Source organism: Pleurodeles waltl, chromosome 4_1 (assembly GCF_031143425.1).
Source record: "Pleurodeles waltl isolate 20211129_DDA chromosome 4_1, aPleWal1.hap1.20221129, whole genome shotgun sequence".
Classification (NCBI taxonomy): domain Eukaryota; kingdom Metazoa; phylum Chordata; class Amphibia; order Caudata; family Salamandridae; genus Pleurodeles; species Pleurodeles waltl.
In genome coordinates this window covers 715962390-716106568 of record NC_090442.1, presented here as the reverse complement: position 1 = coordinate 716106568, position 144179 = coordinate 715962390, and positions in this window count along the sequence as shown.

Genomic DNA, 144179 nt, shown 5'->3' with positions numbered 1-144179 from the left:
TACCAAATATCCAATTACCAACAATAAAACATCGAACATCCTCACACGGCCTGCTACCTAATACAACTCACAAACAATACCAACCTCCAGCCTGTGATGGTATCCTCTAAACCTGAGGTGAGAAAATACTGAACCTAATTCATGGGGTGAGGTCCTACCAGAATGTGCACTATGGACATGGAATGAATTTCATAACATTAAGTAGAATAATACAATGTCAGTGTACCTAAAGAGCTTAATACCTATCCACTCCTTCCATTCTCACAAATGTAATGTAATGTAATCCATGGAAGAGAAACCCGTCCTCCAGTGTGGACTCAGAGCCCAAGGAAGACTGATTAAATATATCACTGGTACCTGATGTTATTCTGAGTGACAGTGTAAATGTCTGTCCTTCCAAGATCTTTCTGTGGGAGTAAAAATAGTGGTGTTGCATTCAGTCCTGTGTCCCAGCTGCTCCCTACGAGTGGGCAGAGTGGCTTGACCTGACTGGGGTTATTGCATCCTAGTGTTAGCATCTCCCCTTATAATCAGGTATGAGAGGAGTGAAACTGCACCAACATATACGGGGCAGTTGGCACTTTTTTTTCCACTTTCAGACTTAGAGGAAATCTTTTTCTCAGCCGTTTTCTACACTGAGAGCAAGTGAACTCAAACAGAAAGTAACAGTAGGATGCTGAAGGTGGACTGCTTTGACACGCAGAGTTTTTAACAGAAGGTACTAAAGGAAGATTGTTGTCCTACTCTCTGGTGCAACACCCCAAAGTTACCAAACTAACCTTAGACTGCCTCTCCTGGCCCCTATCCAGGGTAGGATGCATGGTCAAGCTCTCTGTGCAGTGAATCACAAGGAGAGAGAGCTTCAACCCCACAACCGCAGTTAGGTACAATAGATTCATATGGGCTTGGAGTTTGATCGAAGGTAAAAGAGAAATCCCTAGGGCCTAGGCTTCTGGGGGTTTGCAGCCATCCATTTCCCTGGACAATCAGATCCGAGCTGACTCCAAGAGGTTGCTAGGTATGGGGGAATTAGACATTTTCACAGTTGTTCGAGTTACTTATAACACTTGCGTAATGACTTGTGGTAAGTATGACTTTTACACAGGAGAGCAAAGGCCTCTGGCCAAGGTGTCTTGCTGACTCACTGAGACCAGTGACTGTTATATGAGCTCCTGTACTCAGATCTTGACTGCTATTGTTAATGATGAAATACAGTATTTTCTGTGAGATTTGACTGCCCTCCCTGAGCGTCGGCAACAGATGATTCTGTAGGGTGTGCTTCTAATCACAGCAGTGCATATAGCACACGTGTGCATCATAGGACTGTCCCACCAGCAGGAGATATAGAACTTACATGAGTCAATGGCTACAAATGTTTGGTGACACAAAATGCATGGCAACCCGAGGGAAGAGATGCAGATCAATGTTAGGTCATTAGTATACAGAGGTTTCTAGGGTAGAACCAAGATACAGGAGTACTAGCTGTTCGTAACACACTAATCATGACAGAGCATCAGGGTGTGAGTAAGAAACCTTCACATGGGGTGAAGGCTTGCTCCGAATATGTGCAACCTTGTGAGAAGAACTGTAGTGTCAAGACAGAGGAATGGAGGAAGGCGCTGTGTTGTAATGCTCATCCTCAAAATGTATTATCGCACCTGATGGAGTGGTAGTGTATGTGGGTAGACAGGTACGGGTCAGCAGATAGGTAAGGGGAACAGAGGGGAACTGGGATGGGGGTTGAGTAGGCCAGGATGGAAAAGGAAAGGTATAATTAAAGATGTCAATGGAGTGAGGGAAAATAGTGAGTGAGTTCAGGGCATGAATGATGTAGAAATCATGGTCTATTGACGAAGAGATGCTATGCCAGGCCAGACAGAGAAAGAAGAAGTATTTGGGAGGTGAAAAGACTGTTCCTCCTCTCCTCAACGTCTACCTTGACTCACTCCTACTATTGGGTCCATCTCTAATAGTTACAAGTATCTGGGGTCTGAGAGTATGGTCTGTAAGAATAATTGGTTTGGTGAAATGTTCTAAGTGGTGTGTTTTTAAAATGAATTTGGCCTGTGGCTGACCCTGAACAAGCCAAAGGTGCGGAATTTGGCATTTTCTTATGATTAAATAATCAATATAAACTGAGTAGTTTATGTAAGCCAGTAATTATCGGTACATAAGGCAAGTATTGTTGTGGAATGTTTTATGAATCTAAAGAATTGTTGCTTCCACATGGACAATGTATTTTGAGGAGGTAAATCTGCACTCAACAACAAAAGGTCTTGGAGCAATATTAAGACCCTCAATAAAACCTCGGCGGTCTTTTAAAAAGACCGCTGAGGCTGCGGGAGCCAGAATACCACCAGTGCCGGTGGTATTTCTGGCTCCCTATTATGAATTTTCTCCTGGGCCAGAGGACGGTAACGGTCTTACCATCCGCTGGCCCACCTGAAAAGTCACATCAACATTGCTGCCGGCTTGCAATAGATGTGCAGTAGCACCTGTCGCGCATTTCACAGCCAGAAATTCGGGCAGTGAAATGCGCGACGGGGCTATGCCTGGGGCCCCTGCACTGCCCATGCCAAGTGCATGGGCAGTGCAGGGGCCCCTTGGGGCACCCCAAGTCCCCCTTACCACCAGCCTTTCCATGGCGGTGTTTACCGCCGTGGCCAGGCTAGTGGTCGGGGACTCATAATCCCCGGGCAGAGGTGCTTGCACCGCTGCCCTGGGGATAATGTAGGGACCGGTGGTATGGCCGTGGCTATTGCGCCACAGTCATAATACCTGGCAGAACACCACCAGCCTGTTGGCAGTGTTACTGCCAGCTTACTGCCGGCGGCCACGGTCGTAATGAGGCCCTAAGTGCCGAATAATTCAAACAACACATGAGAAAACGCGGATTAAAATATGTATGTGTTTTTAGATCAAGGGCGTGTTGTTTATCAGATAAAGATTCTATTCATTATTGTTTATGAGAAATACTTTTTACAACTCTGAAAAAGTGGCATTTTTGGCACACTCTATGTTTTAAATGAGCTTCAAATGCTGGCAGTACTGTGTATTTTGATAAAATTAGATGTACTTTACATGAGAAAGAAATTCCATTATGAAATGATGTATTTTTTAATGAGCCTTTGAGTATGTACTATGAATTAGAGAGTTGAAAAGTCAAATTTGAAACTGGACAAACGAGTGATTGGTATATTTTAAGACGTTGTGATATTTACTAAGAGTATTTGTATGGAAGGTGCTCCTAAGAAATATCCTTTTGTATTTATAAACTAGTTTCACTAGAGGATGTCTGGGGCCCATTTAGGTATAGTGCCCCAGGTGGTACAGTGGGTGTGGGGGGCTTTTTTCTCCAACCTTGAAGGGCTGTATTACAGGGGGGCAGCAGGCACTTGGGTGGCCCTTCTGTTATACAGATACAACTGGCAAACATATAGCACTGCTGCTTTCTAGTGGGGACGTCCCCTCATTTGCATGAAGGCGTGGCCCCAAGCAAATGTGGGAAACACTTTGGCCCTCATTATGACATTGGCGGTAAATCCCACTTACTGCCACGCTGTCTGCTGCCAACTTACTGCGGCGGTGGCGGAAATCTATTAACCGTACTATGACACACACACACACCAATCCGTCAGTATACAGTCACAGACACAAATCCGCCACACCAAAGGTCAGTGATAAACTGGCGTGATCCAAACCCACTCCGTTACGCCAACAGAACAACGCCCGTCACATTATGACCCACGAATCACCACGGTGGACATTCAACAGCGGTAAACCATTGGCGGTACATACCGCCGTGCTCAAAATGGACACACATACAAACTACACTACATTGGACAATTCAAACAACACACACCTGACACCCATACACACACCACACCCACACACCCACACCCCTATAAAACACACATCCACATTACCCACAACCCTTTACCATTCCAAACCATTGTCAGCATTGAGACATTGAATCCACAGACATAACTAGAGCCACACACTATTCACACCTATACACCACTCACGCACCCCACATCACACACCCCAACACATTAACCAACACACCCTCACCTACACACCTCACACATGACCCATGGCACACAAAGACACCCCTGTTTCACAGAGGAGGAGCTAAGGGTCATGGTGGAGGAAATTATCATGGTAGAGCCACAGTGATTTGAAGCACAGGTGCAGCAGATATCGATAACTAGGAAGATGGAGCTATGGTGGAGAATCGTGGACAGGGTCAACACTGTGGGACAGCACCCAAGAACCTGGGATGACATCAGGAAGAGGTGGAACGACCTACGGGAGAAGGTACGTTCCATTGCAGCAAGACACCAGCTCACTGTAGGGAGGACTGGCGGTGGACTCAAACCTCCTCCCCCACAACTAACAGCATGGGAGGAGCAAGTCTTGGAAATCCTGCAACCTGAGGGCCTGGCCTGAGTAGGAGGAGGACTGGACTCTGGTAAGTCAACTGTCTACTATTATCAACCCTCTACCTGCATGCATTGCATACTCCCACCCTCACCCTCACCCTCACTCCCATCACGCCACCACTTCCCACACACCCCACCATCACATCTCACTCATCACAATGCCAAGCCTTGCATGCTCTACCAATGCATGGACACCACTCACAGCCCTGCATGGGCACTCATCACTAAAGCATGCACACTATAGAGAACTAATCATCCCACCATACTCCAACGTACACAAGTGAAAGCTACCAGGGCAAATACAACCAAAGAGGGCAAGCCACGGATGCACAATATGTCAGACACAGAAACCATAACACATCATTTACATCCCCAGAGGTACCCCAGCCAATGTCACTGAAGAGGAGGTGCCAGCAATATCCAGTCCCCCAAAAGAAGGGGCCTACAGTGATGACAGCCACTCTGGTCTTCAGGATCTGGATGACCTACCTAGCCCATCAGGGACCTCTGGACAGCCGGTTACCCAGGCCTAGTCACACACCACCACAGAGCCACCCCCATCAGGAAACACCACCACAGCACTCACCCAGCGTACCCACACCTCTGTCCCCAGGACACGTCAACCAGCAGTGTGTCCACCTCTACAGGGACCCAGGCCACACCTCATACCCAAGACAATCAGGGACCTGGGGTCAGTTGCAGTAGGCACACAGTTCAGGGGACAGAGGCACAGGCCAACATGGATACTGGGAGGAGTGCTGTGCGACAGGGGGAGGACAGGCCCAGGGAACCGACTCTCCAAGAGGCACTTGCATAGATCCTGGGAGCCTATCAACATTCCCAGGACATGATGGGACAAATCCTGGACCCTGTACAGGAGAACAGGCGGCTGCAGGAGGGAGAGTACCAGGGTATCAGGGAGGACTTGCAGACCATCAACAATACGCTGATCTCCATAGCAGGGGTGCTGGCAGACATGGCCAACATAATGAGGGAGGCAGTCACACAACAGCAGGCCCCTGCCACTAGCCAGACATCTGAACAGCCTTCCACCTCCGCTACCGCTAGAGGGTAGGAGGCCCCACCACAGGACTCACAGGCCACCAGCACCCCTACCCCTGCAGAAGGAGAACCACCCCGCAAATGTTCCCTGTAATCCAGAGTCTTTGGAGTATGTCATGTATATCAATTATGTATTCATTGAAACAGGTACAGACATTGCAAATCAACTGTACAGAAAATGAGTATAGATTAATGACCTGTAGCTGACTGCAGTGATCACACCAGGAGTATATGTGAGGTCACCAACATCTGCAAAATGAATTGCCAGAGGGAACAATCAGTGGGCATAGAAGTGGGAAATATCAGCATGCCAGTGCTACAGAAATTCAAACAAATGTCATTGAAATGTGAAGTAACACTGTCCTACCTGTGTGTCATTGGAAGTATTGTCTGATCACAGATGTTCTGTTGTCCTCATCCTCCTCATCCTCACTGTCCACAAGGTCGACTGCTGGCACACGGGCATCTCCAGCCTCCTCCTCCTGCAGGAATGGGACATGGCATTTGAGGGCCAGGTTATACAACATGCAGCATGCCACCACTATCTGGCAGACCTTCTTCGGGGAGTAGCACAGGGATCCACCTGTCAGATGGAGGCACTGGAACCTGGCCTTCAGGAGGCCAAAGGTCCTTTCTATTATCCTTCTGGTTCACCCATGTGCCTCATTATAACATTCTTCTGCCCTTGTCCTGGCATTCTTCACAGAGGTCAGCAGCGATGATAGGGTGGGGTAACCAGAGTCACCTAAAATATTGAGGGACAGCATTTAGCCACAGACTACCCCAGATGGCCCACACCGTGCCCATACACCAACATCTACTGGGTGGGAACCAGGGCTCACCAATTAGCCACACCCTGTACCTCTGTAGTTGGCCCATCACATTTGGGATGCTGCTATTCCTCAGGACAAAGGAATCATGCACCGGCCCAAGATACTTAGCATTGACGTGGGAGATGTACTGGTCTGCGAAGCACACCATCTGTACATTTATAAGGACCTACATTGCATGTGCTGCTGTGACCTGTGACTGGAACCTACCATGGCCCTTGTGACTGGGGAAAGGACCCCAGCCTTCACTTCGGAGGAGTTGGAGAGACTGGTGGATGGGGTCCTCCCCCAGTACGGACAGCTGTATTGGCCTCCAGACCAACAGGTGAGTACACTGTGGGCCCAATGCATGTGGCATGAAGGCATGGAGTGTTGTGTATGAAGGCCTCGTGAAATGGGGGTGGGTGGATATCCTCTGGGCGGCATATAGGTTGTGTGCAGGGCCATGTGTGTGCCAATGGCGATGGAAACTGGTATGGTGTGCCATATGTGTAACTGGCTGGACTGTTTGTCTAAAACTATTTTCCTGTGTGTATTGCCTCTGCAGGTCAGCGCCCATCAAAAGAAGGGTATATGGTGTGCCATCGCCAAGGAGGTGTGGACCCTGGGGGTCTATGGCAGGCGGAGCACCCACTGTCGGTAACATTGGGAGGGCCTGAGATGCTGGGCACGAAAGACGGCAGAGGCCCAGCTGGGGATGGCCTCCCAATGAGGAAGGGGTGTCAGTCGAACCGTGACCCCCCTGAGGGCCCGGATACTGGTGGTGGTCTATCCAGAGCTGGATGGGCGCTTGAGGGCATCACAGCAGCCACAAGGGGGTGAGAACAGTGCCCATCATTACAACTTACGCATGGAAGGGTGGTATCCGAGTGGGGGATGTGTGTCAGGGGGTGCCCGTAGGCCAGGCCTGACATTGCAGCATAGGTCCCCAGGTGGCTGGGGTTCAGAAGGGAAAATTCTGCTACCTAGCTCGTACGCATCCACTACTGGTCAGGGCTGCGTGGGTCCCAGGTGTGCTGCATTTGGCATTTGTGTGCCCCTCCCCATGCCTTGGCTGCTCCTTATTTCTCTGGTAGTGCTAAGGGATATTGCTTAGGCCTGTTCCCTGTGTGTGAGGGTGCTGTGTACACCAACGGCGGTGTTGGTGCAGCCATTGACCAAGTATATCCTTTGTCTCTTCCCCCTCTTTTTGTTTTGTCATCCTGTCCTTATGTGCATTAGCATCATCTGGCAGAGGAGCAGAGGCACCAGCGACGGAGGGAACTGCATCCCACAGGACCCAGGAGGCAGAGTCCCCCGACGGTGAGGGCACCAGTGGGATGGAGGGTGAGGGGAGCACCACGGCAGAGACCGGAGGGGACAGTTCTGACACAGACACCTCCTCTGATGGAAGCTCCCTGGTGGTGGCAGACACTTCTGTGACCACCCCAGCTACAGGTACATCCGCCACACCCGTAACAGGCACTAAGATAACCAACAGCCATCCACCTCACAACAGCATACTGCCCATGCACCTGCACCCAAAAGCAGCAGACAGACACCTCCAACAACCACTCCCTCATCCTCCACTCCCATTCCTTCTCCCTCTTCCCACACCAATGTCCCTAAAAAACTGTTCCTATCCACCATTGACCTCTTCCCTACCCCTCCCCCATCCTGCACGTATGGGCAGGGTAGGAAGAACCCAGCCAAGTACCTCAGCCACACAGTCCACGGGCCCTGTCGTCACTACACCCACTCGTGGTGAAAAAGGCTCCAGCCGCATGTCCTGAAGGTGAAGGTGCCTGCACCAGGCAGCCTCAAGGTAAAGGAGCCTGCCCCAGCTGCCTGGAAGACCAAGGAGCCTGCACCAGCAGGCAAGAAGGGAAAGGAGCCTGCACCAGCAGCCAGGAAGACCAAGGGACCTGGGGCAGGAACTGTGACAGAGCCCCTACCACCAACCATGGTTGTGCAGCCGTCCGAGGTTGCAGGGGATGGGCAGGAGCCTCCCACCACCAGCAGCACCACCACCACTGTGCAGCCATCCGAGGTTGTTGGGGATGGGCAGGAGCCGCCACCCACCAGAAGCACCACCACCACTGTGCAGCCGTCTGAGGTTGAAGGGGATGGACAGGAGCTGCTACCTACCAGCAGCACCACCACTGTGCAGCCATCTGAGGTTGCAGGGGATGAGCAGGAGCCACCCCCCACCAGCAGCACTACCACCACTGTGGAGCCGTCCGAGGTTGCAGGGGATGGGCAGGAGCTTCCCCTTACCAGCAGCACCACCACCACTGTGCAGACATCACCCCCGGTGGACAGTATGTAATCCTGCCTCCATGAGCTGCTGTGCGGCCTGCCCTCTCCAAAGCCAGTGGGTATGACACCCACCTGAGAGACTGTGGCCTTGCACTCCCCAGGATCATGCACAGGGTATGTTGCCCCCTCCAGAACCAGTGGGTAAGACATCCACCTGAGAGACTGTGGCCCATCACTCCCCAGGATCATGCACAGGGCATGTTGCCCCCTCCAGAATCAGTGGGGAAGACACCACATGGACATCACTCCCCAGGATCAAGCACAGGGCACGTTGCCCCCTCCAGAACCAGTGGGTAAGACACCCACATGGCCTTGCACTCTCCAGGATCAAGCACAGGGCATGTTGCCCTCTCCAGAACCAGTGGGTAAGACACCCACATGGCCTTGCACTCTCCAGGATCAAGCACAGGGCACGTTGCCCCATCCAGAACCAGAGGTCTTGTAACATCTCTCAGCTGAGGTGCCCCCGTCCCCCTGAGGTGCCTGCCTATTTACCAACTGTGTTCTCTTTGTGTTGAAGCATGTGACATGTATGGCCGTGGGTTCTGGCCTGTGGCCATGTGGCCTACTAACATTGTGGACTGAGCTGTGTCTCTTATTCTGTACATATGTATATATCTATTATCTTGCCTAACTTATTTGTCATACTGTGTTGGTCTCATTACATTCACTTTTGTGAAATCGTTTTGTCCTTGCATTATTTAGCTGAGTTATGGGGTAAAATTGTTTTTACAATGCATCTGGTTGTGTGTATGGTGTGAGTGTGTGGGGTGTGTGTTGTGTGTGTGTGTTTCACTGTCGTTTTCCTCCCCCTCCCTTGTGTGCTAGGCGCTTGTACTCACCGCTGTCGTCTTCGCCGGTGTTGGTGTTCATGGTGGAGCAGAATGGGAAGACATGCAGTTCTGGTTCCATGGCAGCGTGGTTGTTCCCTGTGTCTCCAATGGTGAGTGCTTTCCTTTCTGAGCTCTGTTTCCACCAGGCTTTTGATGACGTTGGTACCACCCGGAAAAGGTAGTGGTTTGCAGGGTCATAATATGGTGGGCAGAACATTGACTTCCATCTGGCTGCAGGCGGCTACTGACGTGATGACTGTTGTTTCTGCCCTGGCAGTCAGTGTGATACATTGGCTGTCTTTCGCAGATCTTTCCGCCCATGGTCATAATTTGGCAATAGTTACCGCCAGCCTGTTGGCAGTATTACTGCCACTTTATCACCAACTGCCAGGGTCGTAATGAGGGCCTTTGTCTCTATGTCTGCCCAGCTTTATGGAAACAACCACAGAGCCTAAGACGCCTTCAAGAGCCACAAAGAGGAGCTCCAAATTTAGCACCCTCTGCTTGCAGAAGGATCTCTGCTTCCCTTCTAAATTGCAGGCCGGGTTCCACCTGCAAAGCGAAAGAAGGAGCAACAGCTTGAAACAGCCTTTCACCTTTCACTTATGTGCTGCCTCCAGGGTAGTGGTAGTTTGTGTCTGCCTTAACGCAACACATTATCTTTAATAGGGCACACCATCCCTATATGGCCGGGTACACCTTATTTGTTTTTGTAAGGTGCTGGAGCAGAGATTTGCTGAGTATGCAATTTACGTGAGTGGAGGGATTCCCTCTTGTCTCTTTGTCTTGTCCCTCTTGTCTCCCCTGTTTGGTGATGATCTCGCAAGTTGTGTTCTACTATTCGCTCAGTGGAGAAACCCTTTTATACAGACACCTAAGGAAGCTACTGGTATAAAACAGCAAACACAGTGCATTTGCTGGGCTAATGATAATATAGATATTACTAAGCTTCGATCAGGGGCTTCTCTCATTCCATTCCATTGCTTCTGAGGCTAAATTACCCACAGCTCATGTTTTTTAAGTATTTCTAAGTTCGATCCACCTTGGAAAATTAATTTCAGGGAGTCCTTCGAAGTGAAGATAGTACGACATTATATCCGATTCTAAAGTGTAGAAAAAATCGGAGCATTTTATACTCACTTTGCTGCTAAATGAACAATATATATAACTTTTGTAGCAAGTGGACAAAGGGAATGGGTGAGAATGCCACAAAACGAATTTCATATTCTCCATACAATCTCGAATACAGCTAATACTTGTTCTTCTTTGTATCAAACATGTCAGTCTGTTTACATGTAATAAATAATCTAAGTCTAAGATAATAGGGTTGGCACAGAGGGGACTAATTTGTCAAATATTGCTACTTGCTCTTATATAAATGTGAATTGGAAACGGTCACACAAATATGTAGATTTGTGGTTGTTGGCACTATGATGTTAATAATTCTGGGGTATGATGAGTCTGGGCCGAAAGACGTTAAGTGCATTATTTTCTACTGAATAACATGGCGTTAGTAAGACTGATGCTGTCTCCAGATTTGACCGAAAGAAGCTCATCAAGTATAACAGAATGGTGGAGCCTGCTTATTGAGTCCTTTATAAATAAAACAGCACTTAATAAGAAGATAGAAGGTTTTGGAAAACTCCGGGTAATGGACAGTCTCAGAAAGACTTCTTGATCTTGCATAAGTATATTTGAGTGACAGCGAATAAGCTACATGTGCAAGTCTTTCCTTGCAATATATAATATCGTATGGCCCTTTAGCAACTTTTGGCTGTAAGCAGTGTTTTCATGTCGGAATTTCATATATCCACCAATGTATTAACATTTCAATCCTGTTCTCTTTTTTTGGCGTGGACAGGGATGGCTGTTGTCACTATAAAGTGCTTTTGTTTTTGATACTCCAACAAAAAAAGACTCCAGGCCCGATTTAAAAGGCCCTATCGCCACCGGAGTGTCACTATGTACTGCGCCGTACTTACAAGGTGGTGTTAAGCCACTTTGGTGGCTTAACACCACCTTGTAAATACAGCTCTTTCACACGCAGCACTTTGCATGGATGGTGGGGGGGGGGGTGTCAGGGGGGTGTGCAACACCCATTGCATTTTGGCGCTGCCCCAGATTTATGTGTTTTCCTCAGATTTATGTGTTTTTGTAAATCTGAGGCAGCACCAAAATCTAATATCACCCTAGGGGTGGCATTAGCATGGCACAAAGAGGAGAAGTACTTTAATTTCCCCTTGTTTTTTGCTCTTTCCATGTGTGCTGCATTTTTGCAGCACACAAAGAAAGAGCAAATCACCATTGAAGATTGTTTTTGTGCAGGAAGATGCCCCTTCCTGCACAACAACAATCTGCCCCCGCAGGGCAGCCATCCTTGCACCATGGTGTCAGGGTGGCTGCGTTGGTGCTCGGCAGCAAAATAAGCATTCAATTAAATAGGGCGCATCACTGCGTTTTGAAAATGACAGAGCACTGTGCTGCCAAATTAGTACAGTTTGTAAACTGAGTTTGTTAAACAGAATTTCTGTCACAATGTAATTGTTCATTCTTAAGAGTTAGGTAGGCTAAAGCTGCCTCAGGTTGGCTATGTTTTGTACTTTTATCCTTGTTGCTTCTGTACACCAGTTCTGAAAAATGGATCTCTCTAAATCCTAGAAATATTTCCTTTTATCGGACCAAAAATATCTCTTCTTTCTCACCTGTAAAATAGCAAGGTGTAGAGTTAAGATAAAATCTTTCACACTATCCACAACTCTGACAAACGTGATTTAGAACAGTTCATTATTAAAAAATCCTTTTAGGTTAAAAAAATCCTTCTAAGTAATGATTAACTGAATGCTTTGTTTTCTTTGTCATTCTACCCTTATAAGCATTTGCTTTCAAAATCTCCTGGGTATATGGGCTTTTTGGGACTTGGGCCCCACCAATAATTTATGATAAGTGCCCAAGTTTTTGGGCCAGTATCATTCACATAGTTCTGTGGCTGGAGGCGCTCGAAGCTCCTGTACTACCACGCGCCTGCTTTCAGAAAGACAAGTAACTGGGTGTGAAAGAATGATCAGCATTTTTAAAGGGGACTGAGGTAGGGTGTCAGATACAAATAAGGCTGCAAAGCTATCTCCATTTTCTTATAACTTTAGTATCCAAACAATATACAATTCGAGACAGAATATGTACTTTAGCTTTAAAAATGCCCTTTATAAACGCATAAAACAAGCATACCCCTTGAATTAAAATGTCACTTTGATTTATTCATAAGGTCAGCTCCTCACTGAGTGGAAAATATGAATAAGATTTACATCAGTAAAATTCCTTTAATGTTCTTTTCACATTTCCATTATTCAGTTTATTTATTTTTTGGTGCTCAAGCAGTCAGGAGGCCTCCTCTGGGCACCAGTAGAAACAAACATGATCATAACCCCCTTAGATACACACTGCTAAGTTTTTACCTCACTTATGATCGTAAAGGAGGGATAAATAAGGTGTGACAATCCTTCTTTTGATGGAGTAACATTGATTCACATTGCCTCGGCTAATTAATCCCCACCTATTTCTATTTGGTCTTGGGTCCTGCTTTTGGAGCTCCAGGATGGCAAGTTTGGGCATTCAGCACTTGTTGGTTGGTGTTACACAAAGTATTTAAATAAGGTGCTCATTGTGCTTGAGAAAAGGTGATTTTGTTCGTTCGAGGGTCTTTTTACATAGACCATGGTGTATTTAAGGGCATCCTGAGGGTCATGCATGTCATTTCGCCTCCACATGGAACTCCTCATATGACCGGGGCCTCACTAATAACTCGTTGAACCCAGCTCCTATGGTTGCTGTTTGTCCTCTCTTTTCCTCCGGCTCCTCTAAACAATTCTAGGTATCCATGCTTTTTGATCTCTCAGCAGTAATACAATTCCCTATTCAGGCTTCCATCCTGAGAAGTCACTTCTCTTTCTTGTTTCCCTTCCATCCTTACAGGTTCCTGTATTTCCGGATGTCTCAGCAGCAGTTCCTGTTCAACGCGAACTAAGGAGATGCTGCTGCAGTAGAAACTTCCTGTATGACACATGAAACATTTGAAACGAGCTTGTTATTATTGAACACATGCATAATGAGTTAGGAAAGACTGTGAAGATGTTATCAGACCCTAAGGGCCTGATTTAGATTTAAGCGGAGGGGTTACTCTGTGGCAACGGCGACAGATATCCCATCCGCCAAAATCGAAATCCTTTTGTTTCCTATGGCAGTGGTTCCCAACCTTTTGACTTCTGTGGACCCCCACTTTATCATTAATGGAACCCAGGGACCCCCACTGAATCATCACTGGAATCCGGGGACCCCCCACTGAGTCATTACTGGAAGCTTGGGACCTAATTTGTCAATATTTATTAATATTTTTAAATTTTCTAAGCAGTCGCGGACCCCTTGAGAAGGCTTCGCGGACCCCCAGGGGTCCCCGGACCACAGGTTGGGAACCACTGTCCTATGGGATTTAAATTTCGGCAATGGGATATCCGTTACAGTTGTTTTGGAGTAACCCATCTGCCGAAATCTAAATCAGGCCCTAAGATGGAGGCAGTTTATTTATCTTCTAATTAAACATGCGTTGAAGAGTATTATTGATCAGTGTAAGTGCAAAGAAGTGGTCACACAGACTAGATTACTAACATTGAGAGAGGTAATTCAAGATTTTGGGCTTTAAAAGGAAGTCACGCTCCTTACTTTGTAGCTGTCACCCACAACTGAGTTTAGTTCCTGCTTTGTGCTGCACTACAGATCCTGATGTCATTCAGTTCAGCAAAGAGAGGACAACAACAATTACCATACTTTTCTAGGTTTAAGCTGTATCTTTGTACAATATGCAGCTGCCACTAAGTGGTGTCAATCTTCATGCATCTCACACTTACTGCAGTGCAGCAGCCCACGTTAGCTATGTGTAAAACATGCAATCGACCATTCCAACTGAGCGGTGTGAATGTTCTTGTTTCATGAACATGGGTAAAGTCTCTGCAGTTAATGCCCAAAGAAGTGCACTTGGAGGGGGGCATGTCCGAGATGGCACCAGGACGGGAGTGAAATCTTGGAGCTCCGCCGTCTGCCCGATAACAGCGGTGGAGATTGAGCCTCTCCTGCGCTGGGGACTGGAGGAGAGGCATCAAGGGCACCACTGACAGGTAGAGGAGCGTCAGTACGCTGGAGCCACAAGCCCAGTCTTTGAGGTTTGGACGATGCGCTCCATTGTGTGCCTGACTTTAAAATGGCAGCCGCCTGGCGCTAATCACAGACATAGGCCTATTTGCTTCACTGGGCACTGCATACTGCAGCTCTCGATGCAGGGGACCCCCATCTAAACTAGATTCAGCTCCCTCCCACAGAGTCCCTGACTCCACACAAATGACATGATTGGTCCCCGATGACGAGGCCATTTGGGGGAAAGCCAGCGCTGGGCCCATGCAGTGGTAAATACCGTACGGCGCAGCGATTCTCATTAGTGAATGCCAACAGAACACAGTGCGACACTGGCACTATGGAATAGCAATTGGTGCCCCCCCCCCCCCAGTGACATGGGGATCAGACACAGCCATAAGATACAGCAGCGCCTGGATCATCTGGAGTGCCACTTGGGCTCATTGGATCACACACCTTTAACTGGCCGAAGCTTCGCTGTGGCCCACACCCTTGGTGGACGGTGAGACCCAGGGTATGAAGCAGGCAACGCTGGTTGTCCTGGTGGTGAGTGCTGCCTGCCTGTGAATTGAGCAATCCAGCATAACTGTGTCCGAAGAATTGGGTGAACTGGACTTCCTGGAGTGACCTGCTGACCAGTCAGTTGGCACATTTGTAGCGAGGCTGTGGGGTCACGGTATCTCCAGGACACTAGTGGTGAAACATCGATTGGTAGCTAACGGAAGAACCCCTGCAGAGCATCGGAGACCGGTACGGGCTTACTACAGGGAGGAACATGGTGGGACCACCCTCTTATAAGAAAGGCACCTCGATTAAGGATTTGCTTACTAAGTCACTGGGAAAAAAAGTAGACCAGCATGAGGAAGCCACCCTCCCAGTGCCCCCTGCTACAGATAGTGACACCACAGGAGCAAGTGATGGTGCCAAGCCTTTCACACGTCCCTTCCTGGAGACCCTCTTTGGAGCTCTATGAGCAGATATCGCAACACTTAAAAAGGACATTACGGCGGATATCAAGGGCCTCATGAAAGAAATAAATGAACTAAGGGACTGAGTGTCTGGCCTTGAACAAACCAGTGATCCACAGGAAGAAAAATTGGATGCTCATCACCGTGAAGTACTAGACTTGCAAGACAAAAATGCAGAACTGCGATACCAGGTTAAAGATCTTGAAAATAGATCTAGGTGGGCCAACACTAGAATGAAGGGAGTCTCATTGCAGGCAGCCGGAGGGAACCTGGAGGACTACGTCCAGAAACTCTTTCATCGCATTGTGCCAAAGTTCGCACCCATAGAGATCGTCCTGGACAGAACCCATAGGGCCGGGAGACCTGCTGTATCCCCTGGCCAACCCCAAGACATCTACTGATGTGTGTGTTGTATTATGAAGGTAATGTGGTTGTCTCCCGGCAACAGTGGGGATTCTGGAATGTGGGGGTTTGAAAGGTAGGCAGTTGGAGTAGGAGACAGCCGGCCAGGTTCGTTCACAATAAAGCTACACTTGTTCATATAAATGCAAGTCTCACCGTGTGAAGTCTATAACCTAACAGTGGCGACGAGGATGAGTTCGACCTGCTGTGGTGCCAGTGATTTTGCGACCCTGGACCGGTGAAGCAGTAGCGGTGGTGGTGGTTCAACAGAGGACGAAGACGGAGGAAGAAAGCCTGGAGCGCGGTGAGTGGGACACGGAGACGGAGGAACCTGGAGCGCGATGAGCGGAACACTTTAAGGAAAAGAAAAGGTTATATTTTTTTTCTTTTCCTCATTTTCCTCATACAATAAGGAGAGTCAGCCGACGCACGCGTTTACTTAGCAACGCGTGTGTGGCAACAAGATATAAATCAGCCGAGTATTCAAGCGCAACGAGAAGCGTTGCAAAGAAGGAACTTGCAGGTCATTTCGCAAATTATTTTTTTCCCAAGTTGGAATGTGAGTGAACCTTAGTTGAAGCACACAGAAAATAATAGTCTATACGGTTACCAACAATGGAAACAAAATTGAACAGAACAAGTATATATATATATCTATAAATAAATAAAAAATAAAAAAAGAAGGACAATGGCAGTACAATCTATATTCCCACCACCAGCATTTTTAGAACTTCCGGGTGAACCCTGCATGACATGGGAAGATTGGAAGGATGCTTTTGTCACGTATTTAGAGGCTATTGGAGGGGAGATGTACATAGAAAAAAGGAAACTAGCAATTTTAAAACATTGTCTAGGGGTTGAAGGAAGGAAAGTATTAAAAACTTTACCTCTGCAAAGTACACAAGGAGGAGATTCGGATCAGGAGGAGAATGTTTATGAAAGTGCCATGACGGCATTGGAAGATAATTATGGTAAAAAAGTAAACATAGTAGTGGAGCGACACAAGTTTTTTTCATGCACCCAGAAACCAAATGAGACAATAGACCAGTATGTGAACGGTCTACGAAGGTTGGCCATTTCTTGTAAATTTAGGGATTTAAATGATGAAATCATCCGGGACCAGTCCATAAATAGACTGAAAGACACTAAAATACAGGAGAAGTTGTTAAGTTTAAAAAATCCCACCTTGGATAGAACAGTAGAAGTCGCAAGACATATGGAAAGCACAACTCAATATGTCAAAGAACTCAGTACGCAGAGCGACAATAAAGAACAGAATATTGTGGGGGAGGTGGGGTACCCTAGGAAAAAGAGTACAAACGAAAGTGACGAAAGTCATGCGAAGAGAAAGGAATGCTTCAGATGTGGAAGTAATAAACATTTAGCGGAAGCAAAAAATTGCCCAGCTATAAACACGAAATGTTTTAAGTGCAGGAAAATTGGGCATTTTGCAAGAGTGTGCAGGATGGTTGGTGAACACAAATTCAAAAAGATGGTGAACACAGTAAAAAGAAATGGGACGACGGATAGTAGTACTAGTGAGGAAGAATTGGAAGTTTTGGCTGTGGAAGAGGAAGCCACAATAGTAGGCACTCAGCTTGGACACAGGGCCAAGGAATATAAGCCACCGGAGTTTGTTATTGAAGTGAACGGAAAACAAACACACATGTGGGCAGACTCATTTTCACCATTTACTCTAATTGATGAACAAGTATGGTGAAATTTGAGAAACAACAAACTTAAACCCACTGACGTGTCACCAGAAGGGTATGGTGGAGGTAAATTACCTGTTTTAGGCTATTTTGAAGCAGATCTAGGATTTAAAGACCGGAAAACGCGAACGAAGGTATATGTAGTAACTCAAGGACGATCATTACTCGGATGGAGGGAGCAACGTGCATTGAATATGGTGTTGGATCCAAATAATCCTGAGCAAGTATTGTTAACGAGAGAAAATGTAGAGAGAAAATGGGTGATGAAGTTTCCAGAGGTGTTTAACCCCTTCGCTGCTTAGCAACCTAAACATTTCTGAAAAGTAGACAAAATTCTGAATTCATCAAGGGGTCATTTGAGTAGATCCTACAAGGGTTTCCTACAGAAAATAACAACTGAAAAAGAAAAATATTGAAATTGAGGTGAAAAAAACATAAATTTTTCTCTACCTTTTACTCTGTAACTTTTTCCTGCAATGTCAGATTTTCGAAAGCAATATACCGTTACGTCTGCTGGACTCCTCTGGTTGCCGGGATATATAGGGCTTGTAGGTTCATCAAGAACCCTAGGTACCCAGAGCCAATAAATGAGCTGCACCCTGCAGTGCGTTTTCATTCTATACCGGGTATACAGCAATTAATTTGCTGAAATATAAAGAGTAAAAAATAGCTATCAAGAAAACCTTTGTATTTCCAAAAAGGACACAAGATAAGGTGTTGAGGAGCAGTGGTTATTTGCACATCTCTGAATTCCGGGGTGACCATACTAGCATGTGAATTACAGGGCATTTCTCAAATAGATGTCTTTTTTACACACTCTCCTATATTTGGAAGGAAAAAATTTAGAGAAAGACAAGGGGCAATAACACTTGTTTTGCTAATCTATGTTCCCCCAAGTCTTCCGATAAAAATGATACCTCACTTGTGTGGGTAGGCCTAGCGCCCGAAACAGGAAACGCCCCAAAACGCAACGTGGACACATCCCATTTTTTTGAAAGAAAACAGAGGTGTTTTTTGCAAAGTGCCTACCTGTAGATTTTGGCCTCTAGCTCAGCCGGCACCTAGGGAACCCTACCACACCTATGCATTTTTGAAAACTAGAGAACTAGGGGAATCTAAGATGGGGTGACTTGTGGGGCTCTGACCAGGTTTTGTTACCCAGAATCCTTTGCAAACCTCAAAATTTGGCTAAAAAAACACATTTTCCTGACATTTTGGTGACAGAAAGTTCTGGAGTCAGAGAGGAGCCACAAATTTCCTTCCACCCAGCGTTCCCCCAAGTCTCCCGATAAAAATGATACCTCACTTGTGTGGGTAGGCCTAGCACCCGCGACAGGAAATGCCCCAAAACGCAACGTGGACACATCACATTTTTTCATAGAAAACAGTGCCTACCTGTGGATTTTGGCCTGTAGCTCAGCCGGCACCTTGGGAAACATAGCAAACCAGCGCATTTTTGAAAACTAGAAACCCAGGGGAATCCAAGATGGGGTGACTTGCGGGGCTCTGACCAGGTTATGTTACCCAGAATCCTTTGCAAACATCAAAATTTGGCCAAAAAAACACTTTTTCCTCTCATTTCGGTGACAGAAAGTTCTGGAATCTGAGAGGAGCCGCAAATTTCCTTCCACCCAGCGTTCCCCTAAGTCTCTCGATAAAAATGGTACCTCACTTCTGTGGGTAGGTCTAGCGGCCACGAAAGGAAATGGCCCAAAACACAACGTGGACACAACATATTTTTTCACAGAAAACAGAGGTGTTTTTTGCAAAGTGCCTACCTGTGGATTTTGGCCTCTAGCTCAGCCGGCCCCGGGGGGGGGGGCAGAAATGGCCTAAAGTAAATTTGACCCCCCAAACCCCCCTGCCCGGGAGCGACCCTTGCCTACGGGGTCGCTCCCCCTGCGTGACATTGGCGGCAAAAAAAAATCCCCGGTGCCTAGTGGTTTCTGCCCCCTTGGGGGCAGATTGACCTAAAATCGGCCAATCTGCCCCCAAGGGGAGCAGAAATGGTCTAAATACAATTTGCCCCCCAGGGGAGTGACCCTTGCCTAATGGGTCGCTCTCCATCTCTAAAAAAAACAACAAAAAAACAACAACAAAAATTGCCCTGGCGCCTAGAGGTTTCTGCCCCCAGGGGGGGCAGAAATGGCCTAAAAGAAATTTGCCCCCCTAACGTCCACCCACCCACCCCCCGGGAGCGACCCTTGCCTACAGGGTCGCTCCCCATGCGTGACATTGGCATCAAAAAACAAATCCCCGGTGCCTAGTGGTTTCTTCCCCCTTGGGGGCAGATTGACCTAAAATCGGCCAATCTGCCCCTAAGGGGGGCAGAAATGGTCTAAATACAATTTGCCCCCCAGGGCAGCGACCCTTGCCTAATGGATCGCTCCCCATCTCTAAAAAAACAAACAAACAAAAAAAAACCACACAAAAAAAAATTGCCCTGGCGCCTAGAGGTTTCTGCACAAGCAGGTCAGGGAAAGGGTTAAGATGTATCAGCAGCAATATGTAGCAAGACACAACAGTAAAATCATAAGGAAACCAAAGGTGTATGAGAAGGGCGAATGGGTGAGAGTGATGGTTGGTAATGCGGCTAGGAAAGGGGAATCCAAGTTGTCGGAGCCGAAGAGTGTGTTAGGTGTAAAAGGAAACTGCGTCTGGTTGTCAGATGGCAACTGGTGGAATGCAAGGAGGATGGTGAAATGTTCGGAGGTGGAAATAAATGAGTGGCTAAAGAATAAAGGTGCGAATGAATGGGATGATTTCAAGGGAAGGAAAAGGAATGAGGCGCGGTCAGGTAACAGGGAGGATGAAGTATGTTCAGAGAGGAAGAAAGATGTGCACAGAAGAACCAGTGCTAGAGTGAAGGAGCCGTCGAGGTTACTTAAAGATTTTGTGTGCATTTAGAATGTATATATAATCTATAATATGTACAAAGAAAGTATTTTAGCATAAAGTTTTGGTTTTGTTAGTAAGAATTAACTTATTTATTATAGGATAGGGGATGTGTTGTATTATGAAGGTAATGTGGTTGTCTCCTGGCAACAGTGGGGATTCTGGAATGTGGGGGTTTAGAAGGAGGGCAGTTGGAGTAGGAGACAGCCGGCCAGGGTCGTTCACAATAAAGCTACACTTGTTCGTATAAATGCAAGTCTCACCGTGTGAAGTCTATAACCTAACAGTGTGTGTGGTTTTATTATGCAGTGTCAGTTTGTCTGCTTGTTCTTATATTTCATTGCCCCAGTCCCTGGCAACCTCGTGGTCATGGCCGAATTTCTGATGCTATTCCATATTAACCAATGAAATGCTCCAAATTTCAGACCTCATTATTACAGTCCTTAATGCTCCTGTGTATTCTTTGATGATGTACAGCCTGGCTCTACCTTATTATTCCAGTAATTATTGTATGATTCTAGTGGAGTCCTTTGGGTTCTAAAAAGGAAGACTGGCAAATGTATAGTTCAAGGGTCTCCAGCCTTTTCTATAATGAGAGCTACTTCTGATCAATAAAGATGTTCCTGAGGTACTAATGACTTTGATCATTGTTGCAGTTGTGACCCCATCGGATACAACTACAATACTGACCACCCAGAAGTATGTGACAATATTGAGCCACAAAATACAGTCAGGCAAAATGTTGTATCCAGAATACTGTCTACATAATATCACAAAGGTACTTAAACATAGGCATGTATAGATTTACTATTATTAGCTAAATTTCTATGTACCTTGAAGAGTTGTATAATAGATTGATATGTATATTTTATTAAGATAAATAGATGTGAAGCTAAGAACATAAATATAACATCAACACATATTTCACTATTCATGGTGGCACAGCTCAAGCATTGAGGATGCATTGAAAGTGGTTATACGGGGCCACGCAATTCAAACAACCTATGGTGTGCATAGGGCACTGTGCACTGAATTGGACTCCTTGGAATCCAACTTACGCACTCTCGAGAGGCAGCTCCCCACAGACCGGTCCATTCCTCCCCACCTCAGCAAGCTATGACGTATCCATGCACACACTTGATCATCTTGAACTACTGTGAATATCAGGCCAGGAGACACACCGATGGGGACAAGGCAGGTAAGGTTTTGGCATGGATCCTTCAATCTGTTACACCTAAAAACCCCAACACCGTCATATGTGACATGGAGGGACACATCCTTAGCATGCAAGATGCCATAGATGAGGCCTTCCGCTTTTACTAAACTAAACTCTTTACGGCACCTGAGTCGACAGACACCGGTTCGACTAACATGTTCCTGAGCTCTATCGAATTCCCCTGCCTCCAGGAAACGCATAGAATGAACTTGTGGAAGCATTAAAGCAATTGCCACGGAGTAAGACCCTGGGATCGGATGGTTGGTCAGTTGAGTTCTACTGGCATGCCGTCCCACCCTTATTCCCCACCTGCTTAAAGTCTTTGATGGGGCATTCAACAAAAGGTTACTCCCCGCCTCACTCTGCAAGGTCATACTGGTGGTTCTTCCAAAACCAGACTGTGACCCACTGGTGATGAGCTCTAATCACCCCCCCTCTTTTCATACCCCCTATCTCTGTTAAACACTGGCTATAAATTTATTGGGAATGTTCTAAGTAATCGCCTTGACCCATCGCTCAGTAATTGGTTCATCAAGACCAAAATGGGTTTATCCCGGGGCGAAACACTTTCTTAAACCTGTGCCGTTTGTTTATGATGACGGACTAGGTGAGCTCCACCAGAGCCTCTCCTTGGACTGCCTCCTTAGACATAAAAAAGGCGTTTGACACCTTGGGTCCTAAGTTTATACAATGGATCAGACTACTCTGCAGTTCCTCCCCAAGCACGGGTTAAGACCGGTAGTGTCATATCTGAATTATTCAACATTGCACAAGGCAGGACTGTCACCAGTGATCTTCACGCTAGCAATGGAGCCTTTGGCCAGTACTCTTCGTACGCAAGCCCCAGACTGGGGAGGGTATACCGATAATATTCGGCACATCTTCTCACTGTATGAAGATGATGCAATAATATATCTCAGAAATGACCCAAATGTCCTCCAATGCCCCATAGAACTCTTACGTTATTTTGGGGAGGCATCGGGCCTCCACGTTAACTGGTACAAATCCACCCTTTCCCCCTTAACGGAACTGGCAGACACTCAGCGAGGGAATTTACCCTGTGCGTCACTCCCATGGGAGGTCCACTCTATCAAGTACTTGGGAGTTCGAGTATTTCATTCCCCTACCGATCTTATTGATGGCAATGTAGGCAGGGCCATTCGGAACGCAAGAGCCTCCCTTCCTTTTTGGACGTCCCTCCTGCTCTCTCCGATGGGGAGAATAGCTGTATCTAAGATGCTTCTCTTTACCACTTCTATACTTTTTCTCTGCTGTCCCGCTACCACTCCGTCTATGATCTGGATTCTCTGCTGGTTGATGGGGTCTGACATGGACCCCCCCCAGGAGCTGGGGGTAACACACTGATGAGGGCGGCAAATCTCTCCTGGACCAAATATGTTGTAGGCAAAAATAAACCCCTCCCATATGCCACAGAACTTCCCCTTTAGTCCCTGCCACTGGGCAATGGCCTCCAGGTGTGCCTCAGTGGCATAGCTTGGACTCAGGTGGGGATCGAGACTCGGGGTGACCTCTACACAGATAAGATCCTTAACACTTTAGAAAGCATGATAGATGACTATGGCATCCCCAAGCCTCCTTCCTGCTATACGCTACACTCACCTGACTAATGCATACAGTCTGGAAGAGGACACATTATTAAATAGGTCCTTCTGATGCACAGGACTGCCCGCAAAGCCATTACGCTACTATATACAGCACTGCGTTCAGAGCGTGTACCTTGTCTCCAGTATCTCAAGACACAATGGGATGCATCCCTGGAGCCCTCTTTATTGGACGTACAGTGGACTCAGTGTCTGGAGGCCCCAAAGACTGTCTCCACTAACGCCAGACTTAAATATACATGATTTAATTATTTGCACCAAACAAATTTGACCCCTTCACGGATAGCACGCATGCATTCAGGAGCATAAGACACTTACCCCCACTGGTCCGCCCTTGAGGCAGACTTCTTTCATACGGTATGGGATTATCTGACACTTTACCCCTACTGGGAAGGGAAAGTAACCTTCCTCACAGACTGCTCAGGTGCCCCGGTCCACAGAGATGCCTTACACTGTCTGTTGGGCGTTACAGCACGGTCAGCGGCCCGTAGGTCTCTCAATAAATATATAATCCTGGCTTTGGTGCTGGCAAAGCGTAGAATAGCTATGTCCTGGAAATCCACCTCATCGCCTCCACTCCAACTGTAGCTAACAGACCCACACATGCCCGTGCAGGCTGAACAGCAAATATTAACTGACACGCCTCTGAATCAATGCTCCACATGGTCACCGCCAGAATGTCACACAATCCTCGATAAGATAGACGTGAAAGTTAAATCACAGGAGCGTCTGCCATAGATTTAACTGACCCTTCCCCTTAGATATTATCTCACTGATAATGTACTGATTCTCCACCCTCTTTGCCCTTGTCTGATGTGTACCCCCCCACGATCTAGCCATTGGCCGACTTGAACACCATTTTGCATGCAAGCCATACGATATCTGTTATTGTTGCGCTATGATTATGTTTGTTGGATGTCACAACTGGATTCGCAAGCTGGGCATGGCATGGTATACAGGTTCCCCCTGCCGGCATTAGGAGCTGCCTGCTGATAATGCATATCTTGTCATGTATACTGTACTTCCAGAATGCCGTGTCTCCACGTTGATAATAACCTGTATTGTTCTCTAATACAAAATACATTAAAAAAAAGAACATAAATATAACTACACTCACCTGCATATACATCCATGATGATGCTGTGGTTGTCAATATTCTGGATACATTATTTCAGCAAAACAACATTTAAGATTCAATATTGTGATAGAACACAAACTATCCAAAAGCACAGGATAAGGATATCAATAGCAATGTCAGCGAAAATTGTCAATAAAAAAAGACTCCACATCACTAATAAAAAAATACCGATAGTGACCAGTGGCACCAAGGAAATAATAACCGCCATAAATCTCCCAAACACACTATAAGTTACCATTCAAAGAGTAGCTTTAAAAATGTTTTTGATTTACAAATATTTTGTTTTCAAATATCGACATTACATTTTCTCAAAATACACAATTTTCCATTAAATATGCCCTTTTCATTTTCAGTAAAAAACAATCCAAGCACATTTTGGGCCTGATTCACGAAGGGCCTCCACAAATATGGTGGAGGCTCTGCAGTCATGAAGGGGGTCCTGCACTCCTGGGGGCTCTTTCTGAATTAGGCCCTTTATCTTTTCCATACACAATGTATGATTGATAGAGTGCACCTTGCAAGACTACAGATCTCCATGTTGTCTTATTGTAAGCCCCCAGGCTGTCACAGTTTGTGTTTCTGTTTATTGTGTGACCTTGGCATTGATTAGGCTGGCTGACACTCTAATGTTACAGAGATGTGTAGTACTACCTTATTCAATGTGGCTAGACCCTCTGAATTACACACTGTGCTTGACTGCACTTTTGGGAACTACTTCGAGGGTACAGTGGGGCTTTGAGTAGCTCGCGAGCTACCCGTTGGAGACCTCAGGTCTAGTCGAACATTAGTAATAGTCTATGGTTTTACTGTATATGACTGCATGAGGAAAGTCACTGATAAAAGTAGAAAGACCTGCTACAAAAGTGCTAAAACTGTAAGTCATGATCACAATTACAAGTCCCCATATAGGAGGGCTACTGCCCTATAGAAACTGGCATGTCACTATTCTATGAGTTTCCTGTAAGATGTTTGCATTTTCACAGACGGAAGATGGATATTATTCCACAGTGCAAATGTCTTTTGTGATGAGCAATGCATTATTTACGGAACATGACGCACAGCCAGCAGGAATGATGTGAGCTCAGCGTTAGTCAGGGCTTGTCTTTTCCCATCATGTTGAATTTAAATAATAAGATAACCTTTCCACTAAAGGCAGGGCTGCTTGAAGAATAATGATTTTAAATTTGTGGTTTCTAGACACACTTGGAATTACAGTTTTTGTAGCGAAATTTAATTTCTTGAGTGCACTGTGGCACGTAAAGTGAAAAAGAGTCAACAGGGGTCTATTTTGTTCTCAGTAGTAATCTACAGTAAAATCTGTTCTTTTTTTTTTAAAGTATTTCCTCTGAACCAGTACATGTATGTTACAAATGAACTGGCTGCAGGTTACTTCAAGTTCATTAGTGGAATAATCTTTCCGACACCAAAAGTTTACTTCCTAGCAGCAGGCAGTGTGTGACCTTGGATACAATTTTATCTTTTTATCATTTTTTTCCACAGTTGTGAAATTTTGAAGACAATTTTGATATCTCTTATTAAGAGTTTTCTATTGCTTTTACGTAATTGTGCTCCTTGGTCAATCTGGCGGTGGCTGCCTCATTATCATCTGTTAACTGGAATTTGATGCTGCCAAAGGAATACCACATTGTTGTTCTGGTAAACCTAGAACAGAAACTGAGCCCCACAGCCTTAAGCCTCCCCATAATTCACAGTGATCATTGGTGTATCCACTCATGTTAATTGTTTGATGTAACAATACATAAAGGTGTTTTCAATATATAAATAGTTTGAAATGGCAGCAGAAAAACCTTAAAAATGTGACATACATTTTCAAATTACGTATTTTAATAATAAAGCTTTGTTTCAAAGTGCATTGTTTAAAGCACAAATGGTGAGAAATAATAGAGAATGGCGTAAGAGTATATGATTTCAATCGGTCTGGGTAGCCAATGCTCATATTCATGAAACAATCGTCTCCCAAATTCTCGTCAATGTCCAATGTAGAACTGCCATCTCTGGTCTACAGTGATACATAAATAGGTTCCACCATTCGAACCTAAGAGGAGGATTAGTCTTTAGCCATAATCTCAGCATATAGGTAGGTAGGTAAATTTCTATTTTTTCTAGTTCTTTAAAACCATAACAATACAAAAGAAACACATAAAAACAGTTAAAATCAGGCAAAGTCAAAGAATGTCTCAAATAATAATTTTGTGCCAACATCTATCAATTTCGTACATCATAAAAATGATTATGCTTTGCATTTTTCAAGTCAGTTCTAAAATCCTGGTATATAAAGTAGACTTCCGATAAAACGGGACCTCATTCTGCCCTCTCCCTATACTTTAAGATAATAATAAAAATTTGGCAAGATTGCTACATTAGAGATATAGGAGATTTTGTTAGGTAGCATCGGGGGTAGGGGTGGGTGGGGAGATCTGCTCTGCTGGCTATGCTGGTGGAGCTAACGGTGTTTTTGGCACTCCACGTTCCGCTTGGAGCGTGGAGTTTGTCCAAAAACTCTGCTAGCCCCGCCAGTGGGCCAGAGCTCACCCTGTGCACACTGCAGCCCAGCTATGGGCTACACAGTGCCAGCGCAGAGAGTCTGAGCTTGTGCTGTGCAGCCCATAACTGGGCTGCAGTGCGTTCTCTCGGCCCGACCGACGTTGTTGCGGCAGCATGGAGCTGCTGCCGGCACCAGACCCAATCCACCATGCCTCCCTCCACCAACCAGGCCAGACCTGGAGCAGGGGGCAGAGGGAGGCAGAGCGTGAGGCCGCTGCGGAGGAAAAGAGGAGAGGAGGACCCCCTGGATGATCCAAGTAAGACCTTGTCATCTTTCTTTTCTGTTTCCTTGTTTGTGCCCATGGGTGCACAAACAAGGACTGAAAAGGCAGCTTTTGCTGCCTACGGGGCAGGCTGGTGCACAAGAGGCCTGGCAGCTTTCGCTGCCTATGGCCCTGGCCTGAATAGAGGTAAGGGCCATAGGCAGCAAAAGAAAGCTGCCATTTCAGGCCTGTTACACACAGGGCAGGCCAGGACACAGAAGGCTTGAAATAGCAGCTTTCATTGCCTACAGCGCTCTCCTGAATGCACCTGATCTCGGAAGCGCTAAGCAGGGTCACCCTGCTTAGCACTTTCAAGATTGAGTACGTTCAGGACTCCGTGGGTCACAGAACTCTGCCCCACACGGAATTCCACGTAGTGTTTAATCAACTCCACAGAATTCTGTGGAGTGGAACTCCGTGAACTCCTCCCAGGCCTAACTGTGGGGCCGATTGTATGTTGGTTCCCTTGGTAGGCTCATTGTGGTAAGGGCTGGCATTACTAGCAGCAAGACCTTACATCAGGGTAGGCTATGCTTTGGAACCGCATGGGTGGTGACTGAGAACAAGATTGCTAGCAGTGCTGTTAATGTCAGTTCCTGCAAGGCCTACCACATGCTGTTCCCAACAACCGCAAGTGTATGACTGGAGAGTGTCCTCACTAAAACTAGCTTAGAAGTAGTGATAGACTGTATGCTGATAAATGAAGTGCAAAGAGGAGTCTCATTGGGCTTAAGGAGACCAGTGATGACAACCAGAGGGATAAAGTGTGTTGCTCGATTTTTCTGGCTTGTGATGCTAGCCCGGCTTGTGAGGTATGTGTTGCACTGTCAGATGGTCAGCCAAATCTATTTCCTACTAATTCTGGCAGCCTGAGGGAACATAATCATAAGTTGATTAGTGGCACATATAAGCAATTTCAATGGGCTTCAAAAGCCAGGAGGACTTCCCTCAAATTCCTAAAGAGCTTTATTACTGGTGAAAAGGCCTGTCATACCTAGTCCATGCTAGAACTAGCAAAAATGTGGCGGAAAGGCTAGGGGCTGGTTATTAAACAGCACAGTACAGACTCCAAGGCTGAGGGAGCTAATACATAAATCAATTGGTGATGTGCTCCTAATAGAATCGTTAGGTGCCAAGGGAGGTACCTTCAGACACAAGGAAGTCACAGGCCAGTGAATTAAGTGCAGAGTGCAATCACATTGAGTTAGAGAAGTCCGATGGCAAAAGCCGGATAAATGACAAGCACTGTGCAGGTTTATTGAACTTGTAAAGCAGGTCTAGTTAATAAAGTGCATTTCACAATATCGTGTGGCCTGTTGGTTTTAGCTTACACTAACCCTAGCCGTCCTGAAGCAGCCACTTCATAAACCAGTTGATAATGTATCTAAAACCATTTAATTTGGGTTCAGGAGCTAGGATGATTCCCAGTCAGGCCACAGAATACTTTTGTGACAGCAAGTGGCTGGCCCTGCCTAGTCCCTGCTGGTCTTAGCCTGGCATCAGCAGCAGGGCTGCATGCCGTGATTAGGAGCGGGATCGCATTGGGCTGTGGTGTTTAAATTAAGGTGAAGCAGGCAGACTAACATTTTTAACTGCTCACGGGGCTCGAGTTCAGTAACTTAAGTGCTTCCCTGAGGAATTTCACACACCTAACTGAAAGCTGCGTGTCAGCTCCACCCAGACATACAGTAATGGTGTTGTTACATCATGTTATGCCCAAGCGTCGAAATATCGGCTTTAATCTGTAGCATTTTAAGCTTTTTAAACAAGGGCAAATGTAGACCACATACATCAATGATTTCTGCCTGAAATTACACAATCAACACTTGTGTTCAGGAGAGCCTTTTTAGTGCCCAAGTCTACATCTCAGCCTCATGAGTTCTTTCTTGAAGGCCAGTGTGATAGGGCGCAGCAAGCGCGAGTGCCGTGGACGACCGCAGAGTACCCCAGGGGCACCCGCAGGAGACTCCTTCCTGCCGACACGCCTGTGCGGAATGATGTAAGGCCCAAGGACGATGGAAAGGAGGAGAACAAGACGGAAGCACGTTCGTGGAGAGGGGGCAGAGAGAGACGGAATCGGCTACGGAGGAGGCAGAAAAATAATTCCATGTCAGGACCGGAGGCTTCGGATTATGCTTCTCTTCCTTTACTGAAGAAATACACAGCAGCCAAAGAGTTAACAAATGAAAACTACAACTCCCATAAAAATTTGTAGTCCAGGCTGCCCAATCCCAGGCTAGCCTCAGCTATAAGAGTATCCATAACAATGGATTCTCTTCTTTCTTTGCGCCTGGTTATATTGAAATCTGTATTTATTATTGTTTATTATTGTTTGCGGCCTGTGGAGCGGGAGCGGGAGCGGGGCTGAACGGCGCTGGATAGGGCGGCGGTCGCTCTTCGACCCGCACGCCTTCAATCACCCGACGCGCGCTCAGAGGTTTTGTTTGCCTGTCTCCGATCGCGTGCCGAGCTCTGTATTGTGGATGTTGCCGGCCGCGTCATTTTAGTGTAATACCCGCGGCGCAGTTTTATTGGGTGATTATCCGGTCTCCCTGGGAGACCAATTGAGTGCTGGCTGTCAGAGAGCAGTCCACTCTCTATTTCTAGCTTTCTTCTCCCCTGCGCCTGCACGAGTCGGAACTGCGTTCTTCCTCGGAGTTCCCGGCATGTGTAGCGCGCGAGGAGAGTTAAGCTTGTTCTGCCCCCAAGAATGCCAGACGGGGTGCATAAACGTTTCAGGCCTTGCCTAGGAGGTCATGCAAGGTGCTCCCTCCACGTGATTTGGCCTAGTCTCAGAGTTAGTTTCTGTTAGACGAATTATTAACCTGCTGTGGTCTCCTCCCCCCTTTGAACTCTGTCTGTCTCCTGCCATGGCTTACTTTGCTGGGGAGGAGGAGTACTATCAAGAGGAATTGGAAGCACCTTCCCCTGAGCAGATGGAGGAGAGATTGGTTCAGGCTCTTGGACACCATGTTCAGGATTCTGTTAACCAGGCTTTGATTAAAGCACTGAAGCCTTTTACTGTGCCTTTGGTCCGATATGGACAGAGAGAATTAATGGGACCTATTCCCACTGGATCAGGGGCTAGAGACCCCTCCCAGAGATGCTGGTTTTTCCAGCAAAGGACCGTTGACTCCATTGTCCTCAGCAGAAATTCTTTCCCATAGGGTATCAGTGGTGATCAATGATCACGAGTATAGCTCGGATCTTCAACCACCCTCTGAAAATGTTATTTCCCCTTTAGGGGCTCCTAGAGATTTTTCTCAATCATCCGAGTCCCATTCTGATTCAGATATTTCAGAACCCAAACTAGCAGACAAACGCAAGCGGAAAGCTAAACACTACGCCACGGATGAAGTAACCCCTCAAGGGAATTTATTTTTCGACCCGGAAAACATTATTCGCCCCAAGTCAACTGAATGGGTTCCTCGTGCTGAGGTGGCTCATTATGTACAAGACAGATTACGCAAGGGCTTCAATAAAGATATACGTAGCACCCTTCGCTCGGAATGTCCTCGACCCTCTCTGCAGGGCAAAGTGGCTGGCACCCCGGAGCTTGACCCCAGCGTAGCAACTTTCTTGAAAAAGTTTACCAAGGAGCCCAAAAAGGGACTAGACCGCGCCTGGAAGGGATGTCAAGACAAGATGTTGGACCTGTCCGGTCCCATTACAAAAATCCTTGAATTGGCTGTTCAGGCTAAAGAGACAAATACGCTTCTTGATCCTCAAACTGTACTGGAACGGGCCCAAAGAGCCATTTGTTTTCTCGGAAACGCGAACTGCGCCATGTCCACTGAGCGCAGGAAGTCTTTTCTCATACGAATTGACCCAAAATTGGCTGAACTGGCTCCCTCTGAGCCTGGATCCTTGGCCAATGGACTCCTTTTCGGAGAGAAGTTTGTTAAGGATTTAGGTAAATACGTCTCCACCTTTACAGCTCTCGACAAAGCCCAATCCTCCATGAAGCGGATGTTCACTGGTGGCCTTTTTACCAGGGCCGGACACTATTGGGGTCGAGCGTCGGGCTGAGGTTTCCAGCAGACCTCCCCTAGCTACACCCCCAGTGGTCAAGGGTGTTATCAGTCCTCCGGATTCTACCCCTCCAGAGGTAGAAGAGGCTGTGGTCGTGGTTTCAGAGGCTGAGGTTCTGAACGCTCTCAAGACTCCTCCACTTCAGGTGAAAATTATTCATTTTTCGGAAGTAATTCTTGGGGGAAGATCATGGCGACATGCTCAAGCATGGGATCACATCTCTCAGGACCCTTGGGTTCTTCAGACAATCCAAGGCTACAAGCTAGATTTTTACTCCACCCGACCCAGAACCGTTCCCCCTCTTCCTCTCCGTTTTTCCCTAGCAGAAAGCAGTTTTATAGACTCAGAAATCGACAGCCTCCTCCTCAAGCAGGCGATTGTCCCTTCTATGCCCCTCCCAAGCGGGTTTGTCAGTACTATTTTTCTCGTTCCAAAGAAAGAAAAGGGTTTTCGTCTAGTGTTGAATCTGAGAGACTTCAACCAATGGATAGTCTACCATCATTTCAAGATGATAGGTATCCATATGTTACGCGATCTTCTTCAAGAAAAAGACTGGTTAGTGCGTTTAGACCTCAAAGACGCTTATCTTTCAGTTCCAATTTTCGCCCCTCATCGTCGGTTTCTTCAGTTTCAAATGAGACACCAATGGTTCGAGTTCAAGGTTCTCCCCTTTGGCCTTTCCTCCGCCCCGTGGTGTTTCACAAAACTTCTCTGCCCGGTAGCCCAGTTTCTTTGAGAACGAGGCGTTCGCCTCATTATTTACCTCGACGATCTTTTGATCATGGCTCAGTCCAGAGAGTTAGTCCTACTTCATCTCTCCTGGGCAATTCAGATCCTTCAAGACCTAGGATTCTTGATCAACAGCGAGAAGTCAGTAACAATTCCGTCGCAGTGCATAGAATTTTTAGGTTTTCAAGTAGATTCAGTTCTAGCTCAACTGAGGTTACCCTTGGCGAAGCGGACCTCTATCAAGAAAGAGTTACGGAAAGCCCTTGCCTCTCCGACTATATCGTTGCGGATCTTAGCCCGGTTGGTGGGGCTTCTGGCCTCCTCCATTCAGGTGATTTTCCAGGCCCATTACATTATAGGGCTTTCCAACGACTGAAGATATTGCACTTGCGCAAGGGCCTTTCCAATACGGACCAGATTCCGCTATCAGAGGAGGCCATGACAGAGATCGTCTAGTGGTAGAATCACATGGAAGCATGGAATGGCAGAGCCATTTTTGCCTCCTCTCCGGAGATTGTCATAGAATCGGATGCCAGCCACTGGGGCTGGGGAGCTCGTTGTGGCTCGGTGGAGACGGCAGGGCGGTGGTCCTCGGAGGAGTTGAAGCTCCACATCAATTGCTTGGAGCTCCTGGCTGGAGCTTTTGCGATTCGGTTGTTTCCCCCCAACAAAGCCAGTTGTTGCATTCTTTTGAGGATGGACAACATTTCAGCAGTGAGATACATCAATCGACTGGGGAGGACCAGATCTCATCTGCTGGCGGAGATTGCCGGAGAGTTTTGGAACCAGATTCATGTAATAGCGGAATATCTTCCGGGACGTTCCAATGTAGTAGCGGATTGGAACTCACGTTTTTTGAGGGACAGCAGCGATTGGATGCTGCACCGATCAATTTTTCAGAAACTCACAGAGAGATGGGGTCCCTGTGTAACAGATCTCTTTGCGTCCCGTCTCAATGCTCAACTGCCGAGATTTTTCAGTTGGAGACAGGATCCGCTGGCAATGGGAACGGACGCCTTACTTCAAAATTGGTCTCAACACCTTCTTTATGCCTTCCCTCCTTTTTCAATGATTCAGAGGGTCCTTGCTTAAGTAAAGAGGCAGTTGGCTGACATCATTTTGGTGACACCCCCTTGGAAAGCTCAAGCTTGGTTTCCGGTAGCGATGTCACTAACTTGTGCCTTCCCAGTTCATCTGCCATTGTTCCCGTCTCTTCTTCTGGACCCGTTGGGGGCCCCTCACCCGCTGGTGATCCAGAACCAACTGAGTCTCATGGCATGGAGACTTTCAGGGGATGCTGGCAAGTGCCGGGAGTTTCAGGAGAAGCTTTGTTCTTTCTGTCCCAATCCTGGGCTCCTTACACCCATAAGCGATATGAGGCATCCTGGAAGAGATGGGTGGGTTGGTGTGGTGAACAGAGTATTGATCCCTTGGGGGCCTGAATTTCCATGATTGCTAATTTTCTCTCTGAGTTAGCTTTGCAAGGGATTGCTTACAGGATGATTAAAAACTTCAGGTCCACTTTATCGGCTGGACATCCCCATGTGGACGGTAAGCCTGTTGGTGAGCATCCATTGATTTCTAAGATTCTTAGGGGTATTCAAATGGTTAATCCCCCTCAAGCTCGATATTCAGTCTTGTGGGATGTTAATGTTGTCCTTCATTTTATTAGGGCTTGGCCATGCAATGGGATCACATCTCTCGGGACCCTTGGGTTCTTCAGACAATCCGAGGCTACAAGCTAGATTTTTACTCCAGAAGAGTGACCCCACCTCCTCCCCCACAATTCACATCATGATTGGAGAGGGTCTTGGACATCCTGCATCCTGAGGGCTTGACAGAAATACCTGGGGAGTAGAGTCAGGTAGGTCACAATCCAACAATTATCACCAAACTGCAATGTCCTTCATGCTCACTGATCATCTTTGGCCACCTTAACAGCCAACCCACTCACCACTCCAGTGCCCAAATGTCCAAATACCTCTCTCTGGCATACCACATGTCAACTACACTCAGCCGGGGGGTACACAGTCTGTGAATGACATGGGTAGAACAGGGACTGACAGCACTACAACTTCCAGCATGCACTGTACTACCATTAAGGAAATCACAACTTTGTACTGCAAGTTAAATGGCCTTGCATGTAAAACTAACAATCAAATACACCCACCTGTCTCCCCCACTATTGTACAGTCCATGGCAATGACTGCAAGGCTATGGCCATCTGTCAGTACTATTAAAAACAGCTCATATCTACAGCTGTGTTCCCTACTAAACTGCCCTTTAAAACCACATCTAAACAATGCCATGTACTCATCTGTGGGGGACACCAATATAGGAAGCTGGATGTACTTGGAGTGCACCCATACAGAGGTCAAGGAATAATGGTTACACCTATATTTTGGGCCAGCTCTGTTACCATAGTACATTATGTACCTATTAGTTGGCTCAATAATGTTATACACCTAACTTGGAGTTCACTTTAAAATATCAAGTTATCAATCAGACAAGATGAATCAATGAATAGTCATCTACTCACCAAGATACTCCAACATCTTGTAGCAACGAGTATGCAATTGGAAATATCTGTGTCCCATATAGGCCTTACCCAGATGTGGAAGCAGGTGTCATTGTCATATTAAGGGATCAAGTAAAGACCTTGTGTGCATATTACATAGCATATCTTGCAGTCAAACCGTGAGAACACTTGTTGCATTACCTACAGCAACTGTGTGTCCCACTATGTGTATCCAATGTCACCATGAAAAGGACACCTGAGCCTGCCACTACCCCTGTGGATGAAGCCCTCAGTGAGGATTACACCCCAGGATGTGTGGACTTTGAGGACGAAGTTGGCCCATCTAGGACACCTGGTCAGCCAACAACTGTGAGCCTCAAACTGCCCACATCAACTCCTCCCAGCCCTGTTGCTTCACCATCACAGGCAACCAGTGTCTACCCTCTTGTGCCCCCAGTACAGGTATCTGAGTCTCCTGTTGTTAACCCAGACATTGATGGACCTGGCACCAGTGGGAGTGGGCAAACTGTCCTAGGGACACAGGCATGTGGGGGTAGGGTGCGAGGGAGGGATGGCGTGGGCCAGAGGATGGAGGCTCTTAGGGATACAACTGGCCAAGACACCATCTCCAAAGCCTTGAGATCTTACTAACTTTCCCAGGAAATGATAGGCCAGGTACTTACCATGATGGGGGGGTTAAAGCAGCTGCAGAGGGACAACCTCCAGAAAGTCATGTAGAAGTGGCATGCCCATAATACCCAATTGGCTTCCGTTGCAGGAGTGCTGAGAGACATGAATACCACAATAAGTAGATTTTGTACTCACCAACCTGCCTCTTCCATTAGCAAGGAGACAAAAGCTTCTTCTACATTTGTGGCTGATAGTGGAATGGAGGACCTGCCAGGGGGACGACATGCCTCGACACCCCTGCCTCTGTAGCTGAAGAACCCTGTCCCGCAAATGTTAACATCCCCCAAAACATCCAGGAGGAGCAGATGCCAAGACCAAAACCACTGTCAGGAAGTGAACCTCTACTTATTGGTACCCCTGGTGTGGCACAGATACACCTTGCTGACTTTTCTGAAACATATCTTCACTTTCCTATGGTACAAGAACACAGGACTTTTGTCTCCAAATGTAGCAGCTACCCTGTGATTTCATCCACCATGACAGAACCCTTCACAGTTTCCTTTCTGTTACATGTGATCCAATTCACCAACTTTGCTATGCACTCCCCAATAAATACTACTTAACCACAGATCATGTGTGAGAGTCATTTATCAACCATATTTTACTGTCATCTATAACACCTCCTACACAAAGAAATTTCTCTTAAATGTAAGACATTTGCACTGTTCCATCTCACATACACTGTCTAATTTGGGTAGAATTTTTTTACTAATAATGATAGACATAATTCTAATCATGTTCATTGAACTTTCCCACATACAAGTTGGGAGAATGCCAATGATCAATGTATCAGCATAGGTGTCATACACTACCACCCCACAGACTACTGAAGTTATGGACTTGTCAGTCTTTCAGTATCCCAATAGGCAAACATATTGTTTAAATCTATCATCAGCTAAAGCCTTATCATACCCATACCACAGCCCCCAATTGACCATCCCCCATGATACAGAGGTCAGTACAAATGCCCCCAGTTATAGAACCTTCCACTTACCATGGTCAGGATTCAGTAGGCATGCCACTCATCTATGTCAGTCTTCATTCACATCCACAGTGGCCTATAGTGAGGAAACACTGTGACAGCTACACAGAAGTTACTTATTACCAGTACAAACTATTCTGATGTTTGAGGGTATGGATAGCACAGGATGACATGGTGAGAGACAAATTAACACAGATGGCACCATTGAACAAACTTCCAATGCCATACAGGTCTGTTGAGTATAATAGGACACTACCATCTCACTGTTCTAACAGTCTGGACTTGGAACTCACATACCACAAATCTTATGCCTGATAGTACCTGGTACAATGCATGTTCACTTCACTTGTTAGTCTGCAAATTCCACCTGCCTATGACACGGTCAGAAATCGCCAAGTGAGTATGAGCTTGTGAAGTTATCTGCAAATTATAAATGACAAACATAAGGTATAGGTTGCATTGGAACTGAAACATCATATAACCAATTCCCATATACAATGGTGACTCAGACCGTGCATTGTGAGAAAAATTAAAACTATGGTGATCAAAAACATGCACACTATTCCATGTAACATTCTGCATGCACATCAGAGTTGTGTGTTTTGAAGCTACTTATGATCTGCCTGAGGATTATACTAAGACCCTTATCAATCCTCCTCAACCCCACCAGTACCCCAGTGAGTAATTTTAATCACATAACATCACATACCTAAAGTCAGGTGAAGTACTGATTGATGAGATCTGCCCTGATGTCTGCAGATTCATCCTCATCATTCTTATCCTCACTTGACACATCTGCATTCTCACCCACTGGAACCGCTGGCTCCCCCTCATCTGGTATAAATGGGATTTGACATCTCAGGGCGAGGTTGTGGAGCATGCAGCAGGCAACAATAATTTGACATACTTTGGTGGGTGAGTAGAGGAGGACTCCACTAAACTTATAGATGCTATGGAATTTTGCCTTCAGAAGCCCAAAAGTCCACTCCGCAACACGCCTTGCCTTCCCTGGGCCTCATTTAAGAAGATTTCCGCTGGCGTGGTTGGATACCTCACTGGTGTCAACAACCAGGGACGGTTTGGGTAACCGGAGTTTCCTGTAAAGAAGAGATTAGAAAGGTTAACATAAGTAATGAACATCCACACGTTAGCTAGCAGATAAAAGTTACAGACACACATGACATATGTGACTTACCAAGCAGCCACACCCTCTCTGTGTATTGTTGTGTCATCAGCAGTGGGATCTTGCTGTTCCGCATGATGAAGGAATAATGGACTGACCCTGGGTACCTTGCACAAACTGTAGCTGTCAGCCAAACAGACCACTTGGACATTGATGGAGTGGGAATTTTTCCTGTTCCTATACACCTGTTTATTGACTTTTGGGGGAACCAAGGCTGCATGGGTGCCATCTATGGCAACAACCACATGTGGAATGTGTCCCAAAGCATAACAATCAGCCTTTACATGGGCCAAATCTTCATGTTGTAGAACTCTGATGTAGCTGCTCTGGTGTTTTAACAATGCAGACAGTATAGCCTTCAAGACCAGACTAAACATAGGCTGATACGGCCCTGCAGATATGGCCACTGTATTTTGAAAGGACCCTGTGGCCAGGAAGTGCAGCACTGACATACCTTGTACAATGGGTGGTATGCTATGGGGATTACGAATGGCAGGCATCAAATCTGGCTCCAACTGACAACAGAGATCCATGATTGTACGTCTATCCAGGCAGAATATCTGAATCACATGTTGCTCCTCCATGGTCTGCAGGTCTGCTAGAGGTCGGTACAGTGGAGTTTCTCACTCTTCTCATGCCAGGGTAATTATGTGGGAGACAACCAGAATGCATGTGTATCACTCATTCTGTACATCATAACTATGATCATACCTATGTCACATATTATGCTCTAAAATGCCACATGAAACTGTTGAAACGTTGTCCACTAAACATACCTAGACAAATAATGGCTTATTACTGCATTCACATCTCTTTTCCTCTATCATATGTTAGAAATGGGAAAGCATGTCACTGACAGTCCATGTGACATTAACATTAGTAATATGTAGCACACATATGGGACATATATCTCACATGTCAGATTGTAATTGTTCTGCCGACTATGCTACTACAGTTACAATTCATACAACACATCAGTTTGACACCCTGTACATAATTCATGCACATTACAACATGTTTGCTCAATGCCAGCAGTGAACACAATGTTATAGATATGTTTCACAGCTTGTGACGCAACTTTAAAATACATTTTTAGTTCATTTATGAGACTTAAAATGGCAGCTGCCTGACCTATTGTACTGGACATTAGGAAGTGACCTAAGTCCGGCAGGAGAAGTCATGGCGGATCGCTGCAGACATTGCCACTGGAACACATTGCTGCCTTTGGTGGTCTTGGGACAATGGAAATGTCCGCCGGCAGTGAAGCTCTTTTATGTGGCGGACATGACTGTCATGTCATACTTCATCTCTCACTTGACTCCTGACACTGCTGCCAGAAATACCTCCACAACCTGAGCTGCTGTGTACTGTCTCTGAGAGCAATCATGCCGCATCCGTCAGGTGATAGGGCCTATGCCGTCTCCCCTGAGGAGCTTGAAAAGATTGCGGAGGAGGTCCTACCCCTGTATGAACAGCTCTATAGTGCACTAGAGGAACAGGCAATTGCAGTGCAAGTGCATTGTTTTAAGGGTTAGGTGTATAATGATGTCCAGGGAATGTGGTGGAATTAAGAATTGTGGTAAAATGTGTAGGTAGATGGGCAGGTGAATATGTGTACAGATAGATTTTGAGTCCTGAGACATAGTAGAATGTGTGTGATGTATGTACCCTGACCCAACTGCAGACTGTAATACATGATCAGTGAATGTGGTGTGAAAAATAATTGGAAAGATATACTATGCTTAGAGATATGCTTGTGGCATGGTCACCTGTTTCAAACTGACACCTGGTGCTGGATATGCATGTTGTATGCCTGTCTCATTATCACACATGACCTGACTGCAGATGGTCATCCCTCATAGAAGGGGATGTTGAAGGCAGTCTGTATATGGCTAGTTGCACTAACTTGTATTTTCACCCTGCATGTTATGGTATTGTGTATGCGGACATGGCATTCTCTTCTTGTCTGTGTCATCTATGCACGTCAATGCCCATCATTAAAAGGGGACTTAGTGTTCCATCACCAAGAAAGTGCAGGCCCTGGGGGTCCACAGCCAGTGGAGCACCCACTGTAGGAAGCGGTGGGAGGACCTAATATGCGGGGCCTGAAAGACTGCGGAGGCCCAGCTGGGGATGTCCTCCCAATAAGGACAGGTGCCCGTCGGACCTTGACCCCGCTGATGGCCCACATATTGGCAGTGGCCTACCCGGAGATGGATGGGGGTTTGAGGGAAGCACAGTAGCCACAAGGGGGTAAGTACAGACTTGCCACATTTTCATCCCTTTAACAGGTTAGTGTATGATATAAAGGTTTCTAAGCAGTGAAAATGTGGTAAGTGCAAAGGGTCAAGGATATCCAAGGAACACATTAGTGTACAGTCCCCAACATTGGTACACAGGTGTGCACATTCTAATTTGTATAGGGACGTATTCCTCTCCTATGGTGTTCCCTCTGTACAGAAGCATATGATGATGTACATGTGACTGTGTCAAATGCATGTACCACTATACAGCTTTTCATTCCCTGGTGGTTGTTCCTTTCCACCTACAGGTCAATACTCCCAACATCATGATGGTAAGTTGTCCTGGTCTTTGCCCTCTGTTCATTCCAAATCCCTTGATCCATGCCTATGTGCAACATAGAGTCTGACAATTTGAAGTCATTCCAACTTTTCAAAAGGCTTTTAATGAGTGACAGCGTCATGTGAGGCTGTGATGTCCAGCTGACATTTCACATGCCATATTTGCATAACTTACTCAGACCTGTTACAAGGTGAACCCCCTTGGTAAGTGAGGGATGTACATAGGCCTGTGTAAAGTGTCATTTGAGTGGACATCCTACATGTTGGTAACCATGGAGGTATTGCTAGGCTCCTATTGGATCCCATACATTAGTTTCAGGGCTATGAATGTTAGTATATGTTCATGTTCTGTAGGTCGGAAGTGGCCATACAGCCATTTCCTTAGACATAGGTGGTCATTATGACATTGGCGGTGAATGATTAAGTGGTGGTAATACCGCCAACAGGCTGGCAGTAAAGACCGCCAAATTATGACCATGGCAGTGATACCTCCCATAGGAAGCCAATGTACCACTCCAACTGCCAGGGCATTAACACCACTGACCATGGCGGTAGCTATCAACAGCCAGGCGGAAGCCAAGGTACCGCCCACCATATTATGACATAGGAAATCACCAGGATATCCGGGGGTGGAATCAACACCATCAAAAGCCTGGCGGAAACACAACACAGAAAACAAAAGATTTACCAACAAGTACACAGAGGACTCTGCCGCTGCCATGGAACCGAACTTCAAGTCTTCCCGATGCTCTTCTATGCCATGGCCCTCCTGGAACACCAACGCCGACGAAGACGACAACGGTGAGTACAGCCACCTAGCACACAAGGGAGGGAGGGAGGAAAAGGAGAGTGACATGCACAACACACACCATTCACACACACACCATACACAGAACCAGCTGCAGAGTTAAACCAATGTCACAGGACACACGTTAAAATAAAACAAGGACCACAATCAGAATTTGCAAACACTGTAATATTTTTGCTAACAGCCACCATATTGTCCATTCGAATCCAAATGCAGGTGACAATGTTCAGAATGGGCCAATGGCCAGTCCAAAGTACAAAATGGTCACATGGCAATAGGCAACAGTCCAAGGCCCAACTTGACTCCTGACTCAATCCGGAATCCACTGTTCATGGACATCATGTTGTTAATGGGCAGGCACCTAAGGGCAATGGGGGTTTGAGGGTGGGTTCACCTCAGCTGAAGTGGGGAACTTGCCCACTGGTTCTGGAGTGGGCTCCATGCCCATTTGTCTTTGGTGGGGAGTGCAAGGCCAGAGTCTCTGAAGTGGGGAACTTGCCCACTGGTTCTGGAGGGGACTCCATGCCCATTTGCCTTTGGTGGGGAGTGCAAGGCCACAGTCCCTGAAGTGGGGAACTTGTCCACTGGTTCTGGAGGAGGCTCCTTGTACAACAGTCCCCGGAGGGTGGCCCTCATGCCCTCTGCTGGAGGTGAGGGCTGATGTGCCTCAGTTTGAGGTGAGAGCTGCTGTGCCTCTGCTAATGGTGAGGACTGTTGTGCCTCTGCTGGAGGTGAGGGCTTCTGTGCCTCAGCTGGAGGTGAGGGCTGCTGTGCCTCAGCTGGAGGTGAGGGTTGCTGTGCCTCTGCTGGAGGTGAGGGCTGCTGTGCCTCTGCTGGAGGTGGGGGCTCCTTTCCCTCTGCTGGTGGAGTGGGGCTCTTGCTTTTTGTTGGTGGTTGAGTGTGAACCTTCCCTTTCATTGGTGGTTGAGTGGGCCTCTTGCCTTTCATTGGTGGTTGAGTGAGAACATTCTCTTTCATTGGTGGTTGAGTGAGCCTCTTCCCTTTCATTGGTGGTTGAGTGAGAACCTTCTCTTTCCTTGCTGGTGGAGGGGGATCTTTGACAATCTTTGGTGGTGGAGAGAGATCCATGTGTCCCCTCTTGTGACGAGTCCCCTTGGCTTTTGACATGTCACTTGTGTCCTTGCCTCCAGGACTAGGAGTTGCCTCCACTGTCCCTGTCTCCTGTCCCTTGCTTTTCACCACCCTAGTCCTCCCTTTCTGAGCCAGAGGTGTGCTCTCAGTAGAAGTGGCAGCCGTCACACTTTGGGGCCCTTTTGTGCCAGCAGCTGATGATTTGATGGGAACAATGGCAGACTGTTTGTCTGAGGTGCTGTGCTGGGTCGGTGGGACCCTGCTTTTCCAGGCAGGACAGGGGTGGAGATGGAGGGAAGAGGTCAAGTTGGACAACAAAAAGTTTCTTTGGGACGTTGGGGGGATATGGAAGGAGAGATGGGAGTGGAGTGGAGGTTGAGGGAGTGGTTTTCAGAGGTGTACGTCTGCTGGACTTGCGTGCAGGAGCATGGACAGTGTACGTGTGTGAGGTAGATGGCTATTGGGTGTCTGAGTGAGTGTGTTTGTTCCTCTTAGGAGGGGGCAGACAGGGTGGGAGAGGACAAAGGGGACGTGTGGATGGATGTTGTGGAGGTGCCTGCAAGTAAGTTGTGTGTGCTGCTCAATGTGGTGTGGTGGTGGTGGCTGTTGATGCAGTGCATGCAGGTGTGAGTGGGGTTGTGACTGTTAGGGAGAACGAGGAGGAGGAGGAGGAGGAGGGGGAGATAGTGGAGGCAGTGGATGTGGTTGTGTGTGCAACTTTTTGTTGTTAGCGTGAGCGCTTGTGGCCTTAAGTGTGCTGCCTGTGTTTGACTGTGCTACTCTTCTATGATGTTTTGTGTGCATGCTTGTCTGCATGTGTGCCTGGGATGGGTTGGGGTTGAGGAGACTGGGAAGTGGTAGGTAGATGGTGGACGGTAGGAACAGGGACACTGGCTGCCATCAGAGAGGAAGCAAGAGCCTGAAACGATCTCTGTAGGGCCGCCAACCCACGGTGGATGCCCTCCAGGTATGCATTGCTGAATCTGGGATGCCAGCCCCTGGATGGCAATCATAATGGTTGACTGCCCTACAGAGATGGACTTCAGGAGGTCCCCTTGGACTGGGGCAGGGCCTGAGGTGCCTGGGGCAAAGGAGATGCCCACTCTCCTCAGTGAGTGGGCATGGGCAACTCGGTGGGGGGCTACTGGGAGGACGGTGCTGGTACAGGCGGTGGCGGCTGTACCTGTAGGTGGGGTGGTTCCATCGGAGGAGGAATCAGAGTCAGTGTTGTCACCTCCTGTCTCCGTCGTGGTGCTCCCCTCGCCCTCCGTCCCACTGGTCCCCTTGTCATCGGTGGACTCTGCCTCCTGGGTCCCCTGGGACGCAACTCCCTCAGTCACCGGTGCCCCTGCACCTCCACCAGATGATGCTAATGCACACATGGACAGGATGACAGAAGAAAATAGGTGGGGAGAGAGAGAAAGGAAACACTGGGTCAAATACAGCACCAACACCACAGTTGGCATACACATTACCATCACACACAGGTATCAGGATTGAGCACGATGCATCGCACTGGCATTACATTGGCTAGGTGCCACAGCAAGATGAGAGCCAACCACCGCCAACTGTACTCCTCCTGGGACCCTGTCTGACATGGAATGCAACCTAGCTAGGTTACTACATTTTGCTACACACCCATTTACCCTGAGCTGGATCACGCAGCAATGGCTGAGCTTGCATTAAGGGGCACCAACTAACTGAAACCCACCACAAGGATCCCATGCCACCCTAAAAAATAGTTGTCATGCTCACTATTCTCACCCCCTTGTGGCTGCTGTGCTGCCTTCAAGAGCCCATCCAGCTCTTGGTAGGCCACTGCCAGTATGCAGGCCATCAGGGGGGTCAGGTTCCGATGGGTACCCCACCCTCGTTGGGAGGCCATCCCCAGCTGGGCCTCCGTGGTCTTCTGGACCCAGTGCCTCAAGTCTTCTCACCTTTTCCTACAGTGGGTGCTCTGCCTGCTGTAGACCCCCAAGGTCCACATGTCCTTGGCGATGGCACGCCACAATCCCTTCTTCTGATGGCGCTGACCTGCAGAGGTAATACAGACAGGAGGACACCATTAACCAGACAATCCAGCCTGTCACATATATGGCCCACAAATACCATTTCCATCTCCATTGGCACACACATCACCGAGAGGCCTACATGTACACTACCACCAGACATACGCCCCACCCAAATGACACACTTCTAGCAAACACATCTCCATGCAATCTTGTCACATGCATTGTGCCCATGGTGTACTCACCTGTTGATCTTGAGACCCATACAGCTGTCCATACAGGGGTAGGACCCCATCCACCAGGCACTCTAACTACTCCGAAGTGAAGGCAGGGGCCCTTTCCCCTGTCTACGGGACAGGGCAGGATCCAGACACAGGTCATAGCAGCACATGCAGTGGAGATGTTGTCTGTAGAAAGTCAGGAATCAAGTGAGGTTTTAGACAGAAAATGGTGGTCATGTCCACGGTGGTGTACAGGGTCACTGCCACTGGTGATCCTCATTGGACACTGTACTCCATAGAGCCCCATTTTAGGCAATGAGGAACAGCACGTCGGTGCAAGACCGCCTTCCGCATGATGCCCAACACCGGCAGAGTTACATCACTTCCACCTGTCTATACTTACAGGACTGGCGGTCACCATTTTATGGTGGCGGAGAGCATTCAGAAATTGGAACTGCGTCATTGCTGGCATACACATACATTGCCATTCACATTGTCCAATTACATACATGCTCTATGTACACTGAGGTGGTGGTTCCATTGTTCAGTTTGTGACACCCTACTCACTCTTGTGCCCCATGTACAGACCCCTTGTAGACTTGGCTACACTGGAGGACAGGCACATAATACTCACCTATAGACTGGACAGGCCCATAATCACAGACCTGTGTACTCAATTGGAACCTGATTTGACCAGCTATCCGTCATCCCACTGGGATCCTCCCTCTTGTGCAAGTTCTATCAGTGCTTCATTTCATGACAACTGGTTCTTTCCAAGTGACAGAGGGCTTGGCAGCAGGTATGTCACAGCCAATGTTCTCAATAGTGCTGGCAAGGGTTTGTCTGCCTTGGTCAAACACATGTGCAGCTACATTGTTTTCCTACAAGTTGAAGGTTTGGCCACTGTGAAGACTGGATTCTATGCAATGGGACATATACCAAATATTATTGGGGTGATTAACGGAACACATATTACATTTGTCCCCCCCAGCACAATAAACAGGTGTTCAGGGATAGGAAGAGTTTCCACTCACTCAATGTCCAGATGGTGTGCCTTGCTGACCAGTATATCTCCCACGTCACTGCCAAGTATCCTGGGTCGGTGCATGACGCCTTGCTCCTGAGGAATAGCAGCATCCCAAATGTGATGGCAAAACTACAGAGGCAAAGGGTGTGGCTAATAGGTGAGCCAGAGTCCCCATCCAATGTATGTCAGTGTATGCCTTCAGGAGTCATCCCCCATACCATTGTGTAGGGCTAATGTTTGTCCCTCAAATATTGCAGGTGATTCTGGCTACCCAAACCTATCGTGGCTCCTGACCCCTGTGAGGAATGCCAGGACAGGGGCTGAGATTCGGTATAATGATGCACATGGGCGAACCAGGCTGATAATAGAACGTACCTTTGGCCTCCTGAAGGTCAGGTTCAGATGCCTCCATCTGACAGGTGGATCCCTGTGCTACTCCCCTGAGAAGGTTTTCCAGATAGTTGTAGCATGCTGCATGTTGCACAACCTGGCCCTCAGATGACATGTGCCTTATCTGCTGGAGGAGGAGATTGGAAATGCCCCTATGGCAGCAGTGGACCCTGGGGACAGTGAGGATGAGGAGGCAGAGGATGTGGACAATAGAACGTCAGTTATACAGCAGTACTTCCAATAACACACAGGTGAGACAGTGGAACTGACCATTCCTCTGATTATTTATCTTTTCAGTGTGGCTGTAGCAGGATGGCAGTCACTTCCTTTGCATCTCAACTGACTGTCATCTATGCCTTCTCATTTTGCAGATGTTGGTGTTATAACAACTGTGTACTGATGTGATGTTTACAGAGAGCTACAGGTCATTATTGTTATGCTATCACAGAGTCCACTCAATTGCACAAGATGTAATTGTTACCATATTTGCACATTTTCATCACATAAAGCACTATCATTCAAGTTGTGTTCCAGGGTGTTTATTGTAGTGAAACTTTTAGACTGAATAGTGGAATGGGGTGATTGTAGAGGTAAGTCCATGGCATTGGTCCTGTCAGTTTGCAGCATAGGTCCAGTGTTCAAGGGGCCATAGGAAGGGGAGCAAAGACAGTTCAAAGTGGACAAGGTGACAGAGTGGGACACAAGGGGAACATTCAGGAGGGACTTGTTTCCTGGTGGTGGTCTTGGCCTTGGCAAGTGTCTCTGGCATCTGTCTGGGTTGCAGGGACCGTTTGCGGGGTGGTTCACCTTCTGCAGGGAGAGGGGTGCTGGTGGCCTGTGGGTCCTGTGGCAGGGCCTCCTGTCCAGTAGCTGCAGCAGATGTGGTGGGCTGTTCAGTTGACTGGCTTGTGGAAGGGGCCCACTGGTGTGTTGTATATTCCCTCATGATGTTGGCCATGTCAGCCAGCACCCCTGCTATGGAGACCATGGTGGTGTTGAGGGCCTCCAAATCTTTCCTGATCTCCTGATGGTGTACCTCCTACAGCTGCTGGTTCTCCTGCATGATGTCAAGAATCTCACCCATCCTGTCCTGGGATTGTTGGTAAGCCCCCAGGACATTAAATTGGCTTGGACACCTGTGGGGGATGTAAGTGATGTATTATGCTTAATGTCTGTGACATATTCTACATCTCTAGCTTCCCCTTTAAAGGTTGCTGTTGTCCTGCCACCTGTATTTGTGTATGGTGATGGTGATGGATTGTGGGATTGTTAGTTCCCTATGCTGTGCATGCATAGGTGGTGGGTGTACATGCAGGGCTGGGAGGGTTGTACATGCCATTTGTTTATAATGGTGGATTGTGGGATTGTTAGTTCCCCATGCTGTGCATGCATAGGTGGTCGGTGTACATGCAAGGCTGGGAGGGTTGTACATGCAATGGGTATGGCATGCAGGTTTTGGCATCAGGGTTAGTCAAATGTGTAGGTGCACTGTGTGGGATGGAGTGGAGTGATGGGAGTCAGGGTGATGGGTAAGATAGCATGCAGGTATGGGGAGGTGATAGGTCGTAACTGTTGACTCACCAGTTTCCAGCCCTCCGGCTACTCCAGTCCCTCATGATGCAGTATTGTCAAGACTTGCTCCTCCCATGCTTTTAGCTGTGGGGGAGGAGGTGGGGGGTCCACCGCCATTTCTCTCGATGGCGAGCTGGTGACTTGCTGCCATGGAACATACTGTCGCCCGTAGGTCATTCCACCTCTTCCTAATGTTATCCCTTGTTCTTGGGTGCTGTCCCACAATGTCACCCGGACCACAATTCTCCGCCATACCGACATCTTTCTTGCAATGGATATTTGCTGTACCTGTGCTCCAAACAGCTGTGGCTCTACCTTTACTATTTCCTCCACCATGACCTGCAACTCCTCATCAGTGAAATGGGGGTGCCTTTGTGGGGACATGGGTGTTGTGTGGTGTGTGTTGTTCAGTGGTTGTTGTATAATGTGGTGGGGCTTGGGGTGCATGATGGATGGCTGGGTGTTAGTGGTGTGTGTAATTGTGTCTGTGATTTGCGTGTCTGTTTCTTGGCTATTTTTCATGTTCGTAAAGGGTTGTGGGTAATGTGGGTGTGTGTTTTAGAGTGCTGTGGGTGGATGAGTTTGGTGTGTCTATTAGTGGCAGGTGTGTGTTTTTGGTATTGGCCAATGTTGTGTTGTTTTGTATTTGGGTGGCCATTCTGACCGCGCCGGTGTGTACTGCCAATGGTTTCCCACCGTTGAATGTCCGCTGTGGTGATTTGTGGGTCATAATGTGGAGGGCGTTGTTTTATGGTGTGACGGTGTGGGTGTTCGCACCATCAGTTTTCCACTTACCTTTGGTCTGGCAGGTTTGTGGCAGTATTCGGTCAGTTTAGTGTGTGTGTCATAATATGGCGAACGGATGTTCGCCTCCACGGCAAAATGTTGCCGCCCGTCACTACGGCAGTAAGCGGGGTTTACCACCAATGTCATAATGAGGGCCTATATGCCCTACATCTTATATAACTTAGAGTTTCAACACTCTGCAATTCAATAAATAAGTTCATAAATAAATCAATTCTATATCACTTTTTTCCCATGCAAAATATTCAACATATTAGCTCTAGATTTAATAATGAAAGAAATCTAGAAAAAATGGGAGGAAGAAAAAATATAGTAAAAGAGAAAATAAAACAGAGAAAGAAAGACATAGAGAAAGAAAGCAGGCAAGAAAGAGAGGAAAAAAAACATAAATTGTATTTCTTATCCAGTGGAGAACATACCACTCCAATATCTTTGCTTCGGATTATCTGTGATTCACAAGGCTTCCATGTGGTCCCAACGCATGGATTTGACCCTGACAAGCTTGGCATGGTTCTGTTGAGTTAGCTATGATTTTGTAGAGGTCACTGTGGTCAAGTGGGTTCGCTCTGAACCTAGCGAGATTGCTGTGAGCGTGCAAGGTTGGGTATGACTCTTAAGGATTTATAATGAGAATTAGGATTAATCCTGAAGAGTCAGTGAAGATCCTGACGGGTGTGCTGTGTGTAGCCTGGAAACTCTGATTAAGAACTCAAAGGACCGACAGTGATCCCAAAAACTGACTGCAATCCTGATAGGTTACTTGGAAGTCGAAAGTACTGAGTGGGGTTTTAATTATCCTGAGGGGTGGCTTTAATGCTGAAATGTTGAATGTTATTCTCATGGGTTGCCTGTAATCCTGATGGATTTTCCCGTGTAGGGTTGGCGTGATCCTGGATTTTGGGCCATGATCCTGAAAAAATGGTAAAAAGAAGGCACATTTCCGGTGAAGGCAATGTTGTAAGGTGGAATCTTTCCTGGGAGAGGTACATGTGATCCGGAATGGCTGACTGTGATCCAGAGGTATTGGTTCTTACCCTGTAAAGCGAGCTGTGATCTTGAAGTGCTGCACATGAGCCAAAAGATTGGCTGATACCCGCAGGAACTGGATTTGCCCTGAATGGTTGGTATTGTCACTAAAAGGTTGCCAGAGTTTCTTCTATTAGGTTGCCTCTTATTCCAAAGGGTTGGCTCTGATGCAGAAGAGATGGCTTTGATCCTAAAGCAGACTGCCCCATTCTCCTTTCAGAGTAGAATATTCTTATTTGCAAGCCCCTTGCACCACCTGAGAGTCACTTTTAGAGATGCTCTGGTTATGCAATGCCCTGCACCATATTTACAAGGCGGTGTTCAGACAATTTTTGTGGCTGAACACCACCTTGTAAATAAGGCCCCTTTACACGCATCACTTAGCGTGAAAGGGGTGTCCAATGGGTGTTGCTGTGGGCGTTCCACTGCAACACTCATTGCATTTTGATACTGCACCAAATTTATGAGAATTCATAAACCGAAGGCAGCGCCAAAAACTAACGGCACACTATGGGTGGCATTAGCATGGCGCAACAAGAAGAAATACTTTTATTTCTCCTCATTATTGCTTTTTCTACGTCTGTTGCATTCTGCAGCACACATGGAAAGAGCAAAACGCCATTACTATGGTACAAGAGTGCCTGCATTGGCACTAGGCAGCTCATTTTAGCACCAGCGCTAGGGGAAACACAAGGGTGCGCCATATTTTAGAAAATACAGTGCATTCCTGCATTTCTGAAGTAACGCAGCTTAGCTCTGCCAATTTTGGTGCAGGGCTGAGCCTCTTTCTCGTAAATGAGACCCATAGTGTCCTAGTCCTGCTGAACATTTTGAACACAATCCCAGGCACTGTGAATGAACAGTTATCATGGAAACTTTGTCTGCTTCTTATGGCTATGCTTTGCTATAGTGAAATGGACTACGGTCCCAATGGACTTAATTTTTTACTTAATTTTTGACTGACTTAACTGATTGCTAAATTAAGGTTGTATGGTCACTTAGTGCAGTGTCAGAAATAAGCAACCATGAAGCAGAGCCCTAAAGCAAATTTAAGACCTGATTTGAGGAAAGTGGTGCTGCATCCAGTGCAGCAGCACTTTCCTTGAGCCCCTTAGTGCCCTCCTAACGTCACCATGTATGCGCTGTATTTAATATATGGTGCACCATGGTGGTAGTTAGGGTAACTAGCGTCAAAATGTTTTATGCTAGTTCTGAGCTTTGCAGGACTAGCATAAAAAATGTTGACGCTAAACCTGCAAAGCCCATTGAAGCCCATTGAAAACAATGGTGTGCCTCCTTTTAACGCCTGCTCTGAGCAGGCGTTAAAAGTGCCGAAAAAATTACGCAAACAAATCTTTTAGAATTCTTTGTACTATTTTTTGGCCTCCCTAATGGGGGAACGCCCCTTTGCACAGATTATGCCTGGTGCATAATGTAAATTTGGTGTCGCGATTTTGCCCTTTTGGGGTCACATTACTGTAAATAGAAATTATGTTAATGTGGTGCAACAAGGCACTAGGGGCTTTTAAACCAGCAACGCACTCCTCTTAATACATCAACACCAAGGGTGTTGCTAACCACCATTTTGTGTTGATCTCGGTTCCCATGCTGTATATTGGATTTTCAAAATCCTTCATAATGTTTGACTGTAATGTGAATTATTTTACAGCTTCATGTTTAAATTTTATTCTCACAGGATAACTTACCTCAACAACTTGTATAGTGGTCGGAAAGCTAGGAGGCAGGGGTACGGAAGATAGCATCTGAGGTAAATACAATGAAAAACTCCAAATGATTATGTAACATGAACAATGGTAAGGCCTGTCAGATCACGGTGAATTAGCAGAAAATACACTTAAATGTACGTGTGCCATCCTTTTTTTCTGAGGGGCATGGTCCTAAAGCAGTAACAGTTCACATATGTAAAAAATTGGGTCCACATTTTTAAAAGATCTAGTAACATCATCTCTAATCATCCCAGTAAGTTTCTCCATGGTGTGTATGTTCCCTATTTTAGACCACCACAAGCAAGTAGAAAGAAAAGGTTCTGCTGCTCTACACTTCTGTGCTATACTTAGGCTGGTAATTAAATCTAGTTGTGTAATTAAGTGAATTAAAAGTTAAGCCTTATTGTCCTCAGAGGCACCTAGTAGTCGGAAGTTTATACGGAACTTGTAACTTGGAAATTATGTTTAATTTTGGATAAAACAACCTTCCAAAGCATGTTGACTGCCTTGCAGGTTAACCACTGTCAAAATGGACTAATCTTGATTTTCGGATCCAATGGGAGCGATGAATTTTTTCGCACTTCTCCTTATTCACAGCTAATCCTACCGAATTGCAATATGCTGCTTATCCGTGAACTAGGGGAATAGAAATGGGATAATAGAGAAACCGAGACACGGGATATTGCCACTCTGACTCATCACTCTGCTTTGGTATCTTTAAGAGTGTATCTATAATACTGAGTCATTCTTTAAACTGTTATGGAAATGATGAACCTTCAGATTATCGCCATGTCTCATACATTCTGTGTGTTAGTGGAACATTTGACATTCGTGAAACAGGTGCATAAATTAATAAATACGCAATCAATGTTATTTCAACATTTAAAATGACATCACTCTCTTCGCCTACTAAGATAATTACCATCTGTTTTTTGGGAGTACATGCTCTATGGTTCTGATATACATTCAAATTTGTTGTTTCGTAAAACTTCAATATAGCAAACAGTTATAAAATGTACAAAGCGCTCACTGATACCAATTCATTTCCATTAGTACCATCACATATGCATTGTGAATGTGTTAACAGTCTCTTAGGGTGAAGCAGATCCGTAGCCTTCCCCCAGTAGTACAGGATCCAAAAATACAAGGCTATTCTCCTTCAAGGTAAGTCCTAATCAACACTGCCCATTATTTAAGCTAATTTCCATAACATGACACTCATCCTTATAATAGTTCTCTGTTTTGAGCTTTAGTTCCCAAATGCGTTTTCAAAAAGGAACCAACAATCTCAAAGGATTTCACAAGTTCTGGCAGCAAGTCCTGGTTGCAGCAACACAATATCTCAGTTGCTTGCTCTAAACCACAAGGAAACCTATACTTGAAACTTCAAAACGGCCGTCACCATTTCCAAAAGCTGTGGGAGTTCTGCAAACTCAAGGTAAATGTATTTTGCATTGAGGTGTAGATGTGCAGTATGTCCTCTAGAGTTGTAAAGCTCTTTGTGAAGCAACGCCGACATTGCAGGAGCGCAGCCCGCCTTTCTTTCTCTAAAATGAGCTGCAGAGCACAGTAAGGGAAGCCCAGGCTGCAGATCATGACAAGGATCAGAGCGCACAAACATGGTTTTTAGTCTGATCATGTCAGAGAAATTATAGATTGATGTTATAAGAATTTTGCTTGTGTGGAGAGTAGAGATAAGATTTATATGCCTTAATCTAGACAGTGACCCAAGATGACACCTATCAGTCAACGGACTAGAGACAACTCTAATTGCTAGGACAATCATACGCAATCTCCAAAAGGGCAAAAATACAACTTAAAGTGCTGTTCCTCACCTTACCCCATATATGTACAGTAGACAGCTCCTCTTAACATTCATCACACAGATAGGTCTCCCCACTTGCTCATAAGCTTTGAAAAACTGCTTATTACCCTACAATTGGCCCTTTCTCCCAGGAATGTTTCCTAGCAACTGAACAGTAGCCATATTTGTACAAAAGATCAACTTGTAAGTGCAAGCTAAGAAAACATTAAATTGCCAGGATACATACCTCAATTCGCATATAATTAAAGATTTAACAAAATAATTAATTTGGCATTAAAATGCGTTCTTTTCCTCAAAAGCTGCACGAATATTGACCTGAGAGACATCTAGGGAATGATCGCAAGGGTACTGCTGGAGCTGTAACTATTCTGCAGCGAAATACCATTTTTCATTTCTTTCTGCCCAGGATCTTCTTAAGTATAGAATTCACAACTACTTTACCTGAGAGATTCAGATGAACTAGGTCAGCTACTCTTTTATGTGGCCAATAGGGGCTCCATGCGTGAACATATCACCAAAAGCCAAAAACTCTGTATGCAAAGTATCAATCTATTACCCAATAGAAAAGACAACTCGGCAAACGATCTAACAAGACCCTTATGATGGATGGACTTCATGTGCAGCCCTTCATAAAGCAACCTCTTATGGTCCATCTTTTTACCTCAGCACTTCACCGAGCATGCTCAGAAAAACCTGATGCAAAAAGCCACACTTTCGGTTACAATCTGCATTTGTAACACACTGCTCTCTACTGAACCGCCAGCTTCTCTTCTCTACTATTTACCACATGGTCACCATCGCAGTGGTAACAAACATGACACTCTCATCCGTGAGACCAGTGAGTAGAGGAGGAAGGAATCAGAAGTACCGTCTCACTCAACTGAGCAGATGTCATTGCATTTAATGACATTTAAAATGTTAGTATTCTTGTTGTTATTTGTGACTATTTTCTTTAGCAATGTTGGTGTATGTGTTATTTATTTTACTTTTATGATTATTATCAGCAGTAGTGGTGCTGAATACCTCTAAGGTATATTCGACGAACGCCCTGCCCTTCAGACTTTGCCTTTGACCCCGAACAACACTCCACTGATTTTGGATAGGAATACGCTGTATAAATACCATATACATGCCCACATACATGCATGGACCAGAGCTGGATCACAGTGACAAAACATAGACATCCTACCAATTAATTTGCTACTGGAAACTGCGCTTAACTCATAAACATCCTAGATGAAAATGCTTAAGACAGAGCAAGAAGTAACTGGGGCTATAATCTATTGATATCGGTTTAGGGTTTATGGATATAGATCTTTTTAGTAATCAAAACATAACTTAGAAAAGTAAACTGGTTGCACACATAAAGGTTTAGTTATCGCGACAAGGATATGAGTATGGACATAAGTAACAAACAATTAATTGAGTCAAGAAACCTGGGCCCAATACTAGTCCTGCGGAGTGATATTTCAGGCTGAAATACAGCGGCACCTTACAAATGCCCCGGTGCTCCAGATTTCCTCAGTTTTCCTGGGCCTGGATCTCCTGGGCTCAGGAACACTGGGCCTGCTTCTATTCCCACTTGACTACTAGTCTGTGAGGAGTTTGAGAGTGCTGTCAATGTGATTATACTTTTATTCGGTGCGGGTGTGACAGCGCTGTTGATAGTCTGTGACTGCTAGTTTATGAGGGATGTGAGCGTTCTCTTGGTTGTGTGAGTTTTACATGAAAGTTGCGAGAATGCTATCAGAAGTGTCGGACTTCTTCAGACTTCCACCGTGTGAAGTCTCAGTGCTGTCGGTCGTGCGTGAGGTCTTGTCTGTGAGGGGTGAGAGAATACTTCTGGTGGTAGTATGTGTGGAGTCTGTTAGGAGTGTGAGGGTACCTGTAGTAGGGTTTGACTGCTACCATGGTGGGTGTGAGTTCTATCTGTAGTGCAATACTACTAGTATGCGTGAGAAGTAAGAATATTTCTGATGGCATGTGATTAGTACTCCGGGGTCTGTGAGAGTACTTACTGAAGTGTGTGACTATACTCATCTGTGAGGTGTATAAATATACTTTTGTTACTTAGAGTGTTTTGTTTATTCGCCATTGAATATTTAGTATCTCCCAACATGTTTCATTAATGCTAAGGCAGAAGACATGGTGTACTTATTGAGCCATAGAGAAGTGATCAATTACATGCTGGCAGATAGCCTGGCTGACCGCCACATCTATGCTCCTCCTGCAGAGGACTGCCCCTTGTATCAATAGATCTACACCAGACAGGTAGGCATTTCTGTGCCATGTTGCACCCACCTGCAAAGTGTTTTTTTTCTATTCAAGAAACTAAGGGCCGTATGTACGAAAGCTTTTTCCCATAGACACAGAATGGGTAAAATCCTTTCGTACATCTGGCCCCAACTCACATTGAAATTGTGTCTGTCTTGAAAACAAAATAATAATGCCCTGGCATGCAGGGAACATACACCCTGCACGTCAGGGCCATTGTGCGTTTTCCTTGCATGTGAGTCTTGGGTAAGCAAAATGAGTGACCTGACAGCCCTGCGGTGGGCAGGTTGTCAGATCAGAGGTTTACACGAGTGCAATTATGGGAGCCTTTGCGCTGCTGGAATGAAGGGGCAGAAGTTGTGAGCAAAGTCCCCACAGCATTAAAAAAATACATCTTGCGATCAGTGGGGGCCAGTAATTTTAGGAGGGAGGGGGGTGGGCTGGAAGCACACTCACATTCATTAATTCACACATAAACGCACAGCCATTCGCAACACTCATCAACATTCAAACATACACGCACACACCAAACATTCATTTAAAAAACACACTTACCTTCAGCCTCGGAGGTCCCAGGAGGGTTGGGACAGCTGCGTTCTTCAGGGAAGGCAGCCGTCCCAACTTTGTCACAGAGTGGGATGGGATCAGTGAGACTTCTGACCCCACCCCACTCTGTGACGAGGTCTCACTGATTGACACTCGCCCTGGGCCCTTCAGGCCTTAACCCTGAAGCGCCCAGGTCGAAGTCAATGGGTGACGCTTCCCCTCGTCATCAAGGGGAAGGGCTTCAAGGCACCTTTGCTGAGCAGAGGAGATCACGCCCATAGGAGATGTGACCTATTCAGCCCAGCAAAGTTCAGCTCAGGCAACCAGGAGTCTGCGCAAATCGCGCAAGTCTCTCTCCTGGCTGCCCAAGCTGAACATGAAGAGTGTCTGTCAGGCTGACCTTTGCTCAGCCTGACAGGAACTCTTCATGAGGGGCAAAAGGTGGGGGGGCGTGGCCCCTCCGTCCTAAAGGACGGGCCACAGCTGCTTGCGATCCCCAGTGAGGGAGAAGTAGGAAGCACACCACAGCAGCTCATCCATTTGTTTGTTTATTGTAACATGTACAGGCCAGCCGCCCACTCCGTACACTGCTAATTTATTACTTTGGACATGGTGGACGTGTTAGGGCAACAAAACAACTTCACCTCATTTTAATGGACCTTAAGCTGCTGGCACACGCAGCAAGGCACACTGCAGTGATGGACACTGCAGTGTGCTTGCTGTGCTACGGAAAGAGCGCTGGGAAATGGATAGTGGCAGGGCTGGTTTCAGGGCGGGTGACCCTGGGCAATCAGGTGTTAAAGGGCTCCAATTGTGACAACTGGGGTCTTTTATATCTGTTGTTCTGTGGCTACCTTATTACTGAACCCAAACTGAACACAAGATACACCACTTCAGCACTTGACCGTTCGGGAAGTGAGGCAGAACAATCCAAGGCTTACTCAAGGAGATATTGTGGTTCAGAAACTCAGACCTCAGCAAAACACAAAATAACACAGATCACTGACATAATGTTAGAACCAACAATATTGTGTCAAGATAACAAAAATATTGCTTTTCTATACTTGTAGTAGTAAGTACAAAAATATTGAAAAAAAGTATTGTCTCACACTAATATCGTTAAAAACATAAAAATGTTTTAGTTAATATGGTTGTACGACAGAACCACCCATGGCAGAACCATGCTTGTCTTACCAACGGAGTCGGAATCATGACTCTGTCTTTACCACGCATTCTTTTAACACACATGCCTTTACACCGAATTATGTTGTAAAAACATGCTTAGTGAAGGAATATGTGGTAATGCCATCCGTAGTTGTGTGTTACAACCCCTGCCGATCCCCTTTTCCCCCGTGCTAAACCCTAAAAACCTACACTATCTTAAAAACTACCCAACCCCGCCCTCATCCCTAAATGCTACCCTGCCCTGTCCTAAAAACTACCCTGTCCCCTGCTCTTAACCCTAAAAGCTACCCTGCCCTGTCCTAAAATCTACCACGCCATGTCCTAAAAATTACCCCGACCCCCATCCCTGCCCTAAACCCTAAAACCTACCCTGTCCTAAAAACTACCTCACCCTGTCCTAAAAACTACCCCGGTCTCCTGCCCTTTGCCCTAAACCTTACAACCTACCATGACCTAAAAACTGCCCCACCCTATCCTAAAAACTTCCCCGACACCCCACCTTAAACCTTAATAGCTACCCTGCCTTGTCCTAAAACCTACCCCACCCTATCCTAAAAACTACCCCGCCCTAAACCCTAAAACCTATCCTGTCCTAAAAACTACCCCACCCTGTCCTAAAAACTACCCCAACCCCCTGCCCCACTATAAACCCAAAAACCTACCCTGTCCGAAAAACTACCCCACCATGTTGTAAAAACTACCCTGACCCCTGCCCTAAACCTTAAAGCCTAGCCTGTCCTAAAAACTACTCCACCATGTCCTAAACACTACCCTGACCCCCAGCCCTAAAACCTACCCTCCCCTGTCCTAAAGCTTACCCTGGCCCCTGCCCTAAACCCTAAAACCTACCCAACCCTGTCCAAAACACTACCCCACCCTGTCCTAAAAACTACACCACCCCCACCCCCACCCTGAACCCTAAAAGCTACCCTGCCCTGTCCTAAAAACTACCATGACCCCCCGCCCTGAACCCTGAAACCTGCCCTGTCCTAAAAACTACACTGTCCTGCCCTAAAAACTACTCCAGCCCTGCCCTGAACCCTAAAACCTACCCTACCCTGTCCTAAAGACTACCTGACCCCCCACCCCACCCTAAACCCTAAAACCCTCCCTGTCCTAAAAAAGTACCCAATCCTGCCCTAAAAACTACAGCAACTCCCCACCCTGAACCCTAAAACTTACCCCACCCTCTCTTAAAAACTACTCGGACCATCGCCCTAAACCCTAAAACCTACCCTGTCCTAAAAACTACCCCACCCTGTCCTAAAAACGACCTGATTCCCTGACCTCTCTCTGACCTCTGAAACATACCCCGCCCTGTCCTAAAAACTACTCCGACCCACCTCCTTAAACCCTAAAAGGTAGGCAGAGGTTCCCTGTGCCTTTCCTACGCTTGGCTAAAACGGCGAGATACTGTTTAGTTGAATTTTAATGTAAATTGTGAAACATTGAATCTGATGTATTGAAACTGAATCCTTATTGCACTCTGCACTTTGTACTTTGCACTTGAAGGAGTTAGCCGCTCGATTTTAATGTAAAGAAATTCATTTTTTTTAAATGTCTGCTTAGAATTCGTCTGGCAAAAAGATATATTAGCACACTGAGCATATTTTATGGCGACCTAGTCCCACAAGTAATAGGTCACGGGGAAAACAAGGAAATAGCACATCCCACTCTTGATACAAGGCGGAAAAAAACACTGCCATTTTGGGGGTTAGCACTCTAGCTTTTTACTGCTAGAGAGCTATTTAGTCACACCATGATCGCGGCGCGCAGCGGAAGGTAGGCAGAGGTTCCCTGTGCCTTTCCTACGCTTGGCTAAAACGGCGAGATACTGTTTAGTTGAATTTTAATGTAAATTGTGAAACATTGAATCTGATGTATTGAAACTGAATCCTTATTGCACTCTGCACTTTGTACTTTGCACTTGAAGGAGTTAGACGCTCGATTTTAATGTAAAGAAATTCATTTTTTTTAAATGTCTGCTTAGAATTCGTCTGGCAAAAAGATATATTAGCACACTGAGCATATTTTATGGCGACCTAGTCCCACAAGTAATAGGTCACGGGGAAAACAAGGAAATAGCACATCCCACTCTCGATACAAGGCGGAAAAAACCGCCGCCATTTTGGGGGTTAGCAGTCTAGCTTTTTACTGCTAGAGAGCTATTTAGTCACACCATGATCGTGGCGCACAGCGGGCGCGCCGCTGGCGCACCAAAGGCAAGCCCGTCTGCGCCCGTCCGCGCCAGATCGAGCCAAGAGCCAAGAAACTATGCCCGAGTTCTAACAGAGAAGGTAGTTATCACTTACTCCAAAGATGAATTACTCCTCCTTAACAATAAATCTCATGCGCTGTGTAGTAAAATCTAGACCCACATAGGGGCAATTTTAGATGCCCCATGTGTGCATGGTCATTCAAAACGCACACAGATTATCAACAAGATGAGAATTCTGTTAAACTATCCATTTTCTTAGTTAATTGTCGCTCATTAGGAGCTGATATAATGGATATTCATCTTTTTGTTGAACAAACTAAACCTCTGGCCTTGTTTCTAACAGAAACCTGGCTGGATGAAAGCTCTGCTCCAGATGTCGTAATGGCCCTTCCCACAGGCTATAAGATCTGCAGAATGGACAGACCTAGTAGAGGGGGAGGCATTGCAGTCATCTACAGAGACACGTGTAAGATCAATATCGCTCCCACTCTAATTAAAGACTGCAAGAGTATGTCTTTCTCCATCAATGTGAACCCTCATTACACCCTTTCGGGTGTTTTGATTTACCGTCCACCTGGTCCCATGGGAGATTTTATGATGTCACTGGCAGAAAACATTTCACAACTAATATACACTAAATCAAATTTCTTAGTGTTGGGTGACTTTAATCTACATGCTGAAAATACAGATAATGCTTCCACTAAGATGTTGATAGCAGACATGAATGCATGTGACTTAATACAACTTATTCAAGGACCTACTCATACTAAGGGTCATACACTTGATCTGGTATTCTCTAATGTCCCAAGTATAAAGTTTCTATCATCGTGCCCGCTAGCATGGTCGGATCACTTCCTTTTAGAGCTGGAACTACACATCACTTACTATAAGATCACCCATATGGGGGCACCCCCTCGCAGAAGGAAATGGCACAAATTAAAATCCACAGAGTTCATTTCCGCACTAGAGAAAAATAGACCAGGAAGAATAAATATAAATAACATAACAGAATGTTTGCACTCTGTTAATAAATGGATAGAGGATAGCCTAGAGGAGACTATACCTCTCTCCTCGTCTAAAAACATCCATCGAAAGAAGTCGGCTCCATGGTACAATGCATGCCTATTAGAGAAGAAAAGAGAGTGTAGGAAGCAAGAGAGGAGATGGAGATGCACCCAAGATGAATCCATGAAAAGGCACTACAAAAATCTGATTCGAGAATATCATTTAGAAATTTAAAAAACTCAGTCGACTTACTACTCAGTTAAAATTGAAGCAGCAGCTAATTCACCCAAGGAGATTTTTAATGCCCTAAAAGATCTTATTCATCCAAGGGAGGAAGCAGAAATTAGGGACTCTCCACAACAACATGTAGAAGATCTGGCTAGTTTCTTTTTAAGTAAAATTCAGAACATTTATCTAGCCTTCCCTAACCCCCCTAGTAAAGATCCGGAGAGGATGAACCAAGAGGTCGGTGAGGCAACTCTTCTCACAAACTTTACACCTATCAGTTTGGACAGAGTTATTAACTTACTGAGCTCAACGAAATCGGGCTCCCCATTGGACCCTGCCCGCCCCCCCAGATCTTATCCTTGGGAATATCAGCATTAGGGCCGATAATCACGAAACGTATTAATACCTCACTAAGTGACGGCACTGTACCTGATCATTGGAAACAGGCCATTGTCAAGCCGCTCTTAAAAAAAACTAATCTAAATCCTAAGACACTGAGCAACTATAGACCAATCTCATTACTGCCTCTAATTGCCAAACTTGCGGAGAAGCACGTACATTCTCAGTTATCCACGCTTCTGGAAGAAAATAAACTTATACATCATACCCAGATGGGTTTTAGACCTAAACATGGCACAGAAACCGCACTGATTGCCATCACAGAAGAAGCAAGGAAGAGGATGGATAAAGGTATGGAAACCGCTATTATCCTCCTTGACCTAAGTGCGGCATTCAATACAGTTGACCTAAAAATCCTCATAGACAGATTGCGAGGATGTGGAATTGCCGGAACCGCGTTAGATTGGATTTGCTCATTTATACATGGGAGGTCATTTCAGGTACTCGAAAGAGAGAGTATATCTCCAGGAGCACCTTCAGTAGCTGTGGTGTTCCTCAGGGTTCGGCTCTAAGTCCATTACTTTTCAACGTCTATATGCGGCCACTAGCAGGTATAGTTGAGCCATTCGGATTGAATCTGGTATCATATGCAGACGATACGCAACTGATAGTCTCCTTTTCCCATGCCCGCCCAGATAGGGGCACAGCACTAGGTCCTTGTATGAAAGCAGTTGCAACCTGGATGTCTGAAAGTAAATTAAAACTCAACGACGACAAAACGGAAGTTATGTTTTGGGGAAATAAAATGCCCTTTATCAATTCCAGCCTTCTGAGAGGGGTGCCTACACTCCCACCCCCTAAATGTCTTATCAAAAGCTTAGGGGTATGGCTGGACCCTCTTCTCTCAATGGCCCAACATGCGAATAGAATAGCAGGAACTGCTTTTTCTCTGCTAAGGACCCTGAGGAAGGTTTTAACTATTTTACCATTCTCAGCCAGAAGAATGGTTATCCAGGCACTGATAGGCTCTCGGATTGACTATGGCAATGCCTTGTTTATAGGCTCACCGAAATATGTAATTCAAAGATTACAAAGGGTACAAAATGCAGCGGCTCGTCTTCTGCTAAATATTCCTAGACAGCACTCGATACGGCCAGGAATTGTTTCCCTACACTGGCTCCCGGTAGCGGAAAGGATTCAGTTCAAGACACTTTGCCACTTTCATAGATCCATATTTGATAAGGGACCTGAAATGCTGAAAACACTGGCACAGGTTTATATTCCAGCCAGGCCACCTAGATCCTCCTCAGCTAATCTGGCCATAGTTCCAACAGCGAGGAAAGCCAGATGGGGAGAAATATCGCTAGCATACCAAGGTGCTTTGCTTTGGAATAATCTCCCTCTCAAGATGAGAGCAAACCCTCAAGAGATGTCGTTTAGGAAGGAACTGAAGACTTGGCTATTTAAAATTTAAATCTCCTGTATAAACATAAACAGTATGTCACCGCCATGGCAGTATAAGCGCTACGAGGCCGTTGGGCAGTTAGGCGCTATATAAACCATTATAACATAACATAACATAACATAACATAACATAAAACCTACTCTGTCCTAAAAACTACCACACCCTGACCTAAAAACTACCCTGGGCCCCAGCCCTAAACCCTAGAACCTACCCTCCCCTGTCCTAAAAACTACTCTGCCCCCCCTTGCCCTAAACCCTAAAACCTACCCCACTCTGTCCAAAACCTACCCTGATCTGTCCTAAATACTACCCCAACCCTCATCCCCACCCTGAACTCTAAAACCTACCTTGTCATAAAAACTATCCTGACCCCTTGCCCCTGCCCTGAACCCTAAAACCTACCCCACCCTGCCTAGAAATTCCCTGACCCCTCCTCCTCCACCCTGACCTCTAAAAGCTACCCCTCCCTGTCCGTAAAAGAAGCCCCTACCTGCCCCAGCCCCACTTACCCCACCTCTGTGTTACTCTCCCGGCTGTTCCTGCTGTATGCCTGAACCACCCATATACATGGCGCCTTACCCACGCATTTGCGGGGTTCACGAACATGTGTGGTTGAGGCAAGCGTGGTAACACTTGCGTGGCTACGCTACTCGTTGCTCGGTCCGCGTAGAAAAGGTTGTTTCCCCTTAATATACATATATGTAGTTTAAAGTAGTAAATCTTAAATCGTTTAATATATACCATTAATATTATGTTAGTTAAATAAATCTCACTAATATTTAATACAAAAGTAATAAAAGCTTTTGTCATTTTACAGCTCAGCAAGGATGGGATTGGACCAATCCTATGCTTAAAGATTTTGCTGTACAAATGGCAAAATACTTTGTCACTTTTAAGCTTGGTGTGGATGGCATTGTGCCAATCCTATGCTTAAAAACTTAGCAATAAAAAAAAGAGATTTGGGTGAGCACATCTACAGTGTCACTGATGCTCCAGCCAATTTTAAATAATAAACAATGTAATAATTAATTAATAATTCATTTTCAGTTTAAAAAATAAAATAATGGTTATTTAATTATTACCTAATTAATTTGTCACCCTATACCCATACAAGTCTAGCAACCCAGAACTAAAATAAATACATACTGTATAACACAATTTACATAATTTCTAAACAATTAAAAACACATTAACAATTATTAAGTAATAATTCAATAATGAACTGCCCACAATACAACCCTACAAACCCAGCAGCCCATACTTAAAAGATAACTAATATATATGATTATTACACAATTGACGTAATTATCAATCAATTAAATATTTAATTATACAATGATAGTTACCATTTATTTAATTTGCCTGAATTAACTTTCCACCCTATACCCCTAGAAATCTAGCTGCCCGCAATTAAAATAATCCTGTATTACAAACAAAAACAATAATCACTCCAATAATTAATATTAAAATAATAATTTATTATTAATTGATAATGACCTACAAACCCAGAAACACACACCTAAAATTTAACTAACATAAATGATTATTGCATAATTTACATAATTAATGATTAATCAAATAATTATTAATAAATTAAAAATTAATTGTTAATTATTACCTAATTAACTTCTCACCCTATACCACTAAAACCCAGCAACACACTCCCTAATTGTAACTAAAATAAATTATTACATAATATACATGATTAATAATCAATTTCATAATCATGAATACATTAAAAATGTATTGTTAATCAGTTATTACCTAATTAACTTCCCATCCTATACCCCAACAAACATAGCAACACACACTTAAAATATACTTAATGAAAGTAATATTACATAAAATGCATAATTAATATCAATCACATACTTACTTAAAAATGATTAGTTATAATAATATATTATTACTAAATTAACTTCCCACCGTATCCCCCTATAAACCCAATAACCCAATACAACACTATAAATTACGACTAGCAATTAAGTAAAAATTATAAATCGCTTAACATTACAAACTATATTTGAAAAATAATAATTACACAAATAATAACAACACAGAAAATTAATATGAAGTAAAACACATTAAAATAATTAAAAGCAATATTATTCACAAAATTACTTGCAGGAAAAAAACAATATTCTTGACAACAATTTATCTTGCATCACAATATTTCTGTTTCACAATATTTTTTCCCCGATATTTCTTTATTCCGATTTAAAAACTTGGGGCCTAATTATGAGTTTGGAAGACGGGAACACCCTTCTGCCAAACTCCGGACCAGGTGGCTGCCTCCATAGTGGCCACCACCCCGCCAGGTCTATTACGAGTTTCCGGCTAGGCTGACGGGCGGAAACCTCGGTTTCCTCCCATCAGCCTAGCAGGAAATTGGTGGCAGCATTGTCTCCAGCTCGAAATTGAGCAGCCGGCAATGCTGTAGTCTGCACAGTAGACAGTGAACATTGTGATGGTGCAGGACAGGGTAACCACCTGCACTGCTCATGCTAAGAGCATGGGTAATGCAGGGGCCTCCATGTGGCCCCCTGCACCTGTTCTCTGCCACCCTTTTCTTGGTGATAAAACCGTCATGAAAAGGTTGGTGAAGAACAAGGACACAATCAGCAGGGCAGCGCTGCATGCAGTGCCACCCTGGCTGAGTGCGACCTCCATCTGCTGTCAACCCATTGGAATCACCGATCCCAGCGGAGATAGAGGAACTCTCACGATCTGACCACTAGTGTCTTAATGTGAAGTTTGGCCCGCCACAGCAGCAGTGGTCCTGACCGCCACCGCGAGGCTGGTGGTCTCAAGACTGCCAGCTTGGCAATGAGGCCCTTGATATTTTGTCCAAACACCAAATAACATTCAGGAAATCAATAGAATATTCAGCCAGTGCTTTTAGACTTAAAAGGAAAATATACTTAAATACACAGACAACTAAACAATAAGGATAAAAGTAAAAATGTATATAATGAAATCAGACCTCACTAGTACTTCTTGAATGAGCGATCAGTGTATGAAGGCGTTTTAATATTAAATAATGTAAAGCTTCTTCCTATGGAGATTTTCACAATGTAAAACCCCTCTGTATTGTATTTGTCAGATTCCACAATGTAAAATACCTTCCGACAGCGTTTAGCAAACAGTTCACAATATGCATCTCGGCTGACTGTATTTGTCAAAGTTTACAAGGTCAAACAACTTCCTGTTGTATTTGTAAGTGAATTTACAATGTAAATTAAATGTAAATTAAAAACCCTCCTACAGGAGTTGGCTGGGGTTATACATTCCAAAGCCTTTACCTACAGCATTTAATGTGGATTCTGCATTAACAATATCTCTATCATTTATGAGGAACAGAAATACTTCACAGGCAAGATAACACATATGAGCCCAGTCACATTCCTGTAAAGAACAAGAACAACAATAGGCTAGAGCCAAAGCCTCAGAGCCACTTTACTGTTGGACTCAAACGGAACACAATTTTTGCATTTTTATCCTCAAGTCAGCAATGAAGATCAATTCAAGGCTTTCTGAGGCAGATAGTGATGTTAGAAACTCAAGACTCCACATTGCACACACTAACACTTCATAAATCAATATCCAGCCAGGACTGGCACTTTAAAAAAGAAAAATGTACTTTAGTTACAGCTAAATATTGAACATATGATTACAAACGTGCACTGAAAAACCAGCCCTTGAGCTTCGATCTAGGCTGTTTTTATATTCTGCTTTAGTGCTTACATCAGCTCTAAGAGGCAGCTAAAGGGTGGCTCTACCCAGACCTAAATAAAATAGCAATAGCTAAAACCTATATGAATAATAATCCTACCTGGGTCAGGATTATTTAGACACGATTTGCTATTTTGTCCATTAGGAACTGGTAAATTGGATAATTTGAAAGGAAACACACATGGATCAATACCCTAGTTTAAAAGAAGTAGTATTGTGACTTTTAACTTACTTATTCTGCTCTGTCTTAGCCTAATTATTGTATTATTTCTTTTAAGATGGCTGCCTTTGTTTAGAGTTGGAGCAATGTTTTGATTTGTGTTATCAGTGACACTCTGTGAAGGCGTCGCTATTAGCGTAAAAAACAAGTGATGGACGTAGGTATTCACATCATGTCCCTTTCTCACTTACGTGTGACAGGAACATAATGTACTTATGGTGGGAATTGTTTACATAATTGCCCCCACAAGCCTGCCCCCTGATCTATTGTTTGGGAACATACCTGCATCAGGGGTACTACAAGATCTGTATAAATACAACTCACACAAACAAGGTTATCAGAGGGATTCCTACCAGATACTATTGACATAATCTACACTGCAAGTCGCTTTGATGGAGACCCACCCTTAGTGTCCCCATGGAGTCTGATCTAGAGTCCTCATTTCAAGGTAACAAGGGTTCGGGGGCACTTCCCATGGACCTGGTACTGGCAGTTTAGGTTTATCACAGCTAGCTCTCATTAGGTTAGAGATTATGTTCTCCAAGCTATGGTTTTAGGGATTTGACATCTCATATTTATTGCAAGATGGTGGGGGTTTTTGTATTCACAACTCTCATCTTTATAATTCTGCTTCTTGCATTGTTCATTATCCTAATCATTGCAGCTTATGCATTTTATCGTAGAATGCAGTCTTTTTAATTAACCTGTTGAACATTTTCCTGCATCTCCTTTATTGCCTGTGTGTGATTGAGACTTATTACTAATGTGTGAAAAGGGTAATTCTGTTCCACCACGACTCGGCTGAGATGTTGCGGTTCTGAGTCCATGCATAAAGGCTGGCAGAAATCACCTTTACTGTCTGGGTTTTTGGTTAGGTATTGCTTGTGAGCCGGGAGGATTGGGCCAACAGTTGTGAATCATTTTAGGATTGGCCTAGTCACCTACAAACAAAAGTGCTGTCATCCCTAAACCAGCACTCTCGCCTAGGAGCGAGAGTTCAACTATGACATGGTGCCACCAACAATGGTGTTTTGGCACTAATTTACGGATATCCTGAGTATGTCTGTCTAACACACAACAGGTACCCTGAGTACCATTATATGGAGATGTTCGTGGTCTTGGGGTCGATCATTCTCAGCTAAATAGGGAGCACCTAACTAGGCTGTAGGTTATTCAAGTTTAAACTTTTTAAAGGACTTTGTCCCCATCTGGTGTTCCTTCTCTTTACCCATTATCCAACATGGCTGATGCCACAGACATTCCAGAAACTTCACATGCATTAACACTACATCTAATAGTGGATGGCTTGAAAGATGAGGGTGGGGATGTTATATTCATAGTGGAAGCCAATGAAGGTTACCAAACAAAAACATTCTATTCTTGGGTCACCTTTCCTTAGGAAGACCCTACAACATTCACATTTCAAACATATGAAATAGAGAACATACCACAATGGTACCAAGCTTACCAATATCTTTAAATACTGATTACCTATCAAGAACATCACAACTGGTTTAATGACGCCCTACCACATGTAATACAATCCATGAGATTAGGTCCTTTAAGTAATAACGGACCAACGTGGCCAATGTTTGCCACATATACACCACATCCAGGTGTACAAAACATGCAGGCAGCTGATTTGCGCAATCTCTACAATGAGCTAGCAATATTATATAGACGACTTGTTCAGTTCGTATTGCGAAATTTAAACACAACACCAATGCGCCCAGCACCACCTGCACCATCTGGATACCAATTGGCCGTTACTGGGATTAACCCACAGACAGTACATTCTATCATGGGCAAGGTGCCCACAGAAGGCAAGAAAATCCCATTCTGGATAGCACAAAAAACTAATCAGCTGGAAGGTGTGTTTCCCCATTCAGGACCACAGGAAAAATGTAGAATTCTCACAATGTGCTTGCCATTCAGAATGGTTCCTTCAGTGGACAACAGCACCACATGGGGAACAGTCTTTGCGGCAAAATACACTATCACACAGGTACCCCTACACTTGCCAATTTACCGGAAGTGTTGTTCACAATGAGCACAGGCTGCTCCAGCCCTAGATTTGGGGATGAAACTGTTGCTCAATATTATGACGCAGTCTCCTCAATAATACTCAGTAACATTGAAGGCGAAGCAGGAGCATTGGCTATACGCTTTTTGGATTAACTTAATTGTGAAGTCCTATTGGCAGAAAGATACTAGCCACCCGAACACGTTCGTAAGCTCCTGCATGGGGAAGATGTAATTTTTCCTTCTTTCTCAGATCTTGTTCCAGAAGCAGTAAAAGAACACTATGCTGTTGACTAGGCTTTGCTCCAAGCACCTGCACTATACCGCAACCATGTAGGATGGGAGTCAAGATTCCCCCTACCATGTAATACCGATTAGGTCTACACCGGCCTCGGCCCCAATATCCTGTTAAACACAATGCTAAAGCCTCAGTGATAGAGATCCTCTCTCAAGTTGAGTACCAGGGTGTAATTGGGCCCTCTGTCTTTGCAATAAATAACCCGTTATTCCCTGTTGCAAAACCAGACCATTTATATAGAATAGTCTTAGACTGCAGACACTTAAACAGTCACTCACACACTTATGCAATTCAAATTCACACAGCACAGCACTAATTAACAACATAGTGCATAAAAAATACAAAACAACATTGGAAATTTCCAAAGTTTTTTAAAAAAACTTAGCACATGAAAGTCGGGACCTGAGTGCATTCTCATTTGGCTCACAAAAACAGTTTTGCCATTTGCCCCAGGGCTATAAGAACAGCCCAGGGTTGTTTTTCTGCCCGTGCAATATCACAATTGCATGATATTGACTGTGAGGCATTGTCCTAAGTGGATGACATCTATCTCACAGGTGACAACCTCAACATTCATCTTGCCAGGGTCGATCGGATCATTGTAGGATTTGCAGCCCTTGCCTACAAATTCAATTTTAGGAAAACTAAAATAGCCTTTCTCAGTGTATTTTTCCTGGGACACGAGCTATCAAATGAAGGCCAAAGCCCTGCCCAGTACTTTTTAGAAAAATGTGCTCAACTTCATCCACCAAACACAATCAAGAAACTGCATTCATTACTTGTTTTCTTTAACTTTGGTAGAACTTACATTCCTGGTTATGCACAACACATTAAACCACTCTATGACTCTCAAGCAGACACTGGGCAAATAAACACACGTGCATCCTCAGAGGATTGCAGCAAGACATGCTCGAAGCAAAACACTTACACACACACATGACAACAAAACAAATTTGGGCATCAGAATAATTGCTGGTGCCATCGGGTTCACCTATGTCACCTTTAATGAGGGCAACACAGTGCCCATAGCATGCAAATCACATGTATACTCCAATGCAGGGCAATGCTTTGCACCCACAGAAAAAATTCCAAATGCTGTACAGATGGCTGTCATAAAGGACAGGCCACTTGCCCAAGGAAAACTCATTATTGTTGTACCTGGGTGCCAGCCTTAGAGGCCGTCACCAAAGCAAGTGTTCCTAATGCAAAAGCATTACATCCATGTTGGATTCAATGGGCAACCTCCCTGACTGCCACTGATGTTGATTAAATCTTTGACCCAAAACTTCAAACACAAACATTTCTCCAATGCCAACAGGAGCACCACGCACCTCTTAACATCTTGCCACTTGACAGGCACCACTCTGTTGATTACACTCAGCACAACCAGCTATAGATACAAACATCAATACTCAGCCGCTTGTGCAGCCGTGAGTGTAGTGATGAAGGATGTTGTATCCCACCCTCACAATACCATCACACAGACCATATGGGACTGCACAGCACAGTTAGCTGAGCTTAAAGCTCTTATCTTGGCACTGGAACATACGGATCCAGGACAGCTTACATTGTTTGTGTGCGATTTGTACTAATGCATCTAGTCCTACAATGATTATGTTAATCATTGGCGATTGAACGGTTTCAGAGATTCAAAGAGGAACACCATAAAACAGAGAACTCTGTGGGGGAGGGTGGCTTATCTGAAGGATAAGTTACCCGAGGCTCATGTAGTCCATACATTCGGCCACCAATGTATAGGAGTACACGATTTTGGAAACACCTGGGCTGATGAAGCGGCCAAATCTGCAGTAGCTACGGCTTCTCTTGCTGCAGTGACTCGTTCCTGCACGAGATTGGATAATGAAATTCTGGCTGCTGTGAAAACTTCAGCTGAAGGCAAGCCTCTCCCAGAAGCATACCCTACTAAATATTCATACCACATCAGTGCACAGAATGTTGCCTTTGGAACAATTCCTTGGGTTGGAGATCAAGTGATCTTCAACCAAAACCAGAGATTAGATCTCATAAAAGCAGCGCATGAGGGCGTTGCATCTGCCAATGCTGGTGTCACGGCCTCAACATCACTCTTACAGAAAATAAATTGTGGCCAGTCTGACTAGACCAAGCAATACATTCTTTGCTGTGATATATGCCAGCAGATAAAGGGCTCAAACAGCAAACACCCACCGCAGACATCCTTCTCAGTGTCCAACAGGCCACTACAATGTGTGTACCTGGACTATTGTGGTCCCTTGCAACTTGATTGTGCATACAAATACATCTTAGTTACTGTAGATTTTTGTTCTAGATTCCTGTGGGTATGGCCACAGCGGTCGGCTAATGCTCTGTCTGTTATAAAAGACTTGCGGATCTTTATTGGTACATATCGGCCCTCATTACAACCCTGGCGGTTAGTGTTAAAGTGGTGGAAATTCCGTCAACAGGCCGGCGGTAACAAAACTGGAATCATGACCACGGCGGAAACCGGCAACAGATACAGCCACTTTAACACTCCGACCGCCACGGCGGTAGCAACAAACACCGCGGCGGTCGCCGCCAACAACCAGGCGGAAGGCAATGTACCGCCCACCCCATTACAACTCACCCATCCGCCAGCTTTTCCGGGGTGGTACCATCCCCATCAAAAGCACGGCGGAAACAGTACTTTGAACGGAAACCACTCACCTCTCGACACTCAAGGAAGAACCAGGACGCCATGGAGCCTGAGCTGCAGGTCTTCCCCATGCTGGTGTTTCTACTCATATACCAGGAGTACCAGGGGCGACCGTGGCGACCACAGTGAGTACTGCACCTAGTAAAAAGGGGAGGGGGGAGGAAAAAGAGAGTGACACACACACGCAACACGCAATGCCCCCACCCTCAACCCCAACGCCATACACACAAACACATGCAACAACATTACATATACACCCTGTAAACCTTTGGAATAACACAAGGCCAAAAGTAATTGAGTTAAATGAGTGTTATATTAGATATACTTAGAAATACATTAATAATTCAAAAACAGTATTTACAAAATATACAATATGTACAAAAGGCGGGACAATGTCTACTCAAAATGTCCGTGGCCCACTGGGCCAAAACACATAGGCCAAGCCCCCACTTGACTCCTGCCTCAATACGGAGAGAACACTGCAGGGGCATCAGTTCAAAAACACAAAGGCACCTCAGGGGGAAGGGGGAGGGGGGCACCTCAGCCGGAAGATGGTACTACGCCACTGCTCCTGGAGTGGGATCCATGCCTACAGCAATGTCCTGGGAGTGCAAAGGCACAGTCTCTCAAGTGGGTGGTTTGCACACTGCTTTGTCCTGGGAAGTGCAAAGCCACAGTCTTTCAAGTGGGTGGTTTGCCCACTGCTTGGTCCTTGGGAGTGCAAAGCTACAATCTCTCAAGTGGGTGGTTTGCCCACTGCTTGGTCCTAGGGAGTGCAAAGCTACAGTCTCTCTAGTGGGTGCTGGATCTCTTCTGGTTCTGGAGGGGGCTTGGTCCCCAGTGTGCTTCATCCTGCCAAGGATAGGGTGAGTGGATGCCTTCTTCCACTGGTTCTGGAGGGGCCTTTCCGCCCAGTGTGCTTCATCTTGCCAAGGATAGGATGAGTGGATGCCTTCTTCCACTAGTTCTGGAGGGGCTTTGTGCCTAGTGTGCTTCATCCTGCCAAGGATGGGGTGAGTGGATGCCTTCTTCCACTGGTTCTGAAGGGGGCTTGGTGCCCAGTGATGCAGCACATGGGGTGTGCAAGGTCACAGTCACTCACCTGGCTGTCAGATACACACGATTTTCTGTGGGCAGGAAGCATGACACACCATGGATGCATGACTACAATCCATCTGCCGACGGGGATGGCTGTACTGTGGTTGCAGTGCCGGTGCAGGTGGCGGCGTTGCCTGTGGTGGGGGGAGGATCCAGCCCTTCCCCTGCAGCCTCGGACAGCTGCCGACTGGGGATTCTGCTGCTGGTGGCGGTGCTGCTGTCTGCAGTGCAGGTGGCGGTGCTGGCCGCGGGGCAGCTGGAGGTGGTGGCCACGGTGCAGGTGTCGGTGCTGGTCATGGTGCAGCTGGTGGTGCTGCCAGTGGAGGGGGGAGGCTCCAGCTCTTCCCCTGCAGCCTCGGACGGCTGAAGTGCCCTGCCTGGTGTTCTCTGCCCCTTCCTGCCCTTGGCAGATGGTGGTGCCTCCTTGCTTCTGCCAGCTGGAGTCTTTGCCTTGGCCTTGCTGGCTGGCTGTGCCTCCTTCCCCTTGTTGGATGCTCTCCCCTTTTTGGCCTTTCCTGGTGCCTGAACCTTCTTGTCCTTGGCAGGTGTTGGTGGCACACTGGCTGGGCTGACCGGTGCCTCCTTAGAGCCTCTCTGAGCTCCAGGAACCACAGCAGGCGTGGACTTGGTGGCTGAGGTGCTGGGCTGGGTTCTGGCCACCCTAGCCCGAGGTGAAAGACGTGGTGGGGGGAGGGGTAGGGAATAGGTCAAGGGTGGCGAGGAAAAGCTTTTTAGGGACACCGGGGAGGGAAGAGGTTGAAGGTTTGGGAGTGGAGGAAGAGGGAGTGGTTGTAGGAGGTGTCAGTCGGCTGTGTTTGGGTGCAGGTGCATGGGCTGGATGCTGTGGTGAGGTGGATGGTTGTTGGGTGGGTGTGTTTGCGTTTGTGTACTTTGGGAGGAGGGGTCACAGACACAGTGGGAGAGGATACAGGGGATGTGTGCATGGATGTGGGGGTGGTGACTGCCAGTGAGGGGCGTGTAGTGATAGGCGTGCTGGTGATGGAGGTAGTGGATGAGGATGTAATGCATGCAGGTGTGAGTGGAGACACTACTGGGAGGGAGGTGGACTAGGAGGAGGGGGGGACACAGTGGAGGCAGTGGATGTTGGAGTGTCTGCTTCTGGATGGTGCTTGTGTGAGTGCATGTGGGATGATGTGTGGTGCTTGTGTTTGCCTGAGCCACTTCTGTGTTTTGATTTGGGTGAATGCTGGTCTGAAGGTGTGCTTGGGATAGGTTGGGGTTGAGGGGATTGGGACTGGGTAGAGGAAGTTGGAGGGGGGAGGCTGGAGACAGGGACAATGGCTGCCATCAGTGCGGAGGCCAGAGCCTGAAATGCTCTCTATTGGGGCCGCCACACCACAGTGAATGCCCTCCAGGTATGCATTTGTTTGTTGCAAATGCCTCTCGACACCCTGGATGGCATTCAGTATGGTTGACTGCCCAACAATGAGAGATCTCAGGTGGTCAATAGCCTCCTCACTGAGGGCAGAAGGGCTGAGTGGGGCAGGGCCTGAGGTGCCTGGGGCAAAGGAGATGCCCACACTCCTGGGTGAGCGGGCACGGGAAACATGCTGAGGGACTGCTGCGAGGGCAGTGCTGGTAGGGGGGGTGGTGGCTGTACCTCTTGTTGGGGTGGGCACAGAGGTGTCTGCCATTGCCAGGGAGCTTCCATCGGAGGAGGAGTCGCTGTCTGTAGTGTCCCCTCCTGTCTCAGTCATAGTGCTTCCCTCGCCCTCCATCCCACTGGTGTTCTCACCATCTGTGGATTCAGCATCCAGGCCCATGTGGGATGCAGCTCCCTCCGTCGCCGGTGCCTCTGCTCCTCCACCAGATGATGCTAATGCACACAAGGACAGGGTGACAAAACAAAATGGGGGGGAGAGACAGAGGATACACTTGGTCAATGCCAGCAACACCACTACCGTTGGTGTACACAACACACAGGGAACTGCCCTATGCACTGGGCCACGCACTACCAGTGACACAGCTAGTCACCAGCCCATGGGGTACAATGCCTAATGCCTACCCTGCCAGTCGCCCTGGCCTAGGGGCACCCACAGCCCACATCCCCCACCCAGGTAAAACCTTAACGTGTGCAAAGTCAAGAATCTGAATCTGTACTCACCCCCTTGTGGCTGCTGTGACCCCTTCAAGCGCCCACCCAACTCCGCATAGGCCACCACCAGGATGCGGAACATCATGGGGGGTCAAGGTACGACAGGCATCCTTTCCTCATTGGGAGGCCAGCCCCAGCTGGGCCTCAGCCGTCTTCCTTGCCCAGTGGCGCAGGTCCTCACACCGTTTGCGGCAGTGGGTGCACCACCTGTCAAAGACCCCCAGAGTCCGCACCTCCTTGGCGATGGCACGCTAAATACCCTTTTTCTGATGGGCGCTGACCTGCAGGGAAATAAGAATAGAAAAAAGGGATTAGTATTACCGTCCGGACTGTTATACTCAAGTCCCACAATATCCCTCCCATCCCCTTACGCACAGACATTGACCACCAGACAAGCAGCACTCTACCCAGGACCCCTCAGCCCTCCCCACACGAGGCATACACACAGCACTCCATACATTCATGGCCCATGCATCATGCTCACAGTGTGCTCACCTGTTTGTCTGGAGGACCATAGAGTGAAGTATACTGGGGTAGGACCCCATCCACCAGTCTCTCCAACTCCTCCGAAGTGAAGCCGGGGGCCTTTTCCCCAGCCATTCGATCCATTGTCGCTTCCAGACACAGGTCACAGCAGCACTTGCAGTATAGGTCCTCTCCTGTTGAAGGTCAGGTAGCAAGTGATTGAACAGTTAGAAAATGGCGGTCACGTCCGTGGCAGTGCGTACCGTCACCGTCGTCGCACATCACCATTGCCTCCTGGAACCCATAGGGCTCAATGATAACCAATGCGAAGTTGGCGGGCGGTCATAGACCGCTGACCGCAACGACGCAGAACACCAGCGAAATTGCCTCAATTCCACTTGTCTCTCCTCAGAGGTCAGGCAGCCATCATTTCAGGGGGGCACAGGCCATGGCACCTCACTGCACATAGTAGACATTGGCACATCAACTGATTTTCGAAATCACATACTGTTTCTGTAAAGGAAGAAATGCATTTTTATTGCAACATATGTGTGAATATGACTCTCTGCTCACCATTTTCCACCCTAGAGTTCAACCGCTGAGGATGAATGGGAAATGGAGACATCCCCCTGAGTACAGACCCCTTGTGGACCTGGCGACTATGGAGGACAGGCACATAATCCTTACCTACAGACTTGATCGGGCTACAATCCAAGTACTGTGTGCCCATTTGGATCCAGACCTGGTTTCAGCTATCCGCCACCCCTCAGGTATCCCCCCCTATAGTGCAGGTCCTGTCAGTGCTCCATTTCCTGGCAAGTGGTTCTTTCCAAACAACAGTGGCCATGGCATCAGGGATGTCTCAGCCAATGTTCTCCAACGTGTTGACCAGAATGTTATCTGCCCTGCTGAAACGCATGCACAGCTACATCGTATTCCCCCAGGTGGAGGATTTGGCAACAGTGAAAGCTGACTTTTATGCCCAGGGACATATCCCCAACATCATTGGCGCCATTGATGGTACACATGTATCATTTGTCCTCCCCCACCCCCCCCCCGGAGAAATGAACAAGTGTTCAGGAATAGAAAAAGCTATAACTCTCTGAATGTGTAGATGGTGTGTTTAGGGGACCAGTACATCTCCCATGTGAATGCCAAGTATCCTAGCTCTGTGCATGACGCCTTTATCTTGAGGAATAGCAGCATTCCATATGTGATGGCTCAACTCCAGAGGCACCGGGTGTGGCTAATAGGTGAGCCAAGGTCCCCAACCAGTATATGTTGGTGTATGGGTATGGGGTTATCCCTAAGGGTGAGTGTGTGGCTAACATATATCCCTCGATATTGGCAGGTGACTCTGGTTACCCCAACCTCTCATGGCTACTGACCCCAGTGAGGAATGCCAGGACAAGGGCAGTGGAATGTTACAATGAGGCACATGGGCGAACAAGGAGGATAATTGAGAGAACCTTCGGCCTCCTGAAGGCCAGGTTCATGTGCCTCTATCTGACTGGTAGATCCCTGTACTACCTACCCAAGAAGGTGTGCCAAATCATCATTGCATGTTGCATGTTGCACAACCTGGCCTTGAGATGCCAGGTGCCTTTTCTGCAGGAGGATGAGCCTGGAGATGGTCTTGTGGCAGCGGAGGAGCCTGTGGACAGTGAGGAAGAGGAGGCAGAGGATGAAGATGTGGCACAACAGAGGTTCTCTCCTACAGCAGTACTTCCAGTGACACACAGGTAAGACACTGTAACTTCACTTTACATTGCAGTTTTGTGTTGGACATTGGACATGGCAGCATGATTTCCCTATGTCAATGGCCACTTACTGTACCCTTTGGCATCTCTATTTTCAGATCTCTATGCCCCACTGTGGCTCCTGGTGTGTTTACTGCTGCCCACTACATGTCATACCAAAGTATATATAACTGTACATATGAATTGCAATGTTTACAGATTGTTGAACTAATACATATTTCAATCAATTGACAGACTCCAGACTTTTATTTGTTCCAAGGGTGTTTATTTAAGTGCTAAGAGGTTGAGGGGGATGTGCAATGGGCTGTGGTGATTGTGGAGGAATGTCCAGTTAGAGTCCAGTCTCTTTGTATCATTGGTGCATTGTCCAGTGGGGCATAGGAAGGGGAGCAATGGCAGTTAAAGGTGGTCAGGGCAACAGAGTGGGACACAAGGGTGACAATCAGGAGAGTCTTATTTCCTGGCAGGGGTCTTGGCAATGTTCTCTGGCTTCTGCCTGGATTGCAGGGACCATTTGCGGGGTGGGGTGCTGGTGTCCTGTTGTTCCAGTGGCGGGGCCTCCTGTCCACTAGAGCCAGTGGAGGTGGAAGGCTGTTCTTCGGTGTGGCTAGTGTCAGGGGCCCGTGGGTGTGCCACTGCCTCCCTCATGGTGTTGGCCATGTCAGCCAGCACCCCTGCAATGGTGACCAGGATGGTGTGGATGTATTTGAGGTCCTCCCTGATCCCCAGGTACTGTCCCTCCTGCAGCCGCTGGGTCTCCTGCAACTTGGCCAGTATCTGGCCCAAGGTCTCCTCGGAATGGTGGTATGCTCCCAGGATCCCTGAAAGTGCCTTGCGGAGAGTGGGTTCCCTGGGCCTATCCTCCCCTGTTGCACAGCAGTCCTCCCAGCTTCCCTGTTGTCCTGTGCCTCTGTCCCCTGAACCGTGTGCCCACTGCCACTGACCCCAGCTCCCTGATTGTCTTGGGTTTGTGGGGTTGCCTGGGGTCCCTGTAGTGGTGGACACGCTTCTGATTGACATGTCCTGGGGACAGTGGTATGGGCCGGCTGAGTGGGTGCTGTGGTGGTGTTTCCTGAGGGGGGAGGCTTTATGGTAGTATGGGACTGTGGCAGGGTAACGGACTGTCCAGAGGTCCCTGATGGGCCAGGTTGGTCATCGTGATCCAGGTGTGCAGAGCTGCTGTCATCACTCTGGGCCTATTCTATGGAGGACTGGATGTTGGTGGCACCTCCTCTCCGGTGACATTGTGTGGGGTTCCTGTGAGGATGTAAATGCAATGTTATTGTATCTGCGATCTTGTGCCTCAGTGTGTTTCCCTGTATGGTTGTGATTGCCCTGTCAGCTTTGCCTTGTGTGCGTGGTGATTTTGTGGGCTAGGTAATTCTCTCTAATGGGAATGCTATGGTGATCGGTGTCCATGCATTGGTGTTGCATGCAGGGCTTGGTATTGGGATGGGTGGGTTGTGATAGTGGGGTGTATATGTGAGGTGGTGGAGTGATGGGGTGAGGATAGGGGTAGGAGTTTCTGATTGCATGCAGGGGGGATATAGTAGTAAAGATTTGACTTACCAGAGTCCAGTCCTCCTGCTACTCCTGCGAGGCCCTCAGGATGCATGATCGCCAAGACTTGCTCCTCCCATGTTGTTAGTTGTGGGGGAGGAGGTGGGGGTTCACTGCCAGTTCTCTGTACGGCTACCTGGTGTCTTGCAACCACGGAATGCACCTTCCCCCGTAGGTTGTTCCACCTCTTCCTGATGTCATCCCTTGTTCTGGGGTGCTATCCCACGGCGTTGACCCTGTCCACGACTCTCCGCCATAGCTCCATCTTCCTTGTAATGGACGTCTGTTGCACCTGTGATCCGAATAGCTGTGGCTCTACCCAGATGATTTCCTCCAACATGACCCTTAGCTCCTCCTCTGAAAACCTGGGGTCTCTTTGGGGTGCCATGGATGTGGTGTGAGTGGTATGTGTGAGGATGTGTAGGGTGATGTGTTGTGGTGTGTGCTGTGAAGTGCGTGGATGGTGTATGGGTGATGGTGTTCTATGGCTCAGATTGAGTGGGTGCTCCTGGCTTGTCTCTCTCTCTGTTAGCAATCTTTTTTTTGTTGAAAGGGTTGTGGGTAATGTTGGTGTGTGTTTTATAGTGGTATGGGTGTGTAGGTGTGGTGTGTGTATATGTGTCAGGTGTGTGAAGTTTGAATTGTCCAATGAGGTGTAGTTTTGTAAGTGTGTGTGTGTGTGTGTATTTTGAGGGCAGCGGTGTGTACCGCCAGTGGTTTACCACGGTTGAAAGACCGCTGCGTGGTTCATGGGTCCTGATACTGGGGGCATATTACTGTTGGCGTAACGGTGTGGGTTTTGGTACCGCCAGTTTATCACTGACCTTTGGGCTGGCGGACTTGTGTGGGCGTCTGTATAGTGGCGGATTTCTCTGTGTGGGTCATAATACCCATAGCGGTATACCGCCGCGGTCACGGTATTTTGGCGGCCGTCAGCACAGCGGTAGGCGGCATTTACCGCCAATGTTGTAACGAGGGCCTTCATTCAGACCAGGGCCCTGCCTTTGCCTCAAGGCATTCAGGGACACCATGAGGACGATGAGTGTTGAACTTTATTATTCCTCACCCTACCATCCCAAGGGTAATTGGGCCATGGAGAGGAGGAGGAAGAGTAATCAAGATCTAAAGCAGTCTAGAGTACTAGGTTCAGGCCGCAGTTGGCTTCATCAGTTATATGGGGTCCAGAGAGCACTGAATAATCTGCCAAGACGGTCCTTGGGAAGATGCACTCCTTACGAGGTCCTCTTTGGGACACCTATGTATGTCCAGTATGGTGGCAGCAGACACACCTTTTGACATAAATGAATGTCTTACTGTCTCACTGTTTTACAGGAGCTTCAGCAATTTTGTGATGATAATTCATCCACCAGTGCTGCCACCTTAGGAATAAGGGATGTGCCAACAACTTCAAAGACTGGATTCCTAAAGTTGGTGATCTGATTCGTGAGAAGATTGCTGTGAAGAAGGAATTCAGCTCATCTTACAGAGCACCAGTACCAGTCCTGGGAATCCAAGACACCAGAACTGTCATCCTACCACCGCTGCCTGGTTCCAAAGGAAACAGATTTGTCTCCATCAACAACATCAAATTTCATCATGGGGCCGATCCTGCACAATAGACCCACAGGTCCCTCGGGTAGTCCCCGGTTCCCTCTCACTACCCAACAGGACATACCTCTTCAAACAAGAAACAACAACTCTTCTGAATACACAAGCATGTACAACAATGCTACAAATGCCTCCTCGAGCATGGGGAGGGTGGAGAATGAGCTTCTGCTGATTCCTGTTACCAGTTCACCTACAAGAACTGTCCAAGATGTGGCTGTTTTGTAGTCCAATGCAACGCAAACTGACAACACTATCTACTATGCACCTCCACGCAAAGTGGATCCACCCACTAGTAATGCACCGCCTCCTGTGTTTGCAGAGACTGCTTCAGGTTATTTCATTGACGTTGATGAATTTCTTCAACTTCATCTTCACCTGCAACTGAAACAGTTTCAAAGACTTATAAGCTGTACACATGGCTTAAAAAAAAAACTATTTGGTTTATCCATGGAATTATCTGTGGATATTATTGTCATTGCTTGCCTTTCTGTTATGGATTGGTTTTGTGACTGTTTTCTTTCTATTGATAAGTGGTCATTATCTTCCTGAATGCTCTTCTTCCGAGCCAGTGGATGAAGTTCTAAATCCATATCTTTCCTCACATATGGTCTGAAGAGACTTGTCCCTTGTGAACTTTCAACAGTACCAATTCCAGATGAAATTGTTTGGGATAAAGTTCCCTTTGATATATACAGGCCTACTGAGGCGATACAAATTCCATATGTTTTCAAAATTTCAGTGACTGATGTAATTACACCTGGTATTGTTTCTCATTACTGGGATATTAAAACAGTTGATTCAATGCTTGCTGAGCTGCAGGATTACACTGTATCTGAAAGTAATGATGTATATGTGAACACAGCGAATTATGGGGAAATGTTCTGCTATAATCATTAGGTACATTACTATCTGCACCGAGCAACTAGAAATAGATCAATATTTCATTACAAACAGTGGAAACACTGTTCAACTCCATCTGTGGGGAGCCCTAAAACATAGATGGACAACTTGGCATACTTTTCTGAGCATAACACTACAAATGCAGAGTCATATTATTTCAAATTACCACCATCCAAAATGTGAAAAAGTTTGCTGACCGACACCAATTTAATCTATTCGGATTCCTTTGTTTCATGGCTTGCAGTTGAAGGATATGAATACTGGAAGAACACGATTGATGTAAAAAGTGTATGTGGAACATGAGATTGGCAAATTCAGGGTAGGGAAGCTTTGTTTAGATTATGCCTTATTCCTGTGCAAATTATATTTTTGAATGATACAATAAAACAAACATTCTGCCTAGGGTTAGCAAAAATAAAGGAAATGAATGCGCCCAGTATCCCCACACCAGCCAAAGTGACCAATTGGCAATCATTCCTCAATGTCATCAAGGAGGAACTAAATGCTTGGGTTCAGGATAGTACCTATAATTCCACACTTTCAAGTTCTGGTGGGTGGTTATTGTGGCCAACAGACAAAAATGGGCGTCAGGCTCATTTTGTGATTTCCTCAGGGGGTTTCAAAATTAGCTGGCCAGACCCTCGCTTTGTCTCGGGTCAACACTCAGGTATAGTTACCACATACAGTGTGGGTAAACTGCCAGCAAAGGTTACGGACTAACACCTTAGCAGCAGTCAACGAATATCTTCATCTCCTATCAGAGGACATAAACTTGCAAGATTTCTTTCTAGGTCCAAGAAAGCCATGCTCTAAACGATTCCTGTATGCCATATACAATGAAATATGGAAGCTTTCTCAAATAGAAACAGCTGCACGTTTAAGGCAGATAGATAAAGAAAACATGGAAAAGGCTTTAGCTGTTGCCGATAATGGCATGAATACTCTGTCCAATAGAATTTACATCCTTAATAACATAGGCTCTCATTATGACATTGGCAGTAAATCCAGCTTACTGCCAGCATGACGGCCGCCAACCTACCGCCACGGCGGCAGATATCTGTTCACCATATTATGACACACACATACAAATCTGACAGAATTCAGCCACAAACACAAATCTTCCAGACCAAAGGTCAGTGATAAACTGGTGGTATCAAAACCCACACCGTTACACCAACAGAAAAACGCCCACCACATTATGATCCAGAAATCACCACAGCGGACATTCAACGGCGGTAAACCATTGGCGGTACATACCGCTGCGCTCACAATGGACACCCACAGACAAAACAACACCAAATAGGACAATTCAAACAACACACACCAAACACCCATACACACACCACACCACACTACACACCAACACCACTATAAAACACACACACACAGGACCCACAACCCTTTAGGATTACAACTCATTGGCACGAGACCGACATCAAGACCACTTTGACAACTAGAGCCACACACCACTCACACCCATACATCACTCACGCACTCCACATCACACACCCCACCACATCACCCAACACACCCTCGCCAACACACCGCACACAACATCCATGGCACCACAAAGACACTGCGTTTCACAGAGGAAGAGTTAAGGGTCATGGTGGAGGAAATTGTCAGGGTAGAGCTACAGCTCTTTGGAGCATAGGTGCAGCAAATACCTATAGCTAGGAAGATGGAGCTATGGCGGAGAATCGTGGACAGGGTCAACGCCGTGCGACAACACCCCAGAACAAGGGATGACATCAGGAAGATGTGGAATGACCTACGGGGAAGGTACGTTCCATAGCAGCAAGACATCAACTCGCTATCCAGAGTACTGGAATTGGACCCCCACCTCCTCCCCCACAACTCACAGCATGGGGGGAGCAAGTCTTGGCAATACTGCATCCTGAGGGCCTGACCAGAGACGGAGGAGGACTGGACTCTGGTAAGTCAACTCTCTACTACTATCACTCCCCTACCTGCATGCCATCACATACCCTCACCCTCACTCCCATCACTCCACTACATCCCACACACTCCACCATCACATCTCACTAATCCCAATACCAAGCCCTGCATGCTGTACCAATGCATGGAAACCCCTCACAGCCCTGCATGGATACCCTTCCCCAAAGCATGCACAGCACAGGGAACTAACAATCCCACCATACACCAACAGGAAGCCAGGGATGTACAATATGTCATACACATAAACCATAACACATCATTTACAGGTACCCCAGCCAATGTCACCATAGAGGAGGTGCCAGCACTATCCAGTCCCCCAACAGAAGAGGCCCACAGTGATGACAGTAACTCTGGTCTTCAGAATCTGGACCATCTACCTGGCCCATCAGGGACCACTGGACAGCCGGTTACCCAAGCCCAGTCACACTCCACCACAGAGCCTCCCCATCAGGAAACACCACCACAGCAGCCACCCAGTGTACCCACACCTCTGTCCCCAGGACACGTCAGTCAGTAGTGTGTCCACCTCTACAGGGACCCCAGGCCACACCTCAAACACAAGACAATCAGGGACTTGGGGTTAGTGGCAGTGGGCACACGGTTTAGGGGAGAGAGGTACAGGCCAACAGGGAAACTTGGAGGAGTGCTGTGCGCCAGGGGGAGGTCAGGCCCAGGGGACCGACTCTCCAGGAGGCACTGTCTGAGATCCTGGGAGCCTACCAACATTCCCAGGACACGATGGGCCAGATCCTGGACAACGTGCAGGAGAACAGGCGGATGCAGGAGGGACAGTACCAGGGGATCGGGGGGGGGAACTTGCAGGTCATCAACAACACCCTAATCTCCATAACAGGGGTGCTGGCAGAAATGGTCAACATTATGAGGGAGGCAGTCTCACTCCAGCAGGCCCATGCCACTATCCAGACATCTGAACAGCCTTCCACTTCCGCTGCCGCTAGTTGCCAGGAGGCCCTGCCACAGGACTCACAGGCCACCAGCACCCCTCCCCCCTGCAGAAGGTGAACCACCCCGCAAACGTTCCCTGCGATCCAGACAGAAGCCAGAGACAAATGCCAAGACCCCCGCCAGGAAATGAGACTCTCCTGATTGTCGCCCTAATGTCCCACTTAGTCACCTTGTCCACCTTGAACTGCCATTGCTCCCCTTCCTATGCCCCGTTGGACAATACAGCTGTGCTAGAAACAGACTGGAACAATACCCTGGACTTTCCTCCATCATCACCCCATCCCATTGCACTTTCCCCCTATATGTACCCTGTAAATACTTCAATAAACACCCTGTGAAAAAATATATTTGGTGTATGTCATGTATATCAAATATGCATTTTTGGAATCAGCTACAAACTATGCAAATGAACTGTACATAGAATGAGCATAGATTAATGACCTGTAGCTGGCAGTAGTGATCACACCAGGAGTATTTGTCAAACCACCAACATCTGCAAAATGAATTACCAGAGAGAACAGTAAGTGGGCATAGAAGTGAGAAATATCAGCATGCCATTGCCACACAGATTACAACCAAAGTCATTGAAATGTAAAGTTACACTGTCTTACCTGTGTGTCATTGGAAGTATTGACGGATCACAGATGTTCTGTTGTCCTCATCCTCATCCTCTACCTCCTCATCCTCACTGTCCACAGGGTCTACTGCTGCCACAGGGGCATCTCCAGTGTCCTCCTCCTGCAGAAAAGGTACATGTCGTCTGAGGGCCAGGTTGTGCAACATGCAGTATGACACTACTATCTGGCAGACCTTCTTGGGTGAGTAGCACAGGGATCCACCTGTTAGATGGAAGCACCGGAACCTGACCTTCAGGAGGTCAAAGGTTCTCTCAATTATCCTTCTGGTTCACCCATGTGCCTCATTATAACATTCTTCTGCCCATGTCTTGGCATTCCTCACAGGGGTCAGCAGCCATGGTAGGTTTGGGTAAGCAGAGTGACCTGCAAATATTGAGGGACAACATTTAGCCACACACTATCCTACATGGCCAATAGCATAGGCATGCACCAACATCCACTGGGGGAAACCAGGGCTCACCTATTAGCCACACCCTGTGCCTCTGTAGTTGTCCCATCACATTTGGGATGCTGCTATTCCTTAGGGATACTTAGCATTGACGTGGGAGACGTACTGGTCTGCCAAGCACATCATTTGCACATTCATGGAGTTGAAACACTTACGATTCCTGATGACCTGTTCATTCTGGCGGGGGGGGGGGACAATTGCAATATGTGTTCCATCAATTGCCCCAATTATATTGGGGATATATCCCATTGCATAAAACTCGGCCTTCACTGTGGCCAAATACTCAACCTGGGGGAAAGCAATGTAGCTGCACATGTGTTTTATCAGTGCAGAAAAATTCTTGTCAGCACTATTGAGAGCATTGGCTGTGACATTCCTGATGTCAAGCCCACTGTCACTTGGAAAGAACCAGTTGCCAGGAAATGGAGTACAGATAGCACTTGCACAAGAGGGGGGATCCCAGTGGGCTGACAGATAGCAGATATCAGGTCAGGTTCCAATTGAGCACACAGCTCTATGATTCTGGCCCTGTCAAGTCTATAGGTGAGGATAATGTGCCTGTCCTCCAGTGTAGCCAAGTCCACCAGGGGTCTGTCCACGAGGGTATGTCTCAATCTCCTATTCATCCTCAGCGGTAGGAATCTATGGGACAAAAGAGTGAGGAGCCTGTCACAAACTGAACAATGGAGCCACAACAGTAGTTTGCATTCTGTAAACATGTAATGGGTCAGTGTGATTTGTCAAGTATGTGCCTATTTCTCCTGTGACACCGCATTATTCCATAGGGCTGCCCCCCCTGAAATGGCATCCGTCTGTCCTGTGTGGAGGGACGGGTGGAAGTGAGGTAATTCCACTGACGTTGTGAGCCGTGGTGCGAGGCGGTTGGGAACTGCCATGGAATTCCTCATTGGTTAAAATTGTGGCCAATGGTGATCTAAGCCGGCGGTGTTGGTAAGCACCGCTGCAGATGTGTCCGACATTTTCTATCTGATTCCTCACTTGTTACCTGGCCTTCCATAGGAGAGGACCTACACTGCATGTGCCTCTGTGACCTGTGTCTGGAACCTACCATGGCCCGTGTGACCGGGGAAAGGGCCCCAGCCTTCACTTCGGAGGAGTTGGAGAGACTGGTGGATGGGGTCCTACCCCAGTGCGGACTGCTGTGTTGGCCTCCAGACCAACAAGTGAGTACACTGTGGGCACGATGCATGTGGCATGCATGTATGGATGTGTTTATGACAGCTCCGTGTAAGGGGGGAGGGATGTCCTCCTGGCTGGAGACACATTGAGTGCTGGGCTATGTGTGTTCCAATAGTGCTATAAACGGGTATGGTGGCCCATATGTGTAACTGGCTGGACTGTTTGTCTAATGGTGTTTTCCTGTATGTATAGCCCCTGCAGGTCAGCGCCCATCGAAAGAAGGGTATATGGCATGCCATCGCCAAGGACGTGCGGACCCTAGGGGTCTATGGCAGGCGTAGCAAACAATGGGAGGACCTGAGATGCTGGGCACAGAAGACCACGGAGGCCCAGCTGGGGATGGCCTCCCAACGAGGAAGGGGTGCCCTTCAAACCCTGACTCCCCTGATGGCCAGCATACTGCAGTGGCCTATCCAGAGCTGGATGGGCACTCGAGGGCAGCACAGCAGCTACGAGGGGGTGAGTACAGTGGCTATCATTACAACTTACGCCTGGTGGGGTGGTATCTGGGTGGTGGTTGTGTGTCTTTGTGATCCCCTAGGCCAGGCCAGACTTAGCAGCATAGGTCGTCTGGTGGCTAGGGGTCTGAATGCATAATACTGCCTACCTAGCTTGTTAGCATCCACAAGTGGTCAGGGCTGCATGGGTCCCAGGTGTGCTGCAGTTGGCGGGGTGTGCCCCTCCTCATGCCTTGGTGTCTAGCAATATCAGTGGTCGTGCAATGCATGATGTGTAGACCTGTTGACTGTGTGTGATGATGCTGTGTACGCCAACTGTGATGTTGGTGCAGTCATTGACCCAGTGTATCCTTTGTATCTCTCCCCCCTCTTTCTTGTTTTGTCATACTGTCCTTATGTGCATTAGCACCAACTGTGGACACTTCTGTTACCAACCCCAGCTACAGGTATAGCCGCCACCCCTGTATGAGCACTGCCCTCCCAGCACCCCCTGAGTGAGTTTCCCGTGTCCGCTCACCCAGGAGGGTGAGCATCTCCTTGGCCCCAGGAACCTCGGGCCTGCCCCAGTGAACCCTGCTGCCCTGAATGAGGAGGCTATTGACCTCCTGAGATCCATCTCTGTAAGGAGGCCACCATTGTGAATGCCAACCAGGGGCTGGCAGCCCAGATGCAACAATCTAATGCATTCCTGGAGGGCATTCACACTGGATTTGGGGCCCAACAGAGAGCGATCCAGGCTCTGGCCTCCTCTCTGATGGCAGCCATTGTCCCTGTTTCTACTGTCCCCCCTCCAACTTCTCAGTCCCATTCTCCTCAACCACAACCCATCCCAAGCACACAGCCAGACGAGCATGCACACAGGACAACACTCAAGAGTGTCACAGGCAAACACAAGTACAACACTTCATCCCACATGCACTCACACAAACACCATCCACTTGCAGACATAACAACATCCACTATTTCCAATGAGTTCCCCTCTTCCTCCTCCTCTATCTCACACCTAGGCATGTCCACACTGATACCTGGATGCATTACATCATCGTCCACTACCTGTATCATCACCACACCAAGCAGAACACAGACCTCACTGGCAGACACCTCCACAACATCCATGCACACGTTCCCTGTGTCCTCTCCCACTGTTTCTGTCCCCCTTCTTAAAGTACACAAGCACTCAGACACCCAACAGGCATCCACCTCACAACAGCATACAGCTCATGCACCTGCACCCAAATCCAGCAGACTAACACCTCCAACAACCCACTCCCTCATCCTCCACTCCCATTACTCCTCCGTCTTCCCACCCCAATGTCCCTAAAAAGCTTTTCCTTTCCCTCTTCCCTATCCCTCACCCCCGTCCTGCATGTATGGCCAGGGTTTCCAGAACACAGCCTAACACTTCAGCCACACAGTCCACGGGCCCAGTTCCGTCTTCACCTACTCGTGGTGGAAAGGATTCCAGGCCACAAATACTGAAGGGGAAGGAGCCTGCACCAGCCAGCGGAAAGGGGAGGGAGCTTGCACTAGCAGGCAAGAAGGGGAAGGAGCCTGCAACTGCCATCCGAAAGGGGAAGGAGCCTGCACCAGCAGGCAAGAAGGGGAAGTAGCCTGCATCTGCCATACGAAAGGGGAAGGAGCCTGCACCAGCAGCTGTCACAAAGCCCCCACCACATACCATTGTTGTGCAGACATCGCAGGGGCTGTGCAGGAGCCTCCCACTACCACCACAAGCACCACCACAGTGCAGCCATCATAGGGTGCAGGTGCTGTACAGGAGCCTCCCACTACCACCACCACCACAGTGCAGCCATCAGAGGGTGCAGGGGATGTGCAGGAGCCTCACACTACCACCACCACCACAGTACAGCCATCGGAGTGTGCAGGGGTGAGCAGGAGCCTCCCACTACCACTGACACCACCACAGTGCAGCCGTCACCTCCGGCGGACGCAATGTGATCCTGCCTCCATGGGCTGCTGTATGGCCTGTCCCCTCCAGAAGCAGTGGGGAACACACCCACTCAAGAGACTGTGACCTATCAATCCCCAGGACCAGGCACAGGGCATGTTGCCCCCCCCATAACCAGTGGGGAAGACACCCACTCGAGAGACTGTGGCCTATCACTCCCCAGGACCAGGCACAGGGCATGTTGCCCCCTCCAGAACCAGTGGGGAAGACACCCATTTGAGAGACTGTGGCCTATCACTCCCCAGGACAAAGCACAGGGCATGTTGCCCCCTCCAGAACCAGTGGGGAAGACACCCCACTTGAGAGACTGTGGCCTACCACTCCCCAGGACCAAGCACAGGGCATGTTGCCCCCTCCAGAACTAGTGGGGAAGACACCCACTCGAGAGACTGTGGCCTACCACTCCCCAGGACCAAGCACAGGGCATGTTGCCCCCTCCAGAACCAGTGGGGAAGACACCCTCTCGAGAGACTGTGGTCTATCACTCCCCAGGACAAAGCACAGGGCATGTTGCCCCCTCCAGAACCAGTAGGGAAGACACCCACTCGAGAGACTGTGGCCTATCACTCCCCAGGACAAAGCACAGGGCATGTTGCCCCCTCCAGAACCAGTGGGGAAGACACCCACTCGTGAGACTGTGGCCTACCACTTCTCAGGACAAAGCACAGGGCATGTTGCCCCCTCCAGAACCAGTGGGGAAGACACCCACTTGAGAGACTGTGGCCTATCAATCCCCAGGGCCAAGAACAGGGCATGTTGCCCCCTCCAGGACCAGTGGTCTTGTTTCTGAATCCGGCTGAGGTGCCCCTCCCACCCCCGAGGTACCTGCTTGTTTGCCAACTGATGCCCCTGCAGTGTTCTCTCCATATTGATGCAGGTAACAAGTGGGGCCTTGGACTTTGCCCTGTGGCCATGTGGCCCATGCGAACTGAGGACTGGGCATTGTCCCTTTTTTGTACATATCTGTAGCATTGGCAAAATTATTATTTATACTGTGTTGATCTTATTATAATCACTTTAGTAATTCCTGTTGTTCTTGCATCATTCAGCCAATTTACAGGGATTAACTTGTTTTCTTGGGCAGCTGGTTGTCTGTATGGTGTGTGTTTCTGGGATGTGTATGGTGCATGTGTGTATCACTCTCGTTTTCCTCCCCCCTCCCTTGTATGCTAGGTGGCTGTACTCAACATCATCGTCTTCACTGACATTGGTGTTCGTAGTGGAGCAGAACGTAGAATATCATCAGGAACACTTGCAGTTCTGGTTCCATGGCGTCGTGGTTCTTCCCTGTGTCGCCAGTGGTGAGTCCTTTCACTTCTGTGCAGTGTTTCCGCCAGGCTTTTGATGTCGTTGCTACCACCCCGGAAAATGTGGCGGATTGTGTAGTCATATTATGGTGGACGGAACTTTGACTTCTGCCTGGCTGTAGACATCATGACAATGACCACCACACAACACTCACCTGAATTTTACACACAGCAACACAACAAACAACCAAATATAAACAACTACAGCAGACCCACATGCAAGCGGCACACAATCTGATACAACCAGACTCATCTACACAAACACATTCACACAATATCACAACTACACACATTATTACAATGACCACCACACAACAACACTCACATGAATGTTACACACAGTAACACAACACACAACCAAACATAAACAACAACAGCAGACCCACATGCTAGCGGCACAAAACCTGACACAACCACATCACCCACTACAGCTCTCTCCACCGCACCCAGCCAATCACGCACACACATGCACGTACTGACTCACATACACAACTGGTGGCGCAACATCACAGGTATGGATCCCCTTGCAATCTGCACACATGGATATAGTTCACACGTGTGATTGTAACATCATTGTGGTGCCACCATTCATTTGGCAATGACTACTGACACCACATTTACATTTGTGTATGTGTGCAAAATGTGTCTTGTACCAGTGTGTCCCCATCCATGTCTGACACAATTGTATGCCCGACATAAGCATGTTACAGTAATTTTAAAAGTTTACTGTGACATGTATATGAATGCAGTGGTCCTGTGCTCATTTGCAGTGACCATACAATGTACTCTGGCAATGCAGCATCCCTACCTTCAAGTCCGGTGATGGGGGGAGGCATGTTTTCTCTGTGGGCCAATAGCAGCAGAGATAGCAGGTCCCTTCTAGTCGTGTCCGGTCAGAAACAGAAGTGGATTTGGGGAAAATTGTAGGTTTTTAGCTAATTTCCCCTCCAATCACCCAACTTAGGTGAAGAGGCAGCACGGCCACAGTTGGCTTGGCAGGAAGGCATATCGAAATCTCCTCTGCAGTAAGGGTGGCTGGAGTTCTGCGCCAGCTACTATTTACAATGACGTCATCTACGCAGCTGGAGGTTCTTGGCAGAGTGGGTGGGACTTGGGCGGTCTATTGCCTATGGGACCGCCAAAATTTAAATTGGGCGGACCGCACTGTGCAGTGCTTGTTACCATGTCTCAAATGCAGGCATCTGTTGGTAAGTTGTTGTCCTGGTTCTTTCTTTCTGCAGCGCGGAGGGGAGAAGAACCTTTAGCATCATGAGTAAATGAGAAGAAGACTTTACAACCTGGACAATTCCCAACAGGATAATTCGGGCCAGCAGGATTTGTCATCTCTCAAGGCAGGTAAGATATACTTGGCATGAGTCTTTGTGCAGGTGTTGTCTATATGGCCAGCCATAGTGGTGCTGGAACAATTGTCAGAGCGGGGGAGCTGCCTTCAATGTTACATCAATGAACTCATAGGGATCCAGAAAAATCCAAGTGTCACACATGAACAAATGTTGCACATGAGCCATCCCCATTCAGATCGAGTGTGGTAAAGGTGTAGTATGTATCCAGTGTTGTATGTAGGAGCACACCAAGTAAAGTGTCTTGATTTGTTTTAATCCTACCAAACTCTTTGGTTCCATCATACTTCAGAATTAAAACAAAACAGTTAATTTGGGCTTTCCTATCGTTTGTTTGAAATATGTGTACAATTTATTTATAGGTATTTCAGTTTTATAGTGTGTTAGAAGAAAACAACTCCCTACAGCCTTTCTCAGCAGCAAGATAGAGAAATGGTCCACTTTACAAAACCCTCACACTTTGCAGTAGGAGAAAGCAAACACCAGTCTCCATGTTAAAACAGTGAGCAGCAACTTGTCAAAACACTACACTAACACTAACCTCTATCTTCTATGCACAGCAAATGTGAAAAGATAAAAACACAATTTAAAGCCATCTTTAAGGCTCATTCACCTCAAGAACTCCAGCATGGTAATTTGGGGGTGCTGCAGCAAACCCCTACACACCTACTTCCAGTGCCAAAGGCCAGACGCTCCCAAACTGGTCACTGTTCTTGCGAGAATTCAAATTCTCATGAGAACGCATTTTCTCAGATTTTACCTAAACATTCTGAGAGTGCGCTAGTCTATGGACCTTGTTCCTTGTGTGCCATGTTCTCAGGCAAAATCCCCATTAATTGCTGTACTTTTATTGCTGGGCATCTCTGACACACCCTTCCTAATTGTTGTTACTTGCCTTGTCCCTACCACCCCCTTTTGCACTGTTGCTGCTTGGCCTGTCCCTCCCGCATTGTTGGTGCTTACCCCATTCCTGCTGTTCCTCCTGTGCCTTTGCTTCTTGCTGCTTCCCTCCTGCCTCCCTTCTGCATTGTTGTTGTTGGCCTGCTCCTCCCGCCCACCTCCTGTATTGTTATTGGTCCCTTCCCAGCCCTTCCGACTTAGTTACTGCTTGCAAGTCCCGTGTTTTTAGGTCAAGCCTGGACAGCGCCTGGGCTGTCGCTTAGTGATCAGTTGAATATTCTTTTCATTTGTCTATGTCAGTGTTCTTTAAAAATCCTTGCTTGCAAATGGGCAATCCTTCCTCTTTGTTCCTCCTTTTGTTTTTGTGGTTCCTCCCACACAGCACCAACCAAGTACTGTATAAATACACTTGTCACCATTTTAGGATCTGTTCAGGGACTACTTTTCTCTTTCATCTGGAGCACTGGAGATGAATGCTTGTGGTTTACCGAGCTCTACGGTAAACAGGGCTTTAAATCTTGTTATCTGGTCACATTTGCTGTGTATTCAAAGACCAAGATCAAAACCCAGACGCTGTTTTATGTCTTGGTGTTGCTTGAAATTCCCTCCCTTCTCCACGCCCCCTCTCTGGCTTCACAGCTATTTCAATATGTTTCGTTGAAATACACACTGCCTTGACAGGGAGCTTGCAACCCCTCTCTCTGGACTAAATACTTCTTTTCTGTTGCATTTGCTGGCAGGTCAGGTCAGCCCTCCGCCATGCTCAATGCCCTCTACCTCTTCCTGGTTATAGCGATGGTCCCCTGCTCTTGCCCTCCCATCACTGCCCCACTGTTACACTCCTTGCTTCCTCCTCTCCAGTCCTCAGAGATGGCCGAGCGGTGCTCCTCCATGCACTGGTTGTCCCCTTCATCCTTTTCTCCATGAGCAGGGAAAGCTGCCCTCCTCCCCTGGCACAGGAAGAGGACCTTTTCGGTGACAAACTCTCTCTGAACCATTTGGTGTGTGTTTTCAGCATGGAGGAGCTGATCGGACAGTAAGCGACATCCCAGTACAGAATCTGCAAGGTAAAGGAAAAACATGCTTTCTATAGAACCTGTTTTTCATTCCTCATCTTTATTAGACAATCCTCTGGCTCTCCCAGGCTCTGATAAAAACGTTTCTGTTGTGCCCGTGGGTGTTTATATTGGCCTGGGGCATTCTGACACATAAGAAGCTAAGCTTTGAACCGGGAGCTTCAGATCACTAGAGTCAGTGACTAGTGAATTGCAAAGTTTTTTTTTCTATAGTTTACTCTTTTCTATTATTTGGCCAAGTCTTCTCTCACTTTGCACTCATGTTTTGTTTGGGTTTTGCCTGTAGGTCCAAAGATGACGATTATCTTGTTCTAGCATTTTAGCATCTTTATATGAACTAAGAATGTGGTGCTACAATCCAGCCACTCTTTGCAGTGCACACAATGGACAGGCTTTAGCGGACGACGTCCACTACATACAGGTGTAAATTGCAGGACAGGCACTGACTTTTTCGGAAGGGGTGCCTTCACTGAGCATGCACTTAACTGGTAGAATGCTGCTACTTAACAGTTCTAAAGTGCCTCGCAGATTGCTGGTGTTGGGGGAAAGGATGGGCTTGAGCGTAAAGAGGCAGATGAAGGGTAAAAAGCTGTTATATGATCACATTTCTTTCACAGAGGTCCATCCCTTTCTTTTCTGCTGTTACTCATGTTGCACTTTGTTCCATAGGGAAACTCTTTGTTCTCAAATCTCAAAAACACACACACACATAGGACACATATTAGATTTTATCCGTTCTAAACAGGCAGCTGCTATCTTCATAGTTGAACAGCAATTGGGTGGTTCACATGTCATTGTTTTTTTGCATTTTCTCTTTGGTCATAATATATTGAACAACAAAATTTCAAGGTCTGGTCATTTCCCTTTGATATGAAAAAACGGAAAAACATACAAGGCACTACCATGGTTTTCTATCTATCTATCTATCTATCTATCTATCTATCTATCTATCTATCTATCTATCTATCTATCTATCTAATATCTAGCTATTGTCTAGCTGTTATTTATCTTTCTGTTAGCTATCTATGCTCCTCTAACAGTTTTCTTTCCCCTACTTGTGCTTCTTGCTCTCTCTGTTCTATTTTCATTTCATCCCTCTTGTAACTATCATTCCCCGATTGTGCGGTTTCCTGGAATTGCATATGGCAAGTAGGTATACATCCGCCAATCAATCACAGCCTACCCTTATTTTACTACTGCAGTCTTTTGAGACTCTATTGCTCTCCTTGGGTTCTTTATCTGATGTCCCCGATGTGTTTATTATCCAGCATTTGGCTCCTATATCGGTACCTTTCCTTGCTACTTACATGGATGTGTAACCCCAGTGACACCAGTCATTATCCATATTTCCTGTCTCATGTCTTGTTGGGTTTATCAGCATCCATCACGGTGTAGGGGTTTTCTACATCAATATGATAGTTTTTTAGCGTACTCTTCAGTTTCAGTGGCAGTATCAATTAGAAGTTGGCCATTCAGAGCCTAAAGCAAGAGACACCGCACCACACAACACACGTAAAATACAAGACAAATAGTTGCTGTGTTCTGGATAATATGCTGCATGTCTAAACACTTATAAGGGCCGAAAGGCAAGACATATTGGCTGTGCCAATGTTTTTTGTCTCTTGCCTTCTCCCTCCAGCCACCTTATGTGTTGTTGCTGATTCTTGCACCCAGCCTATGGCCCATCCTCCTGCATTGTTGCTGCTTTCCCCCTCCCGTCCCACATGAAAATAAAATCGCTAGGGTATAACCAGCAATTGTCACTTCATACTGTTTTCTTTATATCTTTCAGCCATGCTCCACAGGCAAGACCTTTTGGTTTTGTCAATGCTTCTTTTACTTAGAGGAAACCAACCTTGTCATCATTAAAATTCAACTTGGCAAACAATTCCGGTCTCCAGCTGTGGCGTTTCTTGCTCTGGAATGCTGGAATTTCGTCCTCGCTTTCTCCAAAAATCAGCAGTAAACGTTCTCGCATTGGAATGTACTTTGCATGTGTTTCATGCTACACGAGGAGCAGCCGACAGTGCTTCCCTTCTACCAGCTGAGATGACGAAGCAAAACGACGAGTGTGCATAAACTAACTTGCTACCGATATGAAAGGGGATCGCACACTATTCATGAAAAGTTTTGATAATGCCAATAGTTTTCATAGTTTTTATATTGAAAACTATATTTAGGTGTTGCGCAGACGAAAAGGTAAGGACTCATTATGGAAAGGGCTGTAACATGCCATAAATTGGGAGATGTCCTTTCTGCACTCTCCTTCGATGCCCAACTTCATTTACAGTCTCAGGGAGACAGGCTCCAGACTATCCTAATGGCAATCAAACCTCTATTTATGGATACTCCTGCTTGGCTCTTCCCTAGCGTCATCTGATGTCATGAGAGTTTGATGCCTTGCTGATAACCTATGTACTAGTTTTCACCTCGGTCAAGCGCGCAAGACTGCTAAGGAGTATTTTACTCATTGTGCTTTATCCTCCTAATTGGGCCTCTCTTAAGAAGACACTTGGCACCATTCACAGTACAGGGTGGTGGTGTGGATACTGAGAGGAGTCCCCCATTCCTCGAACGTTTCAAAAGGTAGCTCAAAAGACCTTCTCAGCATCCAGTGCTTGGCACCAGTGTACAGCACTTGCTCGCTGCAATTTAGTCTTATGCTTTCCAAGTTTTTCATTCCACTACTTTTACTCAGAGTTAGAGGTGGAGAAATAAATGAAGACCTCGGCAAAATCGGGCATGAAATACATTTTGTATTAATGATTGATGAATGTTCTTTCTCAAATCTGGGTAAACAACATTCCAGAGAATGGTATTTACAGCACAGAGTCTTTCAATAGACAACCTGAATGGGTTTCGTAAAATCACATGGTCACGGATCTGAATGCTTTGACGCTTTACTAGATCTGCAAAGCCATAATCTACATAGGACAAATCTTCATGATCCTTCAGCTGACATTTTTGTGAAAAATATAGCCTGTTGTGGATTTCATTCAATTCCTGTTGGCTTGTTTTCAAGAATTTTTATAATTGAAGTGGATTATTTAGGTACTAGGCACAACAAGATTTCATCGACACATAGGCCCTCATTACAACCCTGGAATCCGCTACAGGTATTATGACCCACATTTCATAATCCGCCACAATACAGACACCCACACTAGTCCGCCACACCAAAGGTCAGTGATAAACTGGCGATTGCAAAACCTACACCGCCACGCCAACAGAATACGCCCACACCATCACGGCCCATGAATCAACGCGGCGGTCATTCAACCACGGTAATCCATTGGCGGTACACACTGCTGCGCTCAAAATACACACACATTTACAAAACACAACCACATTGGACAATTCAAAATACACACACCTGATACACGTACACACACCACACCCACATACTCACACCACTATAAAACACAAACCCACACTACCCACAACCCCTTACAATGACAGTTTTGGAAGAAGCAGAGAGAGAGAGAATAGCAAAGACAACACCAGCATCCAGAGGCACACAACACCATCACTCATACAACATCCAAGCACCTCAAAGAACACACCCCAACACATCACAACAAACATCACCCCACACATCACCCATATCACATTATGACACCTCAAAGACACCCCAGGTTTTCTGAGGAGGAGCTCAGGGTCATGGTGGAGGAAATCATCCGGGTAGAGCCACAGCTATTCAGATCAAAGGTGCAGCAGACATCCATTGCAAGGAAGATGGAGCTATGGCGGAGAATTGTCGACAGGGTCAATGCAGTGGGACAGCATCCAAGAACATGGGATGACATCAGGAAGAGGTGGAACGAGCTACGGGGGAAGGTGCGTCCCATGGTATCCAGACACCAGGTGGCCGTACAGAGGACTGGCGGTGGACCACCAACTCCTCCCCCACAACTAACAACATGGAAGGAGCAAGTCTTGGCAATCATGCATCCCGAGTGCCTCGCAGGAGTAGCAGGAGGACTGGACTCTGGCAAGGCAAATCTTTACTACTATATCCCCTCCCTACCTGCATGCCATCACATACCCCCACCCTTACCCTCACTCCCATCACTCTATCACCTCACAGATAACCCACTATCACAACCCACACATCCCAATGCCAAGCCCTGCATGTAACACCAATGCATGGACACCCATTACAGACCTGCATGGACACCCATCACCAAAGCATGTCCAGTAGAGAGACTAACTCAGGCCACAAAATCACCACTCACACAAGGGCCAAGGCAGTAATGGAAGCACAGGAGAAGAGGGAAACTCACCCATTGCACAAGATGGCACACACAGATACAATAACTATGCATTTACACCCCAACAGGACCCCTACCCAACGTCACCAGGAGGTGCCAGCCATATACAGGCCAGTCCCACCACAGAAGAGGCCCACAGTGATGACAGCAGCTCTGCACCCCTGGATCAAGATGACCAGCCCGGCCCATCAGGGACCTCTGGACAGTCGGTTCCCCTGCCACAGTCCCAAACCACCACTGAACCTCCCCCCTCAGGAAACACCACCACAGCACCCACCCAGCGGGCCCATGCCACTGTCCCCAGGACACGTCGATCAGCAGTGTGTCCAACACTACAGGAACCCCAGGCAACCCCACTAAAACAGGACGATCAGGGACCTGGGGTCAGTGGTAGTGGGCACACGGTTCAGGGGACAGAGGCACAGGACAACAGGGAAGCTGGGAGGACTGCTGTGCGACAGGGGGAGTGTAGGAAAGTAGCCTCTTTCTAGCCTTGTTACCCCCACTTTAGGCCTGTTTGTGAGTATATGTCAGGGTGTTTTTACTGTCTCACTGGGATCCTGCTAGCCAGGGCCCAGTGCTCATAGTGAAAACACTATGTTATCAGTGTGTTTGTTATGTGTCACTGGGATCCTGCTAGCCAAGACCCCAGTGCTCATAAGTATGTGCCCTGTATGTGTTCCCTGTGTGATGCCTAACTGTCTCACTGAGGATCTGCTAACAAGAACCTCGGTGGTATGCTCTCTCTGCTTTCCAAATTTGTCACTAACAGGCTAGTGACTAAATTTACCAATTCACATTGGCATACTGGTACACCCATATAATTCCCTAGTATATGGTACTAAGGTACCCAGGGTATTGGGGTTCCAGGAGATCCCTATGGGCTGCAACATTTCTTTTGCCACCCATAGGAAACTCTGACAATTCTTACACAGGCCTGCCAGTGCAGCCTGAGTGAAATAACATCCACGTTATTTCACAGCCATTTACCACTGCACTTAAGTAACTTATAAGTCACCTATACGTCTAACCTTCACCTGGTGAAGGTTGGGTGCAAAGTTACTTAGTGTGTGGGCACCCTGGCACTAGCCAAGGTGCCCCCACATCATTCAGGTCAAATTCCCCAGACTTTGTGAGTGCGGGGACACCATTACACGTGTGCACTGTACATAGGTCACTACCTATGTACAGCGTCACAATGGTATCTCCGAACATGGCCATGTAACATGTCTAAGATCATGGAATTGTCACCCTAATGCCATTCTGGCATTGGGGAGACAATCCCATGATCCCCCGGGTCTCTAGCACAGAACCTGGGTACTGCCAAACTGCCTTTCCGGGGTCTCCACTGCAGCTGCTGCTGCTGCCAACCCCTCAGACAGGTTTCTGCCCTCCTGGGGTCCAGGCAGCCCTGGCCCAGGAATGCAGAACAAAGGATTTCCTCTGAGAGAGGGTGTCCCTCTGGAAATAGGTGTGAAGGCTGGGGAGGAGTAGCCTCCCCCAGCCTCTGGAAATGCTTTGATGGGTACAGATGGTGCCCATCTCTGCATAAGCCAGTCTACACCAGTTCAGGGATCCCCCAGCCCTGCTCTGGCGTGAAACAGGACAAAGGAAAGGGGAGTGACCACTCCCCTGACCTGCACCTCCCAGGAGAGGTGCCCAGAGCTCCTCCAGTGTGTCCCAGACCTCTGCCATCTTGGAAACAGAGGTGTCTGTGGCACACTGGACTGCTCTGATTTGCCATTGCCAGCAGGTGACGTCAGAGGCTCCTTCTGATAGGCTCTTACCTCTCTTGGTAGCCAATCCTCTTTCCTAGGTATCCAAACCTCATTTTCTGGCTATTTAGGGTCTCTGCTTTGGGGAATTCTTCAGATAACGAATGCAAGAGCTCACCAGAGTTCCTCTGCATCTCCCTCTTCACCTTCTACCAAAGGATCGACTGCTGACTGCTCAGGACACCTGGAAAACCGCAACAAAGTAGCAAGACGGCTACTAGCAACCTTGTATCGCTTCATCCTGCCGGCTTTCTCGACTGTTTCCAGGTGGTGCATGCTCTGGGGTTAGCCTGCCTCCTCTCTGCACCAGGAGCTCTGAAGAAATCTCCCGTGGGTCGACGGAATCTTCCCCCTACAACCGCAGGCAACAAAAGACTGCATCACCGGTCCTCTGGGTCCCCTCTCAGCACGACGAGCGTGGTCCCTGGAACTCAGCAACTCTGTCCAAGTGACTCCCACAGTCCAGTGACTCTTCAGTCCAAGTTTGGTGGACGTAAGTCCTTGCCTCCCTACGCTACGCTGCATTGCTGGGTACCGCGTGATTTGCAGCTGCTCGGGCTCCTGTGCACTCTTCCAGGATTTCCTTTGTGCGCAGCCAAGCCTGGGTCCCCAACACTCCTTCCTGCAGTGCACAACCTTCTAAGTTGTCCTCCGGCGTCGTGGGACTCCCTTTTGTGACTTCGGGTGGACTCAAGTTCACTTTTCTTCTAAGTGCCTGTTCAGGTGCTTCTGCAGGTTCTGCCTGCTTCTGTGAGGCTTCTCTACGTTGCTGAGCACCTCCTCTGTCTCCTCCTCCAAGTGGCAACATCCTGGTCCCTCCTGGGCCACAGCAGCACCCAAAAACCCTAACCACAACCCTTGCAGCTAGCAAGGCTTGTTTGTAGTCTTTCTGCGTCGGAACACCTCTGCAAGCTTCATCGCGACGTGGGACATCCATCCTCCAAAGGGGAAGTTCCTAGTCTTCTTCTTTCTTGCATAACTCCAAGCTTCATCCAACAGGTGGCAGCTTCCTTGCACCCTCAGCTGGCATTTCCTAGACTCCTGCCCACTCTCGACACTGTCGCGACTATTGGACTTGGTCCCCTTGTCTTACAGGTACTCAGGTCCGGAAATCCACTGTTGTTGCATTGCTGGTGTTTGTTCGTCCTGCAGAATCCCCCTATCACGACTTCTGTGCTCTCTGGGGGTAGTAAGTGCACTTTACACCTACCTTTCAGGGTCTTGGGGTGGGCTATTTTTCTAACCCTCACTGTTTTCTTACAGTCCCAGCGACCCTCTACAAGCTCACATAGGTTTGGGGTCCATTCGTGGTTCGCATTCCACTTTTGGAGTATATGGTTTGTGTTGCCTCTATACCTATGTGCTCCTATTGCAATCTTTTGTAACTTTACACTGCTTGCATTACTTTTCTTGCTATTACCTGCATAATTTAGGTTTGTGTACATATATCTTGTGTATATAACTTATCCTCATACTGAGGGTACTCACTGAGATACTTTTGGCATATTGTCATAAAAATAAAGTACCTTTATTTTTAGTACTTCTGTGTATTGTGTTTTCTTATGATATTGTGCATATGACACCAGTGGTATAGTAGGAGCTTTACATGTCTCCTAGTTCAGCCTAAGCTGCTTTGCCATAGCTACCTTCTATCAGCCTAAGCTGCTAGAAACACCTCTTCTACACTAATAAGGGATAACTGGACCTGGCACAAGGTGCAAGTACCTCCGGTACCCACTACAAGCCAGGCCAGCCTCCTACAGGAAGGAGAGGCCCAGGGAACCCACTCTCCACGAGGCACTCTCCAACATCATGGGAGCATACCACCATTCCCAGGAAACAATGGGCACGGTACTGGCGAAGTTTCAGGAGACCCAGCGGATGGAAGGAGGAACAGTACTTGGGGATCAGGGAGGACTTGAAGTCCATTAACACCACCCTGGTCACCATTGCAGGGGTGCTGGCAGACATGGCCAACACCATGAGGGAGACAGTGGCACACCAACGGGCCCCTGACACTAGCCTGAACGATGAACAGCCCTCCATGTCGGCCGTTGCTAGTGGACAGGAGGTCCCGCCACAGGAACAACAGGCCACCAGCTCCCCACCCCCTGCAGAAGGAGAACTACCCCGCAAACGGTCCCTGCGATCCAGGCACAAGACAGAGAACATTTCCAAGAACCCCGCGAGGAAATAAGACTCTCCTGATTGTCACCCTACTGTCCCACTATGCCACCCTGACCACCTTGAACTGCCATTGGTCCACTTCCTATGCCCCCTTGGACAATGTACCTGTGATACAAAGAGACTGGACTCTACCATGGATATTCCTCCACCATCACCCCAGCCCATTGCACATCTCCCTCCACTGTTCAGCACTTAAATAAACACCCTTGAATCACAAAACAATCTGGAGTCAGTCTGCACTTTCACAAATGTGTTATTACAACCTCTCTGACAAATATCAATGGCAATGTTCATTTGCACATACCAAAGTATGACAGTTGTTGGGCAGCAGTGAACATAGCAGAAGGCAGAATGTGGTACCCAGATCTGTGAAAAGGAAAGCCAAAGTGAACTGTCAGGGTCCACACACAGAGGTAAAAAGCCAGACTCATGCAATGTTCTACAGTAGTCTAATATGAGAGGAGCAGTGCCAGTCTCTTACCTGTGTCTCACTGGAAGTATTGCATGATGATGTTTCGGTTGTCAATATCTTCTTCTTCTGCCTCCTCTCCTTCACTGTCCACAGGCTCCACAGCTGCCACAAGACCATCATCAGGCCCATCCTCCTGCAGAAAAGGCACCTGGCATCGCAAAGCCAGGTTGCGCAACATACAGCATGCCACAATTATCTGGCACACCTTCTTTGGTGAGTAGTATAGGAATCCACCTGTCAGATGGAGGCACCGGAATCTGGCCTTCAGGAGACCGAAAGTCCGCTCTATAATCCTCCTAGTTTGCCCATGTGCCTCATTGTAGCGTTCCTCTGCCCTTGTCCTGGGATTTCGCACTGGGGTCAGTAGCCATAACAGGTTGGGGTAACCAGAGTCACCTGCAAATATCGAGGGGTATCTATTAGACATACACAAACCCTTAGGGACTCTCCCATACCCAGACACCTATTCAAACTGTGTGTGGACCTTGGGCTCACCTATTAGCCACACATGGTGCCTCTGGAGTTGGCCCATCACATAAGGGATGCTGCTATTCCTCAAAATGTAAGCGTCTTGCACTGAGCCAGGATACTTGGCATTCACATGGGAGACGTACTGGTCTGCCAAACACACCATCTGCACATTCATGGAATGGTAGCTTTTGCTGTTTCTTTACACCTGTTCATTCCTGCGGGGGGACAAATGCCACATGTGTACCATCAATAGCACCAATGATGTTGGGGATATGTCCCAGGGCGTAAAAGTCACCTTTCACTGTGGGCAAATCCTCCACCTGGGGGAAAACGATGTAGCTGTGCATGTGTTTTAGCAGGGCAGACAACACTCTGGACAACACGTTAGAGAACATTGGCTGAGACATCGCTGATGCCATGGCCACTGTTGTTTGAAAGGAACCACCTGCCAGGAAATGGAGCACTAACAGGACCTGCACTAGAAGGGGGATTCCTGTGGGATGGCGGATAGCTGACATCAGGTCAGGCTCCAACTGGGCACACAGTTCATGGATTGTGGCACGATCAAGTCTGTAGGTGATAATGATGTGTCTATCTTCCATTGTCAACAGGTCCACCAGGGGTCTGTACACCAGAGGATGACGCCATCTCATCATCTGCCCCAGCGGATGTGCCCTATGGAGGAGAATGGTGAGCAGAGGGTCATATACCACATAGGTTGCGCAAGGGTGTTTTGCACTATTGTGATGTCATCGGTGTGTTGCGCTGTCTGTATGTATTCCTGCCCAAAAGTGCTGTGACGCAGTTCAATGCCCTGCCATGTGCCCCCCTGAAATGGCAGCTGCCTGACCTGTAAGGAGGGACAAGGGGAAATGAGGTACCATCGCTGGCATTGTGCAGCGTCGCGGTGGGCGGACGAAGACCGCTGCGCAATTCAGCATTGGTTATCATTGGGCCCTATGGGTTCCAGGAGCCAATGACGATGTACGCCGGCAGTGACGGTACTCACCGCCGCGGACATGACCACCATTTTCTATCTGTGCACTCACTTGATACCTGACCTTCAACAGGAGAGGACCTACACTGCAAGTGCTGCTGTGACCTGAGTCTGGAAGCGACAATGGCTACAGTGTCTGCGGAAAGGGCCCCGCCTTCACCACGGAGGAGTTGGACAACCTGGTGGATGAGGTCCTCCCCCAGTACACCCTACTCTACGGTCCTCCATACAAACAGGTGAGTACACTGTGTGCATGGTGGATGGGACACTAATGTGTGGAGTGGACTGGATGGAAGATACATGGGGGGGCTGTGGCCTGTGAGGATGGTCAGTGTATGTGTTTCAGGGCATGGTTGGAAAGTTGTGGCCATGAGTAAGAAAGAACTGGATGGGGGAGTAAAATCCATTCTTACTTTACCTTTCCTGTAGGTCAGTGCCCTGCCCACCAGAAGAAGGGTATTTGGCGTGCCATCGCCAAGGAAGTGCGGACCCTGGGGGTCTATCATAGACAGAGCACCCACTGCCGCAAGAGATGGAAGGACCTGCGCCGCTGGAGCAAGAAGACGGCGGAGGCCCAGCTGGGGATGGCCTCCCAACATGGAAGGGGTGCCCATCACACCATGACCCCCCTGATGTTCTGGATGCTGGCAGTGGCATATCCGGAGTTGGATGGGCGCTTGAGGGCATCACAGCAGCCACAAGGGGGTGAGTACAGTCTCATTCAGCTGACTCTGCGCGCTTTACGAGGTGTCTGGGTGGGGGATGTAGGCTGTGGGTTCACCTAGGCCAGGGCGAACGTGGTAGGGTAGGTCCCTTGTTAGGTAGGCTCTGTGCCACTCCAACCCCAAAAGTGGTAGTGGCCATCTACAACTAGTCAGGCTCCTGTGGGTTCCAGGTGTGCAGCAAATGGGCTTAGGCATAGCCCCCCATGGGCAGGTATTTTTCCCACTAACTGCTAGTGCATGGACTACTGCATAGGGCTGCTCCCTGTGTGTAGTGTATGCCAACGGTGGTGTTGTTGCTGGCATTGACCAAGGGTATCCTCTGTCTCTTCCCTCCCCTTTTTGTTTTGTCACCCTGTCCTTGTGTGCATTAGCATCATCTGGCGGAGGAGCAATGACACCGGAGCAGGAGGGAGCTGCAACGCACATGGCCCAGGAGGGTGAATGTACGGAGTCTGAAGGCACCAGTGCGACAGAGGGTGAGGGGAGCTCCACGACAGGAACAGGAGGGGACACCAGCGACAACAACTCCTCCTCTAATGGGAGCTCTCTTGCGGTGGCGGGCACCTCTGTGCCCACCACAAAAACAGGTATAGCCGCCACCCCCCTACCAGCACCACCCTCCCAGCAGCCCCTCAGCGTGATTCCCGTGCCCGCTCACCCAGGAGGGTGGGCATCTCCTTCGCCCCAGGCACCTCAGGCCCTGCCCCAGTCAGTCCTGCTGCCTCAGTGAGGAGGCTATTGACCTCCTGAGATCCCTCACTGTTGGGCAGTCAACCATTTTGAATGCCATCCAGGGTGTCGAGAGGCATTTGCAGCAAACAAATGCATACCTGGAGGGCATTCATTCTGGCGTGGCAGCCCAACAGAGAACATTTCAGGCTCTGGCCTCAGCACTGATGGCAGCCATTATCCTTGTGTGTAGCCTCTCCCCTCCAACTTCCTCTACCCAGTTCCAGTCCCCTAAACCCCAGCCTATCCCAAGCACACCTTCAGACCAGCATTCACCCAAATCAACACACAAAAGTGGCTCAGGCAAACATAAGCACCACACATCCCACAGGCACTCACACAAGCACCATGCCCATGCAGACACACCAACATCCACTGCCTCCACTGTGTCCCCCTCCTCCACGTGATCGACCTCCCTCTCAGTCTCGTCTCCACTCATACCTGCATGCACTGCATCCTCAGCCACTACCTCCGTCACCACCACGCCCATCACCACACACCGCTCACGTGCAATCACCACCCCCACAACCATGCACACGTCCCCTGTGTCCTCTCCCAGTGTGTCTGTGAGCCCTTCTCCCAAAGTACACAAACGCCGGCACACACCCACTTAACAGCCTCCCACCTCACAACAGCCTCCAGCCCATGCACCTTCACCCAAACTCAGCAGACGTACACCTCCTACAACCACTACCTCTTCCAGTTGTGCCACCTAGTGAAGGCAAGGACCCCCCTATTCCACCACCTGCCAAGGTGAAGAAGGGGCCAGCTTGCCGAAGAGAGAAGCCGCACCAACCACCTAGCAAGGCCTCTCCCAGAACCAAAGAGGACAGTGCCAAGATCCCAGCAGCAACTTCTAAGGTGGGGAAGGGACACAAGGGCAAAGGGAAGTCAGCTCAGGCCACGGAGCCTCCGGGTGAGGGACTGGTGTCACCCCTTTTGCAAGACAGACCAGCAACCTGTACGGCGGTGGCCACCGCCGGAACGGCCGCAACCTGCACCGCCACCTGTACCACCACCTGCACCACCATCTGCACCACCACCTGCACGTCTGCTGCCTCTACTACAGTCACCAGCATCATCCCCAGTGGGCACCCTTCCGAGGCTGCAGGAGACGGCCTGGTGTCTCCCTCCACAAGTGCAGACACCTGCACCACCGGCAGCATGTCCTTCGCAGCCACCGCCCCAGCCACCTCCACCTGCCCCGCGACGTGCCCAGCCAGTGCCACTACAGCGGACATAAGCAGCATCCCCAGTGTGCAGGCTTCCGAGGCTGCAGGAGATATCCTGGACCCTGCACACTCTACATGAGGCACCGCCACCAGACCTGGCACTACCAGCAGTTTGCAGCCTTAGTCGTCGCAAAGAGGAGTGTGGCTCTGCCTCCATGGAGTATCATGCTACCTGTTACAGGTAAATCTCGTGGCTCAGACTCCCATGTGAGGGAATGGGAACTGCCACACCACTGGTGCAGCATTACTGGGCACCATGCCCCCTCCTGAACCAGTGGAGAAAAGCATTCACTAAAACAGTCCTAGGCGGGATGAAGTCCTCTGGGCACCATGCCCCCTCCAGAACCAGTGGAGTAAAGCATCCACTAACACAGTCCTTGGCAGGATGAAGCACTCTGGGCACAAAGTCCCCTCCAAAACCAGTGGAATATGTCACCCACTTGAGAGACTGTGGCCTTGCACTCCCCAGGACCAAGCAGTGGGCAAACCATCCGCTTGAGAGACTGTGGCTTTGCACTCCCCATGACCAAGCAGTGGGCAAACCACCCACTTGAGAGACTGTGGCTCTGTACTCCCCAGGACCAAGCAGTGGGCAAACCACGCACTTGAGAGACCGTGGCCTTGCACTCCCCAGGACCAAGCAGTGGGCAAACCACCCACTTGAGAGACTGTGGCTTTGCACTCCCCAGGACCAGGTAGTGGGCATGGAGCCCCATCAATGAGTAGTGGCGGCGGTGTCCCATCATTCGGCTGAGGTGCCCCCCTCCCTTTCCCACTGAGGTGCCTTTTTTTTTTCCGACCTGATTCCCCTGCAGTGTTCTCTCCGTTTTGAGGCAGGTTTCATGTGTGGGATTCGCCCATGCTTTTTGGGACCACTGGTCCACGGACATTTAACGGGACACTATACGGACTTGTGTACTTGCTGTGAATATTTATATATACTGATGTTTTAAAGTTATCTTGGCCTATCTGAATTTTCGATTATTACACTTGTTAAACTCATTTTATTTGCTCCTTGCGTTCTTCCAGGGGGTGGCGGGGTGTATCTGTGATGTAATTGCATGTGTTAGTGTGTATGTTGTTGTGGGTTCGGGGTGTGGGTGTTGCATGTGTGTGTCATTCTCTTTTTCCTCCCCCCACTCCCCTGCGTGCTAGATCTAGTAGTCACTGTGGTCGTCGCCGGCGTCTTTGATGTTCCTGGTAGACGAGGAAGTAGACCAGCATCGGCAGGACCTGTAACTCGGGTTTCCGTTCCAAAGACTGTTTCCGCCGTGCTTTTGATGGCGTTGGTACCGCCCCAGAAAAGCTGTTCGATTGGTGCCTTGTAATAGTGTGGGCGGTACATTGTCTTCCGTCTGTCTGTTGGCGGTTACCGCCGCGGTGTTTGTTGCTACCGCCATGGCGGTCGGAGTGGTAAAGTGGCTGTCTGTGTTGGAGGTTTCCGTCATGGTCGTGATTTCATTTGTTTTCCCGCCGGCCTGTTGGCGGTATTACTGCCATTTTATCACCGACCACCAGGGTTGTAATGAGGACCATAGTCGAGAAAGCAATGCAGGGGAAAGCACACGGGTAGTGGAGAGGCGAAGAGAAGTACACAAGGGAGGTAGCTAAAAAACACTTGCACTCTCATGGAGTGCTTCACCAAAGAAAAAGAGTGTCTGAAAAAAGTAAGCAGTGGAAGGACAGAAATAACAAGGCCATGCTTCAGGGAGGGAAAACACAAGAAGAGGAAGGGATGTCCACATATGCAGTCTTCAAAAAGAAAATACTGAGTTTGTCTGTTGCTTTATTAAAAGCAAGCCACATAATGCAATGAACACTGTTTTTTTTGTCTTATTCTTATTCTTATTCTCACTGCACAGCAATTCAAATGTACAAGGCAATCAAATATTTGGTTTATGCAAATGTATTTCTGCCAGGGAGCACTTGCCCTAGGGTTCATAGCAACATCCTGCAAACGATTTCCTTCTCAATGTACACATTTTGATTTCCATAGATAAGGCCATCAGGTTGAGAGATAGCTACAAGCAATGTGTAAATGTTTCTTAATCTTTGATACAACTTGCCTAACTGGATACCTAGAGGCATCATTTCAGGGGAGAACAAGTTACTCAAGAGTAAACAAATGCATACCAAGGCCTTTCCATGAAAACAACAATAAAGTCATGAGTTGAAAATGGTTATTAAAAAAGAAAGATCTTCTACAGGAATTGAGAGCCAGAGGTAGTGAAAGGGTGGTGGTGTTTAGGGAAGGGAGATTAGGGTGGGGATATTGAGGGTGGTGGTAGTGGTGGTGAGGGTATGAGGTGGTGATGGTGTTAAGGCTGGCAAGAGTGGTGGTGGTGGTGAGGATAGTGGTGGTGAGGGTGGGTATAACATGATGGTGGTGAGGGGATGGTGCTGATGGGGAGAGTGGTGGTGGTGAAGGCAGTTGTGGTAGTTATGGTGGTTGTAGTTGCCAGGGTAGTGGTGGTTAGGGTAGAGTGGTGGTGGGTAAGGTAAGGTAGGGTGGGAGTGGCTAGGGTGGGATGGTGGTGGTTGGAATTTGGGTGGTAGCGATGATTATGGTGGTGGTGGTTATGTTTAGGGTGTTGGTGGTTAGGGTGGATGTAGATGTTGGGGTTACAGTGGTGGTGGTTAGGGCTTTGGTGGTTAGGGTCGAGGAGGTGGTGAGGGCAGTGGGTAGGGTGGTGGTGGGGGAAAGTGGTGGCAGTGTGGCAGTGGTAGTAGGGGTAGGGTGGTGGTAAGGTGTGTAGGGTGGTGGTGGTAGGATGGTTGTAGTGGTTAGGGTGGTGGTAGTTATGATGGTGGTAGTTAGGATGGTGTATTTGGTTAAGTTGGTGGCTGTTAGGGTATGGTGATGCTGGTTAGGGTAGAGTGGTTCTGGTTAGGGCGTCATGGAGGTTAGGGTGCTATTGTGGGTAGGGTAGTAGTGGTAAAGGTGAGGGTGGTGGCTGTGGGTAGGGTGGTAGTAATGGTGGTGCTGGTGGGTAGGGTGATTGTGGTTAGGATGGTGGTGATTAGGGTCAGGTGGTGGCTAGAGTGGTGGTGGTTAGGGTAGGGTGGTGGTGATTGAGCATGGCGGTAGTGGTTAGGGTGATCATGGTTAGGGTGGTGAGGATAGTGCTGGTGGTTGGAGTGGTGGGGTGGTATGGTGGTGGTGGTACGGCAGTGGTGGTGGTAGCGGTGATGGTGGTGAAGGAGGAGGTGGTGGTTAGGGGTGGTGGTTGTCAGGGTGTTGGGTAGGGTGGTCCTGGGGCAAGGTGGTAGTGGTGGTTAGGGTAGAGTAGGTTGTTGGTAACTAGGGAGGATGGTGGTAGTAAGGACAGGGTGGCAGTGTTTAGGGTGGCATTGGTAGGCAGGTTGGTAGTAGAATGGTTGTGGTAGGGTGTTGCTGTTACAGTTATGGTGGTACATTGATGGTGGTAGGGTGGTAAGGTGGTGAGGGTAGTGGTTAGGGTGGTGGGGTGGTAGACTGGTGGTAGTATGGCAGTGGTGAGGGTGGGGGTTGTGGTGGTGGTTAGGATTTTGATGGTTAGGATGGTGGTTGTCAGGGTGATGGTTAGGGTAGGGTAATGGATAGGGTAGGGCAGTTGTGGTTAAGGAGGTGGTTAGGGTAGGTGTGACGGGGTCTTTTATCCCGAGTCGAGGGGATATTGGAAGAAGGTGACAGACGCGGCACTTAAGGGTGTAGTACGTTTATTTATTTCTTCGTTGGGATTGTAGCACTAGCTTTTCCGCCAAAGTGTTATATTCCAAGTCCAAAACTAATATATAAATCCCTTTTCTTTTCAGGGTTCCTTGAGGTTCCCGGGACAGCCTGGTCCGGTCCGGAGGGAGAGGTCTTGTTCACCCGGCTCTCATGGCCCCAGGATTTCCCAAAACAAAGAAGGAGAAAGGAACAGGTAAGTGGGGAAATTTATTTATATAGGGTTAATTGGGGTTAGTAAGGAGTGAGAGGGGGGGGGTTTGTGTGGAGGTGGAGGAAGGTGGGGTTACGTTTCTCTTGTGTCTTCCTTTCGTTGTGCCCTGTTTGTGACCCCCTTACAGTTTTATCCACTGGTCTGGGTACGGTCCTTGTGGGGTTACCCTTCAGTTAACTGTGGTGCTGGTTAAATAGGCTCCCCTTCCCTACACGACCTCAGCCCTCCCCTCTTAGTCCCTTTAAACCGAGCCAACCACCCAGAACCCCAGTCCCAGCCCCGGTACGCTCGTACCTGACTTGGCCACGCCCCTCCAGGGACGTGGCCGGCTTGTAGGCGATCTCCCGACTTCGTCTCGACAGGGGCGGGAGGCGCCCAAGGGTTTCCGCTCTCCGTCCGCTGTTCCTTCTCTACGGCGGGGTTTTCCTTCTCTCTTGGTGGTCCGCGGCGTTCGTCTCTCCGGCTCTCCCTGACGTCGGCGTCTCTCTCTGGGTCGCGCGACTCTCTCTCCCCGTCGGTCGTCCTTCCTCCTTCTATCTGACGGATGACGTTGGACGTGATCACGTCAGGAATCCCTCGGGTGCCCCCGGGGTATCCTCCGGCGGTCGTTCGCTCCGACCCGGAACCGCCGTCCGGAGGCGCCCGGTTACAGTAGGCTTGGAGTAGGATGGTTGTAGGGTAGGGTACGGTGGTGGTGGTTAGGGTATGATTGTGGTGTTAGGGTGGTAGTGGTGGGTAGGTTGGTGGTAGAGTGGTTGTGGCAGGGTGGTTGAATTACAGTTATGGTGGTAAGGTGGTGTTGGTGAGGTGGTGAGGGCAGGGTGGTAGTAGGCTGGTTAGGGTGGTGGTGGTTTGGCCAGTGGTGGTAATGGTGATGATTAAGGTTGTGGTTATGGTGGTAGGGTGGTGGTTAGGGTGGTGGCTTGGTTGGTGTTAGGATAATGGTGGTGATTGTTTGGGTGGTGGATAGAATGGTGGTGATGGTTAGAATGGTGGTTAGGGTGAGGGTGGTAAAGTTGGTGGTTAGGGTAGTGGTTGTGGTTAGAGTTTGGTTGTGGTGGTGGTTAGTAAAGCAGTTGTGATGTTTAGTTTAGGATGGTGGTGGTGGCAGTATGATGATGGTAGGGTGGTAGTTGCAGGGTGGTGATTAGGGTGCTAGTGGTTAGGGTAGAATGCTGGTGGAGGTATGGTGGTGGTGGTGGCATGCAGGTTGTGAGGGGGTAATACAATCTTAGCTGCTGAGGTCAGAGATCACATGCTTTTAGTGTGGTATGGTTTGATCTCGGAAGTTAAGCTGTGATGCATTTTGAGCAATACCTGAGCTTCAGGTTGCATGTTTTCATTTGGAATCTGACTTCTTAGATGGCCTTTACACTACAGGCATTTTTATCTATCAGTCTTTTCTCATGAGTGAGCCACAATCCTCTGGATTTTTGATTGTATTACTCCTTTTGAGAGCAAATATAACTTTTTAAGTTGTAATAAAAAAGCACTGTACTATGAGACTTCTTGTATATATTATTTGCAGCCCTGAAAAAGTTTTAGGGACAAAACATGTGTTGGCTGCTGTTTATTTGATGATGTATTACACAGACTAGGATCTGGAGAAAACTTGAAGAATAAAAACAACTTTTGCTTCACCTTTATTTCTGAATACACTATTGGATGTTTTAATTGTTCTTACTGAACTATGTTGTGTGCTTCTGTAATATTTTTCTCTACAAATTTGATGTGTGTAGACTATACCAGAGAAGATCCACTATCAAGTCCAGTGAAAGGGCTTTGTGGGCCCTACCGTCTGTTCTTGGTCTCTTTAATGTGAACAATGCTATGTATTTACTCAGATCACAGCAACAAATTATTGGATTTGACTTGGCAAACTACATGGATTCAAACCCAATTTACTAACTGTTATAGCAGGATTATAATCCCCTAATTACCTGCTGAGATGTGCAATTATATGTTGATATGATGACACAAAAGTGAAACATACATATTCTAACTGATTGTGGTGTGTGCTTTGCAAACTTCGGTGGAAGTTACTGCCTGTGGGAGTGGCTATATCTATGTGCTAATGTGTACAAAAAGAGATGGATAGAATTCTTGAATTAATCTCAGCCATTGCGCTTAGGTCATGTCTCAATCAATCACTATTCTGCTCACCGTGCCACCTCAGTTTGGACCCAGCTATATGCAAATCAGTCTTGATCCTGCTCTAGTGGTAACAGTCCAGCCCAAACTTGCAAATCAGACCCTTCCTGAACCGGAACACAAGCAACCTAGGAGCAGTTTCATCCTTGTTATGAGCTCATCAGTCAGATATGAATTGGTTCCATTGACACACTGTGCACAAGACCAGGTGAAAAACATGATTTCAAGCATGAGGACAGGGACAAGCTTTATGCCATACGCTTTCCAAGATGGTGGTCTGTTGAATGGATGTTGTTGGAGGATCCCAATCCAAGATGAAGTATGGTAATTTTCCTGTGATATCAGTTCCTATTGGAAACAGATTTGAGCAGACAGTTATAAGCGAAGGTTGCATCACATTTGATCCCTTAGTTTTCATTGCATTTTTTTGTCCCCTTACTTTCATTTTTGTTCCTCATTTTTGCTCCTTGCACCTGTAACATAACATTCTACTTAACTCTGCTTCTGCAAATTGGCCTGCAATTTTCTCTTTACTGTTCTTTTAGGAGGAGTTTGGTGTTTTGCTATTCTGTTCATTTACAAACTTCATTTTCAGTTAAGATACTATTATGTGGACATTGGCACCGTGCTCACTAGACTGTTCAATCTAGAAGGGGCCTCAGCAGATCATTCTAACTTCCAGTCCTTGACGCATATTGGTCTGAATCATATTTGACAGTAGTTCGTGACTGTCTGTTGCAATCCATTATCTCTTATTTTGTTCACTTTTTCCTGTCTTTTCATCATTTCATCCAGTATTTTTTCAAAAAATGTTTTAATGCTGGAGGTACAAAAGAAGTATTGCTTCAGGTAATATCTTGAGTTTTTTAGGATGGTGGGTGGAAAGGACCACATAAAATCCAACAGAGTGCCTCCTGAAGATTAAAAACTATCGGCTCCAGTTCATTGATGGTGGGTGCTTGAGAATGGGACCACAGTCTTCTCAGTTAGTTCAATAGACTAAGGAGCAATTGCAGCTTGACGGTAAAAGACGCTAGTGGGTATAGATTCACACTGATGCAGAGGCCAGCTGGTAATAGCTAAATGGACCCCATAAAATCAAACAATGTGTTTAACAGACAAAAATCTGGAGAGTGTGCCCTCTAGCTTGTTGATCCTGCCAACCCAATGAAAGGGAGCATACATGTCTTTCTGTGTGTTCATCAGAGTAAGATGCACATGTGAGTGGAAGAGTAAAGACTCAAGTTTACATGCACACAGGGACTTATGCAGTGGCCATCTTGTAAGAGCATTTCCACACGGAGCATGATTATTTATGTGAGCTGACTGCCTTGGTGTTTATTGGGCTGCAAGAGGTAAGATCATACACATGCCTCTAAAGAATATTTTATTACATCTCCATCGAACATACAGACAAAAATACAGATTCTTCTGACCTTGTCTTTATAATGGGTGATAGAGCGTAAATTTTTGCTGTGCCTCTCATGTCACAAAAGTCAGCAGAGTGTGGCAAGTGTAAGCCCATAAATGTAAAAGAGATGAAAACAAATGTAGAAAGCTTCACTGACACGCATTTTAAATTTTCAGCATATGTGCCTTTTCAAATAAGTCACATGCTAGAAGGTTAAAGTTGATGTTAAAATGTAATTTAGATACTAAACTAATAGTCAATGTCAAAACAAATTTAGATTTCTTATGTTTTATGAAAGATTAATGATTGAAATAACGTGCAAGTGAGAAAAATGCAGTTCTCTGTTATACTTAGTGTAATGCAATAACAAAACCTTTACAATTTAAATGAAATGTTTTACTCATACTAATGAAAAATTATTGCTGATAAATTTAAAAGTTTGGTTATTATATGTGTTTTATTAACAAGTATTTTTCAACTGCATTTTATATTTTCTTGTGTCAGCATAACTAAGTCCTACAGCGCTTGTATTTCGCAGTTATGTAAAATGTGCTGAATTGTTTTTTCACAACATGAAGTCTTCTTCCAGATTCCGTTCCCATGAGAAGCAAAGTCCTATTTGTAAAAAGTCTGTTGTTTATTTGCAGAAGAACTGTACCCATTTGGCCTTGAACGTTTTGTAATGCAGGAACATGGGACTGAAATGGTATGCAAATTTTTACAACCAAGTGGAGACACATGACAGCCCTAGGAAAATGTTGAACTGAGTCTGAAAATAATTTATGATTGGATGATGCCCCTTTAGCGTAAAATGAACTGACCCATGGTGACCAATTTGAGCATTTCATGTGGATTAATTTACAGTTTTCTGATCGAACTTTGCTCAGATGCAGAGCAGACACAGGGCGTCATTACGACCCTGGCGGCCGGCGGTAGGTTGGCGGTAACACCGCCAACAGGCTGGCGGTGTTCCGTCAGCAATTATGACCGTGGCGCAAAAGCCACGGCCATACCGCCGGCCCCTCCACTTTACCGCCAGGTTTCCGCCTGGCGGTCATAATCCCCAGGGCAGCGGTGCAAGCACCGCTGCCCTGGGGATTATGAGTCCCCGACCACCAGCCTGTCCGTGGTGGTAAACACTGCCATTGAAAGGCTGGCGGTAAGGGGACTTGGGGTGCCCCTGCACTGCCCATGCACTTGGCATGGGCAGTGCAGGGGCCCCCAGGCATAGCCTCGTCGCGCATTTCACTGCCCGAATTTCGGGCAGTGAAATGCGCGACAGGTGCTATTGCACCCGCTGCACATCAGCATTGCCGCCAGCTCTATTACGAGCCGGCAGCAATGTTGATGTGACATTTCCGCTGGGCCAGCGGAAATGTCATAATAGGGAGCTAGGAATACCACCGGCAATGGCGGTATTCTGTCTCCCGCGGCCTCGGCGGTCTTTTTGCAAGACCGCCGAGGTCGTAATGACCCCCACAGTCTTGTCTTGGCTTGAGACAGACACCTTCCTGATGCTTGCAGATGCCTTGTTGACTAGATGCTTTGCAGATGAAGATTCCCTTAATGCTGTATCCCTTGGAGAGGTATCTTCCTCTCTGCAGTTGCCCTTCCCCTTGAAATGCCTTTTTAGGTTAGGATCTCCACCATGGTGATGCTCATTTTATTTTATTTTTTAGTTAGTGTCCTGTAGCCCGAGTTAAATTATTTTCCAAAAATGTTTTGTCCTTTTTGAAATTCTGTATTTTACCCACAGGTGTCTCTCCCCACACATGTATTTCCCTAATTTGGATAGCTGTAGGGTTGACTTGTGCACAGTCAATGGTTATTGATTTGACTGAATTTGAATTGACTAAATGTTTTTTAAATTCAAGAATAGCGTGATTTCCATGTCTCAGATATTTCTACTGACTTTCTGCATCATTCTTCTTGAATGTTTAGTTTTACTGATGTTAGTATACCTGAATTTATTTTTTCACATTGGGCAACCCTTGGTGATTGTGTATCCCCATAACTTGGCTTTGTGCATGCCCTACCTGACTTTGAGCTTACGTTTGTAGTAAACCTTTGACCCATATTTCTGATTTTCCTTCCAAAACCACATTGGTCATGGTGTCTAAATTAATGGGGTGTTGTTGGAAAAATTGTTGATATTTTACCACACATCTTTATGGGTCAAAAGGTACGTTGACCTTGTTGTGCATTTGTTTCCTGAGGAGGATGAAAGATGCGGTTTTGTCCCATAAGAAGAGGAATCATATTTTTGTTTGAGTGGTGGGGAGATAGGATTGACCATGTCATTGCCCAGTCCAAGATTTGCCCACCCTGTAACTCACCCCATGGTCCGTTCCAGAGATTGATGAAGTTCCAGCGTTGTGACTACAAGTGGCATGTTGCGTGAGTGTTAATAGGGTTTTGGCTTGCAATGCTTTTTGCTTGAAGATTCCGGTGAAGTGTGATGTTGTGAAGTGTTTTGCGGAGTTATCGAACTAAAAGTGACTGAGGCGCTTTGTGCTAAAAAATGTCTGCGGTTGTTGTTGATGGGAACGCCAAGGCTTAAGGTCCTGATAACGCACAAGTGTAGAAGCCACTTGGTTAATGTATTGTCTGCAGTGAGGTGCTTGTCATGAGACACCTTTGACAGTGCCCGTAGTTTTCCTTGAGTGAGTGTGAGCTGTTGGTTGGTATTTAGTGAATCTGAAAGGCCTACAGAGGATCAATATCAACCAGGAGTGAGAATTGCTGGTCAAGTTTTACTTGTTGCGTAATTTTAAAAAGCCATAGTCGAAAGTGTAGTCCGTACAGCTTTCAAACTGTTTGAGTTTCTATCTGAAGTGTGCTGACAGGTTGTTGGTTTTTGCTCGCAATATTTTGCATTTAAGTGTGAGTGATTGATTATGTGAGAGACAATTGCAAAGCGAATACAGCAGCTTTGAGTGAGTGAGGGAAGTGAGTGTGATGTCATTCTGTGCTGTGCTGGTATAGGTAGGCTAGTGTGAAGCCCTGCTGGTACAATACTGTATCGCTACTGGTTGAGAACAGCCTGCAAAAAGGATTGTGGGATTGAATATAGTTCCTGATTCAATTGAAAATCTTTGTGGTTAATTGAATTCGAGCAAAAATGAAATTTTTCAAAGCTTTCAGAAGCACGCTAAGAAGAATTGTGTTCATTCCAGTTAGAGAAGGTGAAAAAGTAGCGCCCGAGGGTGCACCAACTTATGAAGTGTCAGAAACAAGAAGCGGTTCAGCATGCATGAGGCTTAAACAATGGTGTAAAATAGCTGTGAACAAGGGTTCATTAGCTTTTCCTTGTTATGGATCATTTAGGCCTTCATTATGACATTGGCGGTAAGTACCACTTACCGCCAATCTGACTGCTGCCAACATACCGCTGCCGCAACAGATTACTGCCACCCATATTATGACCCACACATCGCAACCGGTCACTATACAGCCACACACACAAGTCCGCCAGCCCAAAGGTCAGTGATAAACTGGTGGTAGCAAAACCCACACAGTTACGCCAACAGAACTACGCCCACAGCATTATGACCCATGAATCACTGCGGCGGACATTCAATGGTGCTAAACCATTGGCGGCACATACCGCCACGCTCAAAATACACACAACCTAACAAAACAACACCACATTGGATAATTTGAATAACATACACCTGACACACATAAACACCACACCCACACCACTATAAAACACCCACCCACATTACCCACAACCCTTTATCATTACAATTGCCACAAGAGAGATAGCAAGACCCCAAACAAGACCACAGCCACACACCACCATCACCTATACACCATCCACACACCTTACATCACACACCCCAACACATCACCCCACACACCCTCACCCACACCACTCACACTGCACCCATGGCACCACAATGACACCCCAGGTTCTCAGAGGAGGAGCTAATGGTCATGGTGGAGGAAATAATCCGGAGAGAGCCACAGCTATTCGGATCACAGGTACAGCAGACATCCATTGCTAGGAAGATGGAGCTATAGTGGAGAATCGTGGTCAACGCCGTGGGACAATACCCCAGAACAAGGGATGACATCAGGGAGAGGTGGAATGACCTACGGGGGAAGGTGCGTTCCACAGCAGCAAGTCACCAAATAGCTGTACAGAGGATTGGCGGTGTGGCGGTGGACCCCCACCTCCTCTCCCACAACTAACAACATGGGATGAGCAAGCCTTGGCAATCATGCATCCTGAGGGCCTGGCAGGCTGGACTCTGGTAAGTCAAATCTCTATTACTATCACCCCCCACCTGCATGCCATTACAAACCCCCAGCCTTACCCTCACTTCCATCAGTCCACCACCTCACACTCACGCCACCATCACAACCCACCCCTCCCAATACCAAGCCCTGCATGTAACACCAAGGCACGGACCCCCATCACAGACCTGCATGGACACCAATCACTAAAGCATGCACACTAGAGAGAATCACCTAGCCCACAAAATAACTACTCACACAAGGCAAAGCTGCCAGGGCAATAACAGCCATAGAGGGAAACACACCCATGCACAAGATGAAACACTCAGAAACAATTACACTGCATTTAGATCCCCACAGGTCCTCCACCCAACATCACAGGAGAGGAGGTGTCAGCAACATCCAGTCCCCCCCCCCAGAAGAGGCCCACAGTGATGACCACAGCTCTGGATGCTTTGATCTGGATGACCAACCTGGCCCATGAGGGATCTCTGAACAGTCGGTAACCCAGGCAGAGTCCCATACCACCACAGAGCACCCCCCCCCCCCCTCAGGAAATGCCAGCACAGTACCCACCCAGCGGGCCCATACCTCTGTCCCCAGGACATGTCAAACAGCAGTGTGTCCACCACTACAGGGACCCTAGGCCACCCCACAAACACAGGACGATCAGGGACCTGGGGTAGGCGGCAGTGGGCACACGGTTCAGGGGACAGAGTCACAGGACAACAGGGAGGCTGGGAGGACTGCAGTGCAACAGGGGGAGGACAGGCCCAGGGATTCGGCTCTCCAGGAGGCACTCACCAACATCCTGGGAGCATACCACCATTCCCAGGAGACGATGGGCCAGATACTGGATAAGTTGCAGGAGCCCCAGCGGCTGCAGGAGGGACAGTACCTGGGGCTCAGGGAGGACTTGAAGGACATCAACACTACCCTAGTCACCATTGCAGGGGTGCTGTCAGACATGGCCAATACCAAGAGGGAGGCAGTGGCACGCCAGCGGGTCCCTGACACTAGCCAAACCGATGAACAGCCTTCCACCTCCGCTGCTGCTAGTGGACAGGCGGCCCCGCCACAGGAACAACATGCCACCAGCACCCCACCCCCTGCAGAAGGAGAACCACACCGCAAATGGTCCCTGCAATCCAGGCAGAAGCCAGAGACTATTGCCAGGACCCCCGCCAGGAAAAAAGACTCTCCTGATTGTCACCCTTGTGTCCCACTCTGTCACCCTGTCCACTTTGAATTGCCATTGCTCCACTTCCTATGCCCCCTTGGACAATGCACCTGTGATCTATATAGACTGGACTCTATCCTGGACATTCCTCCACCATCACCCCAGCCCATTGCACCCCCCCCACCCCCTTTACTTGTTAGCACTTAAATAAACACCATTTGAATAAATACAAGTATGGAGTCTGTCAAATGATTGAATTATGTATCCGTTTAACAAGCTTTTAACACTGTAATACAACTGTACAGTAATGTATACATAGGAATGACATATAGTTGGCTGCAGTCAACACACCAGGAGCGATAGTGGGGCACAAATATCTGAAAATAGAGATGCCAAAGGGTACAGAAAGTGGCCATAGAAGTAGGAAAATCAGCCTGCCAGTGACAATGTCAAACACAAAACTGTCAATGTAAATGGAAATTACAGTGTCTTACCTGTGTGTCATTGGAAGAATTGTCATATTATTGCACTGTTGTCCTCATCATCATTCTCTGCCTCCTCATCTTCACTGTCCACAGGGTCCACTGCTGCCACACGCCCATCTCCAGCCTCATCCTCCTGCAGAAAAGGCACCTGGCAACGTAAGGCAAGGTTGTGCAACATACAGCATGCCACGATGATCGGGCACACCTTCTTGGGTGAGTAGTACAGGGATCCACCTGTTAGATGGAGGCAACGAAACCTGACCTTCAGGAGGCCAAATGTCCCTTCTATTATTTTTTTTGTTCGCCCATGTGCCTCATTGTAACGTTCCTCTGCCCTAGTCCTGGGGTTCCTCACAGGCCATGAGAGGTTACGGTAACCAGAGTCACCTGCAAATATCGAGGGTCAACTATTAGACACACACTAACTCTTAGGGTCCACACCATACCCATACAACAACACCTACTGGGTGGGAACCAGGGCTCACCTATTAGCCACACCCGGTGCTTCTGGAGTTGAGCCATTACATATGGGATGCTGCTATTCCTCAGGATAAAGGCATCATGCACAGACCAAGGATACTTTGCATTGACATGGGAGATGTACTGGTCCGCCAGCCACACTATCTGCACATTCATATAGTGAAAGCTCTTTCGATTTTTGAACACCTCTTCATTTCTCCGGGGGGGGGGACAAATGCAATATGTGTACCATCTATTGCCCCAATAATGTTGGGGATATGTTCCATTGCATAGAAATCTCCTTTCATTGTGGCCAAATCCTCCACCTGGGCAAAACGATATAGCTGCGCATATGTTTAATCAGGGCAGACAGCACTCTGGTCAGCACTATTGAGAACATTGGCTGAGACATTCCTGCTGCCAAGCCCACTGTCACTTGGAAGGAGCCAGTTGCCAGGAAATGGAGCACTGATAGGACTTGCACAAGAGGGTGTTCCCGGTGGGCTGACGGATAGCAGATATCAGGTCAGGTTCCAATTGGGCACACAGCTCTGTGATTGTGGCCCTGTCCAGTCTATAGGTGAGGGTAATGTGCCTGTTCTCCATTGTTGACAAGTACACCAGGGGCCTGTACACGGGGGATGTCCCCATCTCCTATTCATCAGCAGCGGTTGCAATCTAGGGGGCAAAATGGTGAGCAGCTGGTCAGTATTCCATATTTCCAAACACTGCATTGCATGTTGTGACTGTAACAGTATATTGTTGGATAGGCCCAAGTGGTGCCTATGTGTACTGTGATGCAGTTAGTTGCCATGGCTTGCCCCCCCCCCCAAAATGGCGTCTGCCTGTCCTGTATTGATGGACATGTGGAAATTAGGTAATTCTGCTGACATTGTGCGCCGTTGCGGGAGGCGGTCGAGAGCCACCGTGCAACTCCTCATTGGATACCATTGGGCCCTATGGGTTGCAGTGGCCAATGGTGATGTACGCCAGTGACGGTACGCACCGCTGTGGATGTGACCGCTATTTTCTATATGTTCACTCACTTGCTACCTGACCTTCAACAAGAGAGGACATACACTGAAAGTGCCACTGTGACCTATATCTGGAACCGACCATGGCTCTTGTCACTGGGGAAAGGGCCCCTGCCTTCACTGCTGCGGAGTTGGAGAGACTGGTGGATGGGGTCCTACCCCAGTACCAAATGCTGTGTGGGCCTCCAGACCAACAGGTGAGTACACTGTGAGCACGGTGCATGGGGCATGAATGCATGGAGTGCAGCTGTGTGTGAGGGCCTCGTGTAGGTGGGGGGGTTGGTGGAAGGGCCCTGGGCAGCATGCTGCAGGTATGGTGAACAATGTCTATATGTAAGGGGATGTGAGGGCTATGGTGGGCCATGAGTGTCACAGGCAGGATGGTCTGACTGATACCTTTTACTATGTGTATATCTTTGCAGGTCAGCGCCCATCAAAAAAAGAGTATATGGCGTGCCATCGCCAAGGACGTGCAGACCCTGGGGGTCTACGGCAGGCGGAGCACCCACTGTCGCAAACGGTGGGAGTATCTGAGACGCTGGGCACAGAAGACAGCAGAGGCCCAGCTGGGGATGGCCTCCCAACGAGAAAGGGGTGCCCGTCGAACCCTGACACCCCTTATGGTCCGCATACTGGCGGTGGCCTATCCAGAGCTGGATGGGCGCTTGAGGGCATCACAGCAGCCACAAGGTGGTGAGTACAGTGCCCCAATATGCTACTTGCATGTGGTGGGGTGGCATCCGGGTGGGGGGATGTGGGCTTGTGGGGCCCCTACGCCAGGCCGGACATTGCAGGGTAGGGCCCATGTTGGGCAGGGTCTGATGTACACCTCCTCCAACCAAGCTTGTAGGCATCCACTACTGGGCAGGTGTCGGTGGGTCTCCGGTATGCTGCAATTGGTGTTAGGTATCCCTGTCCATGGGCTGGTGACTAGCATTGTGACTGTTAGTGCATTGCCCAGTGTGTAGGGCTGTTCCCTGTGTGTGTGTGTCGTGTACGCCACCGGTGGTGTTGTTGCCGCCACTGACCAAGGGTATCCTTTGTCTCTCGACCGACGGTGAGGGCACCAGTGGGATGGAGGGCAAGGGGAGCACCACGGCAGAGACTGGAGGGGACAGTTCTGACAGTGATACCTCCTCCGATGGAAGCTCCCAGGTGGTGGAGGACACCTCTGTGCCCACCCCAACTACAGGTACAGCTGCCACCACCCCCGTACCAGCACCGCCCTCCCAGCAGCCCCTCAGCGTTTTTCCCGTGCTTGTTTACCCAGGAGGGTGGGCATCTACTTCGCCCCAGGCACCTCAGGCCCTGCCCCAGTTAGCCCTGCTGCCCTGAGTGAGGAGGCTATTGACCTCCTGCGATCAATCTCTGTTGGGCAGTCAACCATTGTGAATACCATCCAGGGGCTGACAGCCCATTTGCAACATACAAATGCATTCCTGGAGGGCATTCACTCTGGCATGGCCGCCCAACAGAGATCAATCCAGGCTCTGGCTTCCTCCCTGATGGCAGCCATTGTCCCTGTTTCTAGCCTTCCCCCTCCAACTTCACATGCCCAATCCCATTCGCTTCATTCCCAACCTATCCCAAGCACACAGGCAGACCGGCATGCACCAAGGACAACACACAGGAGTGGTTCAGGCAAACACAAGCACCACACATCATCCAACAGGCACTCACACAAACACTATCCAAATGCAGACATACCAACATCCACTGCCTCCACTGTGTCCCCCTCCTCGTCCACCTCCCTCCCAGTAGCGTCTACACTCACACCTGCATGCACTACATCCTCATCCACTACCACCATCATGCTTATCACTACACGCCCCTCACTGGCAGTCACCACCCCCACATCCATGCACACGTCCCCTGTGTCCTCTCCCACTGTGACTGTGCCCCCTCCTCCCACAGTACAGAAACGCAAGCACTCAGACACCGAACACCCATGCACCTGCACCCGAACACAGGAGACACCTCCTACAACCACTTCCTCTTCCTCCACAGCCAAACCTTCACCCTCTTCCCGCCCCAATGTCCCTAAGAAGCTTTTCCTCTCCACCGTTGACCTCTTCCCTACCACTCACCCACCGTCCATCTCATCTGGCCAGGGTGGTCAGAACCCAGGCGAGCACCTCAGCCACCCAGTCCAGTGCCACAGTAGTGTTGACAGCTACTGCAGGTGGGAGAAGATCCCGGGCACCAGGCAGCAACACTGACAGAGTGCCTGCACCAGGTGCACAGGTGCATCAAGAAAGGGCAAGGAGGCACCACCAGCTGCGACAGGGAAAGGCAAGGAGGCACCACCAGCTGCGACAGGGAAGGGCAAGGAGGCACCACCAGCTGCGACAGGGAATGTCAAAGAGGCACCACCAGCAGCAGGAGGGAAGGGCAAGGAGGCACCACCAGCAGCATCTAGAAAGGGCAAGGAGGCACTACCAGCTGCAGGAGGGAAGGGCAAGTGGCAATCCCCGGCTGCTGACAGGAAGGGCAAGGGGCCTGCACCAGCAGGCAGGAAGGACAGGAGGCCTGGTGCTGGGACTCATTCGGAGCCCCCACCACAAACCATGGTGGTTCAGCCATCTGAGGCTGCAGGGGAAGGGCTGGAGCCTCCCCCCACCACTGCAAGCACCGCCACCAGCCTACCACTGCCAGCAGCAGCAGCCCCAGTGGGCAGCCATCAGAGGCTGCAGGGGATGGACTGCAGCCTCCCCCACCACAGCCAGCACCGCCACCAGCACTTCTACCAGCACTGCCACCAGCACCACTGCCTGCAGCCCCAGTGGGCAGCAGTCCGAGGCTGCAGGGGATGGGCTGGAGCCTTCCCCCACCACTGCCAGCACTGCCACCAGCACCGCCACTGCCACCACTGAGCAGCCATCACCGCCGGTGGACAGTGTGTAGTCCTGCCTCCATGGGCTCTTGTGCATCCTGGCTCCTGCAAATCCTGTGGGTCTGACACCTAGGTGAGAGACTGTGACCTTGCACTTCCCAAGATCTGCATCACAGGGCACAAGGCCCCCTGCAGAACCAGTGGAAATGCCATCCACTCACTCCATCCTTCCCTGGATGAAGCACACTGGGCACAAGGCCCCCTCCAGTACCAGTGGAAGAAGCCATCCACTCACCCCATCCTTCCCAGGATGCACTTATTCATGTTATTTTATCGTATTACACTCACTTTCTTCCAATCATTTTGTCCTTGCATTATTCCTGAGGGGTACGGGGTGGATATGTAATGTTTGTGCATCTGATTGTGTGTATGGTTTTGGGGTGTTGCGTGTTGCGTGTTGTGTGTGTGTGTCACTCTCTTTTTCCTCCCCCCTCCCTTATGTGCTAGGCGGCAGTACTCACCATGGTTGTCTTCACTGGCGTTGGTGTTCATACTACAGGAAAAGGTAGACGAGCATCGGAAATATGTGCAGCTCGGGCTCCATGGCATTGTGGTTGTTCCCTGAGTCTCCCGAGGTGAGTCCTTTGACTTCTGTGTTCTGTTTCCGCTGTGCTTTTGATATCGTTGGTACCGCCTCAGAAAAGGTGGCGGATAGGCCTGTCGTAATAGTTTGGGCGGTACATTGTCTTCCGCCTGGCTGTTAGCGGTTACCGCTGTGGTGCTTGTTGATACCGCTGTGGCGGTCGGTGTGTTAAAGTGGCTGTCTGTCGAGCGGATTCAGCTGTGGTCATAATTCCATTTTGGTTACCGCCGGCCTGTTGGCAGTATTACTGCCACTTTATCACCGACCACCAGGGTTGTAATGAGTGCCTTAATGTTAGAAAATTTGAGAAGAGTAATGTGCAAATGAAAGCCTCCTCCAAGACGCCTCCAAGATTTGAAGCCCTTGCTATTTGGGAACTCATTGCAAGACAGAAAGAAATAACATTTGATAACAGAGTGTGGAAAGCAGTTAAGATATTAGCGGTAGCTAGATGGGATGCAGAACAAAAAAGGTGGAGAGCAGAGATATTAGATGGAGTGGAAATGTTTCCACCTACCACTGAAGAAGGTGATGGGAGTACAAAACCTAAGACAAGGGAGAAACAGTCAGCAAAGACAGATCAGACAACACCAGATGATTGTGAAAGGACAGTCATATTTGAGAGTGATTCAGAAGCTGAGTTTATAAATCAGCTTCTGATGAATCGTCCCCACCATATCATTCAGTTGAGGAAGCAGTACAGAATATAGTCATAAATATGGCAACTGCCTCAGTTACACAGACCCCGATTCAGACAGTTTCAAGTACACCTGCAAATTCAGTGACACAAGTGCCCGTGGTTTATCCACCAGTTCCACCTATTACAGCATAGTCCATTAAAAGCCCAGTTGTGGACCAGGTAATGCTAAGTTCTAATGTGAATCAAATGGTGCAAGCACCTAATGTGACTACACCTGTGCAGAACTATAGTCAGAATAAAACCAGGCCCATATATACACCAGTGCAGACAATGTCAAATGTTAACTTAAATCAAACTGGACATACTTTCAGGACTGTTTGAACAGGTCAAAATCCTGGAATGACAATTCCACAGTCGGACAAATTTGATGGGTCCCGATGCACTAACTGTTCCTGTGACTTTAGGTCCAGTTATTCCATTGCATGCTTTAGGTAACCCTGGAAGTAATGCCCTGTTAATGGTTGTTTCAGCAGTTCCTGAAACACCAGCAGCTTTGGCTGGGATATCACCAATTGATATGCAGAGATTGGTATATTCAAACAATTCGGAGATGGAGAGAATAGCTTATTGTGCCCCAACTTTGACCCCTACACAAATTGCAGAACCTAACCAGATGTTAAATCAGGCAGGACCAGTTCTTGACATGAGTTTTCTTCGGGGAAACCCATTTCCTTACATGCGCACACCGGATCAGATTACAAATGCACTTTGCAGCACCCCGCAAAATGTGCTCCAATGCAATAATATTAGTTTGCATGGTCTTTCAGCACAACAGTTAACTGATTGGTTAAACAATCTGAACCCACAAGGAGTGACAGGTGGAACAAATGGTAACGATAGTTCAGAAAAGACACCAAAGAGAGACAGAACAGTAAATGTGCCCAGATTAAGATTAGAATTAAATTAACTGATTATGGGAATGCTCGAGATGGAGCAATTGGAAACGTACACAGAAGATGAATTGGGATTCATGTGTAAAGATGTTACTCAACGTGCAGGACTGAGTTAAGAGACATTAGAAGAATTGGCTGAGAAGTATGAAGTGGGTTTAGAAAAATCTAAACCTTTAAAGAGAAGCTACAGGTTAGAATTCAGTAGCAAATATTTTACCTGGAATGAGAATGCACATTAAGGAATTAATTACATACATCCAAACATGGGAAGCATTAGATAAATGGGAAGGCAGATGGACAAAGAAAAGATTAAAAGAAAGCAAAGCATCATTTGTCTCTGACAGGAGCAAATTAGGCTGAGGACAATGTGAAAATGAGGCTTACAATAGAAATATCAGGTAGAGGTTACGTACATGTACCTTGGAGCAGAAATGGCATACTGTAATTCACAAATGATTACCTGAGCTTGAGAGAAAAGCCAGTAGAGTAGTACAAGCAGATAGAGAGATTTGTGAAAATGCCTGTGGGAATATTTAAACACATTGTTTGAGATGGTGGTTCCAGTTGATTTGTGGACTGAGTGAAAAAGAAGTGTTGATTGGCCAGATTGTGACCCTCCGAGAGATCCTGTAACAGGTGTTCCGCCTGAAGAGGTGATGAAAAAGTATTATAAGGTAATTGAGCTCTTAAAGAAGAAAGGGTCCCCAAAAGACATCTATTGGCAGAAAATTGACAGGACAGCACAGGAAACTAAAGAGTCAATTTGTGCATATTATGAAAGATTGTTACAAGCTTTCAAACAGCTTAGTGGTTCTGAAAACATAGAGCCGAAAGATATGGGTCATTTTGTATTTCAACTTGTGCAGGTTTAGAAACCCTACATTATTGAAATGATTCAGTAGCATTTTGATTTTTGGCAGAACAAGCCCACTGATGAGATCCTGCAGTATGCAAGGTACTGTAGTGATGAAATTGAACTGAAGCAGAAAAAGTTGAGCTAGAAATTGATGGTGAAGCAATTGAAGGCTGCAAGTAAAGGAAGTCAGAATCCACTGATGATGGTGAATGCAAGTTCAATGAAAGGAGTGCATCAGCAAGTTAGCTATGTGGTTCGGTCTAGAGGCAGAGGACGTGGTGTTCATGTAGATCAGAATGGAAATTTGTAGATGTTCAGTCATAGAGGAAAACGAATGACGAGTCCATGTCAATCTTGTGGAAATTATGTAATAGGCGGAGGGAATGTCCCTAGAATAATGTGAATAATTTGGTACAGAATGCTGGAGTTACTCAGACTCAAGGTAACAATCAGGTTCAAATTAGGCCCGGTGTAGGAATCTGCTCCACCGGCAGAGTTTGTGGGATTCTGGCACTTCGCGCTAAGCGGACTTGTGCGGAGTTCCAGAGTTCCGCAACCCTGCACAGAGCGGAGTTCATTCACACAGGCGAGGTTGGGCTTTGGAACTCTCTCGCAGATGCCACAATACTCCTGGGCCACTAGAGAGCACGTGAGAGACTTTGCGTTTCCAGCTGCACGTATGAGACATCGCATTTACTTGCTCTGATTACGGCTGCGACAGCAACCAAAACAGACCTAGAGTACAGTTTATCCTTCAGATACATCTAAATCTAGTCATAAGTGGCTTTTAAGTGGGTTTTCTTCTCCAATGGACTCTTCAAGTTGTTTTTTAGATTGAGAACCCTTTTTTTACGAACAGGAAGGAAGTGTCCCAGAGACTCCAATTTCCTGTTCCTGTCCAGCAGGCTTTGTCCATCTCCTGGTAACTTTTAACTTGGATTTTGAGGTAAAAGTATCACTTTCTTTGTCTCCTCAACATACTTTTGGATTTAATGAATTTGTTTTTGTGAAATCACACAAGTAAGTTCCAAAACTATTGAGTAAAGGTTTTATTTGTTTGCTTGGGCATGCACAAATATTTCTTTGTACTTTAATTTCATTTTTTAAATTTATAGTGGTGGGTGGCCTGGAGTTTAAGTATCGATCTAGCTATTTATTGTGTCTTTCATAGATTTTTCATCTTTTGTACAATTGTTGCACAGCTCAGTACCTGCCCTTTTCCACATGTTTGTAACATTTGCAATCTTGTTTTATTATGTGGCCTAGATTTCGAAAGGGCCATCTAGCCAGTAGGCCCAGTACTAGTAGTCATCACTGCAGGAAATAAATATTGCAGTGCATATGTTTTTAAAGCTTCATTTAGGGCAGGGATGGTGTTAGACCTGACAGCCTTAGGGTGGTCATCCCCCAATGTTATGCATGCCTTCCTCCACTTTTCTGACCCAGTTTTTGGCTGGTTTTAGGACTCTGCGGACGTTACCACTGCTAACCAGTGCTAAAGTGCATATGCTCTCTCCCTTAAATGTGGGAACATTGGTTCAGACCCAATTGGCATTTTTAATCTACTTGCAAGTCCCTAGTTAAGTGCACTACACGTGCCCAGGGCCTGTAAATTAAATACTACTCGTGGGCCTGCAGCACTGATTGTGCCACCCACATAAGTAGCCCCTTAACCATGTCTCAGGCCTGCCATTGCAAGGCCTCTGTGTGCAGTTCACTGCCACTTTGCGTGGCATGCAAAAGTACTTGCCAAGCCTTAAACTCCCCTTTTTCCACATATAAGTCACCCCTAAAGTAGGCCCTAGGTAACCTAGAGGGCAGGGTGCTATGAAGGTAAAAGGCAGGACATGTACATATGTGTTTTATATGCCCTGGTAGTGAAAAATCCCTAAATTTGTTTTCCACTACTGTGAGGCCTGCTTCTTTCATAGACTAGCATTGGGACTGCCCTCATATGTTTTGTTGAGTGGTAAATTCTGATCAGAAGCGGGTAACCAGATTATATTTAGTATGGCCAGAATGGTCATAGAAAGTTCTGCTTATTGGCAAGATTGGATTTTATATTACTATTTTAGAAATGCCATTTCTCTGCACTTAAAATCATCTGTGTCTCACAACTGGTCTCCAATCAATATCTGGGCTGGGCTGGTAGACAGCTTTCTTGCGCATTTCACCCAGACAACCACAAACACAGGAAACTCATTCACACCTGCACTCATCTGCATACTGAATTAGTCTTCCTGGGCTGAAAGGGTGGAGGGCCTAACAGTTACATTTCAAAGGCTAGTGGCCTGCTCTCACACAATGGACTGCAAACCCACTGACTGGGACTCTGGCAGACAGGCATGTACTGAAAGGGGAACTTATGCACTTTAAAACCACTCCCCCTTTGAAGTCTCCCCCACTTCAAAGGCATTTTGGGGTATATAAACTGGGCTTCTGACCCCACCAACTCAGAGATATCTGGACCTGCACCTACAACCTGTCAAGAGGAACTGCCTGGCTGCCCAAAGGACTCATCTGGACTGCTTTGCTGAGAAAAACTGCTGCCCTGCTGTTGCCCTGCTGCCCTGATGGACTCCTACTGTGCTGAGAAGGACTCTGCCTTCCCCAAAAGTGCTCTTTATGGGTTTGGATTGAGCTTGCTTCCTGTTTTCTGAAGTCTCAGGGCCAAAAAGACTTCATCTCTTCAGGAAACTTCTTGTGCGCAATGCACAGCCTGCCGAAAAAAACGCACAGCCTGCCTTGCGATTGAGAAATTGCAGCGCAGCCGACCGGAATGATGCAGCCCTGACTTCCCGACTGGAAATTCGACGAAGCGCCTGCCTTATGATGAAAAATTTGATACATTGCCTACCAGATCGACGCAGCACCCATGTCTACTTCCAGCACATCAAGGATTTTCCCTGCATTGTCCTTGGGCATCAAAAGCTCTCCGCATCGCAGTGAGGACCCAGGTCTGCGTGTTGAAAAATGATGCAAATCCCTTGCAGCGTGGCATCGTCTGTGCCGCGCCGTAAAATCCGATGCATACCTTATTTTTCCATGTATCTCCTCCTCTGCGGTCTCCAGGTGTCGTTATTTTTTACACAGACCAGGTACTGTGTATAACAAAAAGACAACTGTTTATTTTTTAGGATTAAGACTCTTTTACAGTTTACAAAAGTGATATTTCAACTTGTGCTTATTTGATCTTTGTCGTTTTGACCTTATTTTATTCAGATAAATAATATCTATTTTTCTAAACCTGTATGGTGTATTTTTGTGGTGTTTTCACTGTGTTACTGTATGATTTATTGCACAAATACTTCATACATTGCCTTTTAAGTTAAGCCTGACTGCTCAGTGCCAAGCTACCAGAGGCTCGGCGCAGGATGATTTGGATTGTGTGTGACTTACCCTTACTAGGATTGTGGTCCCTACTTGGGCAAGGGTGTATAACTCTGCAAACTACAGACCCCATTTCTAACAGGTGGTATTTGATTAAATAAAAAACATTTGATGGCATAGGAGGATGTGTGCACTGTTGCTCAGTTAATTTTTATGTTTTGCATTGTTGAATTAATGTTAGTGTTTTCTTCAGTGTTACCACCATGCCTCCCTATGGCCAGTGTGTGTTTGTTTGTCATCGTCTATAATTTGTCTTTATTCTCCATGCCGTCTGGCCAGGAGGTACTTTGTGTAGTCTATGCCAATAGACTTGCATGTGTTCTTTGTTCTCCATGCCTCCTTGTTCACAGTTGTTGTTTGACCATGTGGCTTGTGGCCATTTTCGGCATCCAGCCAGTGTGTCTTGCCATTGCCTTGCATGTGTTCTTCTTTGTTCTACCTGTCCCTTGTTATTGTTGCTTGGCCATGTGGCTGGCAGTCATTTTGTGCATACAGCCAGTGTTCTTGCTTTGGTCTCCATGCCTCCTTGCTCCTTGTTGTTGTTTGACAATGTGGCTTGCAGCCATTTTGTGCAAGCAGCCAATGTTGCTTTGCCATAGGCTTGCATTTGTTCTTTGTTCCCCATGCCTCCTTGCTCCTTGTTGTTGTTGTTTGACCATGTGGCTGACAACCATTTTGTGCATGTAGCCAGTGTTCCATTGCCATAGGCTTGCATGTGCTCTTTCTTTGTTCCCCATGCCTCCTTGCTCCTTGTTGATGTTGTTTGACCATGTGGCTGGTAGCCATTTTGTGCATGCAGCCTGTGTTCCTTTGCCATAGCTTGCATGTGTTCTTTATTTGTTCCCCATGCCTCCTTGCTCCTTGTTGTTGCTGTTTGACCATGTGGCTGGCGTCCATTTTGTCCATCCAGCCAATGTCCCTTTGCCTTAGGCTTGCATGTGTTCTTTGTTTGCCATGCTTCCTTGCTTGTTGTTACTTTATCATGATTGGCAGCCATTTTTTGCATCCAGCCAGTGTGTCTTTGCCATAGGCTTACATGCAATCATTGTTAATTATTGATAATTTGTTTATTTTAAGTTTATAGTTTAATCTTTAATTTTTATTTTCTATTTTAATTTTTTGTTCTATTATTTGGAATTCAATTTTTAATTTCATTTTTTCTATTTTAATTTTTAATTTTAATTTTCATGTTTTATTGTAATTCTTTTAATTTCTTATTTTTTAATTTAATTGTTATTATTTATTTTAGATTTATTTTTATTTTTTTAATGTTTTATTTAAATTTTATTTAATTGTGCATTTTGCCTTGATCCATCCATCCACATCAATTCCTCCATCCATCCACCAAAGGCATACAACAGCACTGCAGCATTTGGTCTCTTTAGGTGTTTAATAATTCCATTTCCTCCTGGACACCCTGGCTGCAGAGCACTGCAGACAAATCAGCTGCATAATTAATTTTTTAATGATTGTTTCATTTCCCTTGGACCACCTTGCCACCATAGGTTTTATTTAAGGATTATTCCATGTATCCATGCACCTCTCTTTGACTAACCTAGGTGTCTCCTTTAAAATAGATGGAGATAAAGCAAAAAGCTATTTCTGTGTGCTCTGCCTGGTTTGAAATTATATTTTATGGTGTGGTAGTATGGTTTGACTTTACAGTAATTGATTAAATTGTTATTTATTACATAAATAACTAACCAAACTAATATTGCTTTTGTCTGTACTATTTCAACCTGCAAAAATGTCACGTTTTATTAACTACATGTTTTTCTTGCTTGGTTGCTTTTAGGTGCTCAAGAGAAGAGACCTCACATCACCCACAGCACTGTCAAAGAGAAGGCTTTACAGTTACTTCAGTCCTCTAAACTCTTCTGCTTGTGCATCTTAGTGCCACTGCCAACTCAGAGCTTAAGATGGCCCCAAAGAAAGTTGCTCCCAAGAATGTGATCAGTGAGAAGAAGCAGCTTTCCACCAGTGGTGTGCCAACCGCAACCTTCTTCCGGAGACATGTGCCTGCCACACCGGCTTCTGGGGAGGAAACTAGGAGCAGCACTCCTGCATCAACAACACCACCACAACCCAAGCCCAAGACCATGTCTGTCAGTGAGGCAGCCACTTCAATCATGGTGACACCGACGAGCAGTGATGTTGAATTGGATTTGTCCCTTTAGCAAAGTAGTACCCAATCATTTCAGGAAATAGAGCACAGTGGACAGCAGAGGCAGCCAACAATAGTAGATCTTCCTGAAGTTAGAGCAGAACAGGAGGTCAAGCTTTCTGCTGAGGAAGAACCTCCACTTTGAGAATCAATAGCTCCCAGATTTCCAGCATGAAAAAGGAAGGGTACTATTCCACCATCTTCTCAAAGCACTACTTCTGATGACGATGATAGGGACATAGAGTGGACCCCAGCAGAGTCTGGGAGACACCAGGAGAGGCAAGGGAAAAGAAAAGTTCCAGAAACCCTTAGAATCATAGAAGGGGAAGATGATGAGGGAGATGATGACGATGAGCCAGTCATTGTGGAAGCTGGCAAAGAGGAGTCTGACATCACTACCCAACCTGCTCTGAGGGATGTGGCACAGGCAGCACCACAGGCTCCCATATTTGTAAAGCCCCAGCAGAGGCCTGCACCAACCCATACCTCAGTAGAAGTATGCACTGCAGAGAGGCAATCAACACATCCACCGCCCTCTAGATCTTCTTCATGCATTGGCAGTGGCTCAATAAGAGAGTACTCATCCCTAGTTTGGGACTTTTTTATGATTAACAAACAGGAGGAGAACATTGTTATATGCTCGATTTGCCACGCAAGTGTTTGTCGAGGTAAGCCTGGTTCACATTATGGTACTGGAGGCCATACGACCCATATGAAAAAACATCACACAATCCAGTGGGTGGAGCACCTTCAAATATGGCTGAACGTGGTGAAGATGAGGAGAGCCAGGAAACATTAGATACAATTGGTCAAATCATAGTGGAAGGTGAGGAAGAAGAGGGTGACATCATCACACAAAGCAGCCCTGTCCCCAGCAATACACCAGACTCCCCCGCCTCAGTGACCTCACAGTGGCACAAGAAGACTCAGAGTCAGGTGGAGACACCATGGCATACCGCAATTACCCAATGGCACATTTGTACAATCGGAAGCTGGCACAAATGTTAGCACTGGACCTCCTCTCTTTTTCTTTTGTAGAAGGAGTGGTTTTCTAAGAGTTTGTGGCAGCAATCTGCCCGAAGTGGAAAATTCCAAGTCAGACCTTTTTTTGCCAGAGTTGCTGTTCAAGCCTGCATCACAATGTGCTGCAATTGGTTAGACAAGCTTTGCAACAAAGTGTTGTCCACACTATTCACCTGAAGACAGACAAGTGGACCAGTGGTCAGGCTACCTATTACATGTGTATCACTGCACACTGGATCTCTTTTGTGGAGGTAAAGCAAAAGGTATCTCTTGGTCTTGTCCCTGAAGAAATTTTTTATAGCGTTTGGTGGTATGGAACATTAGAGACATCACACACACAGCTGCAAATATCATGAACAAATTTAATAGCAAGGTGTCTGAATGGCTGCAACCCAGAGGTCACAGAATTGGATTTTTTGCCTCACACAATGGCAGTAACATAGCCAAGGCCATGGCAGACGGTGGCTATTTCGGGGTCCTGTGTTTGGTGCACTGCATCAACCTGGTTGTGCAAGACTTCTCTCAAGGAACAAGGCACAGTCAGCAACATACTGACCACCTGCAGACGAATCTGCACTCATTGCAGCCATTCTTTTAAAGTTCGGAAACAATTGTGGATTATTCAGCATGGTAGCAGTGTACCAGTTAAAGCTCTGATACAGGAGGGGCCAACACGTTGGAACTCAACTTATTTTATGTTGCAACATCTGTTTGAGCAGTACAGACAGATCAATGACTCTGTCATTGTAAGAGGACGGGATGCAACTGGGAAAGCTATGACCAAGGATGCGGACAAATGGGGCCTAGTCAAATGCCTGACACAGATGCTGCTCCCTTTTGAGGTTTTCACATGGGAAGTTAGCAAGGAGGACGGTACGATGGGCCAAGCTATTCCATTGTTGCCTCGGCTGCAGGACCAGCTAAAGAAGGTGTCAGAAAGGTTCGCACTTGGAGTTGTGAACGAACACCCAGAAACGCATGCCTTGGTTGAGAGCCTAAGCTACATTTTGACTTGTAATGCAATGCATCAAAATGACATTATCTTGTCCAAACAGGACATCTGTGCCATCCTACTTGATCCACGCTACAAAAACATTCTTTCCTCTTTCATTCCTTTTTCTGAAGTGGATGTTTCAAAATACAAGAGGTGGATTGTTGAGCAAACCAGAGCACTGGAAGAACAACTGGAACTTGGAGTCCCAGTCCGCAATTCTGGGGTGCAACCTTTAACTTCCAGAGAGGACAGTCTTGCCTCACAGCAGCCAACAGCAGCAACAAGAACACCGGAAATAACAGCATCAGATAAATCAGAACCAGCCTCTGCAGTGGCTTGGTTTCAAGTGGCAAGTCATAAGTTCAGTGCAGAAGGAAAGGCAAAAAAGGTCGAGCAAGTGGTAGTACCAATAACACTTCAGAGGATGATCCAGGAGTATCTGGATGACCCAAAAGAGGTGTATGTTGATCAATACCTATTGGTGTATTGGTATGTGAAGATGCGCCAGTGACCAGAGCTCAGCAGCAATAAAATTTATGGCTTGTCCTGAAGCCAGTGTGTCTGCTGAACATGTGTTCAGTGCAGCTGGTGCAGTTGTTACAATGAGACGGACCAGTCTCTCACCTCAATACGTGGCTAGATTAACCATGATCAAAATAAACCAGCATTCTATACCACCTGATTACACTCTTCCCAAAACACCACAGGAGGAGGAAGAGGATGATTGGTCAGAATCAAGTGTGTTTGCTGAACAACGTCTCGGTGAACCACCTGAGTGAATTCTACTTCCCAGACTGCATATGCCAGTGCCACCATAGAGGGTTTTAATTATCTCTCATCAACCTTCTTTCTTTCTTTGTTTCTTTGCAAAAACAAATTGCTAGTGGAACATTATACTTGTGTCAAATTTATGTTGCCAAACCATTTTTTAGTCACATATTATATGGCTGGATTGGAGTTGGACCTGTTTGCAGTGTAGAGACCCCCACATTCCCTTCAGAAAATTGTAGACGATGCCTGACTCCCTCACATGCCATTGCCTATCCTTTTTTTTTTACATAACCTGGCAGGGCTACGCCAGAAGATCATTGATTAAAAGACTGCCAGTGCCAATGCCAAATTTCAATGTGTTGCTACGTGTTACCAACGGAGGGGATAATATTTTGTTCAACCACCATGGTTGGATTAAAAAATGTAACTACTATTGCACCAATGTGTGGTGATATGTTGAGTGATTGTGAGTGAGAATTTATGATGTAAACGGTGGCTGACAGTGGGGGAGGGTCTTTCAAACTTTTGTGAAATTTACCTGCAGGGTCCACTCCTTTTTACTGGCTTCTCAGACCAGGTCAGTCACTTTAGTTATCAAACACAAATCTACACAAAATACTTTAGTTCTTTTTCTCTATTTGTTCTTTAACAGCAGTACATTTGACTACCCAGGTCTACCTCACTAAGTTTGGGACTGGGACTGAGTTCCTCAGAATCAGGCGGAGGGGGCATGGAAGGGCTCAGGGTGGGACTACCTCAACAGCTACAAGGAGAAAGTTATCGACTTCAAAGAGAACCCATGATGATGATGAAGAGTCTGAGGCCCAGTACTCATTGAGCTCTGTAGAGTGGAGAGAGGAACGTTGTTGGGAAATGCTGTTGAGTATGTGTTTGCTGCATTGCTGGCTCGAATGTCAAACTCCTCTCAAGTTCTTGTTCTGCCTCTGAGGGGGTCATTCCTACCCTGGCGGTCCGAGACCGCAAGGGTAGGGGACGGAGGAAGCACCGCCAACAGGCTGGCGGTGCTTCTGGGGCAATTCTGACCACGGCGGTAAAGTCGCGGTCAGAAAAGGGAAGCCGGCGGTTTCCCGCCGGCTTCCCGCTGCCCCTGTGAATCCTCCACGGCGGCGCAGAAAGCAGCGCCGCCATGGGGATTCCGACCCCCTTCCCGCCAGCCTGGTACTGGCGGTTTTCACCGCCAGAACCTGGCTGGCGGGAACGGGTGGCGTGGGGCCCCTGGGGGCCCCTGCAGTGCCCATGCCACTGGCATGGGCACTGCTGGGGCCCCCTAACAGGGCCCCACATTGATTTTCAGTGTCTGCTTGGCAGACACTGAAAATCGCGACGGGTGCAACTGCACCAGTCGCACACCAGCAACTCCGCCGGCTCCATTCGGAGCCGGCTTCCTCGTTGCTGGTGCTTTCCCGCTGGGCGGGCGGGCGGACTTTTGGCATTTGCCCGCCAGCCCAGCGGGAAAGACAGAATGACCGCTGCGGTCTTTTGACCGCGGTACGGTCTTCTGGCGGTTCCCGCCAGGCGGGCGGCGACTGCCGCCCGCCAAGGTAGGAATGACGGCCTGAGTCTTCTTGGTACACTCCTGACTCACCATGAAGCTTACCTTGCTTTCTTTTGTCCTTCTCCTTTACTGTATAACACAGTTACTGTTTTTTCAACACACAGGCCTTCTCCTAATCCTCTCCTGCATGAACAAAACTTGGTGAAAGCTCAAGACTTCTACTTACCTACCAGACAGGTTCAGCCAGGCATCCAGGAGTAATGGATATTCCAAGAAGAATGGAGATGCATCACCCAATTTGGCAATACAGCATCATTTCCCTTTTAATAATCATCATTTTTAGAACTGGGTGGATTAAATTCAATCCTCTATAATTTGTATTTTTCAAACCTAGAAGTCATAACATTTAGAGATATACTATCTTGGGTCTCTCTGGGGCAGAAGGACTGTTTGCAATGCATTTAACTGAACTATGTCATACTTATCCATACATCGTTTCTTTACACAACAGATTGATGATGGTGTGCTGCTCAGTGCCCCAATGAATATTGATGTTTCTTTTGTGTAGTGTTTGTCTTTGTCACACCTTTCCCCAAATCCCCTTTTCCATCCATTTATAGAGTTCTCTGTTTTCTTTCAATTTAGTTGACAGTGATGGATAACCCTTTGATTAATCCTGCAGTTGGAGTTTGTATAGGAGGGTGTGGCACCTTCTGTCTTCCCTGTTAGCGTGCTAGCCTGCTACTACTACTACCTACCACCTCCTTAAAATGCCACCTCAAGGAACCCCAAGCAGAAAGAAGAGTGACTCCCTTGCTTCATCTATTCAGATAAGAGAAGAACTATGGATAGAAGTGAAATTGTTTAGTTAGTAATTCATTCATACTGAAGAAGATGTTGCCTATGTGTATCTAGTTTATGTAGGCAACATAGGCAATGGCAATCATCCCCTAGTGGTCAGTATAGTTGCAGAGGGCAATAGAGCAAGGGTATAAGTAAATGATAAAGACTTTTTTAGCAGATTTAAAAACAGGCTACACTAAAAGATAGCAGTGCAAACTAACACACCAAAATAAACATTTGAGACATATATCAAGTTAAATAAAGTATGCCCTTTTTATTTTTAACAAATACAAAAGCCCCTCCTTTCCACCCACAGCAGGCCCACCCCTTTCCACAAAGAAATAGTCCATCCCGAAAAGTTCAATCAAACGTCCAATATGAAAAGTTTTTGAAAACCCCGTCCCAACTCCCTCCCTACTCTCTCTACTTAAAACACATCCCTCCCACCAAAACAAAAAATTAACAAAAGGGTTCAGAAGAGGGCAGTGTCTATATGAGCCTGGAGCTGTTCCAGGCTGTGCTCGATCCTAGTGAGCTGGCTCTCCACCCGGCCCATCCACTGCAGGATTCAGTGGAACAATGCCCTGTCAGAGTGGAAGGGGGCAGCAACAGGTGTAGTCAGGGACCCTGACAGCTGGCAGTGGTGCCATCGATGTAGTGATCGGGAGGCTGGGGCTAGCGTGCTGCTGAGCTGAGTTCTGGGTCTGAAGCAGCTATTTCAGCCTCTGCTTCCTCCAGGACCATTAGCTGCTAGCATTCTGCCTGGATGTTCTTCAGCCTCTGCTTCCTGGTTGGTGGTCATCCAGCTGGAGTAGCTATATCAAGAAAAACAAAAAGAAAAAAGAAAAAGTGTAAACAATGCTCTGAACAAACACTAAAAGTAGGTAGTGGGTGATACAGTAGCACTACATTGTCAGTCCTCTAGCAGCATTGGAATTTGCTGTGATTATGATTAGGAGAGAAATAGGGCCAATTTTATTTGTTTACACACAAATGCCTCACAGAAAAAGCACTGACTGCCTGGAAGAAAAGAAGTAAGGCAGAGTAACACCAAATAAAAAAAACAGCGATGTCATTTTTTTCTTTTAAAGGCCTTTCTAGTAACTAACAGACACTTTTAGTTGAAAAATAAAAATTAATTACCCCTCATTAATGAGTAAGGCATTATACACTATAGAGTACAAGTTGTTGTGCCACATTAATGGAGGCATGCTAGCCAGCGCTTCTAGTACTTTGCTACTGTCTGCAGCTGGGGCAGCTGTAATTGACAATTATCTATCTTTAATTCCAGTTGCCCTGCTCTTTCCCAAATACCTTTCACTCAGTTTCTACCCTGACTCCAAAGAGGCAGATGAATAAATAAGATACTCACACATCATGTTTAAAATGTGAATACATTTATTCTGCCTGCCGTAAGCAGACGGTGGGGAAAACAACGCACTGTACTACAGGGAAATGAATGGGGTATATAGATTGTTTTTGGCACATTCGTCACAGAGCATCCCTTACACCAAACTTGAAATCAAATTAGGCACTTGCTAGTCCCATTTTACTCACTGGCCACGCCCACCACCACAAATTCTTTCCAATGAATTAATTTGCTGGACAGTAAGGAAAGGAAACTTGACATATTCTACTGCAGAGTATGGCAGAGGGATTAGGTGTGTAGAGCTTTTGCTGTAGAATAGAGGGGTGTCACTGATCATCAATTTATCATGTGGCTAAGCTTTGTCTTATTCAGTCACTGAATAAGTGAAAGTCTAAAGGGAAAAATCGGAACATGCATAAAATAAATCTGATATGGGAAACTGTGAAAATTATTTTGGAAATGCCTCACATAGTCATAAGAATGTTTTTTTTTTTCATTTTTTTTTTTTTCAATTTGTTTGGTAGGCTGGGATGGAAGAATTTAGGAAAGAATAAAGGAGTGAAGTACTGAGAGGTGACTGAGTGAGCGAAGGGAAAACAACACACCTTGTATGTTCGGTTTACAATGCATTAAAAACTTTGTAAATGCTACATTAACTGAAGCAGAAGCAAACTGCACGGCCAACACTGCAGGCATGAATTGAACCATACTGCACATTTTTGGGGGTGGTAAAATGCCATGGGGAGGGAGGGGGTTCATTAACGTTACACCACCACACTTTTAACCATAGCTTTGATAACCATAAAACACAAAGTAAGTGAAATAGGTGAGCAGCATGCCCCTCTACAGAAGAACTCCCTTGTTTATTCATACAAGCAATTATTCAATCACCCTTTCATTCTTCCTACTACATTCACCAATAGCCACCATGATTGAAGCTTTACTTTCTCTAATCCGGTTGTTTACCAAAATTCACAATCCATTATCCATCCTTTCAGGATCCACTATCTACCTTTTTTTTCAATCATCCTTTCACCCATCCATCCATTTACCTAATACTCACCCACACATCCTTTACTTTCACTCTTTTCACCCATCCTTTCTTTTAACCTTCAGTTTTTTTTATGTTTCCATCAAGCCATTGTTTTTAGCGTACATTATGTGTGCTTTTTCAGAGATGCAGCTAGAGTAACCCAACCACTGCTGTAGCTGTAATGCAGGAGGTTTACAATCATGATGGCGCTCTTGTAGATAGTAATAGTAATTGCCAGTAAGCAATGTGACATCATCACCAGTCCCTGCCGCCGCTTCTCCCCCTGCTCCATATGCTCCTGCAGCAGAACTTGAGCCGGCTCCACTGGTGGTCGGTGTGGCTAGAAAAAACATTGCACGTTTTTAGATGCCAGGTACACCTCCCCTTAATTTTCAAACAAATAAATGCAACCACAATACATTATTACACCCAGCTTGGTTACCACTGCAGTATCTTTTATCAGAAATATCACTCTGGGCATTTTGTTGGTTCACAATGTTGGGAAAGCCAGGTAGTCAAGCCAACCAAAAACTTTGGTAATGGAGGGGCAGAGCTATAGCCTATGATGATGATGAAAGACAGAAAAAATATATAATGCAGGAATAACAGGAATTAAACAAAAATTGGATAGGGGAGTTTGAAAAAAGGAGACAGCATTAAAAAGTAAACAAGGCAAAATTAAAAGTAGTATAATAGTGGGAAGAGGTAAACGGTAGGGAAATAATTATATTATTAAATAATAGGACCTACTGGGATGAGCAGAGCCCTCATCATTAGCCCTGGTGGTCAGCAACTCCCCAGCTACTGTCTCTTCTTGTCTTTAAGTGCTGATGTAAGAAATAAAATACATAAAAAAATAGATTAATGGTACAGTTAATCTCCAGAAAATTATTATATAACAGAGCAGTAACATTGTACTTAAATCACATCACCTAGTGTACTAGTATTATCAACTATCGCTGAGTTGGCTATACTCCTACAATCCCTATTCCAAATTTCCTTAACAAAAACTACATTTGGAACAAATGTATTGCAATTAATGATCTTTGATTTTATTCTCATTTCCCAGTCCTGTTGATGGGCCTACTCAGTCTCGCTTTTTTGCAATGCATAGAAGTATACTAATACTACACTGCACTGTGAGATTGCTTGGTACTGTACAAGCTACATAATGAAAGTCACAGAGAATGATAACTCACTGATATCAGTAATTCACTATGGTAACAGGAGAACAGAGAAGTCTGCATTGCAGTGGCCTCTTAAATAATCAGCCAAAATGAGTACCTACGAGGACGATGATGTAGCTCTGAGCACCTGCCTAGCTCTAACTGGATCACATAATAAAGACGTTATGCAAACTAAACATAACTTACCTCTGAGTGTGAGCACCATGCTATTTAGAATAAAGGTTAACATTGTAGACCAAAAACACAATAATATAGCTAATACATACTGAGCCCTGAAATCTCCACACGTAGCAGGTCAAGCAGGTCCTGCTCGCGGTCAATGATATTTGCCGAATGGTGCGTCAGCTGCTGGGTTGTGCACTGGACCTGGGTGGTGGCCCAAACACACCTGCGCAGCTTAGCCCAATGCAGCTGATGCTCCTGCAGAAGGTAACTGCAGGGGGTAACCGCTGCCAGGCATGCTGCCAGCATAGAGGAGAGGTGGGAGGTGGTGCTGAAAGTAGAAAACCAGTACTGCCACCTACTTCTCACAGAAGATTGGCTAGGGCTGCACCTCTTGGTGGCACTGCTGCCAATAATGTAGACGGCTGCTGCTGGCTGTCCAGGGGTCCTGGCGCTGCCGCTCCCCTGTTTGCCGGCACTGTCCTGCTCTGCCATGGTACTGGGTGGTGGGGTGAAGAAAATAAACAGCAAGAGAAGGAAGGAAGGAAAAAATAACTAACAAAGTAAAGGGAAAAATAGACAAAAATATAAAAAGTCACAAAAAGCACAAAAAAATTAAAAGAAATAAAAATACAGACACACAAAGACACACTAATACAATAAATAAAAATGCGGGGTAGATTAATTAGGAGGGTGTAGGATTGAAAAGATTATTAAACGATGAAAAGAACAGGCGTAGCACCATGAACAGAGTGAAAAACAAGATGGACGCGCCCATGCGAACCGCATGGTGCCATTTTCTCAGGATTTTGCATGCAAGAACGTATTTCTTGTTGTGTTTGACATAAAACATAATGTGCAATGGGATCTCCGCCGCCCCGCGGAACTCCGTGTAGCGCCACTAAGTTTTTTTGCTACTTCACAGGTTTCTGCGTAGCGTGACTCTGCACATTCCGCCCAGGCCTAGTTCAAATTCAGAGAGTTAAAAGACCCCGTAATTCTGAATGTATTAATGTCACCAGTACAATAAATGCAGGTTCCACTAGCCCCGATGACACAGCGGAGCGATTTTTCCTCAGCAAACATGAATCAGATGGCAAAAATAAACACAAATCACTTGGCAAATGCAAACGTGAATCAGCTACCTTCACAACTTCCCTTAGTTGATTTAAGTAATGAGGAATTCTATAAACATTCCACAGCGATAGCTCCGATGATGAGGATTGCATGTTGGCCCTATTCTTAAAGGTAGCTCAATGTGGTCCCCATGTAAATGCCAGCGTTATGGGACATGATGTGTCATTCTTGGTTGGCCCTGGAGCTACACTTTACACCTTCAGAACTGCAGAAGTGCCAGACTTTCCCCTATCAGGAATAAAATTTCAGGGTGTAGGAGAAGCAATTGACAAATCCTGTGACAGAACATGTCCCAGTAAAAATAGGTTCATTTGAAAACAAGCACCAATTGTGGTTTGCGATTCAAGTCCAGTAAATTTGTTAGGACGTGACCTGTTGTGTAAGTTAAACTGTTCAATTAGCTGTGAACACAGAGGAACAGAAATACAGACAAATGAGGAAGAAGATGTCTCTTGTAAAATTGTAGAGCAGTATCAACTTGTCTTGCTGTATCCAGTGAGGATATGTGATGATTTGCCCAAAGAATTAAGAGAAACAGTCATTCCTGACATTTGGGATTTTTCTGGGAAGTATATAGGTCTCATAAAAAGAGTTGAGTCAGTCAAAATATCAGTGAAGCCAAATGCAGTGTATCCGAGGATACCATCTTACAATATGATACCTGAGATATTTGCAGGAATAACACCCTTTATTGAGAGTCTGATTGAGCAGGGTGTTCTGGAGGACATTTTGGGAAGCCCTTGTAATTTTCCTATTTTAGGATCGCGGACGCCCAATGGAAAATACTGCATAGTTCAGGATTTGAGAAAAGTGAATGAGATTGTCATTCCATGTTGTCCTGTGGTACCGCATTCAGCAGTAATTTTGTTTCAGATCATGTGTGAAACAGAATGGTTTACTGTCATTGATTTGTGCCAACCCTTTTTCTCTAGTCCCTGGCATGAGAAAAGCCAAATCCTCTTTGCCTTTAAATTTGGCAGTCATATTTTAGCATGGTGTAATTCTCCTCAAGGGTACACGGAATCGCCATCAATCATTAATCAGATTTTGAAGAAGAACTTGGAGCCCATTAAAATGCGTTACCAGTCAGTCTTATTGCAGTATATTAACAACCTGTTGATTGTGTCAAATATGCAAGAAGCATACAGGAAAGATACCACATCTCTCTTGAATCCTTAAGGAGAAAATTGACATAAACTTCCCCCAGCAAAGTTGCAGTATTGTTCAAAGGAAGACCAATACTTAGGTCACCACATAGAGAAAGGTGTAAGAAAGATAAGGTGTCTCAAGAGAGAATTTAAGCAATCATGCAGATGAATTCCCCAGTTACTCAGAAATAAGTCAGAATGTTCCTGGGAATGGTTCACTACTGCTGCCAATGGATTCAAATGTTTTCCCTTTTGGCTAAACCCATACTGAGATTGACACACAAAGACGTGCCTGATCCAGTACCATTTGATGACAGATGCATGAAAGCGTTCACTGAGCTGAGAGGAAGCTTGTGCCGAGCCCCAGCTCTGGGAATGCCAGATTACCACAAATGTTTTTCTTTGTTTTGCTGTGAGATGGATGGATGTGCTCTCTCTCTCTTTTGACAGTTACATGGAAGTGTCAACAAGCATATTTTTCAGGCACACTAGATTCTGTAGCTGCTGCATTGCCAAACTGTTTAGGAGCCGTTGCCACATTAAGAATCAGTATTGAGCAGTGCAAAGGCATTGCTATGGACCACCCACTGAAACTTTCTGTTCCCTATTTAGCAGAGATTTTGCTTACCTGTATTAAGACCCAGTTTCTAACATGTGCTCATCTGACCCGCTGCAAGCAAGTGATCCTTTGTTTGCCTAATGTAAACCTTAAGCGATGTAGGGGGTCATTACAACCCTGGCGGTACAAGACCGCCAGGGCTGAAATGACGGAAGCACCGCCAATAGGCTGGCGGTGCTTCCCTGGTCATTACGACCACTGCGGAAGCGACGCGGTCGCACTGCCGGGGCCTGCGGTTTCCAGCCACAATGGCCCTGGCGGTAGTAATTCGCCAGGGCAGCGCTGCTAGCAGCGCTGCCCATGGGTTTACGAGTCCCCCAACCGCCAGCCTTTTCCTGGTGGTTTGAACCGCCAGGAAAAGGCTGGTGGGACGGAGAGTTTCGGGGCCCCTGGGGGCCCCTGCACTGCCCATGCCACATGCAGCTTTTCACTGTCTGCTATGCAGACAGTGAAAAGCGCGACGGGTGCAACTGCACCCGTCACACGGCCGCAACACCGCCGGCTCCATTTGGACCCGT